The sequence below is a fragment of the Melanostigma gelatinosum genome (assembly GCF_949748355.1).
Source record: "Melanostigma gelatinosum genome assembly, chromosome: 2".
NCBI lineage: Eukaryota > Metazoa > Chordata > Actinopteri > Perciformes > Zoarcidae > Melanostigma > Melanostigma gelatinosum.
Genome location: NC_136635.1, coordinates 29124237 through 29268415, shown reverse-complemented (window position 1 = coordinate 29268415; position 144179 = coordinate 29124237). Strand labels below are relative to the sequence as shown.

Below are 144179 nucleotides of genomic sequence, written 5' to 3'. Positions count from 1 at the left end.
CCTCCGTCCTTCGGTCCTCACAAACACCCTCCACTCCAGCCACTCGAGGAGCTGCAGCTGTAATTACAGTGAAAATATTGATCTGCGGGCGGCTGAAACGCTGAGCAGATCCCGAGCTCGGCTGCCAGCTTTTCTCGGGTTTCAAGGTCTGGTTTTTTTTTCCCCTGGAGACACACACCAGAAGAATGAAATCACAGTAACACGATTACAACACATGGGAATTGGGATGATTGTCTATTTGTTTGCAAAATATCATTTGGTGGAAAGTCAGACCGTGAGCAAAGGAGCATGTGACATATTTTTGGTTTGCAGAGCACTACTTGCCATGTTTTTTTGTTTTTTAAAGCTTGCCCTTTATACTTGGCCATGTGTATATTTGATCATTTCTTTGGTGGCTTTGTATGTCTACATGAGACAGCTGACTGCAGAGCGAGGTGAGGGGTGAGAGAGGTGGGGACCGACATGCAACGAAGGCCACCAGTACACCCCACGTGTAGCCATTGATGAAGCTCAACGTTTTACCTCATAATTACCAAACTTCCATTGATATTAATTCATTGTTGGTTTTGGTCGTTTCCCGGGATTTGCTGACAAAGTCAAACAAACAATTTGTTGTCCCAAAATGGACGAAAACTAAAAGTCAACAATTGATTTTTGATCTCGGACCAACAGAGCAGAAATACAGTGAAGAACTCCTCCATATTTACTGTCCGGTCCTTGTGCCGTAATAGTGATAAGTACATACCAGAGAACTGAGGTGTGTGTGTGTGTGTGTGTGTGTGTGTGTGTGTGTGTGTGTGTGTGTGTGTGTGTGTGTGTGTGTGTGTGTGTGTGTGTGTGTGTGTGGTGATTTATTGAAACAGGCTGGCCCAAGAAGAGAGGAGGATGATTGAGTCATGGCTGCAGTGTGTTTACGGCCTTTCAGCAGAGCCCTGCTTATTGAACCCATAAAACCCTTTTTATCATTTTATAAGGTCTAGAAACAGAACACACAAGGAGGTTCTAATGTAATCATTCTTTGCATCTCAAGCCAAGATTGCACGAAAAAAAACTTTCTAGCATAATGATGATGATCTCCCGTAACCGCTCCAACTGTTTGTTTTCACCAGAGCTCTGTGTTTTTGGGTTGAGCCTTTGGTTTCGGCCCACACCGAGAGCTTCTTCTGAGTTGTATTCGGTCGACTGGATGCCCACTTTCCCCCCTCTGTCAAACTGCAATGATAGAATTCATTGAGAGATACAAAAGGAACTTGTTCAGTTGCTGGAGTTATCTAATCTTCCAACCATCTCTGAGATGATCCTGCAACTTCCTGTCTCTTTAACTCAGTTTACAGTCCGACGTTCAGAGATGGGAGCTGCAGTTTCCAAGTTGCAGGCAAATTGCAATTGACATTTTATTTTGTTGTTTGTTTGGTTGATTGTTTTTAAAACCTGGGTCAATCTTTATAGTTTTGATGGGTTATAATTGCCTCTGTTCCCCTCTCCTCCCACACATACATATATATATACATATATATATATATATATATATATATATATATATATATATATATATATATATATATATATATATATATACAGTAGAATGGCCAGTTCTGTATGTGTACTACAGTTGTTGTTGCTGTTAAATGTTTATGTGCTTTTAATTTGCTTTGCCACATGTGTTTTGGAGGAAACTTAATTAGTGTCCGGAATGCAACACCGTCACTGGCTGTGTGTTTTTCCTATCAAGGAAGTGTGACGTTTCTCTAACAGCAGTCACAGTGAAGAGGTCACAAGTGGATAAATGGACAACCCAACCAGCCTTCTTGCATCGAAATGATTGTTGGGTTTTGACGACTAAAAACACTTGGTTAGGATGAGGGGGAGGTTGTGGTTTTGTTTCTATACTTGGAAATCAAATTCCCATGCCTCCTGCTCAAAGGTTCTTCTATGCGACATTCAGAGCATCAATATAGCAGCAAACCACTATTTGCACTGTCGGCGGTTACCGCCGGTGACGGCTGACCCACCCTCTGGTTCCCCCTCCGGTAACCACTGTTAGCTCTGTCAGCACCATTGATAGCGCTGTTAGCACCGTTAGCGCCGTTAGCGCTGTTAGCGCTGTTAGCCACGTTAACGTTTAGCAACCGGCTCAGCCGTTGCCGTGTGGAGGCAATAGATATGCCTTGAATTTTGAATTCAGCAACTTTGAAGTCAACGTTGACTGTTAGAAATGTTACCAAGACTTCTATCTTCATGTAACAATTTTCAAGCGTTAATCATATTCTATATTCCAGGAATAGTTGCTGAAGTCAAAACAAATATAAATGCTGACAGTGTATGTTTGCAGATGTGTTCTGTAAGAACCTTTTGATGTTATGTCGATAAAAAAACCCAATTATGACTTAAACTTAGGTATATGACTGCAGTTTTTAAATAGTTGCCTTAGTAAGGTGTTACTTGTGACTGACACTCGTCATTTTCCCTCCCAGATCCAAGCCCAATCCACCCAGGTATCCAGAACAACCAGAAGAAGTCAACAGTGCAGCGACAATGGCTTCCCACCAAGGAACACTGCCTGACTACTGTTCTCTGAGGTCATGAGTTACGTTTTTTTTTGTGGTCTGCAAACAACTCCATTCACCTTCGTCTCATCTGCAGGAACGGATGAACTAATCATCTGATAACATTTTCAGAAAGCTCATTGTGCACCCGTCCACACTGCTACACACCCTGCATTTCTAAATGTGTCCCTCTTGTAGTGGGGTTTCAAAAACACTACTTGTTGGTGAAAACACTGGAGCCCAGGACCACTGAACACACAACGTCCAAACCAGTTGGTAATAGCAGAAAGAGGGACGCAGGTGTGATCGTGAAAAGGATCTTTTGAGATCACAGCCATATGACACAGATTCACTCCTTCTGTGTGTCATGGGCCTGTTTAGGTTGTTGGTGATTAATTGATCTGTTCCAGAAGTTTCTGTCATCACGTTAGCAGTAGCCTGTTGTGATCCGAGTGACGACAGCTGTCTCTCATTGGCCCTCGCCTCACCTCTCAGCTCCCGGATGGTGATGATTTAGTGGTTACCGCCCACAACCGTCTGATCAGAACCAACCGGCATGCCCGAGAGCAACCCGATCTGCTGCTGAAGGGCCGAGGAAGAGCTGCAAGAGCTCTAGACGCATAGAAACGTGAGAAAACAAAGTCACACAGAGAGAGCTATAAACACATTGGGCCCTCGTAATGACAGTGAGAAATCAGAGAAACATTCCCCGAGGCACAAACAAGGCAGTAACCAATGAGGTCATTCAACACAGAGGCTGCTGAGACTCATGTTAACGCGTGTATGTCATAAATTCCTTTCCACAACTACACTGGTTTGGCCCAAGGCTTTGTTGTTAACATTTTTTGCTTCCATATCATACTTCCTGGTCAGGCTGAGCAGCTTGTAGTGGAGTTACTGAGACGTACAGATAGCATGCAGGCTTACTCTCACTACTGGACACCGCGTTACCTTTTTTCCGTCGAGCGTATTTTTAGTTGGTTGCGTACTATTTAAAGCAGGGGTTCGATTTTAGGTTATGGGCCACATTCAACCCAATTTAATCTCAGCCGAACAATTTCACAATAACCTGTAAATAAAAGACATCCATGTGGAGGTGTTTCCCTTTCATTTATTGCAAAGAAGTACATGTACATTGTGAAAACTTTCCCAATTAACGAACAATACATTTACAAAACATTTACAAACACTGAGATGTCTCGCTCATCTCTCAGCTCCGACCAGAAACAGACAACTGTTTCCTCAAACTGCCAACAATTCATTTATCTCATCTGTTCTCAATTGTTCTTGCAAGTTCTTGTATTTTTTGCGATGATGTGTTTGATAGTGGCGCCAAATTTTGTATTCGTTGAGCACTGAAAGGTGCTGTGAACACACACCAAGCACACTGGCTTCCCTTTTACCCGAAGAAGTAGAAACTCGTGCCTTTTTTCTGGGAAAACCCAACATTCTGTGACCACTTTTCTCCATTTTGACTTGATTTTGTTAGAGCAGTGAATTTTATTGAAAAAGTTTAATGAATGACTTCTTTAAAATTTCAACACCGCAATGTCGAAATGTCAGTGGGCCGAACTGGACCCTTTGATGGGCCGTGGGCCGTGAGTTTGACACCTCTGGTGAAGTGAAGTGCCCTTAATTTGCTATGGCCAAGAATGTTTAGCAGTGCATCTTAACTTGTAGCTTAGGGTGAAGGCACTCAGACATGTCAGGATACTTTAAGAGGACATCATATATATGGCTGTACTTCAAGCTGCAGCCGCTTCAGCACCCTCCTCCCAGCGCTAATGGTGACTGGAGGTCACTAAAACACCTTTCTGTATTGTAATGATGGAAAACATCTTGGCAGAGTTTCACACGGGGCGCCTCGTCTCGCTACCATTTGACCGTGAGTCATCGGATTGGAAAAAGCCAGCTTTAACTCACAGCTGACAGGGAGGTAATCATCTTTACTGGAGCCTGTTGTTATTCAAAGGCCATCGTCCATTTTTAGCTGCATGTCGTTTTCGGAGTTCATGATGTCATCCCGGCATTGGCTTTCAGGCTGATCCCTAGTTCCCCTTTTAAAACTTGCCATGAGCCAAACAGGGAGCGAAGTAAACCAGTGGTTCAACCCCCCGCTTTCATTTACTCTCCACTGTTTTGGTGCAAGATGATACTTCGTGTGTGTGTGTGTGTGTGTGTGTGTGTGTGTGTGTGTGTGTGTGTGTGTGTGTGTGTGTGTGTGTGTGTGTGTGTGTGTGTGTGTGTGTGTGTGTGTGTGTGTGTGTGTGTGTGTGCGAGAGACAGAGAGCAGACATCAAACAAAGACACACTGAGCATCAGCAGAAAGAGGGGACAGAGAAAAACAAACTGAGCCGAGATGGATTTTCATCTATTTTCAGCATAGATGTTTTTTTTAAAAGACTGGGGACGTAGAAGTGGCTGAGCTCATTCTGAATATGTGTATCTAAGACGAAGAAATAGGAGGTTTAAGAGTTCTGTCCTGCTCTTCAGAAAGACTTGTTTGGAGTCTCTAAAATGTTCAAACCATTTTGATTTGATATGAGAAAGGTGTTTCAGTTTAAACACCTCTCAGTATAACTAAACCTTTCTCTGTTTCAAATGATTAAATACGGACGTTTTAGTCATCGTTTTTAACAGTATTTGAAGCCCTGGGAAGGAGGCTGGTTAAAACACAATACAATTCAGAAGCACTGCAACCTACATCACCTGACGTCATCATGACGCTGAATCAACACCTCTCTGAAACTATTTCAACAGAAATCAACATTACAACCTTCCTGGGGTTCATAGGGTTTATAACAGTGCTGCTTCAGCTTCAGTAGGTGTAGAAACAGAGTGTAAATCAAGGGAAGAAGCACCCGATGCTTTGCATATATCATGGTTTTATGGTGGTGGCAGAAACCTCAGACACAGATAACTCAAAAACCAGGGGATATAAAACCAGACTAACAAATACCACTCAAGGTTAAGTCAGAGCATATGGCTTTCTTTTGTAACTTTGGTGAACTAAACCTTCAATGTACCTGTATTTATGCACCTATAACTCTTTCCCTTCACTGAGGCTGCTGCTGCTGCCAGCTGCCATCTGTGTCTGCTCACATCTCCAACAGCCGTGACATGTTGATTGGTTGATGGTGACTGATGGTTGCTGTGCTTGAGCCTAGCGAAGATGTTGGGGTCAGAGTTGCTCCACTTGTGCATTGTGGGGATCCAGCGTACAGTATAATCCATTATTTTACGCTGGTCAGGCTTCAGATGCTCACGTCGCGTGTTTGCCAAGCTCCGGCCGCAAGTTATAGAAAGACAATAAATCTCATTGTGTTCTTAAACATTCTTTCCTCCGGGCTGAAAGGAGAAGTGGAAACTTGTTTTGGGGTTTTATTTTCCACATTCAATTTCCCATTCATCACAAAGCAGCAGAGAAATACTCGAACTGAACATCTGTTTTAAGTTTGACACCACCTGGAACAGAAGTTAGATACTGGAGGGTGTGAGAGACACAAAGAGATGAAACAGGTGATCCATAATTAACTCTAAATGAACATGTGTGGCCTGAAGAAATGTTTTTTTGGCTGTCGTATTTGGCACATACGGATGAATCAAAGAACATGGCAGCTAGAGCTGCTCATTTCTGACTTTAAAATGAAGAAGTGGGGAAGGGGCCATTGGCATCCCCACCCTACGCTGCTCGCCCAATTTGGCGTCGCCGCTGATGGGACCTCATTGCAAGATAGTCTCTGTTTTTCTCCTTCAGATGATGTAAACAAAACTTCCTTTTATCATCTTCATATTGCAGGTGGAGTCTTTTATTATGTCTTGCTATTGGCCAACGCAAACACCAAAAAACTGGCTTGTGCTTTTCTTTTCTTTCTCATGCAATTCAGCGGTTTTACTAGCAGACAATAGACAGAGTACAGCTTGTGCTGAATGCCTCTGCCAGAGTGCTGACTGCAGGACAAGAGACAATGGACACGACGCACCTGTCTTGGCCACCTCACACTGGCTTCCTTTCTCTTTCAGCGTTTATTTTAACATGTTGGAACTTGTTTTTTTTAAAGGCCTTTACATACCAAACAGACCAGATTTCCCTAAAGGACCATAGACCTGTTCACAGTTTGAGATCAACAAAGCAGAGTCCTCTTTGTTTGCCAAATTCAAATGAGTAGACCAACACAGTTGATTCGTACATCGCTGCTGTTTAGAAACAGACTTTTATTGCATTGCTTTAGATTACCGATGCTGTTTCTTTGCATTTAAATGATACGTTTATTTTAATTTCCTTCGAGAATTTCTGCCTTCTATTCATTTTTTACAGCTTCCTGGTATGCGACTGATTTATTGTGCAGCATGTTGAGTTGCATGAGATGAAACAATGAAAGATGCTATAAATTCAGTTGATTGAAAACACAAAATGGGAGCACATCACGGGCTAAACATGGAGTACCGACTGCAAAGTCATCCATCAGTTTCAGAGATCTTGGACTGAAATTGAACTTGGTCAGCCTCTGCAGATATTGAACGAAGAGAACTGTGGCAAAGAAAAGCGGAACTGTTCACTATTGCAACCTCTTAACTTGAGGAAGGCCAGATGAATAAAGGTATTTGTTCATCTTGGTCCTTGAGATTGTTGGCGACGCACACCACTGGTGTATGTAACGCTTCGGCGTTAACTCCAATGGAAACACATCCACGTCATTATTAGACGCTCAACGCCACAAACCTAGTATTTAAGAGAGAGAAGATGGCATCAAACAAACACAGGACTTTTACTTTGTGTCCCGTGTGAAACCAAAGTTTGAGTGATAGTTTTATTGACAGTGTTATGTCCCATGCCGCTACGCCACAGAGCCACGTGACGTTACGTTACAAGCATTCTTGTTCATAAAGCCAAACTAAAAAAGACGGATTCCAAGGGAGTCAAGTTGTACCGTGCAGCAGAAACAAGGCACATGTCTCCAACCCTCGAGCACTAGCTGTCAGTTATTATAGTTTAGGTTTTTCTGACACATAGTGGCCAAAAAGTAACTCATACAGCTTTAAGATATTGTTTTTACATTTAAGATGTAACACAAATGCTTGATCTGTGTGCACTGACTGACATGAAGAGTGGAAACAGGCCTCTGAAACGAAACAGGAAAAAAAGTCAGTATTCTTTAGGCTGAAGCATAAAAGATGCCTCTGGGAAATCCGCACCTGAGCAGACGGAGCAGGATGATGATGAGGGGAAGCAGGCGGGTCAAACCTCGGTGGAAAGCGGCTACCTTTGGGACCGCTGGACTGGACTCTGCTGCTCACCCTGTCAATCGAGACACTTAGCCTCAGGCCAAACACACACATACACAGCACACGATACACATACTCACCCGGTTGAAACAGCTTAAATGAAACAGCCAGCGCTGTCAAGACCAGCCGTGGTAGTTACGGCTCAGGTAAAAGAAAATCCAAGAGACTCATTTCCAATGCAAGAGGTTGAAATCCAGCTGGACATCAAAGACGCTGACAGAAAAACCAGAGTGCAGAGGTGACTGTATGGAAATGAATACACTCATATAAAATTCATAAGGCACTCGATTTAAACGGTGGAATAACATGGCCGTGGTGTCAGTGACGATGACCCACTGGTTTCATGGAGTGTCAGTAAATAAAAGTAAGTAAGTTGTCCAGCCCTCAGCCCGACACGATAAGCTTGCTCAATAGTATGTTCACAGTTCACTCCATTTGTCAAGATAAAGAGGCAACACTAGCTTATCCTAATAATATTTTTGAGCCAGAAATCACATTAGAAAAAACTGAATTTCTCAGTTTCCCTATGAAGTGCTTCCAACCAAAGTAGATCTGCAAACAGACTGTAGATCTGTGGACTATCCCGAGTAAAACAGCACAATAAGATTCATCTACTTCCAATGTCCACAATGAACCTTTAAATGTACTTAATAATGTATCATTTCCATCTTCACTACATAAAGCAGAGACTTCTGCTGCATTATCTTTGGTTTATGATCACTTCTAGCATCCTTGGATCATTATCTGTGAACAAAACAGCCCCTTCTCATTCCCAGGGTGTCAAATAGCAACGCATTGTCACGCCCCTCGGCTTGAGACGCGTTGGGCTTTGAAGTAACTACAATGTAAACCCATCCACGTTATTATTAGACGCTCAAAGCCCTGACAAACCATCAGTATGTGACGAGTTGGGATGAGAACGTGTTGATAAAAACAGCTTTTTACCCAGTCGGTGGACTTTTTCCTGCCCCTTACAGTGTATGTGGTGTTCCTCACAAGCTGCATACGTCATAAGGCCACAACAACATCCACCAAGACGGTAGGGCAGCTTGTATGTCGTATGAGGCCAAATTTGGGGTTAAAAATCAGGCCTAGTTCAGACAGACTTTGAAAAGAAAATGAACCTGAAATAACAAACGTAAGGCCACAGAAGTACGGCTTTAAAAAGTGCCTTTACACCCCTGCCTGATGTACCTTGTGATCAAGGTTACACCCGACAGCAGTGAAATTCTCTTTATAGCACGAGTTCTGATTCATGATCATAATACTGTTCATGGCACTCCTGAATGAACCATGATTCAATGAATTACAGCCTATTAAGGCCCTCCACTGTGTGAATGGCACTTTTACAGCCACAGCTGGCTGCCGAGCGCTTTAAGGGTGATCAGAAGCAAACGGGTGAGAAGTGACGGGCACAAGAAGGTGATGAGGGTGTGTAACCACAGGAGGAAACCCAGTCTGTTTACCCAAGTGATATTTTAATTTGCGCTGCTGGCTTCAACCTGGTTTTTTTTTCTCCGGATCCTTTCAGCGTGGATTGGCTTCTCTCTTTTTTCGCCTCCTGAAATTGGTCCCGGGATGTTAAGACAACATTGACTTTGGCACGAGGGCAGCAACTGGGGAAGTGACGGGACTCTTAAAGACGTTTCCTCCCTCCAACGCCCGCTGCCTGTCGGATCTTTGATCGACTCGACGTTCAAAACACGTCGGCTCGCGTCCCCTGACGCCTCTCTGTGCCGCACTGATGATGTCACAGTCTCTTGCAGAGGTCTGATTCAATGCGGCAGTCAATGCCTGTCGAGCTCAAACGCATACTGTTGTTAACCATATACCTGGTATCATATTCACTTTTTATGTGATCCTATTTATTTTTATTTCATTCAGCTTTTATTCAGCCGGGATTAGGATGTTTAATCTCTTGTACTCGGGGAACCCGCCCAAGATGGCAGCGTAAAAGTTGAACCACATAAAAAACACACATGAACTTTGTAGAATAGAGATGAACAGTGACACAAAAGTGTTGTCATTTGATTGTGAGAGGGGATGTGAAAATTTCGCCAAGCCAATCGATGAATAAAAACTCCCAATGAGCCCTCAACTTCATCAACTGTCAAGTCGTTTCCCAAAAAGCATTTCACCTCTTCGTCCAGAATAACTAACCATCATACCGGCCACTTCAAAGTTGCGCCGGTCTTTGTTGGTCTGACATTTCAAACGAACTGCTTTCAATCATGTGACTGAATTTTCAGTCTTGTGTCACGTGATGACACCTGAACCACTTCCATTTGCTGAAGAAGACCACAAGATGTGATTGAAAACCCTGTAAAGAGGACTTCTGACCTTGATTTAGTACGCATTTTAAAGTTAATGTTGTTAATATGGCAATCAGAGGCCACTTTTTTCAGGGAAAGGATTCTTCTATTTAACTTTGCAAGGAAGAAAGGAAGGAAGAAAGGAAGGGGAAATGGAAAGAAGCCGGCACATCCCCTGAAAAGAACAAAGGAGCTCCAAGGAGTATTCTCACTTGTCAAGCAGACGGTGGAAGCTGACAGAGAAATAGATTTCTGTTATCTCAGAATGTCTGACAATCTGCTCCATCACATTTGTCAGTGAACCACAGCAGCACTGACACCAGCCCAGTGGATGTTTGGGATCGACTTGCTATCATTTCTGCGCGATAGCTTGTTGACATTTAGTCCTGAGAGACTGCTCACAATCAATAGGATTCATCCTCTCAGGAGCATGAATGTGCTCAGGAAATGTCCTTTCTCTCTTCCCGGTCGATGTTGATATTTCTTCTGAAGAAGTGGGATCGATATATTGAGGGTGAGACTGGAGGAAATGAGGAGGGGGGCTGTGATTCATCCAGTGGATACCATGAAGATATCATTTGATGGCAGTGGAACAGAAATACTCTTCAGCAGTTTTAATCAATTTACAATCTGCATTGATTGATTTTTGGCCATATTGTCACTTTATAGTGATTTCAAGGCAAATGTGTTTGGCATTCATTTGGAGTTGTGTTCGTGTCCATCTCTAGCAGTTAATGTAAATATTCACTTATATAACTTTAGTTTGTTCTCCTCCCGTCCTGAGAATAATGTTTCTTCAGCTGCTAAATGCTCCACAATGTTGTGTTGTGGTCATTTCACAGATTTCTTGTCAATAAAATATTCACCAAATATTACCAGAGCAGTTGTAACAGACTTGTGTTTGTTTGTTTGTTGTATAGATTGAATATCTTTGGAGGTAAAGACAGACCCGTGGTCAGAGAGGCCAAACTTCAGAGGACAATGAATGTCAATATCAGTCTGTAGCGGCGGCTCTTCCCCCGCTGAGAGCAGAGATTGAAGCGAAACTGTGCCCTGAACACAGACTAATCGTCCTCTCACTGTTTACAGCACCCAAGGGTGAGCTTTAATGAGGCTAACGGTGATATGACTAAACATCCTGCAGCCTCCATCCGTCAGGAGGGCAGCCGGCTTTCGATGCCTGTCTGAGCAGCAGAAGAAGCAGAATCCCTCCTCCTGTCCTTTCAGATGACTTTACGGCGTCCTTGTCAAAGTGGAAATTTGAAATGTCACAGAGTGTTGTGTGCATGCTTGAAAATGTCACAGATACGGCAGGAATCGAATACGGATCTGCAAGAAGCTGCTGGGAGATTAAAGGAGATTTAAAAACAATTTTGTTTCAAAATAACCACTGCAATTTGTTTTTTGGTGGCGCTTACATTTCTGGCTTTCAAACGGCACTTTCTGGCACGAAATCCATTTGGAATGAAAACTCCCCAACTGGCGCTACATATTTTGTTCTCTGGCCAAAAATGCAAATGCCAAAGCAGTTTTGTTGTTTCAGTGTCGAGCATAGTAGTGTTTCAGTCTTTGCTCTGTTTCTGTTGGATCTCTGCTCCGATTAGCCGGTCAAGTTTTCTCTGTTCGTGAAATTTAACATTTCTTTTTCCATTCCCAAGCCACAATAAAGTGTGCTCGTCAATGCTACTGGACTTATCCACAGCAAATGTTATTCTTTGTGCTAAAGCGTCAACATTATACATATACCGGTAAACTAATTAAGACATAGTTGTGAAATGTATGCCCTGTTTCTTTCATAGATTTCCTTAAATGCTACACACCGGCCCTTTAATGGCATTAAGTAAAGGGAATGCAGTAATTCCATTATTATATTATATTAATATATATATTAAAATAACTGACGGATTGGCCATTTTAAGGGATTCATAAAATGTTTCCTTTGGACAGACACATCCTGCCGTTGTGAATTTCTGCTGTGAATTGTGTCACAGGTTCGGCTTATGTACCAGGCTGATATTGGGCTTTAACTGAGGGATGTTATTGCCTGACCTACAGGAAAATGGCTGCAGTTTAATGTAATTTTGTTCTGTAAATTGAAGGTTTGCCTGACATGGAGGGGGGTCAACATGCTGCTGACCGTTAAATCACCAGGTATGGGATGTCTGAATGTAATTCCCATTTTTTTGTGTGATTATTGTCCGAAGATCAGTCAAAATTAAAGAAAAATGAAAGACAAACTGTCAGTATCAGCTTTCAAGTTCCCATACTGAAACCTTGAACACATACACAACCTACAGATTTCCTTCGGAAGTCAGTTCGTTGTCCTTGCTGTCTCCTGCTGTTCCACAGTCTGCGTCCACATCTCAAAGCCAACGCACGAGCCGTGTGGGGAGGCGGAGCATCGAGGCGTGATGGCCCCCTCCAAGGTGAGTCCACCTGGGTGAGGAGGACGAGGAGCAAACTGTGGTGCGAGTGGACGCATCAGAGCAGTGATGAATATGGATGCTGAATATGGATACTCTTAGGCTGCTGCCCTGCAAGGGGGCAAAACACAGCGGAGGTCACATTTTCTTAAAAGCTGTTTGCTTTGATGTGGCCCGTCATTAGCTAAAGTGTTTTGTTCACTGAGTCTAAAATCTAAATTAGCCTCATAAATCTCTTGGCCACAGGCGGCGCCGCCTTCACAGAGCCATTATTCATTGGAGGTTGGACTTAGCTCTTAGCCGTAATTTTTTTGAAGCCTTACTATATTACACTTCCAGACATAGTCCCAAAACAAATCAAGACGAGTTCAGACACCTGGATTTTCATGTGACTCAACGCGTGTTTAATGTGCTGAAAGAAATACTTCACCCACAAAATGAGCCTGACTTGAATTTTTGAAGAAACAAATGTTTTTTCTCGCATGCCTCCACAGTGAACGAGGAATCAAAAAACAGAGAAAAGTCTTGATGCATTGAAGTCAACGGGGGTTGCGTTTAATAACATCATCCGCCTAAAAGCTGACTTTTTAACCGGCTCGCGCTTGAGCGGGACGTGAGACAGAGATTCTGTGGCTGAAGTCTTGCTTTAAGATACTACTGTATACTACTGTAAAAAACCCTCTGATGTCTGATTGCAATCTTGTCATCGTTTTCTAATTGCTCCCAATTTTGAGATGACAAATGAAGAAAAACTGCATAATCAGAAGACAATCAGTCTCACGAAGGAATGTCTGTTATAAAGTGCATTTCCTTTAATAATGTGAAAACACCATGAAATATGCTTTCATAAAAGTCATCGTTGTCCTCTGTGTCCCTCTGTCATTGTTAGATTTAATAAAAAAATATTCCATAAACCCATTGAACCCGAGTTATCCTCGGCCTGCAGCTTCATCACCTGTGTCAGGTATATCTTTACCACCAGGTTCAGGTTGACACTGAGGTGTATTTCTACATTACTGTTGTTGGATAATGGGGGTTGTGGTGTGGTGCAGGATTTCGTTCCCCCGTCCACTCTGCCGGAGCAGGTCGTAATGGCTTCATGGCTGAGCCACAGAGGCCCGGCAAAGGTAGAGGAAGTCTGCCTGAGCTGAAGTCTTCATCAAATTGAAGTTTCCATTTCCCTTCCCTCTGAAATCCCTAAAGCAGCGCCACCATGGATCCATTTCACACCTGGAAATAGTTTCCTCGCCGCGTGGCTTCACGACGGGGCTTACAGGCAGGCGGAGGAGGCGCGGGACGTTTAAGCCTCCATCAAATAATGGCTTTGTAATTTCACAGCGAACGGCTGCGTCGAGCCAATCCCAGCCGCTGCCTTTTCTCTAATTGTATCTCCTCAGCTGCCTTTCCTCTCTCTCTCTCTCTCTCTCTCTCTCTCTCTCCCTCTCTCTCTCTCTCTCTCTCTCTCTCTCTCTCCTTGTCTTCCTGTCTGTTTTCCCCCCCACCGGCGTCGCCCCCCATATCTCGCTCTGTTTCTCGAGTCGTCTCTGTCTCTGACAGCTACAGGCTCTATTAGCTGTGATTGGTTCCAGTTCACAGCCATGAAATCATCCTCGGAGGAAAAGAAAAACACAAAATCTGAACAACTCGCATTAGCTGCAACGTGAGACCTGCTGTATCTGTAAATGTGGCATGTGACGGGTAAGTAATAGGATGGAGGAACATCAAAAGGCCTCAAGAAACATCTGTGCTATCTCAAACCGGGCTGTCCAACTTTGCGCTGCTCTTTGTTTCTTTGGCAGAGAAAAGGAGGAAACTCCCAGTTTCATCGTGGGGTTTTCTAGAAGGTGTTGCTTACCAAAAAGCAGCATGTCTCACACACTAGTTCTGTTTTCGAGCGTGACTCGACCTTTAGGCTAAGCACAAATCACATGTGACAGGTGGCATTATTACACATTGAGGCTGAGTTTACACTCGTCTTTTCAACCTGACTTTTGTGAACGGATGCTGTTTCCAGAAATGTGTGTCCACACTGGAGATTAAAGGAGATTTAAAAACAATTTTGTTCAAAAATAACCACTGCAATTTTTGTTTTGGTGGTGCTGACATTGCTGGCTTTCAAACGGCACTTTCTGGCACGAAGTGCCTGATCTGACAGTGATCGGATGCATTTCTTGGTCAAAGGAGCAGCTGGAAACTGGAGGCTATTCTTCTCATTGTTTCTGCTGCTTGCTCTTCCTCCCTGCAGTAGTAGACTTGTTTTATTCAAGAATATAGTCACTGACAAAGCTCCTTTCATTGACAAACACATTTTTCTGTGGATTCCTCCCAGTAAAAGTACTCCGTTATTTTGTGATTCAAAAGCTTTTATTTTGAGGCAAAATCAGGAAATGTTGGGTTTTCATCAGCAGCATCTTAGAATCTCCTCCCCTCTCCCCTTTGCTCTTTGCTTCAGGAGAGGAACTCCTGTGTGGGGGCTAGCAGTTTGCTAGCAGGCTGACAGCTACCGCTGACAACTGTACAGCTACAGCTAACATTTGGTGTTTGTGGCTAATAAAAACGGACCGCAAAAACATTCACACAACAGTGACATCTGGAAGAAGATGGTACACTTCACAGCTCCAATCGGTGCGCAGCGACAAGGGCACAATCCCTCACCAGCCTCCCACCAGCAAACACGGCTGAGCGAGATACATTGCTGTTGTGAATTGCAATCTTGGTCTCTGCTGTAAAACCTGATACTTATCTTTGCGTGAACATCACACTGCATCAAAAATGGACAGAGATGCTTCAACAGTAGCAGCTTTTCAACACTGTTGGAGGTTTATTCGTGTGGATTTTTCCTTTGAGACTTTGTTCTGCTCGGGCATAAATCGTGAGAGATTTTAAAAAAACAAAAACTTTATTATCATTCGAGTAAGTGTTGCAGCAAAGAGACATTCTAGTTGTGTGCAGACTGGTGTGTGTGTGAGTGTGAGAGAGCATGTAATTCATGGACTATGAGGGCGGAGTGCATGGGAGATTTAGCGATGATTTAGTGCGAGGCAGTCGTAGCTGTGGAGAAGTGGAAATGTTTTCCTAAGGCTCATAGCACTTAACAGCCATGGGTTACATTCACAAAGACACACACACACACACACACACAGCTCACGCCAACACACCTGATTTTCCCACCCACTGGAGTGCAGCAATAATGAAGTGCAGATTGAAAAGCATTTGATGTAAGAACCTGGCAATTATATGCATTCACACAAAGACAAACCTACTTTACGTTTACTGTTGTACGTACTGTAACTACTCTATGCAGCATTTTCTTTGCTGTGGGATATCATAAACTGATCATAGCATGCCTGGGCTGAACATGACAGCACATCCGTGATGACAAATATACCGGAGAGAAAGAGATGCTTCACTTTTCCACTGGCAACTTCTTTGAGTGCCTTTTTCTCTCCGTCCACCTCCCGCTGGAAGTCAGCTCCCGGGCGCTTCCACCAGTAATCATCTTTCATCGCTCCACCACAGCGCTAAAGGCCCTACCAGCCTCTTGATGGGAAAAACACAGACGGCAAGAGCTACAATTGAGTTTGATAACAAGTCTGCACATCAATGTTTGACTTGTGTGAAACGTCCAGAGCCAAAGAGGGTTTCCCTTCAGCTGTCAGGACCTGTAGCGAGGAGCTCTCATTATTTTACTGGTAACGTGTTTTTTGACTCACGCACACCACTCTCTCTGTGCACTGCATGGCCCATTTGGACATGGAGCAAACTTTTACCCAAGACTTATGTTACTTATCTATCTCTGAAAATAAAGAATACAAAACGTAATTTACTACATCACATCTGTCAGTCTCTCTCTTTCTCTCTGAGTATATTCAAAATAATTTCCTATATATATATATATATATATTCAAGCATACAGCACAGGCCTTCTTCACATGGTTATATGATATCACGCTGTCGCATTCTTTTTTCAACTTTGGCTAGCTCTCTTTTTTCACCACACACGTGTTTGCATCCATGTAAAATATAAATACATGTCAATAAAAACTAAATAAAGGAAATCAAGAGACACAATCAACCAAATGATGGCATCTGTTGACCTTTGACTCCTCAGAGCCGCTCCCAGTGCTCTTCAATTCAAAAACAACAGCGGCGCCTCGACGGGTATTTCCTGTAGAGACACAAATAAACAGTTCTGCATCGGTTACAGACAGTTGAGGGAATACATTTTTAATTTAATTTAATTTAATTTATTTATTTATTAATTGTTGGTACAAACTGGTACTTGTCCAAAGGAAAACATTGTCTTACAGTGTAGCAAACGAGTAAGCTATCAAGCTGGGTTAGCGAATGACCTGCATACCTCACTATTAGCCGCTCAGTCCCTTTCAAGTCTATTCGTGACTGAGTGGGTCATGACATCTGCAAACTGTAGCTGGCTCTTCAAGCTCTTCTTCCCCCTGCTCTGTCACTCTGTCCGTCCCTGAATCAAAATGAGCTTAACACTGCATCATGTGCTTCCCATTGGTCCAACACTGTGTGAATGCAGTACAGTCAACAGTCAACGTTTTGTGTTGATGGTGGCTGTGTCCTCAGTGCACTCTGTGACAGGCTTTGAGGACTGAAAAGAACCAAATGACATCATGTATATCATGTATGAATGGTTGCCATTGCTGCTTCCCAAATGTAAGCGTTTCCTCTTTTGACGTCCGCATTTCAAAAAACGGAAAATAATATGACAACAGCTTTATTTACACTGTTCCAGGATCTCTAATGATGCTTGGAAATGCAGCTTTCTGTTCACGGAATTTAGTATCCATGTGCTGAGGGATTTTTATGTGAGATTTCAGTGACCCTTGTCAAATGTGACCTCAGGAAACATCATGCAACCGCATTGTATTTATTAGGTATTTGCCCTCGGGTATTTGTAAAAAAAACGTTACAGGAAGTGGACCAATGAAAAGTCACTGGAGGATGTAAATAATGGCTGTTTCTTCTGCCTGGATATATTAAACGTCATATTCAGTTGCAGATAAAGGGAAAATACAGTCGATGGATATATTGTTTTCACCGTTACCTGTATTACACTAACAGATTCCGCCATCAGCAGGTCTTCCTTCATACTGTACATGTTGAATGTACTGCTGTGCACATGTTTACACCTCTTGGTTGCCATCGTCAAAAGACTGGAAAACAACCTTAGCAACAGCAGCAGATTGATGGAAAAAAATGTTAATTTCCACACGTAATCTGAAAAAAATAACTCTTGAAATGCATTGAACATCCCCGTCTGATCAGATTCAACCGTATAATACGGATCTGAGGGTGAAATTGGTGTGCTCAATGTGGATACCTATTTCCAAAACCCGTATAGCTTCATACACCACTGGTTTGCCCGCTGTTGTGTGGAATTAACCTGAAAATGCGTTCCCGTCATGAAATTAGTTTCCATGTGTTATTTCTCAATCAAAGTGCGCAATGAACACAACATCATGGTGGCCAGAGGCAATTCCTGAATAATTTAGACTTAAAACATGATGCTGCTCTATCGCCTCATCACAGATTCAGCCACGGAAGCAGGTCACCAATCCTCATCTATAATCCCCAACGAGGGTTTCCCCATCCATGAACACCCTCACTGCTGAATGCATGCAGGACACACATTACTTTAGGAGGGGGTGTCTATACGCTTGTGTGGGAAGAGGTTGTTGTTTGATGTGATTATATTTGGATACATATAAATGGGATTTATTTCCTATTTTTGAGCAGAACTGCAGCCACTTTGCATGTGAAACCTATTTTTTTTATATCTTTTCAGATATCATCCTGATCCGTTTTTGTCAAATTCACATCAACTGCTTCACTACAAAACTACTTCTGTCTTCCTAGACTCGGTGCATTTCAACACAAGAAAGCACTTCACATTCAAAAGTCAACTACCAAAACTCTCCAAACATGAGGCCCAGCCCAGACGCACATTGCATCCACCGCAAAAAAACATTTCATTATGACTTATAAATAATGACTTCCATATCCTGTAATTATGACCTCTGGTATGTGACATCTGGCAATTATGAGGAAGTGATTTTTTTTTTCTTAAATGCACTTCTGTTCAGGTGAAACTGGGAAAACAACTTCAAAACGACCTCTATCCAAACCCTCGGTGGATAGACCTTTCTTGAAGCAGTGGGACAATTAGCCAATGGACTGAACAAGCGACCAATAACGTATTATTATAATGTAAAATTCAAATAAAGCATTTCCGGATTTTTGGATTTAGCCCCATTGTGCAGTGTCAGCAGGTAATAACTCTGGGTCTGCAGCGTTTTATCGGCTGTGACGCAGCTTTGTTCCATCCTTCGCACAGCGTCACACCACACTTGGAGCAGAGTCGTCCTTCAATCAGAGGATCGGAGGTTCAATCCCTGGCACCGCTAGTCCATGTCGAAGTGTCCCCGGGCAAGACACTTCACCCCAAGTAGATATTCCACCTCCTGCCGGGCTCGATCTACTCTGTGCAACATCCATCGGCTCTGTCAAAAATAGACTCGTATTTTTAGCGTATTTAGTTTCTGAAACGCTCCGTGAAACGGGAGAAGATTTAGTGTAGTAACAGCCGCCAGTTTAGGAAGGTGATGCAGCCTCTTCAGAGTCGGTTATTTAAAGACGAACCCACATAAGCGCAATTAGGTCTGGTGTTGCTCCTATTATTGGCTGTTCCAGCTGTTTTTAAGAACAGTTGGCCAATAAGAGTTACTGTATGTCGACACACAGAAATATGAACAACTCTGAAATTGACAAATGACTGATAAATGTGAGGAAGGTTTTCGGTTCCTATAATGGTGCTTAGATTCAGGCGGTATTGAAATGAATGGGACACACCCCATAAAAACAATATCTTGGCAGATCATTTTACTCACATTTAAGTGTGTCATGTTGAGAATTGTGAAGATTATTATACCCTTCAAACGATACTATACATTTTCTAATTATATCAGGATGTGTGGCTTTAATTTATGTCAAATAAATACATGTTTAATACATGTCAAATAAAGACAAATACAACAACAATGATATAGCCTCCCGGTTGCTTTAATGCGACGAGTGTAGGATTTGTAAATTCTGCAGACGCCTGGTGATGCTGTCAAAACAAGACCAGGAGCTTCAGATGAAAAGTTACAACATTTTGTGGCCATCCAACCAATATTAGCCAAGACCTTTTAACTTTGGACCAGAGTGATGGACAGACTGATCAATATTAGAGCCGCTCCTCTAACGTGGCTATGAATGATTTAAGGTGGTCAGTTCAGCATCCCAGCATTAATTACATTCCATCACTCCGTTGCTTTATGTTTTGCTGTTTAATAGAAATAGTGTAAATAAATGGGACTGAGTCAGTACATTCGTTTGCAATGTGAAACTGCTTCCAGCTTCCCAGAAAGATACTCCTGCAGAAGTGATCATGCACGCTGAGCCACAGAGAGAGAAATTGCAATGACGCAGCAGTGGAAGATTGCACTTTCAGCAGGCAAAACAAATGTGGAAGTTTAATTTGACAAATCGTCTGATTCCAGACGCATTTAGATCACATCTCAGTCCACATCTCCAATTTGTCTAGCGCCTCTGATAGGCGTAGAACCAAATCTGGCGCTGTGCCCATTGACGGCTGTTTCAGTGATTTGGAGAAACAGTCAACAAATCGGAGGTTTGCAGGCAGATCATCTTCCTACATAGGACCTGGTTAGTTTCGTTTAACCGCTGAGAACCGGCCCATGTTTTTCATGGATCCAAGACGAAACGGACGAAGGGAGGGACACAGAAAAAGTCGCAATCACAAAATCTGTCTGGTACTTCAGCACCACGGCCAGCGTCATAGATTTATTACCACGCAGAGCAGTTTGGCTGCTAACATTTTAGAGCCATTTCGTGGCCATAGATTCTATCTTGCACAATCCTCGGTCAGATAAAGGATCATTGAGTCAGGCAGACTAGACTAAGATATTTAACTAAGCAACCCACCTGCCCCTACACTCTCTGTGCTACTAACTCAGGGGTGGCTGGTTAACTTGGGGATAGATTCTCGTCACGTGAATGGCATCCTCCCCAAGGACGCAGGCTTGAAAATGGTAAGTTATCTAATATCTCGAACATCAGCTTTAAATTCTGAACGAAATATGACCTAACCATTTATTCCGTTATGAAGAAGCTCAAAGCAGTCTGCAGATTTGCTCAATGACACACATCGCCATTGTGGCTATAACAAACAATGCCATGATGTATCATATGAAATCAGATGCAGCAGGCTGACAGCCAGTACAATGTTCTATCAAAGATAATCGCTGTGAATGCGATCAAAGTCCATTTGATGTGATTTATTATTAACTTTAAAAGTGTGTGAAAAAGTGCATAATTGAACAGATCAAAGGATGATTGCTCCTTGTTTCTTTGATGTGCCTCACAGCTTGCCTCACAATGTGGATTTATGAAGCCTGAATACCGGGAGGGAGAGCTTAATATCTCTTTCTGCCTGTTTCTCTTTTACAACAAATCGCTCCGTTGAGACAGGTTCAGACTCGGGTCTTGTGCAGCTTCTAGCAGAGCTGTGTAGGACAATCGTCGACTATTAAGGGACTGCTGGCAGGAGAGAGTGTGTGATGATTTGTGTGCGTGTGTGTGTGTGGGGGGGGGGGGTCGTGTGTGTGTGTGTGTGTGTGTGTGTGCGTAAAAGTTGCAACGTGAAATCTATCAGCAGTGGGAAGAGAACTAGCCTGCAGGGCTTTTGAGGCTTTTGTGAGTTTCCACCTTCCGAAAAAAAAGAATTTGGCAGCAGAAAACTTAATCTCACTCCTACAGGGCAAGAGGGGGCCCGACCAACAAGAAAGACAGACGGAAAGAGAGAGAGAAGAACAGAGCGAGGGAGGAAAGTGAGAATTTCTAATGTCAGGGCTTCTGTTTTCAGGAATACAGAGCTTAACAATTCCAGTACCGCACATGATCAAAGTGCAAAAGACAGCGTTTCTTTTTTGGCTTCCCATTCTTGCTTTGTGTTTGGAATGAACAAAGCAAACGTGCATTTTGATTGTAAATAAAAACAGCATTTTGGTAGATGGAGGACATATTTTAGAAGGCCAAAAGTCACTGTGTGTTATTCATTTTTAGCCATGTCAGCAGCATGGCTGCAGGGTGCATGTCTGTCGGTTCGTCACCAATGAAATATCTCTACATCAACGACGTACTGGAACTTTAATTCAGCATACAGAGGAGAGGCCTATTATCTGAGCACCCCGAGGGTGCGGACAAACTTTTTTTTGGCAGTAATTTTAACACTAAAACAGTTTTTGTGGTATAAAAATCATTGCATAGTCATTGTGAGCGTATTAGAATGTTTATGTTGGCATTTAGCTCAACGCACCACTGTGCCTGAATAGAGCCTCGTAGAGCTGCTGGCGTGGTTGAAGTCTTTTGTGAGGTGAGGATTTCCTGTGTGACATTGATATGACACAGATATGTATGAAGTGCAAGTGAAATTCACCACGATTGCCAAGAGATATGAGTGTTTGAACACATGTTCATGGTGGTTTTGATCTGTAATGTTTATCTTTGGGCTCATTTTGAAAAGTTGTATGTATCTACAACCTTAGGTGAGACTTCCTTACCCCCTACTTCTGTCACCCTTACCCACACCCGTCTACGAGCCTGGTGTCCATTTTTATCTTCACAACACACCAGGAGAGTTTCCTGACTGCATGCACAGTTGTGGTGCTATTGCGTTAGCGATTGTAGTATTTACTGCAAATAAACCAATGTGGAAAAAAGCTTTTATGCGGGTGAACACATTGTAATTAATGGTCATAACATCAGCTTTAAGTATTGATAACTGCCCAGAAGAGTGTTTCTGTGTTTCTGTCATGACTGGAATTGGTATGATGGTACATACAATATTGTAGAAATTGTCCAAATTGATGAAACTTCAGTTCCTCTCACTTTCCCAGTCTTCTGTTCTTTAAACGGAGCGCTCCCTGTCCTACTGATTGAAGAGGACAAACAAGATTTGAGTTGAGATGAGCTGAGAAGAGCACTCATGTAGGGACAATAAAGAATGCAAATGCTCCCAGCACTTCGATTCAATCGCATTGTAATTGAGTGTTGGTTAGAATGCTTGTTTATCATTTCCAAAACACTTCAGAGTGCATTAAAACACTTCTGCAGCAGGAACAGCCTGAAGCACACACACTGGCAGAGGCTGCTTAAGACATAAAATAGTTCACGTGGCAGTCTTTCATGTGGTACTCCATTAATATTTACCACTAGGTACTTTTAAAAGGTCCAATACTAACACAAAGCCCAACGACTGCTATACGTCCAAACGGGCTGCTTTCTGATGCTGATGTAATGCAGGAGACAGAGAGGAGCTGGGCGAGAGACCACAAGCTAGCTGGTTTGAAAGCAGAGCCGGCGTGGTCTTGGAGTCGCCCTCGCCTCTCCACTGAGGCCAATTTGCAGACGTTCATTTCCTCCAATCTGTCAGGACGGGCGCTGGGAGCAGGGGGAGCAGGAGCAGACGGGATGGGGGGGAGTAGCGAGGAGAAATAAGGCTAAGTGAGACTCCGGGGGATTGGAGACCGCGGAGCAGCTAGCTGTTCGCTTCTCTCGTCCGATGCTGAGATCAATGAGGTTCTCCTCCTCATCCTCCCTTTTTCACGGCTCCTGTCTCCGGAACAAAACAACCTCTTCACACTCTCACAGACGCCATGCTGACAGAGCGGGGATTGGCATTCAAGCGCCCTTAAGATCTTCTTCCACCTCGCCCCAGAGGCCACACACTCACCCCAGAGGCGTTGTTAGTTGTAGTTACCAATTGATACAAACACAGAGTGTGTTGCTGTTCAGCGGCAACAAATGCTGAAATCCACAAAATGTTGTCAAGTTAGTCGGATTTCTTCTCCCTACTCTGCTACTGAAAAATGTTGATTGGTTTTGTTGCTGTGGCATCTCATCACCTCAGCAAATGATTTATTTGCATTCTCCGGACCTGGTAGATTGATAACCTTTGACCTTTCAGTGCAAAGCAGCAAACGAATAATTGATTGTTTTTAAGGTTCTATATATGGGATTTAGAGCAATAAAGCAGCGAACAACTATTTAAGATACAGTGGAGTAATGTCTACCATGTGTCTCTCTGTTGGTCCTCGTTGACTCGCTGATGGCCGCCGCTCAGCCCTGCGCTCATACGGCAGTTACCCCTGATAACGCCATCCCAATCCACGGCATTATCGTGGAAGCGTAGCACCTACCGTCTGGTTTCCCCTGGTTACCTCTGCCAGCACGGTTGCCGTTGGTGCTATTTGCGGCATTAGCTCCCAACAGCCACCTCAGCTGTCGGCATGGTGAGAGCTGTGTGGAGGCAGTAGATATGCTCCATTAAATGTCACCAACCTCTCAAATATGAGGATTTGCAACTTTTCCTTTCATTTATCTCATATCTCATTTCTGAAATCCATATTTTGCGACATTTCATTGACAAACCGTTCGCGTGGTTTCAGACTGGATCTGTAAACCCCTTGTATTAACAGATAATCTGAGCAAAACATCATTACCGACCAAGGTCCCAGACCAGATATCTCCTACTATTGTCAGAAGAGGTGAACCGGGGGATAAATCGGCGCAAAACCGCTGTAGTCCGAGTACCAAGAGATGATGGTATGCAGGTTTAGTTTTTCAGAACCACAGCAAATTTTGCTACGTTCACATTAATGCCTATAAATTGTAGCTGTTGCCAGAGAAATATTCACAGCAGACATGACCAGTGATTGTTCCAAAACCTGACCACAATCTACAGACATGATAAGTGTTGTGGTTTATTTGTGCCGTGTTTCACAAAGCTTCTGTTGACATATTTTTCATGTTTCAATACAGTGGCAGCACTGATATGTAGCTCAGAACATGTGTGTGTGGTTACAGTAATGACATGTTTAGGAGGACGATGGCGCCAGACAGCTCAGTAGACCCCTACCACACTGATAATTCCAGGACAGAATTGCATCGGTCAGAAGTGTTCTACACACAGCGGCTTGAATAATACCATGTGAAAGCAAACAGTCCAAACAAATGTTGTGGGCCCGAGTGCAATGTTTATGAATTTTTCAGGAATTTAGAGCACCCAGTCGCAATGTTAGACAGTGCAGACAGTGTGTAATTACTTTAAATATTCCCCTGAGGGATGTCACGGAGCAGCAGCGACGCTGAAGCCGGCAGAGCTTCGTGTCTCATTAAGCTGATGCTCTTCACCCCTGCGACCCAGAGAGCGAGGGGTGAGCGCTTTGGGTTTCGTGTCTGGCTCAAGGACACGTGGACAGGCGAGAGTTTCATGGACAAAACCCGGGTGACCTGAGATGACCTCACTAACCTCCCCTGCCTCCATACTCCCTCAGACGAAACACCAAAAGACATTCTGACACAGAAGCTGAGAGTCTGGCTGCCAAGAGAGAGTCTGTCGGGTTAATCAGCTGCAACATCCCATGAAATGTATTGCTTACAGTATGAGACAATCATAAAGGAATAATGTGAAGCTGAAGTTCTTATTTCATGCTTTGAGTTTTATTGTTATTGCATCAAGTGGACATTTTTAACCAGTTTAGGAAGCAAACAGTTTGAGGAAGAAAACAACTACACCTTTGATAACAGTTCTTGAGGGCAGCAGAACACAGCACTGACATATCATCACCTTTTAACGTGATAAGCTACTGTAAGCTATTTTACTGAGTTTCCTTTTAGCGAATAAGCGTAATTCTTTGAGTGAATTTGAATCCCCTCAGACCAGTTATATACTGTATATGTCTATGGCTTTTATTGTGAAAGGTAGAAACGGAAGGAGTATGCGCTGCCTTTGTCAAAGTTGAAAGGAACAATAAAGTTTTGCCGTCTTCTTTCAAACCAAGCAATCGGTTGATGACTTTATTCGCGGTGCAAGAGCTCAGAAACATCGACCTCGTTCCAGAAGAAACTGATGTTCTTTCTTTCTTTACTGTGTGATGTTCACGTTCTTTGTGAAAGTAATGAGAAAAAAAAGATTCTGCAGAATATACTGACGTGTGAAACAGTCACACACACAAAACAAGCTGCTACACAGCAGCTATGAGTGAGAGCATAGGGTTTGTTTATGAGTGTGTTTCCATGGGATGCTTGTCTGAACCTCTCAATGTGTGTGTTTTGTTGTTCTGGGTGAATTTAATAAGTGAGAAGAACACTCTCAGTACATTGCACTGTTGATCTAGTGTGTGTGTGTGTGTGTGTGTGTGTGTGTGTGTGTGTGTGTGTGTGTGTGTGTGTGTGTGTGTGTGAGGGTGTGTGTGTGTGTGTGTGTGTGTGTGTGTGTGTGTGTGTGATATGGATGTGTTAGCATTCTCACCCGTCTCCCCCTCTGGCCCCCCTGCTTGTACAAAAACATGTTTTGTTCACGCCGGATTCAGCAGCACAATTATCACTGCGGCCTTTTCAGTCTCGGCTCTTTAGGCCAAGGGATGGAGCATGAAATGAATTCTGTGGCCAGCGGTCGGGCCAGCTGGATTTGGACTGCCAACACAATGGCTGGGGCCGGTGCCAGGACACTTATTTCTTTTTGCTGTGAAGTTGTTTCTCTTGGTATTTAACATGTACTGTCGGCGTTAACCTCAGGTTATTGTGTCTCCAGGCCACTCAATATGGACTCAATATGTCTGCATTTCAAGATTCAATATACTTGGTATGCTCAGTTATTTTACAAGCTTTCGCAAAAAAAAACAAAGACAAAGTATGGGAGAAGTCCAAAGGGACTTGAACGGTTTTATCACGTTTGATGGTGTTAAACTTAAAAAGGAGAATAAAATGATTGTTGAAACTCCAATGCACCTGACCTGATGTACTGCCGTTGATTGCTTGCTGACTCCAAACTCACTATTCTTCAAGACTCTAGAGTGAGAGACACGGTGGAGGAAAAGACTGTTTGCTGAAAACAGTTTGCCCACTTTCATAGTTTTGACCGTGTGTTTTGCTAACAGCTAACAAAAGAGATCTGCTGAGCACACCTTTCTAGATGTGGCTTTTGTTTTTATTGGTGAAAAGTGGCAAAATAAGCCAGGACATGATCCTGTGTTGAAAAATCGCAGCTCGCATGTGAACCGTGAAATGAACCCTTGGGAGACTGCTGTAAATATAAGGTCAAGAGGACGCCTCGTGGCTGGTGATTTTTTTGAAATGTTCAACTTGAATATAAATGTTCTCAAAACCAAAATGATTGGTTTGTATTTGTATAAAGTTTGTTAAAAATATAAATCAACATTGTGAAACAATGGGAACTTAACAGTCCAAATGTTATTTCATATCATTTTCAATCTCATGCAGCTGTTAGAGCATTCAAACATAAATCAAATGGAAGATGCCTTCTCATCTCAACTCTTCTATTCGTCCTCCACCTTTATTCTAACAGGTTACTAATTTGGCCAAAGATAAGACTTGTCCAAGTTCACGGGGTCCTTTCAGGCAACAGGTGCTGCTCATCGTTCAGCAGGTATGTGCACACGCCTTCGCACCAAGCTGTACACGCCCCCCCCCCCCCCCCCCAAAGACAGGTGTAAGCCTTTTTACAAAGAGCAAAGTGTAAACAGGCCTGTCTTTTAGCCAGGAGGCCAACATAAAAGGCAGTTTGCAGGGTTTTGAGGCTGCTTTAGGATTGCTGGGTAGCCTATTGACACAGCTGCGGGCCCCACCTTCTGCCCATATCGCCTAAAGAAAAGAGGCTCGCATGGAAGCCTGCATGCACCACAATCTGAAGGTTAAAAGAAAATCTGAGCGGGCAGAAGACATTCTGAAGAAGCCAGACAAAAACCCAACAAGCCTTTATAAGCTCCTGATGATCCAAAGCTTTATGTAAGCAGAACATTAGGATGCTCTGTGTACACATGCATGCCTGCACACATATATGCACACATACTGGTGTATACTGTATGTGTGTGATTTTGATTATGCGTGTGGGAGATTTGTGTGCACTGTCACTCTCCAGCTGTTGCAGGGAAAGTGCTGCTGCCTCGAAAAAAGAAGCGGCACACAATTACAAGTTCCATTCTGCGGAGCACAAAGGGCCGATGGAAAAGACGTATTTATAGAGAACTCCTGGGCGTTTACGGCGGAGGGCCAGCTTTGTGTTTGTGATGGAACATGTGGATGAGGGAAATTGTCACGTAATTACACCCTGTTACGCATCTGACCTATCATTTTGTTGAAATGTGAAAGGGGCGATTCTGCAAAAGCTTGTTATCAACGATGGCAAAGAATTTCATACCAGAGGAAGAAGGGTTTGAATCAAGTGCACATCAATCAGTGAGTGATTTGAAGGACACACACATTCACTGGCGCACATCTCTGCACATACGGCATTGATTTTTAAATGCAAAGAAACTCTGTGGGGGTTCAGCAACCTTGACTCCACTTTTACCGACAGTGACAAACAGGCCATGTAATGTCCACACTGTGTCGATACAGTTGAAAACATTCTTTTTTCTTTGTTTTGGGCTTCCATCCACACGAAGTGGGTGTTTTTTCACCACAGAAAATAGAGCCGTTGGAGACAGTTCTACAGAGCCAGTGCATTTCAACATGGCAGTCTGACACTAGTCTGCAATTCTTTCTTTTGTTTAACACTGTTGCGCCACATGATTTCATTTGTCTAAACAGCCCGGTCCTCGATGATAGCGATGCCACTTTAAACAGAAGAGAAGAAAGATGTAAAGGAGCCCAAAGGATTTATGTTATAAACAAACAAAAGTCATCAAAACACATTGTTCAAAACACATTTGTCACATCTATGTTGACGTGGTAGCAGACTTCTTCCCTGCATTTGTTGGCTGTGTTTCTTGCTTCATCACCACCATCTCTAGATCAGTGGAACAGCAGGAATATGTACCACATCAAACCGTGTTAATGTGCGTATTAATTGTACACCTCAGAAGAACACAGAAAAAAAGCAGCAAGTCTTCATTCTTACTGCAAAAATTGATATATTTTTTTCCCATCTAGTACCTTCATAATCCCTCTCAAACCTCCAGAAACATCCAAACACTTTGAAAATTCTTCTCACATCCCGGTGTCCTTTTTGTTTTTGGCAAAGATTGTTTTGTTTGAACTTTCACGGTCCACACCTCAACACGAAGCCGAATGGAGTCATCAAGCCATCTCAGGATATTGCTGAAAGGTAATTCTGGGAAAAGTAGAAATTCTCTAAGTGTAGTTACTGCTGAGGCAGGCGGAGAGAACACAGGTTTAGCAAAAACGTCAATTCTGACACCACAAAACAACTCCTGAAAAAAACAAAAAAACATCACAGTTTGAGGACAAATATATGTAGACCGTAAAGGGGGATCTCCCACGAATGAACACGAACTGTAACACTGTAACACTATTGGCTAGGGCTGTAACAATTTGTACTTGTGCCGAACCGTCACGGTCCAGTGCACAGTACGCCAGAATAGCCAGAATTCAAATGTAGATTGAATTTGAAACCCAAGTTTTTTTCCCGCTCTACCAAACTCCCACCAAACCGTGACTCCTAAACCGTGGCATGAATGAAACTGCGACGTCTGTGTACCGTTACACTCCTACTTTTGTCTCTGTTTCGTCAACACCCTTGTTGTGGAGCGTACCATTGACAGGTTTGATGTAATGCCGCAATAATGAGGGGATGAACTGAGGCTGAAAGTGACGCTGAGGCTGCTGGGTAGGCAGGGCGAGCGCCTGCCCTGGGTGGAGTCCAGTGGATGCAGGAACACTAAATCACCAGCGGTCCCACAGTAAACATGTGAGCTTCATAGCAGATCTGGCTTTGAGAGCTGGATGTCAATATTTGGTCCCATTCCTTGTGGTCGGGGCTGTGACGCATTCAGCCAGAGTTGGATTTGTACTGCAGCCCTTTTTCACTTTTCAACAAATCTAGTCCAGTTTATCCTTTGGAGCTTAATGTGTACTTCAAATGCTTGTATTTTAGATATTATATCATACAAATTATAACCCCCCCTCTGGTACATTTTAACTTAATTTGCGATCGGTATCCGGTTTCCCCACAGGACCGCTGAGGATTCATCATTTCAGATAGAGCGCTGTGTGTGTGTGCCTGAGGTCCATGTATGCGTGCAGCATGACACTGTGAAAGGAACAGGATGATTAGCAGCAATTTATTCGACTTTAAAATCTTAATCTCGCCCCCAGAGATAATTCCGCCGACAAAGCCTCATCAAGGCTCTTGACCTCTCTTCCCATTTCAGCGGCTTCAACCAAAAGCCTGGACCTTCCCCATCCACAGCCTCCAGTGCTGCCCCAGCTTCACCTCCCCTCAACCCAGGCCTCGGTGCGCTCCCTCTGGGTACGGAGCCTCAGAGCTGGGGCCTCTTTGGTAGCAGCGGCGCCCCCGGCGCTGTGAGTCATGGAAGATCTCATGGCGTTTTGAATGAGGTTTTAAGATGCCAGGTGCATGAGTCTGTATAGTTGGGTTTTTGCAGCATGTGTACTTTGCGCTGGTGAGGAATGCGTGTGTGTGTGTGTGTGTGTGTGTGTGTTTACCTGCGTGTGAGCGCGCAGATTCATTCAAATGTACACGTGCAGGAACAAGTGTTTGCTCTAAATCTCTCCTGTGCCTGATGGAGATGTTAATGGAGATTGTGTGTTGAAAGATGTCGAAATCTCAACTAAAAGCCAAGCGAGCTCAAGTAAGAGTGACTGAATGTTTTAACAGGTGAAAGTGATGCTTTGTCTCAGTTACTATCGGTGATCCAGGTTGAACTTGCTCTGATGCTTCACATTGTCTGCCCACAGTAAGAGTTGGAGACAGCAGCTGTTTGTTGCCCTTCTTTCTTCTTCAGACAGTAAAACCAGCAGGTGCTTGTATCGAAACAACACAATCGTTTGTCAGCTCCAAAATGAACCATACAGCTGGTTCAAAAAATGTTGTGCTTCAGGTTAGATTATGTGTAGAAAACTAAAAAGAAACTGGCGTACAATTTGTGAAAGATTGGCTCAATGGTTGACTGCCAGAAAAATCAGCTGGTGGACCACCACAAAGGGTTTTGCTTGTGGAGGCAAAGTAAATCTGTGCGTATCTTTTGAGGAGAGTTAGACTTTGGTGGACTTGGACATCTGCGCAGTCCAAAATACTGTAGCTTTGATATGAAGAGAAATGAATAAACATCACAAAATGTGATCGCATGTGAAACATAGAAGAAAGTGGACTGTTGGCTGTAAATAACACTGATAATATTCTCCTTTAAGACACACAAAGGATGAGTTATGCTTGGATCTAAAATAACACCATCTTGTGAGAATAAAGGCCCCTTCTCATTGCGACCGAGGACAAGCCTGCGGTCAGAACCCGAGTCTCCATGCTTCCAAAGGCCAGCGACGAAGCGAGGCCGGAAAGCTTGCGCCCATGTCAGCGCGTGTGTTTGATTTTGGCCACATGTAAAACGAGGCCATTGTGCGAGGAGAACATGGAGAGAGACGAGCATCCACGAAAATAAACCTGACACAGAAAAGCCCTGTAGTTAGACGGGCCGCAGAACAGGCTGCTGGGCTCCGAACCACACCACAGCAGGACGCACTCTGTGTGTGTGCGTGTGTGTGTGTGTGTGTGTTTGGGTTTAACTGTGGCACAGCAGCCAGTCCATGTGTGCTGTGGTGTGGTCGGGTTCCCCTGCTAAATTTAATAAGGGTGTCTCTGGTTACATCATGGCCAGGAGAAACAGAGAGAGAGGAGAGAAGGAGACAGGAAATAGAGAAAATCTGCCGTCAGCATTATAATATCCACAGAACCCTGGTTCAGCGTGTTTAATTTAGCCAATTATCTAAAAACCATGAGTTAAAGAAGCTGGATTCATATTTTTCGGCTCGTTGGGGGCAGAAGAACACAAGCTGAGGAATACACCGCCATAAACTACGTAGTTTCACCTACAAGTGTCACGGTAACATGTTAGCAATCGTCTTATTGATCCAGCAGACACAGAGCAACATTAGCATTCATTTAGAGTCGTTTTTCTCTTCAACTGATGATGTCTAATATTCACTCTCCTTTGAGCATCAGTTTGATCTTCAACTTCTTAAAAATGTAGTCTGGTTGCATACTGTGGGTGTATCAGAGCTCGCTTGCTGAAACTAGCTAACAATCGAAACGAGGCTGAGAGTGCCGAGACTGAACCGTACTGAAAATGTGTCAAACGCAACGAGCCAAAGATGCCGAAAAACCTCCTCAGAGCTGCAAAGCTGGTGATAATTCCCTGTGAGTTAATCACTGTGAGTGACTCCTTTCACATTACACGTGTTCATCTGATATATTAATTAAAATGTAAAGAAAATAATAATTAATGCATTACCCTCGATTGAATTATCAATTACTAATTAAAGGTTTAGTTATTAATATAATGAAAATATGAATCAGTATATCGGCTCTTCTCTGTAATTGCCGTCTGGCACATTGTCTTATTGTTGCTGCCATTGGGGAGCACCAAAGTTGGAAATTATTTTCAAATTCTACATGTAGGGGCTTTTACGCCTTATTATGAATCCCACTGCTGTTTTTGGCAAAACCTGCCCCGTGTAGCATTCCAGTGCTAGGATTGGCCCGGCGTCCATGCTCGCAGAGGTACCTGTTACCTGTTTTTCATCAGGTCCTTTCTGACCAATGTCTTCCGGACCCGCACTACTGGAGGTCGTTTTTTACTTCTCCGATGCGAGGGTCCCGGGACAGAGGATGTCATATGTTGCACAGATTATAAAATTTCGGATTTGGGATTTTGAGCTCTGCAAATTATTTGAATTGGTGACTTGGATGTCAGAGTGCCCTTGAATGCACCAACAAGGAGAATTCTTAAGAGAACTTTTTCACAATTGGGTGGTACACCCAATGATAAAAGCAAATACAACACATTCCATGTGAATATGTGACTCCTGTTACAAACTACTACGGCGCTATGAATGCCTATTCACTTGTATGGATGTGTGAGAAAAAAAGGAAATCAATCACATCCTGTGTTAATCTCAGAGACGAATGTGCAAATAAGCATGTGGCCAAGAGGGAAGGTCATATACACACACACACACACACATATACGCAAACATATACTGTACGGCACGTAGAAAATAAAAATAAACATTTCAACACCTGCCTGATCTTCTGTCTGTGGCGGCCTCCTCATCTCCCAGCAAGCTTCTTTATTTATCAGCAGAAGCTGAAGTGATAAGCCCACAGCTGTTCTCCCAGCACACACACACACACACACATACACACACACAGTTTTTTTTCTGACAGCCATATGCTGCACTGGCCAAAAGGTGTCAGACACCAGTGGTGTCTTAGAAAGAGGCCGAGGATACGAAAGTCAGAGGAGCAGTGGTGTGACTTTCTGGCACTTTAAGTGACAAGGCTCGTCAGTATGATTGTTGAAACCATGTGTATGGGAGCATACAAGTCATTCTCATAATATGTGCCCGTGAGACAAGTCTGGGACCGGGACGAAAGCCCCCGATGCTGCGCAGAGAGGCTCCCGGCCCGCGCCGTGGACACATTAATCACAGGTTATAATTAAATGTCTCCATCTCTTCACCCGGTGACAAGATGGGAGCTGAAAGGGGGCCACAGCTGCTATCTGCTCACACTGCAGCCAGGCCGTCCGGGGCCTGATCCTGAATCAGCTCACCGCTCAGTCGCAGCGAACCGGCGGCGTATCGCACAGAAGGAAGAGACATAAAACTCATCCCGTCCTTATTTTCACTCTCCACACTCCTGAGTGCTGCTGGCTGCTGGCTTTAATGAGGAGGCTACACAAGTCAGTATATCACATTTAATATTCTCATAGGAGGGTGTATTTATTTAATCGTGCATCTTAATGGTCTTTGTAACTATTATGGTTCCAGTCAAATATTCCCAAAGAGAGAATGCCTGTGGAGCTTGACTGTGATGATATTTTCAACACCTCAGTAGCCTATATGCTTCACAGGAGCTGTTCCAGTTCCTGGCTGTCTCTCAATCTCTCCTCGAGAACTCTGTGTCTTTCGGGTGCCATTGGAGTGTCGAATTGCACAGACGAGGATCACCGAAGATTCCCTCCTCACATGTTTCTCATGGTTGTTGTACACGCAAAAATGGAAGGAAGTAGTTCATTAAAGAATGAGAGTTTGAGAGAGAGGTTCACACCCTGCCTTACTGGGACACAGCCGAAAGTTACAAAACGCTTTGGATGTTAGATGATCAAATACATACTCAGGCCTTTAGGATTTATTCTCTCTCTTTAGTCTCTCTCTCTAACAGGGACTTAGGGGCTTGACTTAGGTGTCCAAGGCACTAATCATGTACTTGCTGATAATAGCCTTACAGTTTTCCTTAAAAAGATTAGAATGCGTTACCTATGGGACCTTACATGCGGGAATCTAAAGGTATAATGAATAAAAAGCGTAGCTAATAAAAGCGGAAAAATGATTCAGTGTCTTTTTGATCTTTCACAAGACTACCACCGTTCTTTGTCCTCATGCATTGTTTATTCAAACACTCTGCATCAAATCATGAATAGGTGACAGCGCGGACCGCCTATATTTGGATGAAATTTAATACCCTGATGGATGCTCCACGGGAGAGTGCAGGGGAGGCGTGTGCTGAATGACGATGTCCCGTTTAGAGACGATGGAGCTCACATCCTAACTGAAGCTGCCTCGTCATTAAAGTGGGTTCTAAAGTCTCCTTTCCAGAGAAAGAGGAGAGAGAAATATGGAGACTGAGCAGTGGACGTGCTAGTGAGGCAATAAAAGGTTCTGATTCTGATTCTTACCCTACATCTCTTCATCCCACGACCCTCATTCCTTCATCCCTTACCCTACATCCCTTTATCCCTCAACCCTCATCCTTTCATCCCCTACCCTCATCCTTTACCCTTCATCCCACAACTTTCATCCCTTCCTCCCTCAATCACCTTTCACTCCCAAAGTCCATCACTTCAACATGCAATACACTATTTGAAACCCTTATCGCTATTAGCGTGGTCTTTGCCAGTGAACAGATCATAAGAGATAATCATTGTACAATGGTAACATTCACACTGCAGGCTGTAATGCCCGGCTGTGATTTGTGAAATGACAGCCGTCACAGCTATTGTCCTTTTCTTTCTTCCTCTGCCAGAACTCACGCACAAGAGCCGAAACATAATGAATGTCAGGTTGAACTGGCAGAAATAAACGTCACACAAATTTCACTGTAACTGAGTCAGCATTCCAACAAATCAGTTATGTGTCACATCTGGCTTGAATTAGACTTGAAAATGTATTGGTGCATGAACTATACTGTATATTAAGCTGCTGGTATGGGGTCGTAGAGTGTTTCGTTAAAGTTCATTGTCGATAATTTATGGCTTTATTATTGGCTATTCTCGATATGAAACTGATCAAAATAGCTTTCATGAGCCCTGGAAGGCCTTGAAATGTCTTTTGGTTAGCGGTACTTAAGTTTTTGCTTTTTACTTAAAATGCATGTTGTGTTGCTATAACACTATTCTTATAGGAACCGGTGATGTGTCTGTGATCCCTAACAGTGACATTAGGTGATTTTATATGATATAATTCTCATGTTTCAAGCTCCTGGTGGCAACGTGATGTTCCCATGGGGGCTTGCAGTGTGTTTCCAGTCTTAATTAGTGAAAGTAAAATGACTTAATTGTATACAATAGTTGTTTTATGTATCATGGAATCGCTATCATATTCCTATGGGATTTTGCATTGCATTTTATGTCACAGTGAATAATGACTTTACAGTGACTTTTTGGACTAAGCTGCATGTATAAACTTGTGGTATAACTATATAATTCCTGTTGGAGCATCTTGTATTCCTTGGGTAAAAAAAAAAACATGCGTCCACAGAAACCTTTTTGGATTTAATTACATTTTAATATAAACCCCCTCCAGCAACTTTTTGTAAATCTGTGGTACTGACAAATGGCTCTGTGATGACCTCATCTCGTGGCCATTACACCCCACTGTAAAAACCACTGCTCTGTCATTTGCCTCCATTGACTTAAGTGACAACAGAGAAGTTTTTCCCCTCCTCTTCTTCTTCTTTAACCCACATTGTGTAAGAAAGAAAAGCAGAATGAGAGGGGGAAAATACATTTTTCCTCGCTGTGGGGAGAAGCACAAACAATGTACTCATGCCTCCACATGCTCTCTGGATGCGCCCTTTGATTTGCTGACCACCAGCCTCTTTTAAATACATTGTAATTCAAGAAATGACACAACGAGATCAGAGATTTTGGACGAGCCAATTTATTGCTGGATGGGGGAGTTGGGAGAGTGATGAGGATAAAACACAACGTCAAAAAAACAACAAATTGGAGAGATTCAATGTTTTCTTTGTATTTTACAACACGTAACGTGAAACTATGTGTCATTGTTGCTAATTTGCGCTCAAGTTAGTTTACATATACGGCGGTAAAAGCAGTTAGCTCCCCCTCATCTTGCTTTTGGTACGGCCCACAGCTCCTTTTAGTAGCTACAGCGTCAGGAACTAGAGCACAACATGTTGGAGACCGTCGCCGGGCTGTTCCTCTCACAGAGTTAACTTTTTAATCCCGGTTTTGTCGCGCTATCGCACACAAGAGGAGGAGGCGGAGGAGGAGGTCGGGGAGAGAAAAGGGGCTGAGAAGTCAGTCATGGTATGAGGTTCGCGTGAAAAGCCGCAGCGTCTAACTTGCAGCAGAAAGCCCGTTGATATTTAACTGCGAAGAGGAGAAGAATAAGAAGAACCACAAGAAGAACGAGAGGAAAGGGAAGCCCGGAGAAGCGAGAGAAAAGCGGGGTGCAAGATGCAGCTGGCCGCGGTGCTGTGGGGCTCCCTGATAACTTTGCTGCTCAGCCAGAGTCCAGGTAAGAACATGTCCGTTTAAAAACGCTGCAAAGTGGAGTTGAAACCGCACGTGAGCATGTTTTGGAAGCGGTGAACGGAGGTATATTTGCACCGCCTGTGTTTGTCAATAGTATTTTTTTGTTGTTTTTTTATTCCGTCCGTATCAGTGAACTGGTTTGACTCGCGCATTCAGACGTTGAAACCCCCAGCAGCCAAGTTTCCCCCTTTTATTAGGGAGCGCAACGTACGGTGAGAATAGAAGCTGTCTGGAAAATGTGTCTGAGCGTTCGTCCGTTATTAAAACCGTGTTTGACAACATGCTTGTTGAAGCGATGGCGCGAGCTCTCACTCACATCTGCAGCATTTCGTCGTTAAAAATAGAATTAACATGAGAAAATGTTGCTTTTAATTTTTGTAATTCCACTTTTGATACTTTGTTGCTTTGTAGTCTTGACGCTTCTTTTTTTGCACTTGTGTGCGTGCTGTTGGAAGTCTATGGGTATTAGATTTTGTAACAAGTTAAACTATATATTTATTTATATATATTGTTGTTTTTGTTGCTGTTACATGCAGGCTAGGTTGTATGTACTACAATATGTAGGGAGTATGCATACGCATGGTGTCCTGTCTCTCAACCATCAGACCATATTTGGCTGATAAGGGAATAAAACCCCAACTCTTAAATGAGCTAGAACGGTGCTTTAAATTAAGCCTAGAAGCTGAGAATGAGACATACAATGTGTGATGGGTTTTGTGCCCCTACATGGCTTATAAGCAGGTAGAAAGTTTGGTGCAGTTACTTGAAAATGCACTTTTCACTTCTCTCTGTTGTGCAAATTACGCATTAGCTTAACACATAACTCTGTGTGTCGGTGGATGCACCCTTCATGTCTCTGTTCGGTTTAAAGAAGAAGAAATCCAAGCACGCTGCTCTCGGCTGTGATTGCAGGTGAACTGGGCTGTTTATCTGTGATAACCTGCATCCTGTCCCCCCCCCCCCACCCCCGGCAGCACTTATAATCGGTCTGAGTGATTTCCACCCCCCCCCCCCCCCCCCCCCCCTATGTTTTCTCTAACACCTTGTATTTACAACATGTTAGAACAGCCGCTGGAATGCAAAGACCCTACGTCAGCTATTTCTAAACACACACACACAGCGGGCTGAGCACACACACACACGCACACACAGTCGCGCACACACAGTCGTACACACACAGTCTCACACACGGGTGCCGTGCCCTCTTGACGCGACACAAAAAAGATTTACACGACAGGATAGCAGAAATTACATCTGTAATTGGCTGGTTTGACCTCAAAAAGGAGGTTGCTGACGACTCCTAAATGTCACCGGGAGACAGTCTCCAAAATGTCAGCCAGATAAGATTTAATATCCAATTGAAAACAAAAGCCCCCCCCCCCCCCTGAATGATCCACATCCTATTCATAGTTGGGTGTTTCATCCTTTCAGATATAGTTATCAACGTTCTCCCCAACCTCCCCTCTTTATCTGGGGGGGTCGTTTGATAATGGACTTGTTCTGTCATAAAGCAATTAAGTCTGCCGGGCCTGCGTCTTAAACGAGTCGCCGTCTGTTGTGCAATGAGTGTGAGCTGCTGCTGTTGGCATTCACCATTGTGGCACATGACCTATAGCTCCACTGATAACTGGTTTTGTAAGGCTAGTGCCTGATAAATGGTGTTCAATTCCAATTATCGGTTCAAGATCTGGAAACGTGACCATTACCATGCTAGTAATTACAAATGTAACTTCTTCCCCCTCAGAGTTTCATAATTGTCTGGGTGGAAAATCCACTGATATAGCGCTTAAACCCTCATGTGACGGTGACAGCCAGACGCGCACGAATGCCATTATTTTAGGGCTAGTGGCTCTTCGAGACGGGATCTCATGCCACAGCTATCCAGTGGTTGGGGAAACTCCAGGATGCATGACATCCCAACATGGACACAACCAATCGACTAAATCAAATGTTCAAAGCAAAAATTCCAGTGGGTCCAGATTTAAAAGGTTTCGTCACATTGGCCACAAATGTTAGCAAAGTGATATACCGCTCCAACCCTGACATGTCAGCTGTTAATTTTCTTGACTCTCGTATTGTATGATATTTATTATGGGGTTCCTGGAAAGATGATTTAGGTTGTAAAGGCTATCATTTTCTAAGCTGTGTACTGTGAATGGCATTATAAATACCAGCCGCCGGGCCCAGCTGACAGTAGATGACCCAAGGCTACGATTTATTACTCTGCTTGTGTGTGTGTGTGTGTGTGTGTGTGGGTGTGGTCAAGATGCCTTCTCATCTAAGTCTGTTGGCCTTGCAGTAATAGGCCGAGTTGGTTTAATGGCGTGTTGGGGAGTGTGTTCTACGGTTTAATGAAGTCGTCTGGGACGGGACGACGCTCCACCCACTCCTGAAATCCCCCGCTGGACGCTCCTCATTCACCGATCAGCTGTTGATCGGACGCACACGTTGAGTCAGAACCTCCGGTGTTGTTCCACTGATGGCATCACTGCACATTAGATCACGTTTGTACTTCCAGCAAAGCATTATAAATATAAAAAGCTCAATGGAGGTTAGGGTTTGTATGAAACAATGATGATCCTGAGCAGGACTGAAGTGAGACAATGCAGCTGTAAGAATGTGACAGCTGGGCAACTGCCCAAAAACTCCTTCCTTGTGTGGGTTTGGTCGTTTTCAGCTTCTGCTGAAGAAGAAAAGAAATAGTCTGACGGGGAAAATACAAGGAAAAGAGGTGGGCTGCAATTATTTACATCATTAAAACATTTCCAGTGCAGTCTCCCAGAACACAAGGCTACATTTTCAAATAGGTTTGTTTGAAGTCCCAAAAACCCAAAGGTATTCAATTTACAATGCTCTAAACCAAACAAAAGAAGCGCCAACTCTTCTTTCAGATGCTGAAAGTGGGGAGTGTTTGGCTTTTTTACTTGATAAAAGGCCCGAGTGAGTTTTCAGCGGCGTGGTGTTGCAGAGGCGGGTCGCCTCACCACAAATGAAGCGCGCCTTTTGCTACCGCACAATAGTTGGCACACTTGTGATTTAAAACATTAACCTTGGGGGGGGGGGGGGGGGGGAGCAGCGCAAATGCCGCATTTTAATGAGCATGGCTGTTGTCTTGGCCGCCGCCTAGTAATAACAGAAAATGAATCTCAAGAGACCAGTAGAGAATATTAAATACAACTTCTTTGTTTTAATGAAACAAAAGGATTTGGTCGGAGATGTTTGTCTAAATTTAGGTACGGTGTGCAAAAATCTTCGCTCATGTGGCATCTGTTCCGGCACCAACACTCTTTATTCTCACACGTACATAATAAAGTACCGTACAAATTAATGGAGATCTTTGCCTAGCCACCTCTGCAAAATCATCTCGTGATCTTGGAGATAAACTCTCTTGATCGTCTAATGGACCAATCATTTCAGCACTAATAGTTGAAAAGAGAACAGAAGCAAGACCAGCGTACAGTTGAGGTTGGAGGCGAGCAGAGAGTCTGTTGATTGGAAGGAGTTTGGTTTTGTGTTCGCTCTGCAGGGCGAGTTGCTGCCAGCCTTTGTGCCCTTCCCTGCCGCCATCATATTGATTAGTCTCCTGACATCACCCTCCTCCTCCTGGACCAACAAACACACACTCTCTCACACTTTCACCAGTGGCCTTTTCAAACAACCTGCAGGCGGGGTTTTTGTGCACCCAGCAAGCATTAGAATGTAAAAATATGACTGTCTTGCAAAATAGCTCCAATACCGCATTTGATGAAGTGCCCTCAGAGTAATTGTGTTGGTATTAATGGTGTTGCAATGTTGATATTACTGAATAACTCGGCCTACAGACAGATTTATTGCTCACCACGGGTTGTTTTTGGTACGGATTCCACTCTGCGGGCAACGATACTTTTCCCCCGACAGAGAGGGGTTGTTTTCGAGGATGTGGCCGTAACTCGAGGTCTGTGAAACGGGACTCCTTTGTCTGTACTCCTGGCAGGGTTTGATTGTTTTGGCACGTACGCTCACCTTCCACTCTGGTGACGTTCTTGTCCGGGCTGAAGCTATTCGGGGGGCTTCAGGGGGGAGGACGAGGGTGAGAGTTTCATCGCAGACCGTCAGTCTGCCCCAGGGCAGCTGTGGCTACAGACGTAGCTTACCATCACCGGTATGACTGGGCGAATGGTGTGCATGGATCCTTGTAAAGCGGCTTTGGGTACCTAGAAAAGCGCTATATAAAATAAAGGATTATTATTATTATTATTATTATTATCAATGGATGTGAGAGCGGAGCCGCTGCGTTGGGTGAGCGTATGGGGATTTCTGTGTCCTGTGTGTGCCCTCCTCTGGTCTGGCTGGATCGGTTGGTGTCAGCCAGGCCTCTGCTTTCACCAGACCGAGCCACCTGATACCCCCACTGTGCTTTGTGTGTCTCTGCTGAGGGGATGGAATTGCACCTCCAAGGTAGCCGTGGAGGTAACCTATGATTACTTGATTCGAAGCGTCCCCCCCCCTCCAACATTCCCATGTGGGTAAATGTCAGCCCCCAACGCCCCCCCCCCCCCCCACACTCCGCTCCTCATGTTGCTCCACCGTCTTATAAATCACCTGGTCCACACCCCCCACCGCCCCCTCCCCTCTGCGTGCGACCCCCGGGCGAGCTCTCGTCTTCGGGGTCGTTTCTGATTTCAGAACATGACGCCACGGCCCCGGGGCCCATTTCAATTATGTTCGCAGCGCTAATATATGTCGCAGATGTCCGCTTTGAGAGCGCACGGGCAAGCAAGCAAACAAACAAACTGGACCACTGGCAGCCCTGAACGGGTGGCGGTGTAAAAACAAAAATGGTCCACGGGGGGAAGTCGTGTGTCGAGGTTTTAATACAGCTGTTGCTGCCACTTCCACACTCTGCAAGGATGGTGAGAGATTGCCACCCATGTGGGTTTGTTTAATTTAAGTGACCTGATCTTTTGGGGAACTTTTGAGCGCAGTTTAATTCCTTGGTCTTTGCCCAAAAGAAAGCCGAAAGAAGTGAGATCCGTTTTAACTGGCACGGGGACAAAAGAGGAAAATGATCCATTCACAGTTTTTCTGATGATCACTTGCATGAGGTCTGCCAGCAGCGGTGGGTCACAATTAATCATCGGCTTGGTGGTCTGATCCCTACCTCCTCCTGGACACATGGTAAAGTGACCTTGAGCAAGACACTAAACCCCCAAATTGCTCCCAATGGCGGAGCAATTGGCCATCGGTGTCTGAGTGTGAACGGGTGAAGGAGAGACTGTGCTACATAAATTCAGTCCATTATGGTTCGGAGCTGGTCACAACAGTCACGCCGATTTTGTTGGAACATCTCAGAAAACTCCCAAAGACGGTTTCTTTCGGAAACCTCCGGTAACACAAGCAAAATGCCCCCGGGGTGCACTTTTGCACAAGTGTTCTGTGATGCTGTTACCATCTAAAAATGTTGTCTCATGAAATTCAGGCCGCATCACCGCAGAGGTTCAGTACCAAAGGGGACGCTCTTCGCTTTTTAGGCCATGCATGTGAGTTCCTCGGGGGTTGCAGGTTATTGGAGAGACTGTAATAAACTCTGGTTCTCTGTCTCAGCGGGGGTCTGCTGTGGAGGACGGAAAGATTAGTAGGGCTGGAGACTCGCTGTCTGAGCACAACCGGAGGGGGGGAGGGGGGGACACAAAGACACAAAGACATTTTGAAGGACACACACTCGTACAGATCATTAGTAACTTAATTCTTCGGAGGTGTCTGTTCACTCCTCTCTCCCGCTGTGACGTAGGGGGGAAAGCATCTGAGGGGAAGCTGATTAGAGCTGCACTCTGTTGGAAAAAAACTGACCGTGCAATATTTTGGTTTTGTGCTCATGTAAACGATAATAAACACAGTGGTTGTGCTGATGTGAGTGGTGATGTAATAGCAAAACAAAGTCACACCCACAAAGCAAGGTTAACGAGACTGACCTCGTGTTTGGAGACGGGACGGGTGGGTCGCCGACATCACCGCACGACCCCCTCACACCGAGGACAGGCAGCCCCGGGTTGACTGTCCCGGTTGTGGATGCTGAAGCGATTCATCGTGCGGCCCTAGTGCCGGTGAAATGATGGTGGCTTTGGCAGATTTTTGTCCCCAAATGTGGTTTCTGCCATGGGTAAAAAAAAAAAGAAGCCACTTATTCTTGTGTATCGTCTCGTAACCAAGATATCATGGGATCCTCTTTGCCGACAAAAAGAAGACATTAATCTGATTCCAGTGTCTGTATGGGTTCAGTCTACTGAGGGCAGACTGGCAATTTTGTGCAGCCATATTTTCGGCGTGTCTAATGGCTTAAACTGCACAGAGGGCCACACACAAATATATGGATTTGGGGAAGACTTTCGTCCCTGGGCGGTAGAAACATCGGAATCATTTTTCAGTGCAGGACAGTGGTCCCCTTGTCGTGTTTTTGGGCAAGGGCTGTCCCATCATTCTTGGTAATGAATGGCCAGCAATATAATAGACAGCAATTAATCATCAATATCCTTCTGTTGGGGGATCATTTCATAACAACTGATGAAACTCCTTTTTGTAGCGAAATTCACGGGAGCTGACATGTTCCTTAATAACAATGAATACAGACTCTCGGCCCCAAACACACCGTCGGCACTAAATACTCACTAGAGCACCGGATGCATGTTCATCCGCTGCTGAAAATAGTCCCCAGCGAGTGCTCAGTGGGGAGTATTGTTTATGAAAAAACTACAGCACCCAGCTGCTTCTATGATTTAAATAACGACAGACAGACGGGCTTCTTTACTAACTGGACGTGGCCTCATTCATTGTGCCGAGGTCATGGATATGTGTGTGTGTGTGTGTGCATACATGCTTTCCACTAGAGCTCACAAACAGCCCGCCTGCTTCGCGGTCTCATAGACGGGTTGGCGACGATACTTTGTGTTAATTAATGTCAGAGCTGTGACTCCGTCTTTGTTCCTCTGCACAATATTCATCACACGCACACACACACACACACACACCTGCTTCGTTTCCATTCGTATTTGGCTCGTCTTTCTCAATGAAAATCTACGTTTTGAGTATGAAACACTATCTGCCTGGAGACTTCAAAACATTTGCAGCGTGCTCCTTCTTTCAGCTTTAATTCATGTAATTCTTCAGTTATAATCATGGGGCATCAAAACACTCGTGCAAACCTGTCAGACCACTCCTGTAGCATAATGAATAACTCTAAGTTCCAAAGAATTGTCACATCAACAGAAAATCACAAAATGCTCCTTTGATGGAGCTCTTGTGGTCCATTTTTGGCATTGCTCTTTGTCACTATTTGAATCCATTGTAACCGCTTTGAGTCAAACCTTTCTGAGCCGCTTTTCCAGTTTCTGTCCTTTTTGGCAACATGTTTTTTCATGTCTTTCTCTTAAGTTTTCTTTTCAACACAGCTGCTTCTATTCTCCCATTGCTTTCCTTATTTCCCTGATCTGATCTCTCGTGCTCCGCACCTTAAACTCCTCCGGGTGGCTTGAGGTCGCCATCTTTAACTGTCTGTTCACCAGTGGTGGTCCTGCAGATGGGGGGGGCTGCAGCTGTCTCAAAGCTCACCTCCAAAAGGTGCATGACTGAATGTTCCTCACCTCTCTCAACATGCCTGTATGCACAAACAGCCTATTCAGCCATATGTCCAGGAACACACAACCACCCACAGCTTCCATCTTAAGCTTGAGATAAGATTAGTGTGATATGATTCGACTGCGATTTCCCCCCCCCCACACACACACACCCACACACCCACTTAACTCGGCACACTTTCTCCCCAAACTCACACTCGTCAGTGTGTTTTAATCCTGTGTCCCTGTGTTAATTGGTCATTTATCTCTTGCTATATACCAAATATATGTCAAATCAGTATCGTGTATTAAATCGACACCACGCTGGCTTACCCTTCTGATGTGGAGTTTGCATGTTCTCCCCGTGTCCGCGTGGGTTTCTCCAGCTTCCTTTCACACTCAGATAGTGCTAAACTCTTAAGCTTGCTCACTTTTAGCAGACCAATCAAAACCTGTAATTGTACACCGCTCAAATATTCAGTTTCAGTGTGAAATACGTCACAGTACAAACTCTAAATAAGCTATAACTTCTGTTTCACTGGGACTTTAAATCCTGTAACATGTCAGCAAATCCTGTCAGTGGTAACCCAATGAGAGAGAGCGAGAGCTTAAAGGCCCGAAATATATCTATGAAGTGAAAAAATAAGTGAATCGTGGCTGTAGTTACTTCCTTTCCAGATTTCTTGTTTAGCTGTTGTGCAGCCGTGGAAAAGCAGCTGAACGGACTTTGGTGACTTTCCGATCACACTGCGTACAGTATGAGCACATGGTCTATCAGTGTGGCCTCTCCCTCCCTGAGACTCCACAAGTGCAAGGAAGCACCTGCTCCGTATCTGATGTCCCGCTAGCTGTTGAAACCAGTAGGAGGCACGCTGCAGCATCTATGGAATCAAAAACACGTCCAAAGAAATCTCAGACACGCTCGTACAAACCTGATTTAATGTGACACCAACTTCCAGAGGCTACAGTGTCTGTCGAATGTTTGGTGATTGGTTGTTCGTTCTATAAAATGTTATAAAACGGCAATAGAAAAAAGCAAATACCAGATATTCGGCATTTCTTTGATTTTAATTTCATTGATTCCACCGAGGATCATAAAATAAAACTCACCAAAACTAGACGTAGCTTTGTCCTTCCAACAATCACCAACTCTGGTTTGTGCTAAATAAACCCTTAATTAAATGTTTTTGTCATTCTTCATAGGCAGACCATTAAATTAGCAAAATAAAATGAAAAGCAACGCTCAAAAAAGCGCCCCGAAAAACACCCCAACTGGCTTTGTACTCAACCAATATATTTGTCCAATTGCCCAACCCTTGACTGAGGTATACCATCACCCTACTTTCTCTCTCTCTCTCTGTAATTATCTCCCAGGGTAGCTCATGTACACACAGAGGAAGACTTCCTCGGGCCTCGTATGATCTCAGAGTGCCTTTGACATCGCTCACTTTTGTCGCCCCCCCCCGATACTGACGTACTGGGATGTCCCCTGAGAGCTGAAACCTGACTCAACACAATGCTCGTCCTCAGAGACTAGCCGCTGATGCAGGTGAAGCGCTATACCTGTTCATACTTCATGGAGGGGAAAATGTTTGTCCCACATCTGCTCCTTCTCCACCACACGTCTTCATGCTTCTGCTTCGTCTTTACATTCTTCCCCTGCGCTCTTTCTTCTTCGCCATTTTCTTTCAATGCGCCCATACCCGACAGGCCTTAACTCAGCCAGGCCAGTGATGAAGGAGGTGGTGGTTGTGAAGGTGGCGAGGGCCTTTATTATACAAACAGTGAAGGGCTTCGGAGGCCCCCTTTGAGGCCTGGAGCCTGGAATGGGGACGCGACTGAAAGCGCTGCACTCCCTAATGAACTCGAGTGGCCCATAGAAGCGGGGCCCTTTCACAGAAGCCAAGGAGGACAAAGTGTCAAAACAAGCCCAGCCCCTCTTCGTTCACAGGGGCTAAATGCCGCCTTTTGACTCTGTGGAGTGTGGGCATCTGAAGGGGAGGGCATGAGGAGAAAGGAGGGGGAGGCAGAATGTACTTGTTAAAACAATGGCCTCTTAAATCAAGCACCCCTCCTTGCCTCTCTTCTACTCCTTAGCTCCCCTTCTCCCGCCTCCCTAACCCCCTCCTTGTATCGCCTCGACTTCCAATTAGACCTACTCTTGCACAAGCAGTTGAAAGCCCCATATATATCGCAGGGGCCTCAAAGGAGAGGCTTTGGAGTTGCGTCTCTGTAGCAATGTTGCCTCTATGAAAGGCCCTTAGTATTCAGAGGAGAGCCCTGTTTGGGCTCTTAAAAGCACTCAATCTGCCACTGGGGAGTTGTGTACCATCATGTCCCCTCCGTCCGCTGCCTCTACACTCCCTTCTTCCCTCTTTCTGAGCCGCTCCACCCCCTCCATTCCTCATTTCTCCTCTCCGTCCCACCCTCGGCAAAAAAACCTTTCTTCTGTTTGTGACCCCTCTGCTGCTCCGCCATGCTTGGCTGCTCGCGGGGGCCGGGGCTCCGCGGCCGGGGCCCCGAGCGCTTGCCGCCTCCCTCCCCTAGCAGTTGTTTAGCCACGGATGAAAAGCGGAGACAAATATGTCTGTGGTTCAAAGTCCATCCCGGCAATTACAGTGACTGATTAAAGAGTTGGCCTACACAGGCAGCTATGTATAATACTACAACTCCCACTCAGTGTTTCATAACGGCACCTTCAGAATAGAACTGAGCCCAGCAGCGCCTGATAAGGGCCCATGGCTGGCTGAGTCCACTGTTTACGGTGCGGCGATCGAGAGTTGGTGACATGAAAGGGGCCACGATTGTTTTATGGCCAGAGTTTATAATAGGCAGAGCAGACAGGCTTGGTAAATGATTCCTGTGCATTAAATATAATTAAAACCGTTCAAGGAATAGACTAGTGCTGCAGCAATCAAGTCACTAGCGATTGCTTGCTTTTTTCTCCATTTCACAATACTTTTTTGGCAGAATAGGCCAATAAAAACAAGATTTTAAGACATCGCTTGGATGGGGAGTTGAGTTAGTTTTATTTGATGCCAACTGGCTATATCTGCGTGTGTCATAATGAAAAGTTCTAGGCAAATTAAAAAGTAGCGAGCAATCTGTGCCTACGGCATCACAGGCCTCGATCCAGCTTGTGTTGCATTAGTAATACGACAATGAAGTCAGCAGTAATGCTAAGCTGTGAACGTAGCAGTGCATTGTGTGCACAGTTTAGGCTCATCTTTGCATCATTTGACATTTTATATGCTAAATGAGTAATTGATTAATTAAATAGAATCGGTAGATTGTTCAAGAACAAAGTAATCGTCATTTGTTGCCCTAGAGCAGACCGGCCGGGATGTTTTGCGCGACTTTGTGTCACCGTGCTTGTGTTCGCTGTGAAATGTACGTCTGTCCACCCTCGCCAAACAACCACGTCAGTCTTGCAGCGCTTGATCTCTGCGGGACAAACAAAAGCGGTATTGTTGGATGTTGTTTATCTGCGAGGTTGTACACAGATGTTTGATTCACTTTGGACTTCCCTCTCATCTACACAAAGGATCTTGAATGCAGGACTGTGATTACAACAAGGGGCAATTTCAAACGTCAATGTAAACGTAAGCAGTGGTTGCAAGATTTATTTTAATCTCCTGCTGTACCGGCTGTACTTACTTTATAGCTGCAACTTTGAAAAGTAGTAAACTGATTTGGCCGATGTGTGTTTGAAAGAACCCTTTCCAGAATTGATTTATCAGATTTAGTCTAAATCCCAATCCTGGATTTCTGCCATTGTGGTTATCTTTTTGTCCCATAAGTCTTTGTTCAGTGCTTTGGTAAATGTCCAGTATACAGGGATCCCAGCTGCTTAACAATACTGCATAAATGTGCTACGTTGTCGGAAAATAGAAACCCAGAATCAAATCATGAGCGAACAATGTAACATTTTTGAAAAGAAATAATAATGTTGTGGCGCTTTCTACTTTTGAATGCGTTTCAAAAAGTCCAGTACTTGTATGTCAGGATATAAGTGGGCGTCTAAAAAAAAATCCTTTCAAAAACGATTTGCTCGATGAAAGAAAAGAGAAAATAAAAATGATTGCTGCAGTGACTTTGCCTGAGGATTGTGGTAGCCATTCCCAGGGGCCAGGGTTGGTCTTTGTGCCTTGATGCAAAACTAGAGAAAGATGATAACAACAACAAGACTCAACCAGAACCAGGGGAACCATCTGCCTGGACTGAAGTGAACCTAAGCGGGCCGCAACAATACTCTGCTGAGAGTCGGCACTAATTGGGTCGGCATGATTTTCCACTTTTGTTGCTAGGTGGTTGATCTATGGGGCTTCTATTCTGAGAAGCGCCTACTTAAGTTATTGTATCGGCCATCAAGAGACAGATTCATCTATGTTGGGCAAAGTCCATCGTCTCACATCGTCCTCATTTTCACTTAGCCCACATTTATTTCAGAGCGCTTGCTCTAAATCACAGCCATGGCCCAAAATGGGTTCTCTGAAAGGCTTGTTCCACTTCTTTTGTTATTTTCTTTGTGTATGAATGCTGTTTAATGGGGGGCCTTGGACTGGAGTGTCCGCTTTTTATCACAGATGGCAGGGACACCACCAGCTCCTATGGGGAGAGCTAACGATGGGACCTCTGGATTGTGAGCAAATCAGTAACAGGCAGTGGGGCTCTGTGGTTTTCCTAAAGCTAATCCATACAGTATGTCTGTATTTGTATCTGTGATTAAAGGAGAGAAGACCTAGTTTAGTAGTAAAGGTTTGACCGAAATGTTGCGCATCAGGCAGCCCAAAGGCTCTCGCATAGCTTTGCATCGGTGGCAGATGCTGAGTGGGTTTGTTTCTCCTAAGTTATGAGGGGACTGGGGATGGAGCAGGCAGGGATGTTTTTGTTCAGACCTGGACGACTGGTGCTGCTTACAGATCCTGTCCAGGTGTTCGCCTGGGAGGGAGAGGAAATCTGGGGCACGGCTAAATCAGAGCCAGGCCTGGACCCAGCCCCATAGGCTGGAGCAGCGTCCTGGGGTTGGACTGGATCATTGAAAAACGCTGGTCAGTGTCCAAACTGGCCTGTTCATATTTACAGTTTCACTACCCTTGGTAGTTTGATGGCTTCAGTGTCGTTCGTATAGCATTCCATAAGGGCCATTATGCTGATTTAATAGGGATACTGTGGGAGCTCTTACTCACTTAAGAGAGCAGCGTATGAGGCTCTAAATGCATATTTCAAGTTTTTTTTCTTTTTTTATGCTTTCCTTTCCACAGCGGTGAAGCATTCATTTTATATCCACGTTTAGGCCAGTATTTAGGGTCATGGTTGGACTTAGAAGAGGCTGGTTTTTATTTATTTATTTTCTAACCAGCTCATTGAATGTGTTGTTTGGGAGAACTGGTCTGCTTGCTGAAATGTACTCCTAGAAATAGAATAGGGGTAGAAGACATTGAACTGTTTTCCATGGTCAGCTGATTGTTGTTAGTGGAGGAGCAGCTACCCAGAGCTGCCGCTGGACATTATCCAACTGTTCAGCTCATGTTCTGTAACCAGTGTATCATTGATAGCATGGCAGATTTAGCAGGCTAGCTAACTAGCCAGCGGTCCACTAGTTAGCTAGCTATCTTGCTAATTCCACCATGCTTTAATGCTACACTGGTTACCGGAAACGAGTGGAACAAAGACGTCACCTATTTGTGTTGATGAAGCATTAAGTTTGTCAATTATGCAAATGTGTTCTGTCTCTCTCTGCTTTATAATGTTACTTTATGGTTTTAGTCCTTAATGCAAATCCTCACCTCAGACTTATGCCAAGTCTTGGAGTCACTGTTTTTAAGTTTGTAAGTTAAAACGCTTCAACGGTCACAGTGGCAACGGGGCATAAAAATGGCCGCCACTCAGACCATCCTGCCATGTTTGAGTTGAAAGGGAATATCTGTCTTACTCCTATTCTTGTTCCATGACTGTTCATCACCACTGCTGTCCAAGTAGAGGGAAAGGTCACTGCTTGTGTCGCCAGAATATCAGAGGTGTGCTCTTCCTCTGCTTTCACACAGTGATTCATGTTCAATCATTGACAGGCGCCGCAGTTTAATGTGAGTCTCTTTCATGCCACATGCATTTGGCTGCGTTGTGTGCATTTTCATGGGTGTGTATGTATGTGAAACAGGTGCCAGGGTGCAGTCAAGTTGCCCAGCAGTTGCAGCAGCGGGCTGAAATAAAAAGGTTCAGCTGGCGCCTGGCGCCCGTAGTGCTTTACTCAGATATGCGCCTCTGGCAGTGTGCCACAAAAACACACACACCAACCAGGAACCACTCAACTAACCCTGTCGATTGTAGCAAATACACACTCCCGAACAATCCCGCGCACCCGTCTTCTTCGGCTGATGTTCTTCCTCTCGGCTGCCACAGCTGAAGCTGGCACCCCCGGCGCTGCTGTCATCCCTGGGGTGTTCAGGTAGACACCGTCATCAGGCTGAGTGGTGCCAGCCCGTTTTATAATTGGATTTAGTGTTGGCACTCTTCCGTTCCCCCCTCAGCCGGATAGCATTGATTTATGAAGGAGGCCTGGGAGACTGTATGTGACCGAGTCCAACAAGCATCACGCCGCACTGAAGGCTTTGTTCCTGCTGTTAGCTTCTCCTCTGTCACTGAGCCGAGTGGTGCTGAATATCTGGTAACACACTTACTACTAATTTAGATGAGTTTGTGTGATATCTCTTTAGTGCTTCTCTTTATCTGATAAGCTGATTAAAAGTCAGTTGTAAATTTTTTTTTCCCCAGCCAGAGAACAGCGATGGGAATTGTGGGATGTTTTCGAAGATTGCCCGTTGGTCTCATCAGTACTGCAAATGGCATTTGATCGCATCTTAATCCAGTATCAAACCTGTTTATCAAATCCCAATCTTTTCAAATCCCAAATGAACTCTATTAAGGTTTGGCCTTCAACAACTTTAAAGAAACAAAACTTTAAGAACTCAAAACTCGATTGATGAAAACGGAATGTTTTGTACTCTGTGCTGAAATACAAAGGGCGAACCCTAAATAGTTATGCGACTTTAGGCTCAACAAATTCAGGTATTTCAACTAACTCGTAACCGGATCCAAAATGGAACCAGCTACCAGAACTCAACCCTCGTCCCCATCCCAGTGTGTAGTTGAAGACTGGATACCACAGAGGCTCTCACTTGCCCTGCACTTACTGTAACCCCCCCCCCCCTCCACTCGGTCCTTCCCAAGTGTAGGGTGTCAGCGACCCTTTCTCCCTCCTCGTTCTGCCTCATGGGTTCCGGGTGATGGCTATTCTCGGCAGAGGAGTGTGTTCGCACACCATCATCCCTTTATAACCCTCCCCCCGCATCAGATGACCCGTTGACATTCACAGAGGACGCTGAGGTCACGTGCCCCCAGGACTCACAAACTGACTGCCCACTTAAGCAGCATAGAATCAGCACTGGAATGCAAACAAAACACTCCCATAACCCTTGAACTGTTTCTGACCTCGGTTTGTGTTTAAGAAAGGAGAGATGGTCAGGATAATGTACCTATTATCCCCCTTCTGGAGCAATTTCTCTGTAGAGCAACTCGAGTGTAAAATGTCCTTCATCTGGTCCAGTCATCTGGCATGGAGTCAACTCTTTAATATCAGCCGTTAGTCCAACACAAAAGCACATAGGATAAAGGTGTGGTCAGGTGAGACCAGCTGGAATTAGGGAGAGTCTATCTTGGAGCTCTGGCTTCGAGGTGACTCGCACTTGATAAGTATGTTATTTTGGTATATCATAATATATACTCCAACCCAAATCTTACCTTTTTGTTTAGCAGAAATGCTCCTAGATTGACAGTTCGCGATAATAAGTTTTGTTCTTCAAAGATAATTAAAGCTGTGTACAATGGCTTCCAATGTACCACTAAAGACCACCGTCTGTGGCCCACAAGGATGCGGACTCCCTAAAAAAAACAAAAAAACCCCCAGAGATATATTACCAGTAGCAGGTCAAATGACGTGCACATATAAACTTTATTTTGTCTAATTCGTTTTTACACTGGGGATGCCTCAAATAGGCCAGCTCTGAAAGAAATACTTAGCCACAGCCAGTTTTGAGTCACATGACTGGAAGAAAGTTGGAGATAACACAGAGACAATGTCCAGGGAACATCAAGTGCCGACCTCGTGTTCCTGATCAGTCAGACGGCTCGCGGCTCGCTGTTCTGCAACAGAGCCACCATTCACTGCAGCAACAGACCGGATAACCCAGTCTCTCCCAGACACAACCGCTGCTGACAGAGCTCCAAGACAAACTCATGATGCACTTCTGAACAATCCTAGTCGTTGAGATCCACTTAAAATATGCAGCATCACATTCAGTCGGTTATCCCAAAACATTACTTGGGATAAAATTATAACTTAAAGGTGCAACACACTGAGTTCAGATCATTACTACAGCAGCAAACAACTATTTGCAATGTAAAGATGTGGTGGAGTAATGTCTACTCTCTTTCACAATGCAGGACAGAGTATCGACGTGTATCAAGATGTGACCCAACATTTTCAGCCATCTTTGGCGGAGATTGCCTCATCCGACTCAAAGAACATTTATCTGCGTCTTTTTATTCTTGATGACACTGGAACCCTGATGAAGTTTTTTGTTTGTTTCCCTCTTGGTTCTTGGGTAGGGTTACAGGAAAAAATGTATTTCCACCCTCTGACTCACTGCCGCAATCCCATTAATGTTCAACTGCTTCTTCATTGACGCGGTGTTGTAATTTATGGCTTTCTGTACCCACTTTTTCCCTCAATCTGCCACATCTACTACTTTAAGTTTATGGTTTCCTCAATTTGCTCTTAGCACTTTAGAGGATGGGCAGAGAAGGGGCCTGAACATGTTACATTCAGATTGCGGTGCTGGCACAGTAAGGGCAAGACAAGAACAAAACCCTCATAACACCATCCCTTACTCAAAATGTCGTCTTGTGTTGCCGCCTGGTTTATTTAAAATGGGTGTACAGTATTTGAAAATACTCCAGAAAGCAGTGAAATAGAGTCAGAAGGTCACACGCACTCATTATTTTCAGCGTATTTTACTTGAAGGCCGAGAATAAAGCCAAATAGATGTATAAAAGGTCCTAGTTGTGGAGAAGCTGCAGTTTTCAGCCACATCACCCATACATCAATACTTATTTGCATCTCTCAATGCTTCAGTTTTTTTCACTGCAGAAAGGCGGCATTGCTCAGCAAGAACAACAAAGAGCAGTGACGAGGGTTAAAATTGTTCACTGCTGCCAAGGTCGAGCGGGCGTACTTTCACATGAAGACTACCACAACATCATTCAATATGCTTCACATGCCGTATTGAAATTGCTTTTCTTTTTAGAGAAATATACTGCTGCCGTTAAAAGCAGCAGCTCAGGATCTCTGTGCCAGCGCTGAGTCATGGACGACTTAATGGTGTTGTGCCCTGTTTACTGTGTTTACAATGTCCTTGCAGATTTTTCCATTCCTCTGGGAGAGAGAAGCACTTCTTATCTGTAGAGCGATGGCACTTGAGAGGGAGAGAGAGAGAGAGATGCAGGAGAGGGGGAGAACATCAAAAGGAAAGAGATGCTAAATATACTCATCCCATTTTTGGCTCTACATGTGAATCTATATCTCGCTGTGTGGGCTTCACAAGAGGAAGCTGAACCTTCAACATTTAACCGATTCACTCTGCTGAGAGGTTGTTTACATCCGTTGCCATCATAAGATGCCTTTGGCACAGGATTTGATTAATAATCCAGTGTCGGATTCAACCCGCTGATAACACCCCTGTGACACACGCTGGATATCTTAAGATATATCGGGCCATGTTGTGCTTTAGTTACATACCCCTGAGTAGCATTCTTTCATTTACTTGAAATACAACTGAAATGTGTCAAACTGTGAAGTACAGAGGCTCTTTTTATTTATTTATTTATATTTTAAATCAATCCAGTATCAGTACGTTTATATTACTTAAAGTAAGGTATCGGTAAAAACTACTTATCGTATCAGTAGTAAAGCATGCCTAGTATTACCGAAAAGACAAAGTGTTACTGAGGCTTTCTTCAAATATCTCGGTTGTCTTCTATCAACAACTTTAGAAACGAGAAACATCAGAAGTGCAAGCAGTCCAGCTGACCAATCGCAGCAAGGCAAGGGGCGTGTCAGTTCTGGCGTACCGCACAGAGTAGCTTCGAAGGCTAAGTGTAAAAATGCTCCACTGCTACACCATCATCCTCTAAGTCTCAATGCAGATTCACGGCTGTTGAATAGTGGCGGCTGTGGAGGAACAGTGGAAATCAGCCGCCGAAAAGGGATGAGTAGAACTAAAGGTGAAGGAAGAGGAACACTGCCTCACCCATTAAACTAAACACTTATTCTCTCACTCTGTCTCTCTCCCATCCAGCCACTTCATTACTGCCTTATCCATCACACACACCCATCTCTGTATCACACTGTTGACTTTGCCAGAGGCTTATCTGAACTATTGCCAAACACCAGTCCTTTGTGAATAGCCATTGCGGGGACACTGGGACAGTGCCATTGATAGAGTAGCGTGAATGGTATCTGCCATGCCGGACTTTGGATTGAACACTGCTCAGATTTTAGGAGCAGTTTGCAGGCGAGGCTGGAGGTTTGCCAGACTCTTTCTTCCTCAGTCTAGCTGTCTGGTCCTTGACGCAACCTTGACTGCACCGGAGATCGCTGCGCAAACTGACGTAAAGTTTTAGATGCCGGTCCAAGCCAGGACCAGCGCGCCAAAAACTGCCATGCCAGACAAGAGCCTCTGTCTCCACAATTGCCTTCCCTCATGGCGGTTCAGGCTGGATGCCGAACCGTGAAGACTGATTGCCGAGGCACTGTGATTGGGGGGGGGGGGGGGGGGGCACTTTGCTCATGGTAGCTGAGGATGAAGACCGTGATATGCGTCCAACATGTTTTTCGTATTTGTTCAGATTTGGACATCTGACACACCGGAATTGTCATACACACTTCTCACAGCAGCGCCTTGTCCAATTTGGCTCTGTTTTTTTCTTGTTGGAAAACTAAAGAGTGCCCCCTGCAGTTTCTTCCTTTGTTGTTTGTGAGAGCGGCCAGCTGTTTATAGACCTTCTTTGCCTGTAGTCCTGTCGGATGCTGTTTTTTTCCCCCCCTCAGCTGTGAAGGCTCAGAGTGCTGCTTGCTGTAGGGCTCTCAGATCTTCAGAGATTGACCTCTTCAAAACGCTGGGCCGGACTCAGTTGGGCCGGACACAGTTGCGGTCATTGTGCTGGTAGTTAATGATTCTGCCCCTCCATTTTCACCCTCAGTCTCCTTCAGTTCCGCTGCCTCCTTTATGGAGTCAGGAAATGGCTGCCCCAAATGGACGTAACTTCCAGGTCAGTGGACCTGGGGTCGAGGGTCGCGGTCGGGTTAAGGCAGACATTAATTGGATGACTGGGCAACTTTCTGTGTTGCTCGACAAAACCTGTCATGGTCAGCTGACACTAAAACAAACACAGATGTGCGCGGCCCTTGGGTGAAAATATATGAAGGTGTGTCCACGGATGGGAGAACACGTGCACACAGCTCTCCACTTGTTCTTTGCTGATGTCCTCAATGGTTTTCTCTCCTCTACTGTCCTCTGCTCTCTTCCCACTGTTCTAGCTTTTCTCCTGCTCACTTCTTTCGTCACTCTCCTTCCAATCGCCTCATTAGTAAGCAACAATGACAGCCGTGACAGATCTGCGCCATGGCTAACACAGTGTCACATCTGACTTTAGCCAACCCCCCCCTCCCACATAAGCACACATACAAGCAAATGCTATACGACCAAGCGCCCTGCTTGTTTGCGGTTTATGATACTGAACCCCCACTTCCCCCTCCCCCCTCGAAATGGCTCCCTGGTCAGCACCCCCTCACTGAGGTGACAGGAGGGAAGCGTCCAGCTGGATGGAACTTTTGTGTTCCTCTCCTGAGGGCTTTGATCCTTTGCCCTTCATCCCTGCCAGCCTGGAGAGGGGGCTGGATCGCTCCTTGATTTAGCACCATTTCCCCTGTCCCGTGGGGGAGGCCCGAGTCTTTGAGGTACGGCGCATACTTGTGCGGGGCTGTGCGACAGCTGGGACAAGGTGGAGCCCCTTTTCTCGAGATCAGCCACCCCATAGACCCCACCTGCCTGCCTCCCTGCCTTAAGTTCCCCCTAGCATGCGCTCACTCTTGGCTTCCCTCAGCTCCACAGCGCAGACTCATTGTCCCGAAGCCCCGGCTCGTCTCTGGGGAGCAGAGAGAGAAGGCTGAGGCTCCCTTGCTCTCCCCTCCCTTGGTACCCCCTGATCCCGGCCCCATTTTTTAAGGCTTTAAGACTGACCTGTCAGCCGCTCTCTCTTCCCCAGAGTCAATGCAACCCAGCCCCCTCAAAGACCCATCCGCATCGGCCTTCTGTTTGAACAGGCCCCACCAAAAGACCCCTTGTGCTGCCCTTTGTGTGCTCATAAATAAGATCAGAGTCAAAGTCCCCGTGCTCTTGTGTCCCGAGACGGGCCCTGTGGGCCACGAGGACTAATGCCGCTTGGCAGGCCTATCGATCACAAAGCTCCTCCCACAATGTTGACCATCTCTGCAAATGGCCCGATTCCTTGCCTGCTACATGGAGCTTACACATGCAGACAATTGGAGCAGGTTGATCAAACGCATAATATGACCTGTCCTGTGAAACAAAAGAAATCTGTCAATGTATTTTCCTCTACACCATTTATACTATGGCGATATTAGATTTTGGCATTGAGTCATCAAGTTAATGTCAAAATCTAATATTGCCATCCATACATTGCCATCCATTTTTTTCAAGTAATACGATTTTGTTTTGTTCAGATGGTATTTAATTCACAGGATTAGACATTCCCACATCGTTTATCTATAAGTTATTCATAAAAATTCCAGAATTCGCAGATTGATCATGTCAAGGATTCATATATTGAAATAAAAAAAACATATTCCTAGACATGCAATGCAACAACGATGCCCTTCTGACTCACTTGTTTCTTTTTTTTTTTTTTTATCTGACACCACTTCACGCAAAACCCTAAACCAGACCGTCAGGCCCATCAAATCTCCGTGTATCGCTGCAGCCTCGGCCCTTTTCCAGGAAGCTGTTTTTGCAGCCTAAATCAGCCCAGATTTATAGCAGGGCTTGGCTGGAGCAGAGCTCTGCTTAAACAATCGTCTATCTTGTAACTTAAGAGGCAAATAAAACAGAGGTAGTCTCTTCTCCCCGGCGTCTGGATGAGACGTACCAGAGCCGGGGGCCACTACATGTACGATGAGAAAAAAACAGAGCAAAGCTGTAAGACTAGTTTCTTGGTGACAAACTGAGGAGCAAGGACGGAATATGCAAGGGCCAGAGAAGAGAAACTTGAAGGCTTGAATGGAATAACAAATAGACTGAGGTTAAAGGTCCAATGGATGCCGAGAGCTTGAGAAGGCAGGACAAGCCAACTGAAAGAGTGGAGAGGCCAGTGTGCTGCAAAGAGAGGAAGGAAACAGGTTATCAAGGCCATTATGGGTAGATTAGCTGAAGCTGGGCTTTAGCCACAAACCGGATTCCACAATATCACTGGCAGCTCAGTTAACTGTGCTTAAAGATGCCTGAGCCCTCAGCTGGATGGAGAGAAGCTGATAGTTAGTTAAAGAGCACGAAGAGTGTCTTGAGATTTTCCCCCGGGGCGGGATGACAAAGTAAAAAATGAAGTAAGAAGCAGTTTATTTCCCACTTTGTCCTCAGCTTTGTGGCTTAGCACCCCTCAGAGGCTAACAAGTCAAACCAGCTGTAGGTTTGCAGTGAGGCCTCATGCCCATGTTGTACAAAGAGAGAGACAGTTGTCCGGCATGATGTCAGGAAATATCGTATGACCCAGGGTGAGAGGCTGTTTGCCCCGGGTCCAAATCCCCCTGTCATGACGATTACTTGCGTGTCCCTGCGTCTGGAGCCACCGGCCCACCTGTTCTCATTCCTTCATCTTCAAAAGCAGACATGGAGCCTGTCCCGGGGTAGACGGGGAGGTCACCACTGTTGCGGGGTTTTACAGTCTCGCAGCCTTATGAGCTTACACAGTAGGACATTTGGGGTTTAGCAGCAGCCCCAACAGATGTCAGATAGTTAGAACTTGTGTCAAATGTATGGCCAGATGTCATCAAATAACAATGAATACATTTATTTATACAGCACATTTATGTAGAACGTAACAGCAAGAAAAAGTTATTTTTTTTTGTTTCTAGTTACAATATCAAATCCTGAAAACGAGGACATGTCCACCAAGAAATACAAAAAAGGGGATCGAAATATGGTTCTAGGCAGCACAACATCAATTTAACAAATGAGAAAAAGTACAAGACGTTTCTGCAAACCACGGAGACGTTGAATCGCCACATCTCTCAACCAAAAATACTTGTCTTATCAATACTGCTATATATGTGTAAATCAACGATCGTGGTTTAAGCCGCTTGTGGTGCTTTTGCCGTTGCAGAACTGCATTCTCAATTTCGTTTAGGCAACACAACTACTTGGTAAAGATCATGTTTTGGGTTAGAAAAAGTGCGTTACTTTTGGTTTCAAACGGGACACGAACACCACTCTCCTGGGTGAAAGTCCTGGAATGTAATTCAGATTTGTAATATGACATCATTCTTAGGAGACATAGAAATGGTTTAAGGAACAGCCAAGAAGCTCTGAGACTGGAGATGGCTTAATGGGTGAGACCAATGTGCAGGGGGCTGCATTAAACAAGTTTATTCATGGCGTTACACCCGGTCCTACACACGAAAAGTAACAGATGTAGTTGTGTGGGAAATTAAAAAAGCTGTAGAGAGAAGTTAAAATGTAGCATACTTTCTCAATTCTACACATCTGGCTACTCGCTCCATAAAGTATGAATGCTTGTTGGAGCGACGGTTTTAGAAAGTTGCTGAAATAGTTCTGACACATCTCCCGGATTCCCAGATCACAAAAAATGTGAAAATGTTTCAAACGCTGCTCGACAATCCGACAAGCACTTCATCAGAAGCATACTGATTCCTCGAGGAACTCTGGGTTCCTCTTGATGGCACATGTCAGGTCTGCTGGCACATGTGGCATTTGCAGTTGTGCTGTAGCAGAACTATTTGTTTACTGAACTCGATATCAAAGTCCAAATCTACATTTAGAGTTTGCCTGCAAGTGGAGAGCCTCTGCTTTTCTGCCGGGCTCAGAGAGAAGTTTGGGGCTTGGAGTCTTTATAGAGGAAAACTGCTTTGACCTTGACAGAGTGCCTTTAACAGCAGAGGAGTCTGTCTGTTTCTGCATGCGTGTGTGGGGAGGAAGCCTTTGGAAAATGCTCTTTAACAAGTGTGAATAGAGTCATCTCTAGCTGCTTCTGCGTTTCATTTCCCCTCTCTGCCTCTAATCAATCACAGAGACCTTCTCCCTGCCTGCCCTCACCGTTTTTCTTCCTCCTCTCTTTTCCGTGGGATACGAGAGGCCCCCCCCCCCCCCCTGTTCCTGTGAAGGCGGTGGTGATGGTGGGGGGTGAGTCAGAAAAAGAGAGTGAAAAACGGAGAGAAAGGAGTGCATAAAGACGAGAAAGAGTTCCTCCAGTGTTTCTTTAACTTGTTTAACTGTGGTCCAGGCTGCCCAGCGGCTTTTGTTTGGGACCCACAGATCCCCACCGGGCATTGTGGGAGCAGCTCAGGACTGTAGGGGATTGTGGGAAAATCCATTTGAACCAGTTAGAGGGAAAAACAAATGAAAAGGAATCTGGAACTGAGCTCTGTAATACTCTTCTTCATCACCATCAGCATCATGCATGGAGCGGGAGATAAGGCGACGCTCGAACTTAAAAAAAAAATTGCGAGGTGGTTTTGCTGAATAGAAAGATGGGAAGAGAACGTGAGATACGTGCTTGTACCCACCGTCTACATCCAGTGAGTCAGACTAGTTGAAAAGCTACAGTGGAGCATTGAAGATGATCTATCTGCTTTTGTTTTAAGGCCTTTACACTCCCGCGGCGTGACGAACAGACAACACGAAAATGTGATGGATCTGGTCCGCGCTGCCTTTTGTAAAGGTTGAAATGAGTAAGAGTTTGCCGTCTTGCTTCGGGGCCACGGATCCTACGAGTTTTTTTACAAATACAGGCACAACTCAAACCGTTCCGCGCAGCTCGATTGGTTGACGCCTTCTATTCGTGGTGTGAAAATCTACCTTTCCGTAATATTGGTGGGTATCTTTGAATCAGAAGATCGGGGGTTCGATCCACGGAGTGGAGGCTGCACTCCCGTAGGCTGCGCTCCCGTAGGCTGCGCTCCCGTAGGCTGTGCTTGCGGTGAATACATGGGTGTGAATCATCAGTTAGTCCTGATGGGCAGGTGGCACCTTGCAACGCATTTGGCCGACACCCTTGCTGGAGCCTCTGTTTTTAAGAAGCCACATCTTTTTCGACAAATATCCTACTTGATGCACAGACTTCTTCTCACTCTTAACAGGTGTGTATGCAGGTGATGTGGTGGGACGTTGTTGGTTTAGCCCCAGTTCACTGCTCCCTGTTGGCCTCCCGTGAGGTTGGAATGCCGCGACAGGAGGAGGAGGAAGGGAGCATTTTGGGGGATGGGAGTTTGGCTGGTGATCTCTTTCTTCCTCCCTTTCTGTCTATATATCTCACACACGCACGCATGCACGCACACATCCAAAGAGTGGCCGTGCAGTTAACTCAAGCTCAAGTTCATTGTAGCTGAGTTCCGGGAGGCGCTGGGGAGGGGGAGAGGGGGGGGGGAGCAGGAATTAAAGAGCTTTGAGAGAGGGGGCCCCATGCGCTCTGTTAGATGCATTTCACTCCCCCTCACCATAATCCCCACAGGAATAAACAAATTGGGCTTTTCAGCCTGCAAGCTGGGCCTGGGGGCTCCTGTAATGGGATAGACATGAGGTGTGTGTGTGTGTGTGTCGGACAGAGATGAATACGAGATATGACAGAGAGAACATGTGTTTCTTGGTCAGTGTTTTGTGTGTGTCCCACCACAAGTGCAGTAAGTTGCTAATTGCTCCCAGCTCAGTAGTGAAGTGTGCAGACGGACAAAGAGGCCTCACCTTCATTTACTTAATCCACGGGTTTGGTATCTGAACCAGATTATACTGGGGTACCTCTAAAACACCTGAGCCCACAGTTTGATGTACATTTCCCACCCCGAATCCTCAGCTGGTACTAATCCCAAATCTCATTGCGGCGACGCCGTGCACCTCCAAACGTCCTAATCGGATCAGAAGCGCAGGAGCATGATGTCAGGCAGGGAAACGACACGACGGAGGGAGAGTGTATCTAAATCCTCATCTTAAAGCCGGAATGAGCCGCGCATCACACTGAACGAGAACGACTGATGCAACACATTTGTTCAGCTAATGAGAGCCGTGCGTGCGACGGACTGTGTGTGTGTGTCTGACATCAGGTCCAAGATGGCCACAGCTGATCAGTTCTGATGTGTGTGTTTTGTGCGGGTAGGGGGAGGTTAAATGAATTCAGCCCCTCTCCTTTTAATGAGCCTCAAGCACATCTCATTTCACTGGCTGTTGCACTTAAAAAAGAAAAATAGTCCCCCCCCCCCCTTCTCCTCTTCAGTTCCTCCACTTTCAGTCTTTCAGGCGACTTCAGAGGGTTCTGCCATGCAAAGCAGTCAATGATTTACTAAAAGGTCCTTTAATCATTGCAGGTTTTATTCCCCCGGCCTGTCTGGAGGTCAGTAATAGTCTTTTCTTTCTTTTTTTTGTCCTGTACAAAAGGAGCTCTGTTAGTCGTCGGGTTGTTGACAGCAGAGAGAGGAGCAGCGTCGAGGCGTTTCAGCTCGACGTCCTGCAGGTCTGATGAGAATCAGCAGGTTGCTCATTAAACATCGCTCCGAGTCTCCGCTGCTCTGTTGTCCTACAGAATGTAGAGACACAGATGTTGCGCTGTCACTGAGGAAATGAGTGGGGGAAAAAGAAAGCGTACGAGATGCCAAAAAGAAAAACTGTTACAAAACGGCGCTGAAGCCGGCATCCGGCTGAAGCCCAAAGCCGCCTCGACTGACATATCTCTGACAAAACCTCGTCGAGAGGAAACGACATCGGCTTTGAAAGAAGGAAAGCTCGTTTGTTTACGTCCCCGTCCTCCTCTCCGCCCCTTCATTGCCATCCTCCTCCTCTGTTCGGCTCCCCCACATGCTGTTACAGTGAATGCACGAATGCCACATCTGATCCCCCCCAGCTCATCGTCGAGTCATGACTCGCTTCCTTCTGCATCTCATACAGGCCTGATCCCCCCCCCCCCCCCCCCACACAATCCTGCTTCATTCACCTCTTCTACTTTACAAAAAAGTCTGGAAAAAAGCAGTGGGATGGGGGAGGACGGGTGGCTGCTAGAACCGAAGCCAGAACAAGTAGAGGAGGATGTTGGTTGCGCTCTGATCCGTCTTTAATCAAAGTCTAGATTATTCCATCAGTCTCTGTTGCTGCCAGCGTTCCTCCTACACACTCCTCTCTTCCAAAGCGCCGTGGTTTGTAACTCTTTCCGCTCTCATCCTCATCCTTTTTTTGTCCCCGTTGTCTTATCTCTAAAGTGGGTTGCATCTGTTCTGTGTGAGGGTAAAGATGTTCAGATGCGGAACAAAGGAGAAACACACGGAGCGATCCATCAGGAGGATGGGGGGGGGGGGGGAGTCCACTTTGAAATCGTGAAAAGTGAGAACAGTAAATTATATCTCCATGCGCCAACTGTGATTTCTCTGCATGAGCGAGGCTTGTGTTCCTCCTTCATGCCCTCCCCGTTGTATTCTCACTGCAATGTATTACTCATCGATATATTGTGCTGGCATCACCAATCATTTCTTACTTAAGAGATGCTGCAATGATTGTTGAACAGCAGTTTTGCTGTGAGGAAAATTTTATATTTCTTCTTTATTTTTTTGGTGAAAAAACAAGTGAGAATATGTATTCTGATTCCAGAAGCTTACACAATCATAATTTATAACCCTGATCGCAGCATTATGCAACATAAGCTGTGCAATTATCATTTTTCCTTAGACCTTGCAGCCCTGCACACTGCATCATCCAACAATAACAGAAGGTCATTACAAATGTATTCATCAAATGAATCCTATGCCGTGTTCACCTGACTGTTGGCAACAAGGAAGCTGTGTGTGTGTGTGTGTGTGTGTGTGTGTGTGTGTGTGTCTTCTCGGTTGCCTGCAAGCAGCCTGCGGGCATCTGAGCCGACAGGCTGGCCTGAGCAGGCCCGACGCTGAGATCAGACCTCAGGCAGCACCTCGTCTGTCTTCTCCCAGTCTGGGCTATATCACTCTGCCCGCATGGTGGGTGGGTGTGTGTGTGTGTGTGTGTGTGTGTGCCGGAGTGGGCTAGACAGGTCCGTTCTTTTAATCAAGGCTGGCTGAAAACAGACGGGAGTGATCTTAACAACCCGCCAGCCGGGGAGAAGAGCTGTCAGTCGGCTTCAGGAAGGGGACGGCCAACAGAGCAAGAAGGAGGGAGGAAGGAAAGGAGGGGTCCAATGCATAAATAAAGAAAGCCGGAGATTTAGGACGGCAAGATGGCAGTGCAGACAGGACGGAGCGGAACAGATAATTGAGGCATGTGTGTGTGTCGGTAGAGCGATTTACTCCTTCCTAACGGTAAAATATTACACTGTCATTCCATTGGTCCGAAGGCAGACTGTCTCTCGGGCACCGTTTGTTATGGCTGAAACCGAAACAAATTTATCTGAATGAAAGATGTGATGACTGTCATGCTCACAATGTTGATGCATTGTCAACGGTAATATGCTGAAGAATGACCTTCATCTTCCCTCCCCGGATGGAAATGGGTCAGAATATGATTCTGCAGCTGGAACCCGGAGGACAATTTGAACAAAAATATGTTGTTTTGTATGAACACGGCACAACTTATGTTTCTGCTGTTCGTTTTGTTAGCCAGATTTTTGTAAAACTGAAACGTCCCTCTGTCAGAGAGTACATATCTTGTTTAATATTCCTTAGTTACCCAAGATCACGGGATCAAAAGTATTTGTTTGTGTCATTTGTTTGGAATGGCCTCAGGAACCGAGCTCTACAGCTCACGACCAAAGCCACATCCAAGAATGTTGTTTGCTTTTGAAGAAAATACAAATACATTTTTGACATTACCGGCAAAAACAAAGATGGCGACGGCCAAAATGACAAACTCCAGGCTTCAGAACCACAGTCCGTGAACCGATCGGTGACATCACGGTGACTACTTCTTTAGATCCAGTCCATGGTTTCACAGGAGAATCGAAAGAGTTCACAGCTTTGGTGGCTCTAAGCTGGAAGTCAGCCTTGAATATTTACATCCGACAGTTTAGGCAATAATGTTACAATTCGTCTCCATTTCCTCCTCCACAATACAGTTTGTTTAAAATCTTTATGATCGTGCAAATGCTTATGTTTCCTGCCTCACTGCACCCATTTTTAGTAATATCGCCGTGCTTCTAAATTGCAGCCATTACCTTGGTCCGTACTATGTTATTATCTCTAGAAATGATGGACAAATCCATGAAAACAAGACCGAAGTTGTAATAAACTGGAATTAGCCTTTAAATGTCTCTCTCCTCCTCCTTCATTACACCACTGCTGTTTTGGACTTGATCTGCTGAAGCGGGGGGGGGGGGGGGGCATTAAGATTGATGTCTTCATATTCAGAAATGCCTTGGGCCAAATTAACGTTTATTGAGTTACATCCTGCTTTCCCTTTTATGAGGGTCTAAAACAGGATACTACTCTCATCAACCCAGGCACATATTAAACAACCCAGAATGTCTGGGGACTGAAGAACACGCTCACACTCTTGATTGTTTTGGCCTTTATTGTTGATGAAGGCGGGAGTTTAACTCGAAGAATGGGATTATGTTGTGATTTTTCGATGATTGCAGCGTCTACAAATTAAACTTTGATGAGGCTTGTGCCTCCCCCTCCTCATGGCTGCTGATGATCTATTAACAGTTGTCATAACACCGGAGCGTAATTATTCTCCAGCCGGTGTGGGTGGGGGGGGGGGGGGGTGCATAACGTCTTCAGTCCAACGAGATCTGGAAGGCTGCGGCGAGCTAAGCGCCTCAGACTGACGGCGCAAATATCTGTGCAGTCTATTTAAACGGGGGCTTTATTAGTGGGCATTAACACATTTAGCTTTTTGCAGTAGTCTGCATATACAAGGCAAATGTACCCTCAGCCAGTTTCATATTTTGACATCCATGCTATGCAGATAATGAAATATGTGCACCATAGCAACAAAAGCAGTTAGAGACGGCCTATAATTAGCCCAAGTGAAGCCCTACCTCTCCATCCTACACACGCAGCGGAAACATTGAAAAAGTGAGTTCAGTGGGGGTTTTGCTTTTCCTCTTAAAATGAGTTTGAGAGCCGCAAAGTGTCTCTCATTCAAACAGGAGGGAGATACAAGCGTGTCATTAAAAAAGGTAGTGCTGTACTTGAAACGCCACCGCTAAAACGTTACTAATCTGGACCCTCTTTTGTCAGAGTGGAAGTAATCGGGATGTATTGTGTGCATCGAGGAGCTGCACATCTTTCAAATTAATTGCACCGTATACGGCGGTACAACAGTTTGTAGAATGAGTCTGCAGTCGTGTTACTCAGGATTCCGAATGAAGACTCGAGTAAATGATGACCCGAGGAGCTGCTCTTCCTCTCTTCGTCAGACCGCCGTGAAGCTGTGCGAGACCCCGACATCTTTCTGGTTTACTCAAATGATCAATCAGCCGGATAAGGTCCTGACGCGGCAGACGCGTCTAATTTCCTACAACGCAGCGGATCTCCGGCGCGGCCCTTTCTTTGCCTTTTCTGTTGTCTCCTTCCTCAAACAGGCAATTGGTGCGTATCGATCTCCCCGAGCATCATTCCCAGATGACTCATCCTATCGCTCAGGGAGTCTGGCTCGCAGAGGAAACGCTTTCTTCCCGTTTCCTGCTCGACGTTAGGTGATGCTTGTCAAGGTGGAAGGTCCTGTCTGGGCCTCGAGGCTCAGAATAGTCTCTCCCGATTGTAGGTGGGAAAGTGTATATGAAAGTGTATCGTGTATTCTTTCTTTAAGGGGAATAACAAGGTCTTTGGCGGGGCCGAGGGCTGGCAAGAGGTGTGCTGTGGCGCCCCCGAGGAGCATTTGGCCTTCCCTGGCTGTTTTGTGAGCGTTTGACAGGTGAAATAGTGTGGGAACTGCGGGGAGTGTTGCTTTAAAATGCTTTTTGTTGCGCTTGTCGGGGATCTGGAGGTGCCTGGTGAATGCTCAATAGCTCTGTAGGAGCCACTGGTGAATGGTTGGGTGGTGGGGGGGGGGATGGCTCCCCCTGCGAGAGCTGTGTAGATTGTTGCTGAGGCTCCTTCTGTGGCGGAACTGTCCACATTTCTGCCCCCCCCCCCTCCCAACTGCTCCCAAAGAGGAGTTCAGAACTGACATGTACGTTGCCCGTTTTCCCAGCCGGAACCGGTTGAAGTGTCGCCATGCGGACTGAAGAACCCCACGTTCCACTGAAGCCCGACTCGCTCTCCAACGTCCTCCGCCTCGGGAAAGAAACATGCACGACGCTGTCTGGCTGTCCACGCTCACTGTCATTGGGTTCTCTGTTGTGTTGGGGAAATCTCACATGGGGTACGGTAGTTCAAAGCCAGTTGGAACGTCGTCGCTGACAAACCTGCTGTTAATCAGACCAGTAATTGTCGAGTCGGGTCCGAGCCCCCTTCGGGCAGTAAAGAGCCAGTCGGGCTTTTTCAGTGATTGAAAGCTTGTTGGGGCGAGACGTGGTGATGGAGGATGAGTCGCTCTCACATTTTGATGATCGGGGCAATGGGAGGGTCAAACGGGGTCCTGAGAACCCACAGAAATGTGGGGGCGCTCCCCTTCGCCTTGATTCAGAGTGTTCTGCCTCAGAAAGGAAGACGAGGAGGGTTGAGGCAAAGAAACGGACGGGAAAACCGAGAGAAGCAAAACGGAACGGATGGGAGAAAACAAGTTTGTGTTGGAGGAAATGGCCGCTGACGGACGATACTGGATGGATAAAGGAATGCGGGTTTTGCGGGACTAGCTCGTGGTTTGCTTTTGGAGACGGGGGAAAGTAAGGCAGAGAGCGAAGCAGAGAGAGGGATTGTTCAGAGCCAGCGCCTGGCGAGGGCCATTGTTCATCCTTCCCTTTTGAGCTGAAGGAGACAGGAGAGTTTCACACGCCACTCGCAGGCATCCTGCTGGGCAGCCCCGGAAGGGGGCCATTGCAGCCGGTAAAGAAGGCCTGGCCATAGGGATAAATTACTCTGAATGGAGGGGTCTGTGTTTGCCATTTTCTCCCTTTTCTAAAAGGAGCCGGAGAGGGAAAGAATTCAGCCCCAACCACAGGTTGTCCGCTCCGCTTCTGGAAAGGCTCTGCCTTCCAAGTCACCAATTTAACTGCCCCCCCCCCCCCCCCCCCAACCGCCCTCCTCACTCTTCACTCCCACCTCCTCTGGAATGCTCTGGGGTTTTGTTGTCCTGCGGGGACCAGGGTGTGTGTGTGTGTGTGTGTGTGTGTGCCTGCGGGGACCAGGGTGTGTGTGTGTCTTATGGGCTTTCATAACTTTAAGATGTGCACGTATTCGCATTGGGGAAAAGGGATACAAAATGACTTTCTCCTTTTAATATCAACAAATGTACGACCTGCGGTACCCCTTTTAAAAGCTCAATTAAAGTGACGTTCTCTACGTCTAGTTTACATTCCCCTATTTATTTAACGAGTTGCGTCATGTGTAAATAGACATTTCTAAGAAGAAATTCACTGCATCAAACTCAGCCTTAAAATAGTCGGTGTTCCAGACAAAGATGCCCCCAAATACGAGTGTGACGGTAACGTTTGTTCGGTAGCTTTTTTGCTGATTCCCCGCGTGGGTGTCAGAAGATTGACTGGGTTGTCATTCAGCGCTAATATAGAAATGCACCGGAGCGGTTTCCACACTGTACAAAAACTGAAGTAAATTTGTTTTTTCTCTCGATGTAACTACAAGTAAGCAGAGTTTGTACCAACACTAACTTAAGAAAATGGCTCCTCACCATCCATCATGATAGTCTGCATGGTTGCTAGAGGGTTGCGGTGGACTGTTATGGTGTTTTATAGGGTTTACTGAGTTTCCTCCTCAAATCTGTCGCTGTCCAAAAATCCAGTATTTTCTGGCTCTATTCAGATGTCTCTTCACCAGTTTGGCTGATAAATAGAAAGACTTCAAGCCTTTGACAGTATCTGCACATTTTTGTGTGTGTGTGTGTGTGTGTCAGCCCTCCTCGTAGTTAGCAGCTCATTTTAATGGCTGCCTGTGGGACTGATGTAGAAAACAGAGGGGTCAATATACCGAAACTGGCAAACTCTCACTCGGAGAGCTGGAATTTACAAGCCCAGTTTTTTGCCCCAAATCCCAAATGTTAACATCATAGAGTGTCTGGTGCCAACATGGAGGAGGCTGGAGCTGCTCCTTCATGCTGCGTCAGTTTATAACTGGATATTACCGAGCTGGACCTCAGCGCCTGCGCTCCTCATCCAGTCCGAGCCCATAAAGTTAGAGCTCGCCCGCATGGAATAATCTCCTCTTATTACACTTATCCCTTTCGCTGTGAGTTCACATTCACAGACATGCTGCTAATACTGATCTGGCATCCGGTGCTGCCATGAGGCCTGTTCGGGAACGCTCTACCCGCTCTCCTTCTGGTTTGTGGTGCCTTGCGGGGCTCGTGGGTTAATGTTTGTGCAGATGAAATCATGTTTTGCACAAGTTCAATCTGTGGTTGATGCAGGTACGGCGCAATAAAATGCAGATGTGAAGGTATAGTGTTCAATTTGGTGATAAATAAAGTGATGATAAACACTGTGGAAGTGGACACCACAATTTGGTGACAACTTTAATCATTTAGTTGAGATTCATAGTTGTGGATGCAACAATATGTTGGATTTCTGTGGCGATGGTGACCTGATTACGTGAAAAGGGAATCGATCAATTGTGATCAAATTTCAACTTCCGGGTCACGTGATGCTATTGGGGCCCAATGAGACTTTTTCCCATTGACTTACATTGGGAAAGAGACGTCTGTAACTCAGCAGATATTTTGTTTTTACAAGTATATCAACTTCCTAGTTCGAACACATGGATAGTCCTTATTTAAGTCGTGAGGTCCTAAAGGTTTCTAAATGCTCTAATAGCATTCAGAGTTATTTTCTTTCCTCTTTACCTTTTAATGTGAATGTGACTTTTTAAAAGTATTTCAGCCGTCCATCCGGTTTGCTGTACTCTCTCCTTCAGGCTGCTACGGTGCGACTTTGATTTGTACTTCAGACGGATTTCAGTCTGTCAGCATGCAGCCCCAGAGCAGCTGATCGATACATCCCAGGAGGGGTACTGACCTCTGGAGCGGGGCTCTCTGTTACAGGGAGGGTCCAGGCTCGTGTAGCCCTCACAGACTGACTCCACTGGACTGAACCTGATCCAGACACGAGTTACACACACAAAAAACCTAAAACGTCACCTGCAGTCCACGTGTCACGCGAGAGACGTCCTGCTGGAAATGGTCAAAACTGGCCCACACACAGAGGTTTCAATAGAACTCTTCGTTTTCCATGCACTCAGTTTACCGGCTGTGATTCAAGCTTAGCGATGTTAACATTCCTATTGATTCGGAAACTTCAATTTGCCTTTACAAACCAGAAACATGGTTTTGATTTGCCTCCACAGAACAATAGATGTTTTCTGTGGAGACGGATCACTTAGTGTGGGTTTATTGGACATTTTTGAGGTTCGCAGCCCACGGCGCAGACGGATGATTCTGTTGTTTTTCCACTTATTCTAAGCCGAGGTTAGACCGGCGATGTATGAACCACGAACACGACACTCACCGATCGCCACATTGTGTTTCGATTTTCACGTGGCATGTCCTGACTTTATTTCGATTTCCTGACTTTTATTTCTTTATTTCTCAGTTTACTCTTGACAATTCAATTATGGTTACATCACTTAAGTAGACAACTGTGTGAGACATTTTTCATTTTCATCTAATCAGGTGTGGGTCGGACTCTGCCAGGATCTGAATTTGGAGCCGCTGACTTAAACGATTGATTGACTATCAAAATGATTGCAATTACAATTAGTTTTAAGCATGTAATTGATTAAAGATTTCAGCACAATGTCCTCTATGAGGCGTTATTTACACACATTCACTGATAAAAAGGTACAGCGTGAAAGAAGGATTTTAGGATTTTAAGAATTGATAATAATAATAATCTCATTGGAAATTAAACTCCAACTAGAACTTCCCAGGAGAGAGCACTGGGCTCTGTGTGTCCCTGATAGAGGCCCCTGTTGGGGGATGATGGGGAGGTGTGTGTGTGTGTGTGTGTGTGAGAGAGAGAGAGAGGGGGTCAGCTGGCCAAAGAGACAATCTGTGGATTAGAGCGAGCTTGGACACCAAGTGCTCGCTCAGCACATTACCCAGCGAGTCTAGTGTTCACAGCCAGAGGCAGAGCTCAGAGCTCCTCTGTTTACACTGCTGCCAGGCCTGACACACACACACACACACACGCGCACACACACAATCCTATTCATACCAGAGCCAATACATATTTGCACTGAAATGCTTAAAGTCTCACATTCTGCTGTAAATCTGCAGCGATGCTCTTTGAACTGTAGCTCTTTGAACAACACAGAACTTTTTGTTCATACCGTTTGTTTTTTTTGCTCGAATGTTAAACGTGATCGGAACACAAGCAGCCGTACTGTAGAAACGTACCGAACTCAAATACAGCACACAGTTGGCCAAATAAAGATTTAAAATGTGGAACTACAGATCGATCAAAGGACAAGTCATGCTATGAACTAAGGGAGTTGCAATAGTAACAATAACCGTGAAATAAAGAAAATATCATCATCACATATGAATATATCGTGTAACATAATCCAGCGTCTCTTAAAGCTACAGTCGGTAAGTTTAAACAATAACTGTCATATATTTTCTGTCCCTATATCCTGACAGTAGCATAGAGACGGATCATCTGTGGAACCATTCAGGTTCCTCTGCCTGCTGTCAGTGCTCCTAATGGCCCTTACTGTGAACATGTTATTAACAGTCAATGTCAACTTTTGGGGCTTGGTAGTTTTCGGTAATATGTGCTACGGAAACGCTTTGTTTCGTACTAAAAAGGTATTGTGATTCGATCGGAAGCCCCAGTCAAAGCCGTCTTCCTCTGCGCGGCAGCATCCCTTTCATCTCGGCGGTGTTGCGTTTGCTCTGCAGCTCCGGCAGCCGCTGAACAAACAGACCGAACTTTCTCTCTCTCTCTCGCTCTCTCTGACTTGCTTTCTCACAAATGCACCGCGGGAGTCCTCCCACACCGGCTCACGACAGTCAGCCCTGCAGCTCATCATCCGCCCATATGCAGCTCGCATCCTGTACCAACGGCCTCATCTTCATCAGCAGCAAGTCCCTTTTAATGTGTGTGTGTGTGTGTGTGTGTGTGTGTGTGTGTGTGTGTGTGTGTCATCTCTGTGGAAAAGCAGTCGTCCACTTTCCCATTAGGTCATTAAATCCTTAAAATGCGTCTCCGACACAGAGTAAGTAGTTGTGGTGGCTCTTTCATGTGTTTTCTCTTTGATCATAATACAGAGTCCTTCCCTCATTCACATGCTGTATATGGTGCACACACACACACACACACACACACACACACACACACACACGAGTCCCAAAGCCACATAAGTACAGTGTGCGAAGGCCCGCGTCATCACAAAAGGCTGACAGTTGGGGAAAATGAAACGTAGGACAGTCTCGCCCCTCTCCCTCGCCCCTCTCCCCTTCACGGCCCTGTGACCAGGCAGACTACACCGCAAAGCACTCGCAGACCAAGATATCCAAACTCTGACGTCATCTTCCAGAAACGTTTAAAATCTTCAAAAAGTCTGCCAAGAGGGGGACACAATGTAACGTTACCTCACAATGCTACAAACTGGTTTTATTCTGCTGGATGCATCTGCTTTGGTTTTTCATTATTAGTCGACAGTTGGTGCTTTTTAGCTTTTATTGATCTTTAATGCGAATGACGATAAGCTCTCAGCTCACTCTAGCGTTTATGTTTCATATTGCACATGGTTCCCTATAAATAAATCTAATTCAGCACATAGTGCAACTCAGTAAATGCTTTACCGAAATGGATGCAATCTTAAATGAGTGTTTTGTATGCTGGTATGAACTGGTATGGTGGTCACGTTCTCTCTTTGTCATTAAATCTTAACAACGACGGTAAATGATAAAGAAATGAGTGCATCCGAGCCACGCTTTATTTTGAAATCTTGATACTTTTACCCAGAGAAAAATGAGATCGGGGGATTATGTTGGATTATCTCAAAAATATAAAAAAAATAGGTTTTTCAACTGAGCTGAGCCGTTTTTATAACTTGCATGTCGCCCGCCCCTCACACCCGCCCAGTGCCAGCCCACATGCCCGTCCAGCAGCCATCCACTCATCCGTGGCCAAGTCAGTGTTATCTTTGAACTGACTTCAGAGAGACTGCTGGCTGGCCACGGATGGTGTGTGTGTGTGTGTGTGTGTGTGTGTGTGTGTGTTTGTACTGTATACAGCTCCATAGCAGCACCATTCCCCCCCACCGTCCCACTTGTTTGATCTCAGAGGCCTTTTATTTTGAACCCTCAGCAGCAGGACGATGATATATCGCTAAGTGTGTAATGATGTTGTTTTCGCTCATTTCAAGGGAATAAAGGACAGTATCCTCCCACACGCTTCTGGGGTGGCACTTAGTTAATAGGCGATGACTTAGCAGAGTGTCTTTGAGTTTGTGTGTCAGTGTCGTTTGCTTGAATGAAGCACTGCACAGGATGAACATGCAGACATATGAGGGTCTGTTATGAAGCCTGCGGTCAGTTTAGGGGGTGGGTGTTCGGCCTCCAACACACACACACACACACACACACACACACTCCTGCTGAGTTACGTCACATGAAAGTGATTGAGCGCTGCTGTGTGATAAGACTCGAGTTTTAATGAAAGTCTGAGATGAGCAGGCGCGAAAAGAGCCCCGCTGCCCACCAACTGCTGCACATTTCAAACGCTCCCGTGTGTGTGTGTGTGTGTGTGTGTGTGTGTGTGTGTGTGTGTGTCAGCAAACCAGAGGGATGAGCTCGTGATGACTGGGCCTGTCCAGGAAGATTTTTAGCGATGCTTTGAGGAGTTGGCACCAATCTGAACGTGTTTGTCTGGTACTCTGTTTTTGCACTTGAGTGCGCAAACCGGATGTTTTAAACGATTGAAGAACTTCCCTTTGTGTGTGTGTGTGTGTGTGTGTGTGTGTGTTGTTCCTCTACTCTCTACTCCATTTTCTTTTTTCCCAGCAGAGCTCAACATGTGCTGCCGTGGTCGCCAGCCCGCCGCATCAGGGCGGCCTGACCTACGGTGGGCAAATTAGTAGGTGGAAATGAGCCGCCGGAGAGAGGGGGAGCGGGGCAGGGAGGACGAGCTGTCTGGCAATCGAAGCCAAAGTCAGCATACCCCCCCCCCCCTCCCGAGCCATCTGAGGAGTATAGATATAAAAAGGAGCAGGAGCCTGGGAAATGGCGCTCACCACCATTAGAGCACCATTGTATCGTGAGAAGTGATTAACCCACTGAGAATTATCACCATCTCTTTATGGAGCTTTTTTTTAACGCATTGTATTAATTAATGGAGCATTTTTCTATATTGTCTCCAACAAATGTGGACTTCTGGATGCGGACGGAAACACGGCTCCAACTGAATGGTGTTTGTTGCTTTTCCAGCCCGTGAAGAGACTTTATCGGAGCAGGAAATAAATAGCTGTTTTTCACTCAAAGCTCATCTTCCTCCTATAAGTCTGGTAGACGGGAAAGTTTGCTCTCCGATGTCGGCTTTCACCTCCGATGGAGATTTACAATTATTCAAATGAGCGATATGCAGCGGGTACGAAGCGTCCCACGCGGCGATGTCAAACCAATCAATGTAACAACTAGATACAAGATGGAGGTGACACAATCTGCTGTGTGAGTCGAGGTTGCATTACATTAAGACAGTTTTGTTGTTCCCGCTAAGGCAAAGACTGCTCGCTTTGCATGTATAAAACACTTAGTTTATTCTCACACATTTCAGCTTGTCTTGATTACTCCATCAGCCGGCGGCATGTTATTTTTAAGCAATCACCAACAATAGTTTGCCACAGTCATAAGCTGTAAAACAAACCATTGTCGTCAGATTTTCGACAACGTCATGCGTGACGAACGATTCCATCAGAAAAAGCGACCTCATTGAAGCTCAACGTTGTGATATTTCATTCTACATGTGTCATTTTAAATTTCACCCCAATTCAACCGTTTGCACTCATCAGATCCTGGAACAAACATTGAAATCTGTGCTCACCAGCACAACTGTGGAGCCGTGATTGACTCGCCTGAGACCAACAGTCAGGTGACAAAAACACTGAAACTTTGACTGAACCGCAGGCCATCGAGCAGAGGTCAGGAGAGGTGGCGAAAATGTAAAAAGTTGAATATAAATAGAACATGGAGCATTATTTTCTTCGTTATTATTTTCCGGCATTATAATTGTGTTGTAATGCACAAAAGACACATTCGAGTTCTCTCTTCTTCTAGCCATGATTGCGCTGTTTCCATAGAACTTATATGATTCAGTGAGTAACGAGGCCACCGAGAGCAAAGCAACGCCGCTAAACCGCTTGATGTTCACTCTGTTACTCTGTTAACATACATTATCTTGAATATTGTGTCGCATACACCTGTCCAGATATCAAACCTACCTTATAACAGGTGTTGCAAAAGTGTTTATCTTCTATTTGGAAGTGTTTTCACCACTCTGCGCTATCTTTATACCAAAACAAATGCCGAACTGGTGAGTGACAGTTATCCCAGGTGAACAGCCGTCCTCTATCGGGGGCCAGTCGGGCGTCTCCTTCCCGTCGGCAGAGGAGACGAAACGCTGTTTGCCCGACGGCGAGGCGGGACTCCACTTGTGTCCGTTCTGGCTGTGCAGAGCCGTGCGGCGCGGCCGAATGCAGCTGGTTTGGGACGGTTCGGGCTGAACAGTTGCCGACACGCTGGGACGCAGCTGTGTCTGTGAAGCGACGCCTTTACAGCTCGACACCAGCAGCGGTCGGGGTGAAGACAACAGGACGGGACAAAAGGGGCTTGAGTCATTCCCTCCGTGCTCCCTTCTTCCCCCTTTACATTGTCAGATGGCTCATTTCCCGCTTATCACTTTTTACACACTGAAAGAAAGACGTGGCTCCGACCCTCCAGGTAGTCTCCGGGGAGGTCCACGCCTAATTAACCGGCAGCCTTTTGACATCGTTCAAAGTGCGTGGCCACCCGCTCTCAGGGCCGCGTTACCCATTGTGTGTTTTGGCCTCGCTGCTCCCGCCTCAAACTCTTCACACTCGTCGTCATGTAACTATTCCACAACAGCAACTTGTGAAACGGTGAATCGGAGGTTGAATGCCACCTGGTCAGATCTGAGACTCCCGCGACGTGGCGGCTTCCGGCTCGGTTCGGCTGCTGCTGCCGTGGGTGGGTCGAGTCTAGGCGCGGTGTCGGCGTGGGTTTGCGGGATCATCTCTGTTTACCTTTTGGGGTGGGGGTGGGGGGGACCACCTGTCTCGTTCCACACCAGGCCTGTTTAGACAGTTTCAGGCTGTAGGAACCAGCAGTGGAGGATCTTTGGTGGTCTCTGTTTTCTTTTCTGCTACTGGAGGTTGTCTCTGGCTCACAGCTCACACACCGGGCCTCTGGCAGCAGGACGTGAAGTGAGAATTTAATTGTCAGTCTGTCTTACTGTTGGCCTGTAGAGAGAGTTCAACACACATTCAATTGAAATAGGAGCTAACCCTAACCCTGGCTCTTTCTAATCGCGAAAGTGGGCTGTAAGAAGCGTGATAACGGCAGAGAAGTTCAGAAAAAGTTTGACTGTTCTTCGGCAGCACTTTGTCACTGTGCTGCTGGTTGTGTTCAGCTTTTTCTCTCAACTCAGCTTGTCAGGCAGTTAAAAGAAGAAATACTTAAGATGAAATGAAGGGCTCCGTTGATTCTCCGGCGCCCGCTGCTCCCCTTACACATCCTTTAGACTGAAAGATATGTTGTCGCCAAACTTGCACTTCCAGCTCACAGTGATCCACTGTCTCCCCCAAACAGCCGAGTCTCAGATCTATCCGAGATGCATCAGGGGGTTGTCATGCTGACGCTCTTGAACGCGCAGGGCTGCCATGCCTGGCTTCTGCTGCAGTGTGTGTGTGTGTGTGTGTGTGTGTGTGTGTGTGTGTGTGTGTGTGTGTGTGTGTGTGTGTGTGTGTGTGTGTGTGTGTGTGTGTGTGTGTGTGTGTGTGTGTGTGTGTGTGTGTGTGTGTGTGTGTGTGTTTGCATGGACCCTTATGTAACCATCCAGTGAGTGGCGATGATTCTCTCTTTACTTCTTCAGTGGGTTCATGCTCTCAGTAAAAAAATCCTTGATCTGTTGGACGTGACACACATTCATACCCGATACTTGAACTAATATTCTGTGTGTTGATCTTCTTCCTGTTCTGAGTGCCGGTGCGAACACATGCGAGTGCGTACGATGGTTTCTTTGGCTCTGTGGCCTCTTCTTTTTTTAAAGCATGTTTGACAAATGCACGGCCTGTGATGTGGCTTCGTGTTGACACAGCTTCTGCCTCGGCTCTCAGTCTAATTTAGCTCAGTGCAAACCGACACACACACACACACACACATCTGAATAAAACACACACATATGCTTAAAGGTACAAATCCTACACCGGCTCACAACACTGCAGTATACTCTGTTGTGCCATGGAGCAGTGGTGTAAGATCGTTACGATGGGCCCCAGTGCACACGTGTTACCCGTAAAACAAACCCGTGATGGAGATGGGTTTGCCTTTTTTCCAGGGCATATATAGCAAATGGAACCAATGTCATTATAATGTTAAGTCTTCTGCGATGGCAATTTGAATCACTTTTAAAACCCTAACCTTTTTCACAATATGTGAATATATCAAGTCACTTCCGTTCATCGGTTGCAAAAAAAAAACCAACATGGCGACGGCCAAATTGCCGAACTTGCAGCGTCATAACGGCAGTCCGCAAACCAACGGGTGATGTCACGATGACTATGTCCACTTCTTATCAACAGTCTATGACTCAAGCCTACAATATGGAGTATCGGTCTTAATTTCAGGACTTAGTCCGGCCCTGTCTATCTCTCTGGAGGTAAACCGCATGCCCCCGAGGTGGTCTGAGGTCTGCAGGAAGTATAGAAAGACAACTTCACAGACGGGAAGACTCGGGTAACGCCGTAAACCGTTTCCCTCCCGTTAGCGGAGGGTTCTTGAAGCGTGAGGAAGGGGAGAGGAAAAGAAGTGGGGAAGGGAGGCAGCTGAAGGGGAAGTGTGAAGAGGGGATGGTGGAAAGACAAGGAGGAGAAGGAGAGGGGAATGAAAAGAAAGAGGCCATTAATTTAGTGCTGTGGGAGGGATCTGAAGGTTACGGAGCTCTCTGCCAGGCCCTCCTGGGTTGACTGATGCCTTTGTGAGGAGGCCAGGACACACACACACACACGCACACACACACGCACGCACGCACGCACGCATGCACACACGCATGCACACACGCATGCACACACGCATGCACACACGCATGCACACACGCATGCACACACGCACACACACACACACACACACATGCACACACACACACACGCACGCACGCACACACGCACGCACACATTCAGGCATGCGCGTTCCAAGAAACTCAGGGTTTGTTGCAGCAGGCCAGTTTCAGCAAAATAGACACACACACACACACACACACACACAGATGGTCATTAATGGTCTTCAAAGTGAGGGCAAAATGGGAAACCTTTATTTATTTCCTCTCCTGGACGTGATTTGCTGTGATGCGTCTGAAGATGTGGTGACTCTGCTCCAATTTCCCACCACAGCAGAGGAAAACACAGAGTATACAGAACGTGTGTGTGTGTGTGTGTGTGTGTGTGTGTGTGTGTGTGTGTGTGTGTGTGTGTGTGTGTGTGTGTGTGTGTGTGTGTGTGTGTGTGTGTGTGTGTGTGTGTGTGTGTGTGTGTGTGTGTGTGTGTGTGTGTGTGTGACTATGCAGTTCAGGATACCGTGTTTGTCTGTGTACAGATGCGCAATGTCGGCGAAACAGGGACATTTTAAAGGGCCAGTAAGCTAAAGAACAGAACTAATATGTATTTATTATACATGTAATGTAATTGTATCTTCTATTAATCAAAAGAAGTTGATTTGCAGTCGAGTGAGGTTGAAGATGTTTGATAGATTTTGTTAGGTCTTAAAGCTCTTTACAGAAGTCCCTCTGCTACCTGGGAGGCTCGGGTCAGGGCAGTAAAAGCCTTCTATCTATTTTGTGGATGGCTGTAACAGGACAGGAAAGCAGAAAAACATTTTCCCCCAGACGTACCTTTCATCGTTGCTCTTTTCTTCAGGATTTCTGGATTGAATTCTATGGCCTCTAAGGGCAGAAGTGAATTAGCAGAAGTGATTTAGTCTTTGGCTAACTGCTCGCAGCACGTAGACGATTGTAACTGTGAAGTCTCATTTCAACATGTGTGTTACAGTAAACGTCCTCCCTGTCTGACTCCTCCGTCTGCTAAATGTCGTGTTGTCAGGGTACGGAGGCACAGGGTACACTTTCACCGTCAGTCAGTAAAAGATGGTGGGAAAATGTTGTATACCTTGCAGGACCGCAAGAAAACAAAGTTGATGAACTTGAACATGCCTGATTAGCCCCTAACCCGCTCTTCCTCTTCGTGTGCAGGAGTCCAGGGCAGCGCCGAGTGCTCGTGTGGGAGGAACCACTTCACGTGTGCGGTCAGTGCGTTCGGGGAGTGTACCTGCATCCCGGCCCAGTGGCAGTGTGATGGAGACAACGACTGCGGGGACCACAGCGACGAGGACGGATGCAGTGAGTTAACGCTCCACTCTTTTCATGTTGTCCTCTCGCTTCCCTTTCTCTCTTTGTTGCTGTCGCACTGGTAACGGAAGACCTGTTTTTCCTCTTTAGAACCGAGTTAGTGGTGGTCTAATGAGTATTACAACAACAAACATTTTGAAAATTAGTAGCGGTGCAACGGAACATAAAACTCACGGTTCGGACCTCAGATCACAAAAGAAAAAAAGGGAGAAAATATAACTTTTAGAGATCCCCGATCATGCGTTTTTTTTGCCGCCGATCATTACTGATCCCTATTGTTTGATTATAGCAGCTGGTCTACAAGACTCCAAAAATCATTTCAACCGCTCTAAAGTCTGTAAACCATCAAAAAAATGTTAAGTTATCTTTCTACTTTGTTATTGTCACCTATAGATGTACGTATTAAAATATTAACACATCATCTGTACATTATTTTCTATCATGATAAAATAGTCTTCAAGTCTTTTAAAAAGAGTGATATTAAATAAGTACATAAGATAACAAATCGCCGTACAAAAGATATTAGTTAGATATTCATGTTTGATACTCTGTTTGCAATGCTGAACCAGTTTGATAACTGTGGTTGTAAAAAATAAAATAATAAATAAACTGCAGTTCTTGGCCAAATATCTCCCCCTGAGCAACGCCGTAAACTCCCACCCCTCACCCAAGGCTCTGGTTGTGTTTGGCAGCTCTCTGCAGCAAATGTGTGTAAGTGCACGACTTCTGAATTTTCTCTCCAAATGTAAAAAGTGTGCTCTGGCACAGTTTTCCTGCATAAATTCTCCAGAATAGTAAGAGGAAAAAAAGAAAAGAAAACGTATAAGTGGGCCCATATGGATCCCATCATCACCCAGTGAAGCAGTGAACGGGTCACTGGTCCAGGCGGGGTACTGTTTCTAATGCTGAGGCGCTCTGCGTGGCGTTTGCCCTCCGAGCGCACAAAAATAAAAAAAATGCTTGAGTGACTTCTGGCACCAGACGGCGTTTTGGCTGGAGGGAAGTCTTGGCAGCGGAGCCAGACGGGAGCGTTCTCCTGCACAGCACGTCGGAGATCTTCACCGCTCCTCTTTTACACTTGTGTGTGTCGATGGGAAACGTCAATGTGAGGGTCTGCTTGTAGAGTCGAGAGGCAGATGTTTTTGTTTGACACTTGCGAAGCCTCTCTGAGAGGTGCGTGGCTGAGGTTCGGGCTGATGTTCTGTCTCCAGTCCATCAGTCCTCGTCTGTCACATTAAGCTATTTAGGGGTTGGGAGAGGGGACGCTTAGTGCTATTGATCTCGGGCCGGTTGAATGTTCAGCGAGCCCGATCGCCGCGTATCGATCGCTGCGGTGCGTTACTTATTTAAGGAGACACGTTGGAAGCAGCTGACAGATATCGGAGCATCAAGCTTGACTTTACTAATCCATTAGTACCGCCTGATCGACCCGCCGCTCTGCAGCCGGACGCTCGACCTCTTGGACTCGCTCCAGTCGATCTCGTAACCACGGGGCTCACGTCACAGAGATTGATGTTGTTGTAGAGGCCAGCCATTACAGTATTTATTCCCACTGTTTTCCATCTTAAGGCCTCTGAAAGTCTTCCAAATCAAATCATCTATGAATGAAAAAACCCTCTTTATACTCTCGCTCAAGTCTAAACTACACACTGTGTTTTTGCAGCCTGCGATTAGGGATGCAACAGTGGAAAAGGTTGGGGACTTGGTTCGGTTTATAGACTTAAGTAATGTGTTGATTCATCACTTAAACACACAGTGTGAACGTCTTTGTAACTCCAACCACCAGGCCGGAGTAAACCCAGTAGAGAAAGTCGGATTGATTTCTTCAGGTGACGAACTATGTCCGTATTATGTGCTTCTGCTTTTTTCAAATCGAATAAAATTGTGTGTGTGTGTTTTGTGTGTCGCGGAGGTAAAGTCGAGGCCCACGTGACTCCACTTCTATTACGCTGATTGAATTTAAGCAAGTCGCGTCGTAAAACACCAGTCAAATTTTTATGTCTTTTGACGACGTCTTCCAAACACAACGAAAGGGTTGAATTTATCGAGGCACAGTTTCAGCGCGCGGGGAGAGAGAGAGAGAACGGTTTCCCCAATTGAGTGGGAACGTCAGACGCGTGGGAACGCAGAATCACAATGAATACACACACACACAGATAAAACACAAAGGAATACACACACACAGATAAAACACAAAGGAATACCTCTTTTCAGCAGAATTGTAGCAGTGCAGCCTGTGGCATCCAGACCTTGTTTCAACTTCAACATATTTATCAGTTAAACCGATTTAACAATTTCTGTAGAAAGAGCACAATGGCGGAATGTGTGTGTCTGTGTGCTCGTGAAACTCGGGAGAAGAGGAGCGGGAGGCAAAGTGTCCCGCTGTGGCTGTGAAGCTCTCCGTGTAAACTTCTGATCTAATTACGATGTGGGACTCACGTGGAAGTTGTGTAGCGCAGATGTGGCTGTTGTGTGCTCGCGTATAAAGTTTCTATAGCTGCACGGAGACCAAAGAGGGAATGGAGAAGGTTTGATGAGGGACCCATGAATTCTCTTTGCAGAGGCGTGCTCGAGTGACGGAGAAAGCGTGAGGTGTTGTGAATGTCTGTGTAGGAACTCTATATCTCACTCGAGAGGAGTTGCCGGTGCGTGGCGGTGAGTAGAAAATGGTCCTTACAGCCGGCCACTCTCCTCCTCCTCCTCCTCCTCCTCCACCCACATCTGTAACATCTGTCTGTCTGCAGTGGACCACACTGGGTAGAAGGGGCGGGGTGGTCATAAATCGACCCATTTAAAAACACACATCAAAGTTACCGTTATAAACTTTTTAACTGGTTGTGAAACGGATTCTATTTCCTACCGATGCCTCTGCATGAGCCACATAAGTAAACAAGACCATCAGCGACAACATTGGCTGTATAGCTGACGCTTGTCATCGGTGCAACCGGCTCCGATTCAGGCAAAATCAGATCACATTACATCTTTTGAGTCTCCTGACTGAAGATGATACAAGTATGGATGCCTCACCGGTGGAAGGACGTTACAGGGTCGCACGTCTCAAGGACGGGACACGAATTAGTCCTGATGAAATTTAATGAGGGCATAACTCACGCTTCATCAGATCAATAACGCCCTTTTTCTTCATTGATCATTTGGGGGGGGGGGGGGGGGCGTAGGCACACAAACAGAATACCTCTTTACTACGTTTGACTGCAGGCCGACAAAAGACGTCAAAGTTCCATCAAAACTAAATTCTTACATGTAGTTTAAAGGTTTACTTATGAATAGTTGTGGGTGATGAGGCTTCGTAAAGCTGCTGTAGGTTTGTCAAGAGCTACAGTACGATTGTCCAATAATTCATCACGTTTGGATCCGTTGATCCCTTTCGGACGTTTTCCCAGTGACTGTTTGTCAGACTGTCTTATAACTTGTTTGTTTTCTCTTTGCTTGTCTTCTCAAGGCAACTCAGCTGTGTCCAAACACAATAAAAGTCCCCCGTTATTTGTACTGCTTACTCTTCCTCCCTGCAGTATTATCGGGCTTGTTTCATGGAAGAATAGCCGCTAACAAAGATCTCCTAATTATTTGATCAACACATTTCCCTATAAATTCTTCAAAATACAAATCTCCTGTTATTATGTCTGTTAAAAAGCCTTTTCTTTGAAGTAGCAAAATCAGGAGACGTTGGGTTGTCATCAGCAGTGACTTAACATGACTCAGTCAGGTGTGTTTAAAGGTCTCAAAGGAAACACTTTCTCTCTTTTAATAACCTGGATGTTATTTCTGGAGTTATCAGTCAGTTTATTTAAGAGTGATCCGTCCACGATGCACCCAGAACTGTATTTTCCTTTGAGTGAGGCCCTCTGAGCTCCACAGAGAGTGGACAAGGCCAACCGGCTAATTGAGTCTGACTTATGTTTCTGTCTTCTCTCTCGCATCTTATCTGCTTCTCAGTTTTCCTAATCTCAGCTCCCAGTTCAAGGCAATGAAATGTATGAAGCTGCTGTTCATAACAGCAGATAAGACTCCGCAGCATCTCCTGTTATTTCACCCACGTCCTCCTCCTCCCCCGTTGTTACAGATAATCCTTCAATTTATTTCTCTCGCATTTCACTTGCATTGGAGAAGGCGGCATGTGAACGTGCACACACACACACACACACACACACACTGTTGGAGTCCTGCTGAGTTAAAAGCAGCTGATGTTGTGAAAGAGCAAATGCTTTGGGCCAGACACGCACCCATACACACTCCTTATAAAACCCCTCGGTTGGATGCTTTTCGGGCTATCTGTGAGGACCTCCTGGTGGCGTTATGTTTAACATATTCATGAGAAGAATCCATTCGAGCGAGGACTTGGTTCTCGCAATTTCGTAACTGTAAATTATCCGAGTGCTCATGAATCCTGTGGACGTTTTACCAAACTACACAGAGCTCGGCAAAGTCTGCTTTTGTTGTCAGTTGCCTAGCAACAGTGTTCTCACGATTTAACACAATTTAAAACCAAGCATAGCGTGTACTTGACTCCTCATTTGAGAATCACAACCTCTCGAGTTCTTTTAAAACCTTTTTAGATGATTATTTTTTTCTGACAGGAATCTGAAGAAATGTGATCTCGTTTGATTTGAGCTTTTCTGCAAAGTAACTCTCGGAGAAGACGACGGTCTCCAGATGTCTGTCTTTGGAGCCGGTGTCGGCTGCAAAGTCTTTTAAGAGCAAGTTAGGCGTTTGAACGGCTTAAGATATGTTTCTGGCTTAATAGACGAAGTCTAATCTTGATCTTTGACCCCAGATCAAACTTGAAACTAGTCCCTTGAACAAAACAAGGGAGCTCAAGCTCCGAAAATCCTCAAACCGGTTCTCACAAGGGCATTGACACACACACACACACACACACACAGCAAGAAATACCCCCTCCGTCCTTTAATCTACCGCTCTCTGCAGTCTTCACCAATCAGGGAGAAGCTGTGACCGCGGGAGCCGAGCTGATCCGAAAGCAGGAGCGGAGAAGATTAGGACCCCATCCCGTCTCTCTCCATGTGTCATCTTCTCCCTCCGTCCCTTCATCTTCTCCTTCCTTACCTCCCTCTGCCTCTGCATCCTTCTCCTCTCTCTCCCGCTGACCACAGGAAACCTGTGAACCACGCTCGCTTTTCTTTTTTTCGACTTTCTCATTTACTTCCTCACTATGTGGTTTGAGTTTGTCCTTCTTCCCCGTCTTGTTTTCCTTTCTCTCTCTCTTTCCGTCTCAGGATATGGCCGCAGTTGTTTGGATACATTAGCATAATCCTCCTCCTCCTCCTCCTCTCTGTCTTCACCCCCAACGCTCTCTCCGTCCTCGCCTCCTCCGCCTCCCTCCTAAATATTTGCTCCCCGCACACTTTCACACTTGTTCACACAGAGGAGGACATGAGGAGAGAGGCTGATTGAGGGCAGAGAAAGAGACAGAAATACCAAGAGAGACAAAGAGCTTGTTGGTCCCTGTAAACCCTGTATAAGCATGTTTGAGGAGGTTTTAAATGTGTTCTGTGTGTAATTAAACACAACAGAGGTGATGGATTGAGGTTTAAAAGTGCTGAGTGGAACATTATTATTATGTATTACGTATATGATTTTAAAAAATGATTGTCAAATGAATCATTTTGATGTTCTACAGATTTATTGATAATATAAATAATTGTTCTTTTTACCCTTGAATTACAACCACGGTGAAGAACATTGGTTGGTTTGTTGGCAGTTGTTTTTTGGTCAAACTCTGACGGAAGAGAAGAATCTACTCTGTTTACGATACACATCTCCAGGGCAACACTGGTGTTTTGCATCTGTGTGGTGGTTCTACTGAAATGCTTTCTTTAATGCAGCACTACAGCCTTAAACCTGGGGTCTCACCTCCCAATCTGACTCAGCAGAAACTTGCAGGCTTCCACGCTTCTCCGCAGTGGTTTCAGTTGTTCGTGTCTCAGAATCGATTGCTGGTCTGATTTGGATCTCGCGGCGAGAGTTTTTTCACTTTGACCCGGCACTGATCTACTTTGCCTCCTGAATCTCTTCCTCTCCACTTGATCTCAGATGACTTTATAAACGTCGCTGTTTCCGTGGACTTCATTTAGCATATTCTGTATGCTCTCTCTCCGGCTCGGATGTCAACCGAACGTCGGCCCTCTCCTACTCGTGCCGACCTGGCGTCTACCTGCGTCCGTCCCAACGAACGCTCGCTCAGGCAGCCTGCGTTCTGGCTGCCGTCCTGCAGTTGGGTCGGATCGTGCTCTCGCTGCAATCAAACCGGTCTCAAACGAAACGCACCAGGCGTGGAACCGCACCGGAGTTCCATTAGAAACGGACTGATTGCCTGCTTGTGAAAGCACCGTTAAACATTGAACAGGCCCGAGGTGGATGTGTGAGTTCAGCAAACTGTATCATATTTATTACCGCCATGTGACCGGAGAGGTAAAGGCAGGAGACCGAGGCCACAACGGTGGATTAAGCTGCGTGATTTAATGATTGTTCTCCCTGTAAGAATCAATCACATGCTAACTGCTGCGGGGATGAGCGTGTCGAGCACTTCTGCTTTATTTTTCCATTTCTACATCACTACTTTACAATCATGCATTTCTTCATTTGGATCTTTTTGACAGTCAGACAAAATCAACAATTTGCAGACGTCGCCTATGGGCTCAATAATTAATGGGCTAATTGAAAATAATGATTGATGGATCCATTAGTCACAGAAACAGTTCTTGCCAGGTGGAACCGTTGTTGACGAAGAAGCCGATGAAATAGTCAGTTCACACATAGTTAACCTGGACTTTCAGCTGCATGTCAGAATAAATAACTTCGGTGAGTTGTTGACGTCTCTCCCGATGAGCGGGACTAATGCATTCATCTCATGTCACGTAAACAGACATTTAACCGCAGCTGTGTTTGCTTTGGTTGAAGTGGTCGTGCGTGTGCATGTTTCTTACCTGCCTGTCCTGAACTCTTCTCAAACTGTCTTATTATCTCATGTCGCCGCTGCTACGACACAGAGCTTTGATCCGGGCCGAGATATCGTGACAACTTGCTGGACAGATTATCGGAAAGAGTTTGATGATTCTGATTATTGATCCGGAAACTCAATCGAACTACAATTTCCACTTGAACACTTTAATAGAGATGATTTGCCTTCTGCACGCGGATGTCCAAGGGACAGGCAAAGCTAACATTCCAGAAATGATAGCTTCATTCAGCCATCGCTGGATAATCCTAATAGTCTTATAATGTCACCATTAGGCCGCAGTATTCCCTGTCACTCAGCCTCTTTAGGAAGAAGATGTGTGTTTAACGGATGACTGCCTGGATGAATGAAGGATACACTCGACTCTTCCTCACTGCTGTCAAGCACTCGGCAGAGATTCGTCATGGCAACAAGCAAACGCTTCTGCCAGTTCGACGTGTTGTGGCCGACGTCTGCGCTTCAGTCAGAACGAGCGCTGTGCCCGAGCACAGTTCTGACGCATTTGTACTTAAGCCCCTCTACATTTCAGAGGGAAATATTATCCAATATGTTTTGACAAAAGATGGATAAACGGGTCACAGGCGATGAGTTTGTTCACGAGATTATGATAAGCACTTAACCACGGGGCGGTAGAGACTCGGAGAGCCAGTAAACATGTATCTACAGTTCTGTTTTCGATGGGTTAATGGATGGTCTGTTTGCTGCGAGAGGTGGAGGAGAGCGTAGCGAGAGTCCGTCACGCAGGGCCAAGAAAAACGCTGCCGGCGGCGCCCCTCCACTCTGACGGACTGAAGTATGCGCTGGCCACCGACCAGAGCTCAACTAGAATCAGTTAAGCCGCCTCTGTCGGGGCCCGGCTACGAGAGGCAAATAAAGAGCGGGCGGAGCAGGAGGAACAGAGGCGATGAGGGGAACAGAGGCGATGAGGGGAACAGAGGCGATGAGGGGAACAGAGGCGATGAGGGGAACAGAGGCGATGAGGGTGATTTGGAGCAGGACAAGGGAGACACTTTCAAACTCTGAAATATGACACATTTCAAAGGCCTCACTAACAAAATGTCGTTACGGTTGGGACCTGCAGCAGTGCACATTGTCCACTTAACCAACAGGTGAATACATCTCCAGTATAAAATATGGGAAGTATTGCAAGACAGTTGGGGATAAAACTATGGGCAAGTCTCCAGACTTGTTGAGTCTGTCTGAAGAAGCTGCATCAGCTGATCAAACCTCTCCGTCGATGATGTTTACACTCCAACCTCTCACGATGAACACCTGCCCCACCTGTCTGTCTGTCCAGTGGCAGAAAGAAAAAGTAAAAAAGGGCCGCGTTGTCGATTTTCAACCTTATTTCTGTGTGTTCTTCATGTTGTGAAATAGACTGCGAACACACTTCCACTTTGTAATTCAGTCTGTATCTCTTAAATCGGCTTTAAAGACTACATTTGAGACGGTGTAGTGACGCACGCCAAGGGGCTTCCTCCGGGCTCGGGTTGTTGAGCAAGACGACTTTTCAATCTGAAAGAAGGGGGAACGGCAACTCCCCAGAATGCTTTGGAACAACTTATTTACAGAAATGACGTCGCTGTCAAGAAGACAAACGCAGCATGCCGTTTTATTTTTGCACGTAAATCGTTCATTCCTGGAGTTGCTGCTTTTCCCTTTAATGGTTTTTTAAGAATGTTTTATTTGTGAGACGTCTCTGGCAGCAATATCAAGCTGTTACCCTCAGTGCTGCTGCAATGGAGCTCAGTCACGCCGGTGTGCGTTTGTCTTTGTGTAATGGCCACTTGATGTCAAACACTGAGTCAAAATAATAAAAGAAGACACCGGCCACCAGTGTGAACAAATGTTTCCACTGAGGACGACAGTAATCTGGAGGTGATCCGACGTGTTTTGGACTGAAAGAGAAAACCTCTATTAGAGCTCCTCGGATGAAATATTCTTGTAAGACTTACAGACTCTCTGGAGTCCACATCTGTTTTCCAGTCAGTGTTCTCTCTCTCTCTGCTCCTGTCCATCCTCCCATCCGTTGAGCCGATGTGATAAGCGGCGTTTCGGCAGATATATCGGTCCCATTAGAGCCACTTGATTCTGCTGCTCAACAGTAAAAGGGAAGCCATTAACTCTGCTGCTCAAGGCCACTTAAAGACGCGCACATACACTTCTTCAAGACGTGAGACACACACACACCAAGTCAGACATGATGCGCGTTATCACACAGCCAGTAAGCATGCAAAATCAATAAGGTTCATCATTTATAGCTATTAAAAAGGAAAATCTGTGATATTCCAATGTTTATTTTGAAACATTGGTATATCACACAAATTGGATAGAAACTGACAGTTAACTGTTTTTTTATGACCTAGTTAAAAGTACTCTGGCAACACACAAACTCTTTAGTACCGTACTCTATGTGAAAGACATGTTGAAAATGCATTTACACTCATGTGGTCCTGTGTTTGCATGCGACGAACCTTAAATCCAGAGGATGTTGTACAGATTGTGATTTGAATGTAATGTGATAGTATCAGTGCGTTGGGTCACGCATCGGATCAGCAGAAAACAAGGAGGCAAATATAACTTTTAGAGATGCCCCATCATGTTGTTGTTTTTTGCTGCCGATACAGTTGGTCACATGGCTTTCTTTTTCACAACCATCCAGAAAACTCATTTCAACAACTCCAAAATTCCTTTTACTTTGTTGTGGTCATCTAGTGGTTACATGCATAGAAACACACAAATCAAACGATAACGAAATGTAAGATTGTATTTTTATTGATTTAATTATTTTGCATTAGTAGTTTTAATGATTATTATATGCTGATTGGAGCTCGTGTTAAACCGGCCATAATTCCCTCTCTGATATCTATTTCATAAAGCTGTGAAAACATAAGGGAGTAACTTTATACAACTCCAGCAACATCTCCTTCCAGAAACATTGCGTAACTCAACAATCCAGACTCGGCACACATATACCATGAGCCCATTATATTGGGGTCGAGGCAGACATCTCTCAGCAGGACAGAGGAGTCTGCACGTCTAACGGGAATATTTAATAAAGGTTTTTGTCTTCCAGTCGGTTCAGCCACAGGTTCCCCTCATCTCTACTGGAAACATTCGTGGTGATCTGGATATCTGTGCACCTTTTTCATTCGCTTGGCTCCATGTCTGACATTTGGAGACGACTACACGTGAACACACAGACTCCTGAATGTTAGCCCTAAAGCAAGTTAAATAAACGACATACCGGTGTGGCTTTTACGGCTGTACGGACAGTGTTTTGTTTTTTACAGTTGAAGCTTGAGGTTTTCAGATGAAGCTTTGAATGTCTCGTATGTTTTAATTTCATCACCCTAAAAAATTGCAAAAACAAGATTTTGTTGTTCATTCCTGCCCCATTATTACAGGTGTGAGGGAGGGTCAACTGTTTTTGACTTCAGTGAAAAAGTTTTTCCTGAAAGGCTAAATGCCAACAGTTATGGATTGAAGCAGAATATTTCGTGAGATAAAAACATGTTTCAGAATGGATGACACTATTTTTTCAATATGTTTTTACATTTTTTGGACTGTGGACTGAGATAATTACAGAGAAGCGGACTGAGCGCTGTGTGTGTGTGTGTGTGTGTGTGTGTGTGTGTGTGTGTGTGTGTGTGTGTGTGTGTGTGTGTGTGTGTGTGTGTGTGTGTGTGTGTGTGTGTGTGTGTGTGTGTGTGTGTGTGTGTGTGTGTGTGTGTGTGTGTGAGAATTACCTGTGGAATGCAAGTGGGAATTCTTGAGCTCGGATGAGAAAAGCGAGTGTGTGTATAATATTGCATAATTGATGTAGCACCACAGGCGCATGAAGCGGACCAGAATGCAATGCGTTGTGAAATGTAACACCATCTTTGATGCGGTTTTGCTCTGGCGTTATTCTTTTTTATCAACTGCCAAAATATCGACGTCAACAACGCTGTTGTCTTTGGAGGTGGAGGTGGTTCTCAGAAGTGTAAGAATGAGGCAGGTAGAGGGAAAGTAGGTGCACAGACAAGTAGAACACATCATGTAAGGATTCCTGGAATGCAACAAGGAACAGGAAGTGGACAAAGTAAAGGGTTTGAAGTAGAGTTGTACTGATAGTATCAGAAATGCCTCAAAGTCGGCCCAGACAATGCTGGATGAGGCATCAGCGAGTATGCGAGTCTATGCACCGATCCGATATCACGCTATCATATCATACATATTCTTTCACTCGCTACCTTAGCCAGAGCTAGAGAAATGTCAGCACTTTGGCCATAGTTTCCACTGGCAAAACGAGATCATAAAATATAGTTCTATGGCATCCTTTCTCTGTATTCATTTGTTCACAAAGGGTTTAATCTGAACGAGTCCATACAACAATTATAGCAATCACATTACAGCCACACATGGTTAGTAGTACACAGCTGCTACAAAGTAGTAATGATAGTTTAGTTGTAGTTTTTAACGCCCTGGTATCGGAATCTATATTTGAAAGGAAAACATGGACCCGTGCGTGTGCGTGTGCGTGTGTGCGTGTGTGCGTGTGTGTGTGTGGCGTCAGCCTCAGAGGAATGCAGTGGTAACAAGAGGAGCTGAGCTGAGCACAATCTGTGTGATAAGAGGGATCAAAGCGCCCGGAGACCTTCTCAACCTTCCCAGCATGCTCCCTGCTGATCCACCGATACCAGCACACAGGCCCCACCTACCTACCGCACGTCCTTGTCTGTGGAGTATTTATTTGCTTACAATTTTCACCCCTTTGCAAAATGTGTGTGCCTAAACAAGTCTGCGCTGCGGACGGGTGTGCGTTTGTTTTTTTCGACTGCGCAGCGACGGTTTGCTTACGTCTGCACGTGTGCGTTTGCATGTGCGTGTCAGCACCACGCTCTCTCCCTCGCTCCTCTGACGAGCTGAATTATTTATTGAAACTTTGAGAAGCAGCATTTTTTTTTTCTACTCTTGGTCGGTCTTGAATCTGCTGACGCTCTGTCGGAGACTCATCCAAAATGCATCAAACCGCCTCGGTCTTGACAAAGAGAGGCCTGCAGGCGTCAGGACTCTCACTGACAGACTCTCTGGAGGTTTCGCTCATGGACCGCTGCGAGTTCTACTTGTTCAGTTCCAGCTTATTGCAGCAGTTCTGGCAAATATTGAACTCGGCCTTTATTTTGTTTCGGTGTTTTACGTCTTTTGTGTCTTTTGGAAGTGAATCAATTGTACCTGTTAAAGATATTTGAACAAACCAGTAGCTTTGGATGTGTTACGGGAATCTTTGATTATTTTGCAATTGGGTTCAATTTAGTGGGGTCACAATTCAAATTCAATTGTATTTTAAACCTTAGGGTTGCAAGGGATTATTTTCATAATTCATTAATTAGTTGTTTACGTGCCAATTGCAATTCTAGAGGGCCAAAGTTGACATATTTAAATTGTTTGTATTTGATCGGTGTTTTAACACCCAAAGATATTTCAGTTTACTGTCAAAAAAATACAAATATTTAGGTTTTAGAAGCTAGAAATGATTAGACTGTTTATTGACATGTTTATAAGAGACAAATTATGATATGATTTCTCTTGACTGGCTAATCAATAAATCAATGAATCATTTCAGCTCCACTAAAAAATGTTTTACAATGAACAATGACTAAATATAGCATCTCAGTTGAAATGTTCTCATCCCGCTATTGAACGGAAATCAATGGTTGCCTGTAAGAAAAAAACAAAGGAACTGATGTTGTAAATTAGATTATTGTTTGCAGAAATGCATTGTTTATGCAAATGTTGCCCATCAGAAGGTGAAGAGTATGAGAGACGGTTCTGCTTGCTTCTGTCTGTCTCTGTGTTTCTCTCTGAATAATGTAATGTCCATGCAGGGGTATGTGGGTCAGTGGGGCTTTACTTTCCCTGGAGACCAGAGCCACACCCCTACACACACACACACACACACACACACACACACACACACACACACACACACACACACACACACACACACTCAATTCCCTCCCTGAGCGCCGACTCGTCCGCCTGTCTGCCTCGCTGGTTAACCTGCTGCGTGACGTCATACATTTTTCATAAAGTCTGCATTGCTCGGTCAATATTTCATATCTGGTATTGACCAGCGGGGCGAGAGTCGGCTGTGGGTAGCTGCCGCTCCCTCTCCTCCCCTCCCGTCTCTCCTCCTCCCTCCATCCCTCTCCGGCCTGTAATTAAATTAGCTCTGTCTGCGGATGACAAAGGGCCAGTCATTCGGGCTCTGCTTAGATAGCGAGTAGCTGCACTTAGAGCGGATATGAAGTTAAGGAGGAATGCGTTGAGCCGAACTGAGCTCAGCGCTGCTCTCTGGGTCGAGAGGAGAGGACGTGCTGGTCCAGATCAGGCTCAGGCTCTGGATGAGCTGAGACCAGGTGGGGAATAAACCCTCCTGCATATAAACTCTGACCTTTGCTGCAGCCTGCTGCCATACAGGAGTGATGACTGTGAAATCGTTAAAAACGATTCAACACAACTGTACAACACTCAGAGTTGGTGTTTAGTGAATGGAAAATAAACATTAACGTTGAACCCTGTTCTTACATTAGCAATGTCACTCAGGCCTACAATATGGTGACATACATGCATCATCAATACATCACAAATACTAAAATACAGACGGAAAAGCACCGACGGTCATTTTGTTGTATAGATCTGTAAGCTCTCCGCTCCCTTCAGCCTCACAGCTTAACTGTTTGTGTGTTTGTTCCTGCTGACGGACTTGTTGTCTGCCCTTCTTTGTTTGCAGTGCTGCCCACCTGCTCGCCGCTGGACTTCCACTGCGACAACGGCAAATGCATCCGCCGCTCCTGGGTGTGTGACGGAGACAACGACTGCGAGGACGACTCCGACGAACAGGACTGCCGTGAGTACACGTCCTCTCCTCCTCGTCAACACAGACGCACAAACAAACAGTGGCAGTCGCGCTGAAATGTGCTGACACACACACACACACACACACACACACACACATTTGACATGCTCTGACAGATTTAGGGGGATGAGTTATTTACAGATGTTTGAGGCAGCCATGTGCAATGAGGTGTTTCTTTTTGAGACACACAAACACACGCACTCCCTCAGCACTCCCACGGCCACCACACAAAACACTCTTGTGCCTTTGCCCTCAGTTTATCCCGTTCTTCTTTTGACCTGTGGAGTTGTCCGTGTGTGTGCACGAGTGTGTCTTCAACCCAAAATAGCATCTCAGCTGCTCGCCCGGCAGAATGTGGCCTGTGGCCCACAGCGGGTGAGGCTGGGAGAGTGTCTGTTTCTGCAGCGGTATTTATGCATCGCTGCCTGTCGGGTAGGTGTTCTATCTCTGTGAGGACCATTTTAAGTTTGACAGTGACGACAGTTTTGGAGAGGGAGCTTTTTGTCAGTTGCTCTCATCTTCAAAGGGCTGTTTGAAGCTTGGTTTATACTCGCCGTAGTGAAGCCCAGAAAATGACGCAATCACGGCTCAGTGCTCAGTTGCTGTTGTATCCCTTTAATGGCAGAATTAGGTTGAGTTTAGTTTGGGGTTGTGAGGTTAGAGAATGCATTGTGTCAATGAGACGGCGTCCTCGCAAGTGCAGAAGTGCGTATGCGTGTGTGTTGTCTCGTTTGTCCCCGTGGAGTTGGCGGTCAGATCCTGTGACTACATCGTCCACTTTTAGTCTCCGTATTTATTACCCATAATGACTCAGAGGGCTGCATGTGCGCCGTCTGATCCGTGGGGACGTACGCCGCACGCCAGCCGTTCCATCACACCGTTCGGTGATTGGCTTGAATCACACTTGACACCGTGCGGGGACAGGAATAGTTCCAGCTCCTCCTGATGGAGACAACACATGGCAGAAAGAGTCGGACGGTGTCCTTTTAAGGACTAACTTTTATCCAAAGATCAATACAGGCTCGTTTTTCCTCTTCCAGTGACATAAAAACACAACTCTTACATGATCGTCAACCACCAACATGTTTAAGTCATTGCGACATTTAATCGATACCGCTTTTAATCTCAAACGCAAAGAGGAGACTACTGGTCCCCCCCCACCCTCATAAACATTAGATCTTAGTAAAAAGTCTACAATACCGCACAATGTACTCAAGAAGTTGCCCGAGGACACTGGCAGAAGAATCCATTGAGCTGAAGAAGTAAGCTTTTTCTGTGTTCGGTTCGCTCAGGAGACTCCTGAACCAGCGGCTTGATATCTGCTGGCCAGACGGACGTCAGCGTGTGGGCTCACAGATGCAAAAACTCGAGTAACGCTGAAGCTCTGATTCTGATTCTGAGCTGTGTACCGACGGAAAGCGGAGCAAATCTTCTCCTCGCGTTGTCCTCTGGATCCAAACAGCCAATTACAACGTTCTAGTCGCCTACGAATATCTTATTCAGTGTAAAAAAACAAAATGGCGACGGCCAAAATGCAGAACTCGAGGTTTCACAACAGCAGTCCACAAACCAATGGGTGACGTCAGGGTGACTGGGTCCTCTTGTTATATACAGTTTACAGCTTTAACGGCAAATACACTCGACTGATTGTTTTCCGTAGTAGCGCTTTTGGTACACGTCATGTAGTTTTGGTGTGCACAGCAGGTACAGGTCAGTTCTGAATGATTCTTCTTATCCGTCTGTCATCTAGTGATTTCTCCTCCTCCACTGTTGACCCACATCCTGTATCAGCAGCCAGACACTGAATCACTTCCTGATGGGGGGTCTGTCTGCTGCGAGCCAGTAAATCCCCAACCCCCCCCCCCCCCCCCCCCCCGTTCCCCGAACTGCTTATTATTTCATGCGTCTTTCTTTCTCCTCATGTTTTATTTTTTTTTTGCACCCCGGTCCGTCTTTCACCTCCTGATATATTCCGTTGCTCTCCGCGATGCAGTGGTGGTATTTCATTATTTAGAGGCGGGCAGACAATCCTCCACGCTCGGCTGGAACCGAAGTAGTTGTCAAGATTTTTCAGACAAACACGGAGGCCGAGGTGTGCCTCGGTGGGGTTGAACACGAGATGCTCTGAATTCTTGAAGTTTAAAAGAAAAAAACAACATGACGCCGTTTCACCACACGCACGCTCAGGGAGCCTGGTAATGACTCCCAGCACCCTTTGCCCTTTGACGTTTGGCCGCTGTGTGAATAATGAGCGTCCTCGGGGCTTGTTGACCTCTGACCTTTCTCTGTTTACCTCTCTGAGAGAGGGGGGAGAGAGCCCGGGAGAGACGGAGAGAGGGAGAAAATCAATTATTTTCTTACAAGTTGAATATGAAATGAGTGTATTTGTCCACAGTGCGCTTACAATTATAATATCATTTGGACCCACCGATGGGCTTCTGTGGCTTTAAATCCTTTTTGTTGGAGGGGGGGGGGCGTTCTGGCTGAGGGGAGGTCGATGTGGGAGAGGTTAGCCGAGGCTCTTGAACGTAGAGCGATAAATGTTCCCGGCTGATACACTGGGCGATATTAGCTTATCACGGATACGTCGTATCTGTATATACTGTATCCTGGCAGATTCAATTTCAATACATACATTCTCAAGTTACAGTCATAGTCCAGAAAAAACTACGTTTTGAATTTTAGCTTTAAACTGTGACGCACACACACACACACACACACACACACACACACACACACACAGGCTCTGGGACCTCCTGTCACGTCTCAGCAGTGGAGTCCGTCTCCAGCACTCGTGCCGTGGCGCATCAGGTACGATTTTTAAAATCTCACTGCGATGCTTCATGTGGTTGTCGGCCTGCCCCTCTGTTCCGCGGGTATCCCTCTGTCTCTGTCTCGCCCCCATCTCTCCCTGTTTGTCTCCTGTTGTCCAACGCTCACACAGGGCAGCGGTACATTATAGATTACCTCCCGCCATCCATCACTGGCTCTCCTTGACGGACCTGTTTACTCGGCCTGTGGCGAGCGCGGCTGGGCTTTGCCCATCGATTGCGGCGGTTACAGTAGAAAATCCATTCAGTCCGTTATCAATGGGGGCGCGATTAAAGAGGCACGGTGGAGGAGTTGTTTGGATAAATGAAAGGGTTGGAGACTGAAACAATGTCACAGTGCAGAAAGTCTTCTGTCCAACTGCATAATCGCAGCTGTTGGCATGAATGACAAACGTGCCTTTTTATCTTCAGCCTCAAGGTTAGCTGTCTCGCGAAAGAACATTTTCTAACTTACAGCAGCCAGGATGTTTAATGAAGACATACAAGCAGCTGCTGGAACTCTGCTTCTGTAGATTAAGCCACTCCTCAATCCAGCTGTTTTACAGTAGAAAAGGAACTGTGGATTAAGCTTTTTATTATACAGCTTATCCTTCTCTGGAAATGTCATACATGTAAATGCACAATTACTGTCTGGAGTTGAGATACGGTGGAGTGACGCATGTGAAGAAGAATGTTGATCCTCCTTTGCATGCTTCTTCCAGCAGCTTCTGATGTCTGCAGTCATAATCGTGATCATAATGTCAGAGAATCGACTAATAGAGAACGTTTAGATGTTCTAGACAGCCATATTTTTGACGATTACAGCAAATTACAGACTTTTGACATCTAGATTTGTCAAACTTGTTGTTGAAGAGTTGTGACAGCATAGTGAAGCAAGATATTTTCAGATTTCACGACTCAACATGAAGTAGTTTCTACAACGTGCTTCCTGACTGCATCTGAAGGCGGAAGTTTCCATAGCTAAGAGCCACACTTAGAGACAGGTAGAACAGTCGCCGCTGTGTGAAGAATATAAATATAAATATCCGCTCACATGCACTAATGGCTGCGCAAAGTGCACGTGAGTGTCTTTTATTGTGGCTTTCGGAAGGTTACAGAAATTGTCGGATGCAGCTCCTCCATGAAGCGCGTGATGAAGGTGAGGGAGGAAGCTGTTTCTTGAGGCTTCTGACACAGTTGAACTTTAAACCAAAAGATAAACTGCCTTTTTGTGTGCGGAGGATTGAATTAGTTGCAGTGGATTTAGTCGGTTTGGGCGCAACTTCAAGCGGTTGGAACATATAGAAGCTGTGGATAATGCTTCAGTTGTGGTCTGAGATGTTTCTCTGTGGATGGACCGGTATTATGTTTTTCTTTTTTCCCATGGAAGTTTGTCACGGTTGGCATCCGTTGTAACCCTCCGTTGTTGAGTCTTGGAAAAGTGCTGTATAAATAAACTGTGACCGTCAACACAGCCACAAATGCTGCAGTATGACTTTCCTCAGACCTCCTCATCCCGGAGTTGCAGCGGCTGTCGATCGGACGGCAGGATATTCCGTCTGTGGATCTTTGAGCTCTAGACCTGCAGCCTCGGGAGAGTTCAGCCTGTTTACGGAGAGAGAGGCAGATCTCAATCAGAGCCCGACATGAAGGGCCACAGTGTCCCTTGTGTCAGTGCGGCTGTAGATATAACGTCCGCAGCTCTCCACACTCTCATACCGTACCCGCTCTTTGCTTTTGTTGTATCCTCATTACATGAAACCTCTTCTCTCTGCAGCTCCCCGAGAGTGCGAGGAGGACGAGTTTCACTGCCAAAACGGCTACTGTATTCGCAGCCTCTGGCACTGCGACGGAGACAACGACTGCGGGGACAACAGCGATGAACAATGTGGTGGGTACATGCACACCTGCACGTACTCGCGTTCACTATCGCACATGTTCTTTGACACTGTCTTTTATGTATGACCTGTGAGTTTGTTTTTTGTTGCTCTCGCCATAACAGACATGCGCAAATGTTCGGACAAGGAGTTCCGCTGCGCAGACGGCAGTTGTATCGCAGAGCACTGGTACTGTGACGGAGACACGGACTGTAAGGACGGATCGGACGAGGAAAACTGCCGTGAGTACCGTATTTTAGCCACCCGCAAAAAAGCACACCTAAAAAAAACATCGACACCAGTTTAAGTTGACTCTAAATTTAGAATATTCTCACCGCTTTACGGTGCCATCAGACAGCGCTTTGCGACGGGGAACTGAAGGCATTATGTAAGGTCCCTTCAAAGCCACCAGAGTCCATTGACTCTTTTCGCCTTGCAGAACATGGGAGTTTCTGCTCTACCGCTGACACGATCGGTTAGTTTGTTATTGTGTGACTTTGGTGAATACGAGCGAACTCTTTAAAACACTAAAATTACACAAAAACACAATGCAACATGAGGCTTTCATAACACTCGGCCTAAAATAACGGTTTGATCAATGCCCATTGTTATGAGGTAATACTGACTACATGGTTTCGATTACCGAAACAACTGGGTGTGTCTTTCTCTAGAGAGCGTAAACACAAGAGTGCCATTTAATAATTGGGTCAATTCAGAGACATGATATGGCTATCGCTAAAAACGGACAAACAAGAAACCACCCAAAGGCTGTCAGCCCATCAAGCAGTGTGTTTACGTACAACTGTTTGGCTTGAAGCCCAGTTTCCCTTACCTGTGTAAAATAATCCCGGTTTACACTCCTGTTTTTTATGAGAGTTTCAAAAGAGAGTGAACGTATCAAACTGAGAACTTATCCTGTGGCAGCAGTAGCAAAATGAAAGGACGTGCCAAAAGTTTGCACATCTGAACAGTACGTTATTGTAAACATCACACGAGAGTCTGTTGTGTCCATGCGACTCCTCCGGCTGCAGCAAATCTGGCGACTGACCGGCTGCATGTGAGCTGACATCTTACAGCCGCTGGATTACCGCAGAGCGTGTACACATGTTCACTGTCCTAATAGAGAGCTGGACCGCTCTTTCATTTCATGGATAGTTCCTGACAGACTCGGCAGAGAGGAGGGGAAGCTTCAAAGAGCCTCCCGACGGCCAGCTGCTGCGACATCTTTTCCAGCATCTGTTTAACATGTCTCGGTCTGTGTGTGTGTGTGTGTGTGTCTGTCCAGCCTCAGATGTGATGGCAGCCACCTGCAGCGTGGAGGAGTTCCAGTGCGCGTACGGCCGCTGCATCCTGGACATCTACCACTGTGACGGAGACGACGACTGCGGAGACTGGTCGGACGAGTCGGACTGCTGTGAGTTCTCCGTCGCGCGCAGCGCAAGCACACTTCCAACATTATGAGTTTAGGTGTTAACTTCAAACTTCAAAAGAAAAATGAGACACCAAGATTTTGAGGAACACCACAGTTCAGAAACCTGATTGTCAATATAGCTGGGAAAGTTATTCATCCTCTGAACGCCCTAACTGTTTGTAGTTGGTAAGTTTCATGAGGCTGTGATCATCCTTGAGGTCACAAAAGGTAATTTTATACACTCGTCTCAAATGGCTACTATGGGGATTAACACATCATCACACACGAATACAATTGAGCTCATTGAATCCAAAATATTCTCAGCTTTCCAGTCATACCCAATTCATGCAAATCCATGACTTGTTGTGTTTAGAAATATTCAAATACACCAATTTTAGAAAAGGCGAAAATAACACATTTTCACTGCAGACAAAAAACAAACTCCATGGCGTCATCATAATAGTTGGCACAGAACCCATTTTCATTCGGATGTTTTGGGGTCAAAACTTAATCCTAATTGCAAAGTCTAGTGTAAGACTAACTCTGGGCAGAAGGACGGATTTGGCAAAATTTGTCTCACCTCAGAAAACCATTGAAGATGGACTACAGTGGAATGACTGATCCAGCCTGTCCTGCTGGTGTAAAGCTTACAGCCAGCTGCTGCCACACACACACACACACACACACACACACACACATACACACACACACACACACACACACACACACACACACACACACACACACACCCTGTGTGATCCTCGGCAGCGCTCCTGGCTCTCACTAAACGGCGTTCTTGTGCAGGAGGAGACGACGAAGCTCCTCTGGGGGATCAGTCGTCTGTCGTGCCGTCAGATGAGAAAGTTTCTTCTCTCCCTCTGGCAGGCGGCCCTTCTTCTTCTCTGCTTCACTTTCTCCCTCCATGTACCCCAACGGCACCGCTGCACATGTGTCCCAGAACAACGAGTCGTCCTCATGTCCTTCAACTTAAAGTACATTATAGGCTCATCTGAACAGGACATCCACATTTCGGCTTTTTATTATATTCCCTTTTCATTCTCATAAAACAGGGTTTGATTTCCCGTATTCTCGGTCAGTCGACGTCAGTTTGAGCTCACGAACAGCTGTTTTTTTTTTTTGTGTGCCGCTGCTCCACAGCGTCTGTCAAATCTGCCTGTTCGATTTTATCCTGTCACTGTATCACACACACACACACACACACACACAGATATACACACACACAGATTAACACTGACTATCATGTTTCGCTCTCCTCGCTCCAGAGACGCTGCTTGCTGCTGACAAATCTCTCAGCATCTCCTTCCTCATTCTCTCATCTCCTATTTCTCAAGTTCTTGTTTCATTTGCTCATTGTCTATAACCACCCACTACATCTCTGTCCGTCTCTGTCTCACACACACACACACACACACACACACACACACACACACACACACACACACACACACACACACACACACACACACACACACACACACACACACACACACACATGTCAGTCGGCCGAGCTGCTTCCTGTTTCTCCCCTCGTCTCCTCCCACGTCCAGGTTTTTTAATTGCTGCCTCGCTTCTGAAGTGTTTGACTTTTCTTTTTGGGAAGTTGAGCTGGCACAAAAATAAGTAAAAAAAGTAAAAAGAAGAAAGAGTCAGGAGGTTCTAAAAATACTTCAAATAAGTGTGCAGAGAAAACGCTGCCGCACACATCAGATCCAAATGAATCATCACTCTGTTGTTTGTGGGTCTTTTAATCTTGTTGGATACTTTTTCCCTCAGCAAAGACAGGTTTCTGTGTGCTGCATGTTCACTTTGGATTTAGAAACCAACAAGGTTAATAGATCAATCTACATCCTGTCTCACATCCTGAAGCCAGCTGGACCTCAAGTCCCCCGAACTGTCCATTTCCTGCTGTCTCATCTGTCATTTCTGACCAGCAATGATGGTGTTGAGATTGTTAGTATTTAAAAAAAAGAAAAAAAGTCTGAAGACGTCTTTCCGAAACATACAGATAGTTTGTGGACACACAGAGGAGGCCTTCCTCGGAGGCATAAGAGGGCCCGTCCTCGGACAGCATTCCTTGGCATGGACTCTCCAGACACATGAAGGGAGCTTTGTTAGAGAAGAACCCTCTCTCTGCCGCCCTCCCTCCCTCCCTCACCCTCCCCTTATGTGAATGCGCACATCCAAAAACACGCTGCGTGCCTCGTTGCCGCTTGCGGACACCGATACGGCTGAGAGAGAGAGAGAGAGAGAGAGAGAGAGAGAGAGAGAGAGAGAGAGAGAGAGAGAGAGAGAGAGAGAGAGAGAGAGAGAGAGAGAGAGAGAGAGAGAGAGAGAGAGAGAGAGAGAGAGAGAAGAGAGAGAGAGAGAGAGAGAGAGAGAGAGAGAGAGAGAGAGAGAGAGAGAGCGATCATAAGCTGCTGGTTCGCTGTGCATATGACAATAAGGCTTTCAACCTTTTACTGAAGGACTTCACAGGTGCATAGGTAGAATCTGATTGTGGCTTGTGGAAAACCTACCTGGATCCCATGTGCATGAATTGTTTCGGAGACCCGATCTCAATAGACTCAATAGAGGATAATTGGACCCGATCCAAAATGTGGTCGACCCGAACAGACCCCAGTAGCGAGAGAAAACCGACACAGTGCTGCACCAATCAACAGGCAGCCACAGTCTGTGAGAGCAGCAATACATGTCATGGTTTTTCTTGCACTTCACACTTGTTCTCCAAGCGTTACGAGCTGATCCGCTTGGATCCTCTTTGATATTGGGACATATTGATAGAAAGATGCAACGGGGAAAACGTTTTCGGGTTTACTTCTCGTACACGCAGATATCAAAATCTTCACACTGATGCTGGACAGTTTTTCCAGTGGTTGAGCAATAAAATGATGAAAGAAGAAAGATGCTACTGTACCTTTCATAGCACAGCTGTTCCATAATAACCGCCTCGGTATGTGCAGCCAGCCCAGGAGGGCCAAAAAAGCTATTTAAATTGGAATGTGTCTAACTTTCGTGTTGCCATACTTAATGACCATTTTACGGAAACGATAGCTTTGCCGGCGGCGGAACAACGGCCATCAGCTGTGAAATAATCACAACATAACACGGCTTGTTGTGAGCGATTGCTTAATTATATTACAGCTGTGTTGCCTGCTGTGGCTGTCATGTTTCTGATGTCATTCTGTGTGTGTGTGTGTGTGTGTGTGTAGCTTCCCACCAGCCCTGCCGATCAGTTGAATTCATGTGCAGCAGCGGGATGTGCATCAACGCCGGCTGGAGGTGCGACGGCGAATTCGACTGTGACGACCAATCGGACGAGAAGAACTGCAGTGAGTGGCTGCTTTCGTCACAATGATCAAGCAAACACGTGCTCTCTATAGAGTTGTGCATCTAAACATTTGTTTTGTTCACTTCTTCATTCCTTATTCATGGGATTGTCTCTGTCAGTTTCAGCCTTTTATCTGACTTCTTGCGAACAAGGCAATCACACTGAGAATATCTCAAATCACCTGAGCTAAGAATGAATGAATAAAATGTCTGTGTGTGTGTGTGTGTCCTGCAGCCACGTCCATGTGCACAGCTGAGCAGTTCCGCTGCGGTACTGGACGCTGCGTCCGCTTGTCCTGGAGATGTGATGGCGAGCCCGACTGCTCCGACCGCAGCGATGAAGAGGGTTGTGAGAAAACTGGTGAGCCTGTGGTTTTGTTGCTGTTATCTTGTTTTTCAGGGGCTAAATATAACACCTGCTTCGATCGTAGCCATGGCAACAGCTCAGAACAGCCCTCCTCTACTCACTAACCCACTTTCTTCTTTTCTGTTTTTTCTTTTTCTTTTGACAACACGGTAGCTTTTCAATAGGCCGTGCAGTTCGGCAGTTCCCCTCGCTGGTGGAAACACCAACCTGTGGACAAACTACAGAAACTGTCCCGGGTATTGAGATAGAACTGAGCAATGAACAGGCAGCAAGGAGAAGAGAAAGTTATCCACCGACAGCCTGAGCCATGAGACTGTAAACGAGTTCCACATCACTGTGCATGATGTTTACAACAATCAAAAAGTATTTTTTCAGCTTTTTTGCACTTCTTTCACAATGAAAAAGACAAAACCATGATGTCATTTTTTAGACCGAACACCTCATCATCCATACACTCCCCTGTAGCTCAGCCTGACATGTTAGGACTCTCTGGCTACACTGGAATCTCGATGAGAAATGAGAAGTAAATGAACGGTTGCATGTAATGATGGACTCAGGTGGTCAGCCATACGTGGAAGGAGAGGTTAGCCGGGAAATAAAAACACTTATAAAGATCCTTTAATAAACGTTGGTTATGTACTTAAAGTGAAGTGCTGAGTGGGAGGTAAAGAGTTGTTGCAATAATCGTACTACCTGTGTGTGGGACAGACGGAGGAGAAAGGAAAACGTGGCGACATTTGTCTCTTGTCTCATGGGATGAATCGTCTTATGTCCCCGCAGAGAGTCCACCGTGTGCTCCCGATCAGTTCCAGTGTGGGAATGGACGCTGTATCGGTCAGAGGAAGGTGTGCAATGAGGTCAACGACTGTGGAGACGGGACTGACGAACACCCACACCACGACTGTCGTGAGTTGATACGCTACACCTGCATCTGTACTTTAGATCATGTGATCTGCATCTGTACTGCAGTGTGAAGACTGAACGTAAGGGACCAATTTAAAAGATGCAGTGCATTTAGGGCGTGTCCGAATGCACTTCTGCTCATTAAACGGTGCATAATCTGGGCACAAAGTAAGGGGCAAAGGGCAAAGGGGATTGTGTTTATTCTCTTAATTAATCATAGGTATTTTCTGGACTCCACATGAATAAAACTAATCTCTGTGTCATCTCCCATTCCCACCTGCCGTATTGCTATATAAATGGTGGCCTTGTCAAAATTGGAGAAGGGAGCAGTTTTCTCCTGTGAGAATGTTTTTTTTCGAAAGACTAAATGCCAACAAATATGGAATGAATAAGAATGTTCCGTGAGATAAAAACATGTTGTGAATTTTTCTTACTAAATACAAAACATCTTGACTTAATAATGCAGTCTTCAAATAGAAGAAAAAGACTATTTTAGACAAAAATGCGCCTGAACATGCCTCTTTTTAAGACCAACACGCAACATTTGCAACTTGCACAATGTGGGCACTGGGCTTGAAAATGGTTTGAAACTAGCACTACTATGACAGTTGCATTGCACTCCGCTTTGTGCTTTTGTGCCGGGTGTAAGATAGGACCTTCAGTCTTAAAGTTCAGCCTTTTTCTTCCCCTCAAAGCATGCACAGACTCTGAAATACCACTTAATGTAAAGTCTGTCATAACAATGTCATGAAGACTGACATGAGCATTTAAGTTATTGATTCCTAATTGAGATTCATTGACTATCTCGGGGGGGGGGGCGCATGGAAAAGCCAAGGTGAGATTTAGGCCTGATGGCGGCGTTAGAGGAAAGGTCAGTGAAATCATTGAATGACCTGGGCTGTATTTGTTCAGCTTTCTTCTCCTGCACCAAACTGACCGAGATCGCCGTCCTCAGGCCTGAAGCCGCTCGTAGGCCTAAACACCACATGAGTCATACTTTTTACAGCGTGTGGTTTGTATTTATACTGAATCGGCACGCTGTGCTTATGTTCCTGTAATGTTTCTGTGCGGCGAGCAGGTCCACGCTCCAGCGAGGGCAACTGTAACCAGAATAACGGAGGCTGTTCCCAGAAGTGTCAGATGGTCAGAGGACTGGTCCAGTGCACCTGTCACACTGGATACCGACTGATGGACGACGGCAAAGCCTGCCAGGGTACCACTCTGTGTGTGTGTGTGTGTGTGTGTGTTCATTCATTCCCGTTAGTCAGTTTGTCCTTATGTCAGCAGGATCTTTACTAAAATAATGAACACATTTCCTGAGAACTTCATTGAAAGTTAAGGTGTGGGCGGAGAGATTGTTGATAAGAATTTGGTGTGGACCTGAGTCTGGGATTTCTGCCACCAGTCATTGCCAGAATTTTGGGGACACAATCTTTGTTTCCAGAAGTGTGTTTGCCAGCTCGAGAAGTTAATTTAGACTTTAAGGGGCGTAACAGGAAGTGCGGCGTGGATGTGTTCCAAAAGCGTGAATGAGTTGTTCCACCTTCTAAACACCTCTGCACACTTAACTCTGTGTCTTGATTTCATTGTTAACCCTGCGGGAGTTTGACGCCAACATCTCTCTCCCTCCCCTCTTGTCTTCTTTCTCTGTGCTCCGTTCCAGATGTGGACGAGTGTGCTGAGGAAGGCTACTGCAGCCAGGGCTGTACCAACTCGGAGGGGGGGTTCCTGTGCTGGTGCGTTCAGGGCTACGAGCTCCGACCTGACAAGCGCAGCTGCAAAGCTCTGGGTAAAAACCACCGTACTCTATTTCAAACTCAGACCGCAGAGACGTCGCTGGAGTTTGACCTCCAGTAAAAACGCGGTTGCATGGTCTTTATGCTTGCCTCAGCGGTAACTGTATCCATGCCTCTGCTCTGGGGTCTTTACTCCGAATGAGGTTGGCTCATTCGGAGTGTGTGGACTAGATTTGGATCAGCGAAGGTAGAGTGCAGGTCTGGTACAGCAGCCCATTAATCTGCTGCAGACCAGAGTTAAACCCAGGCCAGGCCTGTCTGCGAGGTAGCTGCTCAGAATTTTTCTATCTCTTTCGTCCTTTGGGAAAAAGAAGAACTCACGTTGTTTCCATCGCTGTCCGTCTCTCCGTCTTTTAGGTCCAGAACCTGTGCTGCTGTTCGCCAACCGCATCGACATCCGTCAGGTTTTGCCGCATCGCTCCGAGTACACCCTGCTGCTCAACAACCTGGAGAACGCCATCGCCCTGGACTTCCACCACAGCCACGAGCTGGTATTCTGGTCCGACGTGACGCTGGACCGCATCATGAAGGCCAACCTCAACGGCTCCAACGTGGAGGAGGTTGTTTCCACCGGTCTGGAGAGTCCAGGTGTGTACGGCGGCAAATAGGATGCAGGTTAAGATGTACAGGCCCATTTAAACTGTCTTAATCCCTTCATGACATGTGCCCTTTTAAAGGAATAGTTTTACATTGTCTGAAATATATTTGTTTGCTTCTTTGTAAAAGTGACGCAAAGGTGTCTTTGTTAGCTTAGCTTAACTTAGCATGATGCTTGGAAGAAGAGGGTAACAGCATGCTTTGCTCAGTCCAAAACAACTATAGACACTCCTAAAAGCTCACTCGCTAACACTTGCATCTTGTAGGTTTAAGATTTACATGAATATAAATAAAATAAAATAAAAGCAACGACTGTTTTTAGACATGAGTTGTTCAGAGAAGATCAACATTTTTTTTGTCCTTTAGGTGGACTGGCCATAGACTGGATCCATGACAAGTTGTACTGGACAGACTCTGGGACGTCCCGTATCGAGGTAGCCAACCTGGACGGGACGCACCGCAAGGTGCTGCTGTGGCAGAACATGGAGAAGCCCCGAGCCATCGCGCTGCACCCCATAGAGGGGTAAGACTCCAAACACACACACACACACACTATCATGCATTACAGATGGTTTCAAATGCACACACACTCATATCTACATATCCCCCCTGGATGTGTCCCAGTTGCAGTGTAGCAGCAGAGCAGGGATTACAGTTTGGCAGCACAGCAGTGCCCATAGGCAAGCATCTGTGTGGAACAAGTATTTCATGAAAGGGGGCAGCAGCTTAGTGTGTTTTCATCCCTGACTTCATATGCTGCAGTGGCAGGACAGAATTCTAGGTGAAGCCCCTGAGAAATGTTAAGGTAGTAAACTCATTCAGTTAATTAGGTAGCTCATTTGCATGAGATAATTGAAAAATATAAAAACAGACAGATTTTATAATAACCGCCATCTGCTGTGTCTTGAATCCTGACAGCAATCTGTTCACCTCTTCACAGCAAGTAAACTAACCCCGACTGTTCCACTTTCCTCCTCAGTAAGATCTACTGGACAGACTGGGGCAACACACCTCGCATCGAGTACTCTAACATGGACGGCTCCAACCGGCGGGTCATCGCAGACACACACCTGTTCTGGCCCAACGGCCTCACCATCGACTACGCCGGCCACCGCATGTACTGGGTGGACGCGAAGCACCATGTCATCGAGAGGGCGGACCTGGATGGACGCAACCGCAAGGCCGTCATCAGCCAAGGTAGACTCCCAACTGATATCTGTCTTGTCTGGCTGGGGTTGAGTGTCAGAAACCAGTTCAGAGTAGGAGTGTGTCACAGATGGGACTGGGACATTCTTAAGGTTGCTGTTCATTGATTCCTGATTGCATGTCTGACCATGTCTGACCATACTCCTTAACAGTTAAGTACTGTACGTGTTTTGTGTTTTCTGGAGTTGGTGTCTGAATAATGGGGATAAAACTGCCATAAACTCCCCCAAATATCCATATTTTTTCACAAAGACATCATTTTACACTTGTGTTACATTTGCAATAACAGAAGCTGAACTGCAGATGTTAATACGGGTTCAAGCAGAAAAGGACCAGAAGATCTGTAGAAGCACGGATGAATCGCAGAATTTATGGAAAACCAAATCTGCGGTTCATGTTTCTGACATATTTGAACCAAGCATCAATAAGCAGAATTAGAATTGATGAAATGTAAACATGCCCGACCACATGTCCGGTGAATTGGTTTTTCTCATTGAAAGCCTTGAGTGAGCTGGAGAGATTTGGTGTGCGGAGGTCTGGCTGCAGTTCAGATTCTCATTAACTACCACACACACAGCAACACACACACACACACACACACACACAGCAACACAGAAACACACACACACACACACACACACACAAGGGGATTATATATATATAGGATGCTGCATGCTGACGCTACTTCATTATACCCTGTGGAGATAATCAATGCCATATTTCCATTAAAGAGCATACGCATGTGCCTACCACTGAAATGCGGGCACACACACACGTGTGTGTGTGTGTGTGTGTGTGTGTGTGTGTGTGTGTGTGTGGGATCTGGCATTTATGAGCGTACGGATGTGGGGCACTGATCTTTCACAACTTCATGTTGCAGTAAGATGTGTTTCTCAGGTTTTGGCTGATCCAGGTATCTCCATACTTTTTATTCAGGTTTTCGCTGACGGAGCGGCTTCCAATTTTTTACTTTTATTTTTCTGATGAAGTGAAAAAAGTGTGGAAGCAAATCGGTGACAACCAAGAGTGTGAAAGGGGAGAGTGACAGGGCAAATGTTTGATGAGGGTTTGTGTGTGTGTGTGTGTGTGTGTGTGTGTGTGTGTGTCTCTGCCATCGGCCCTGTGAGCTCTCCTTAATGATGTGTGCTCTCAGGATAAAAAGCTGTAATTGGCCCTGTCCTTCCTCCACAGCCTCTGTTTGCTCAGACAACACACCGGACAAATAGGACGTGTGTGTGTGTGTGTGTGTGTGTGCGTGCATAGAGACATTCTGAGCTACTGTGCCCTGGAATGTTAACAAGTGTCTATCCCCCTTCACCTATAGTTTTCTCTGTGTGTGTGTGTTTGCTGGATGTGTGTGTGTTTGCTGGATGTGTGCCAGCTCGTCTGTCATTTGAGCCGGGCAGCGGGCGGGTGTCATGGATAACGCCGCTATCCGGTCTGTGCGCACCTGTGCAGGTGGGGCGGGGGGGTTAAAACGCATCGCGTGTGAAAGGCCACCGAGGCGCTTTGTGAAGCGATCACTCTAACCACTCGTCGTGGTGGTCTAGTCTTGGACCGTATATCTTTTGTAGCCTAAACGCTGATGCGTCCTGATGCGTCTCTGTGACAAGGAGGTAACAGGAATACGTCATCAAAGCCGTGACTCACCAGTTGCTCCTCATTAGGATACTTTTGCAGCAACTTAATGCCAAAATTCTGAAAATGTGACGGTACTCGTTTTTCTACAGCACCGCAGGGACCATGGGTACCGGAGATCGGGGCTCGAAACTAGCGTCGTCCCGGGGGCGCTGGGCTAAATAACAGAGCTAACAGCTAACGTACGAAGGCTGTATTGAGTTAGACAGTTCAAGTTCTACACTGTCAAAATTAGAAAAGTTCCCAAAATGTGTTCAAATGTAATCTTTGTCAATTTAGTTTTTGGCAAGAAACTTGAGTTGGATCATCAGAGATTAATAATACAAATGGGAAAAACACTAATAAAGGAGTGTATGCTCAAGGACATGAAATTAACTTTTTTAGGTACGTTTTTAGGTCACGCTGTAAGCCGAGCAGCGTTCTCTCCAGCTGGAGGCGACGTTGTGTCGCCGATGACCTGTGTGACAGGCGAGGCGTGAAAGGGCCGGGAGGTGCCGCGCGTAGGTTAAAGGGGACATCACTGCGAAGTGCTGGTGGGACGTTTGATGCCCTGTCGGCCTGCAGCTGCTCCTCCAGCTGTCCCGGAAAACAGGAGCAGGAGGGGTGGGGGGGGGGGGGGGGGACGAGGAAGGAGGAAGGTGACCGTATCAGAAGCAGGCACCTCGGAGACTCACAGAGGGGGGAAGAGGGCGCACTGTTGTCTCCCTCATGTTAGGATAAGATCAGAGAACACACACATTCAGCCAGCATCACCTCACACACACACACACACACACACACACACACACACACACACACACACACACACACACACACACACACACACAGACACCTGGACCTGTCTGAGGGGGGCGGGCAAGGGAAAATGTACAGATTTGACTGTTTCTCGATAAAAACTTGAAAGTTACTCTTTACTTTTTTAAGTATTCTTTGATCAGACAGTTCCTGATTTGAATCATACTTTAGTCAGTGCTATTCTAATTCCTCAGTCTAAAGGAAACAACTTTGGCTTTGGTTAAATGAGGAAGAGGATTTTGAAAAAAAAGTACATTCCTTTAAGTAAGATATTAAATCAGTATTGTTTCGGCACTTGCAACAGCACAAACAAGACCCAGCTCTTCTCTGGACACGATGCTTAGGTGTGAGTAGTCGGCAGATGTTACATGGAGACGAGGAGCCCGTCTAGTTTTAGTATTCCATGATGAAGCCAAGCTTCCAGTCCCTATGCCGTCTTCATACAAGGACTCCGTATGTCTGTGCTTTATCGTGCAAGTACACATGGGAAATGCAGTTCACAATTGAAGTTGAGTGTGCACAAACACACACACTGCATACACCCCTTGTAAGTGGAGAGAAATTATGGGATATATTACTGTCCTTCAGATTGAAATCACCCATTAAAATGATTAAAATCTCCAAAGTAAATCAAATTTAAGTGCAGACTAAGACGAGGACCGATTTATATCCGTCTGTTGCACCAGTCTGACCCGGTTTGAGGTTCTGTCCTCCACCGCCAAGTCACATGACTGAAGGAGGCCGATGGAGCGCCTCTGCTTTTGGCCGCTCTGGCCACAACTGAACCAGCAACAGGCCAGTGAGAGGCAGAGTGATTGAAAGCAGCTCTAAATGGGGAGGTTATGACGTCGGCCGAGCCCACTGCGCTGAATGGGAGGATGTTGGGAGAGCGTTGGTGGAACAAGCCGAACGCCGCATTTCTGCTTTCCATTTCCACATGTGTCCACATGAAGCTCACGGAATCATACATTATTTTTTTGTCAAACTTTGATAAGTTACTCCTCATTGTGTCATGAAAGATGTTTTATTAAGCACTTCATCAAGGATCGCCCAGCCTTTCTAAATTCTCCCTCTCTCTCTCTCCCTCTCTCTCTCTATAGGCCTGCCGCACCCATTCGCCATCACCGTGTTTGAGGACAGCCTCTACTGGACGGACTGGCACACCAAGAGCATCAACAGCGCCAACAAATTCACCGGCAAGAACCAGGAGATCATTCGCAACAAGCTGCACTTCCCCATGGACATCCACACCCTGCACCCGCAGAGGCAGCCCGCAGGTCGGTGCACCGCCGCTTCGGAAGCCGCATCTCGAGTTCCGAGTTTGTTGAATCTCCCCGCGATGCCCTCAGTAATTAGCGGTGCACTTTTTGGAGTGAGAGCACAGAACACACTGTTCTGTGTTTTATTAGCAAGACATGGCAGAAGTCTATAATGATCAGGCCTTTCTGGAGTTTGTACGTTCTGCCCGTATGACTGTGAGTGGTCCTCCGGGTGCTGCGGTCACAACATGGTATGGATGGGTTGTGTCAGGAAGGGCATCCAGCGTAAAAACCTATGCCAAATCAAAAAATGCAGATCATAACATCAGATTTCCACCCCGGATCGGTTGAGGCCCGGCTTACCAACGAGACGTAAATCGATGATCCGCCGTGGCGACCGCTAACGGGAACAAAGAAGAAGTTATGTTCTGTGAAACAGTCAAAAGTCTTTCTCGGAAAAAGCTGATTGATGTCACATTAAGTGACGTCGTAATGTTAGAGGTTAAAACGAATGGACTTTGATGTCTGTGCTCTTTTTTTTAGAAGTTTCATTAAAAGCATTGACAATAACACGCAACACAGTGTGGACAAAGAGCTCTGTGGAGCTAATACACTGTCCAGAACTTCAGCTGGAGTTGAAAGCAAAGGAAAACCGGTGTTCTCCATTCATGAGGCTTATGGGCTCCTTATGTGGTCACTTGTTCGCCCACATCTCTTCAGATCTGTCTGTCAGTGTGTGTTTGTGTTTGTGGGTGTGTGTGAATTTTTGGAAGCAAGTTGTGAGAGAACAATGGATCTATTTTTATGAAAACATCCGAGTTCGCAGCCGTCGGCAGCAGAACATGTAGTCATGCAGCAGGCGGGAGAACAGAATGCAGAACAACAAAAACATCAAAGACAAAGTCAACCCTCATGAGAGGGTGGAAGATGAGCCGGATGAGGACCTTCTTTAAGGGTATCGGTGCACCGAGAAGTGGAGGCTGTATCCGTAGATCCAGAGATGATGGAATGATCTGCTGCACTTGTGTTAGACCCTGTGGTGAACTGGCCGGTTGAGGCGTTTTTCCTATCAGCATGGTAGCAAAGACTTCTTGTGTTCTTTGCTAACACACCATGTTGAACTTGAGCTCTGGCCAAGGGGAACGTTTTGGTTATCACGCTGGTAGAATAGTTTAACGGTCGGACTGTAATCTGCGTCTGCGTTGGCGGGGGGAAGTCGGGCACTGTTCCTGCTGTTTTGGTGTAGATTCAGTGAGTCATGTGAGGTCGCGTGTGAGTGGAAAAGATCTAAGCTCCGCATCAATTAAACACAGCAAAGCTGCTTCAGAACTCGAGTGAAATCCAGAGGCACGCTGTGACATTTAAGGGAACGGAAGACAAAGGCTCTGCTGTCCATGTGCTGTTCATTATATTTTTAGAATAGAAAAAATGATGATACAAATGTGTGGCATTTTGGGAAATGGGCCTTTTTTGCTTGCTTGCCAAGAGCTAGATGAGAAGATCGAGACGCAATAATGGAAAATGTCACAGAGTTGCTTGCAGAACCTTACTTGCGTCTTCATTTTAAAGAAACGGTTGGTGTGTTTTTCTCAAAACGACCAACTGACCCTTGACTAAGTCCCGCCTCTTCGAACCCAGACTGGCCAATGGCAGCATAGCATCAGCCAGATCCAACCAGACTGCTACAGGGATGATGTGTTTTTGTAGCCCTGGAAGTCAGCACCACACTGGTTATCCTCAACAAAGAGCCAATGGGATTTTTCCATGCATGCATTTTATTTTTGTAGTGTTGCAGATTCCTATCACTTGTTATAAGACATTCCTCACAATATTAATTAGAGAAATTGGCCATGTGTGAAATGGGTGTCGCTGTTTTGTAAAGACAAAAATCACCACTTCCTCAAATTAAAGCATTTTCGCTTTATTTTGAAGAAGTAGTGATTTTAGTAATCTAATCATTTTATTCCAATTATAAATAAAATAGCCTCTTCAAAAAGTTTCCAACCACGTAAAGCATCATGTCCTGAGCTGTGTGTATCTCTGTCTCACCTGCAGGTGGCAGGAACCGCTGTGGCACCAACAACGGAGGCTGCAGCCACCTGTGTCTCCCCAGCAACAAGACACACACCTGCGCCTGTCCCACCGGCTTCAAGAAGGTGGACCACTCCAACTGTGCCAGCGGTGAGTCCCTCAACATCTGGATCATTGTAATTGAGTGGATGTGACATATTTATATATTTATTTATGAAACAATAAATGCCAACAACCATAATTTAAGCAAATTACCATTTGGCAATTAATATATATATTACATTTTACAATTTATTAGTTTTTATGAATTGGAATCTGGAATATATATTTTTTAACTGTCATCTCTGGTCTTCTGCCATCTTTCATTGGCGCATAAATAATCAAAAAGTTTGAAGTTTAAAGACAAATCCTCAGCAGTAGTGAAATTAAAGATTGTTTTACTGATTTAACAGTCAGTGTCAGTCAGAAAGTGTAATTGTCGAGGTTGTACTGTATGATAAGGATAACAAGACATCCACTAAAGTGGGATTAAATCAGTGAAATGACATGTTAGGGTTCAGTGCTAAGTATTCTTTCGTTATTTCACTACCCTGAGACATTTACACAGCCTGTAGTAATAAAAACATCTTTATTATACTTAATCATGTTAGAGAAAGGGATTATGATTCATGATATTAATCAGTCAGTTTGGTTGCTAGTTGTCTGTGTGTCAGTGCTGTTTTTGCTGTGTTCACTGTTGACCCCACTGGTAAACCTAGAAGACTGACAGAAGACCTTTGGTCTTTAATCAGGTCTTGACAAGTTCCTGCTTTTTGCCCGAAGGACGGACATCCGACGAGTCAGCTTCGACACAGAGGACATGTCCGATGATGTCATCCCTCTGGCCGACGTGCGCAATGCCGTGGCGCTGGACTGGGACGCCAAAGACGGATACATCTACTGGACGGACGTCACCACCGACTCCATCAACAGGGCGCTGTGGAACGGCACCAAGCAGGAGGTCAGTGACACCCACAGTCTGACCCAACCGGACGCAGAAATCCCATCATTTCTCACCATCTCATCAACAGCAGCATTTAAATTGATGGAATACTGCCATCTACTGGGGCTGGTGTGAAAGTGGAACAACAATTGGTGCTCTAGAGGACAATGTAGGTTGAGAACTGCTACTGGCTGGAGTTTTTATCTTTGTTGTCCCTGTCTCTCCAGGTGGTGGTGGACACCAGTCTGGAAAGCCCCGCAGGTTTGGCGATTGACTGGCTGACTCACAAGCTCTACTGGACCGACGCTGGTACGCAGCCTCCTTTCACATATTGTCACATACGATCACATTCCTGACGCAATCACCTGCATCACGGCGTGCGCTCTTTGACTTCAACCGTTCATGTCATGTCCCGGGTTTCTCAGGTACGGATCGTATCGAGGTTTCTAATGCCGACGGGAGCATGCGGACTGTCCTGATATGGGAGAACCTGGACCGGCCCCGGGACATCGTCGTTGACCCGATCGGAGGGTGAGATGATCGAAAATGTTGAAACACATGAAGACTGGATTTCACATTGCACTCTCATTATTCCTCATTTGTCTTATTATGACTTTATAGTTTCATGTACTGGACCGACTGGGGGGCCAACCCAAAGATCGAGCGCGCAGGAATGGACGCCTCCAGTCGGATCGTCATCATCTCATCTAACCTGACGTGGCCCAACGGGCTCGCCATCGACTACGAGACCAAGCGCCTGTACTGGGCCGACGCTGGCATGAAGACCATCGAATTTGGCAACTTTGATGGTTCCGACCGACAGGTAAAGTGTGTTTTTGACGTCATGCATTCATTTTTAAACTCATGTCTTCATGCTGATTTGTTTGACTAATTTATTTTACGTTAACATTTAAATAGCATAACATTTGATGTATTTTGATTGCAGCAATTTGAGGAATTGCTCGTCCTTGGTTGCTTGATTTGCTTTTGAGCTTTTCTGTTCATTTGCAATAAACCTAGACTTCCGCTGCTGTTTTTGCCTCCAGGTTCTGATTGGCAGCCAGCTGCCTCACCCCTTTGGCCTGACTGTACATGAGGACAAGCTGTACTGGACAGACTGGCAGTCGAAGAGCATCCAGAGCGCCGACAAGCTCACCGGCTTGGGACGACGCACGCTCGCCGAAAACCTGGAGAACCTCATGGACATTCACATGTTCCACCGGCACCGAGAGACAGGTCTGTGTGCGTCCACACGTACAGTGCAGTCAGCAAGTAGTGGAACAGAGACACGTTTTTCATGTTCCGTCTCGGTGCTGCAACACTTTCGATCTTAAATGAGTAAAACGGAGACACTGGGGTTTAAATGCAAACTTTCAGCTGTAATTTTAGGATCTAATTTCAAATCCAATGTCCTGCAGTACAGAGATTATAAAATCTGCAATTGGGGAATGTGTCGGTGTCCTGTTGGACTTGTGTAGTCTCTTGTTACAAAGACAAAAAAAACCCCTCTCCCGTCACTTTCTGCTTTACGGGTTGTTGCTGCCTTTTCTCAGAGCTCAGAGAGGATTACAGGTAAACTGAAGCCAGATCACTGGCCGAGAGGGCAGAGAGCCTCGGGGGGGCTCATTCCAAAGTGAAAACCTCACTGATCTCGCTGATGTGCGGGGCTTTCCCATGTTCCCTGAAGGGAAACTGTGTGTTTCTGTTTTGTTTTCCCCCGTTTCTCTTATTCCCTGTTTCCATCCCTTGCCTCTTAGCGAACCAAAACAGCAGGACGGTGGCTGAGCAGAGTTGTTTTGTGTGTCTCCCTCTGTAGTGCATAACCCGTGCGCGGTGAGTAATGGAGGCTGCAGCCACCTCTGTCTCCTGGCTCCTGCTCCCAAAGCCTCCAGCTGTGCCTGTCCCACCGGGATCAACATGCAGACGGATGGAAAGACCTGCACACCGGGTACGAAAAGAATCCAGTTTTTGTTTTATTGTACACCCATGTTTGTGGTACAAACGGTAACTACTTGTTGCTCATGCAAATGATTTTATGGTGCAGATTAACCAAAATACATAAGATATAAGATAAAAAATCCTACATCTGCTTTTACTTGTTCACCTTCATTATCATTCTATAAATCTTAAAATGAAATGCAAAGAAAAGGAAAACAGCAGCAATGACAAAATCCTTAGAAAATATATTTTACAAGCCTTATAATAGAGAAAACTGAGTTCAAAGGATTAATGTCAAAAACTTCTCCCAGGAAGATAAAAGCATGTCGGCTCCTTTTGTATTGTGACTGGAATCTGCTTTGATGTGTGTGTGTGTGCGTGTGTGTGTGTGTGTGTGTGTGTGTGTGCAGGGATGAGCAGCTTCCTCATCTTTGCACGGAGGACGGACATCAGGATGGTTTCTTTGGACATCCCCTACTACGCCGATGTGGTTCTGGCCGTCAACAGCTCCATGAAAAACACCATCGCCATCGGGGTCGACCCGAAAGAAGGTTTGTGTTTCTTCTCAGAGTTTTGTAACGCCTCTTTTTAAAAAGGAAAAGTGATGCAGAAGTGGAGTCCTTACATATGTATGTGGCGCCTCCTGCAGGAAAAGTGTATTGGTCCGACAGTACGCTGAAGAAAATCAGCAGATCCAACATCGACGGAAAAGCGCAAGAAGACATCGTAGCTACAGGTGAGGAGGATGGCTCAAAAGCTCGATGCTGATTAGCTCCACCCTGTCACAGCGTCACGACTCCATCTCCGCCTCTCTCGATGTGCGTCTCTGTCTCTCTGCAGGGTTGATGACGACGGACGGCCTGGCGGTGGATGCTGTCGGCAGGAAGATCTACTGGACGGACACGGGCACCAACCGCATCGAGGTGGCCAACCTGGACGGATCCATGAGGAAAGTTCTCGTCTGGCAAAACCTGGACAGCCCTCGAGCCATCGCCCTCTACAACGAGATGGGGTGAGGCTGCGATAGCGTGACGGCTTTTTTTTACAGTTTCAGAGCATTAGGTTCAAAACCTCTGATTACACTGTCAAAGATGAAACTAGATCTCACGGTGTGAATTTCACTTCAGTGAAGAGTTTATATCCTTCTTTCAGTCTCCTCACACTTTTGACACCTCCGTGTTGCTCTCTCTCCGCTCTAGTTACATGTTCTGGTCAGACTGGGGAGAGCACGCTAAGCTGGAGCGCTCGGCGATGGATGGTACAGACCGCGCGGTCCTCATCAGCAACAACCTGGGCTGGCCCAACGGCCTGGCCATCGACATGGCCGGCTCGCAGCTGCTGTGGGCCGACGCTCACACTGAGGTCAGCTGTGACTCCTGGCGACACTCGCGTGGATTTAAACCTCACGAAGGCATCAGACATTACGGAGTCATGGTGGTTAACCCTTAAATCTCTCATGGTCCTTTTCCAGCGCATCGAGGCGGCCGACCTGAACGGGCAGAATCGCCGCACCCTGGTGTCTCCGGTCCAGCACCCGTACGGCTTGACCCTGCTGGGGTCCCACATCTACTGGACTGACTGGCAGAGCCGCAGCATCCAGCGAGCTGACAAGAAAACCGGGACCAACACCATCACGGTGCGAGCCAACCTGCCGGGCTTGATGGACATCCAGGCTGTGGACAGGGAGAGGCCACTGGGTGAGTCACGTTATCTGGAATTTCTGAGGCTATAGCCAAGATGCTGCTCCGATGATCCGGCAAATGTGGATAAAGCATACTTGGGGACTTAACAGTAATATTAATAGGCCCATATTTAAAACCTACCAAACCGAAATAGGCTGCATATCATGATTTATTTGGAGAAAACAAGCAATACTATGTAAAATCGGACATTCAGCACCCCCATACAGCCCGAAAGGATTTGATCCTGTTTCCATCATTTTTCTGCCACTGCGACAATTCTACTGTGAGATCGGCTGCTGAATCAGGCTCCTGAGATCGAAACTTAGTCGACTATTCGGGGTCACTCCTAGTTAACTGTCTGCTGTGTGACTGCTGCTAATAAATATATGAACTAAACCTGCTGCCTCATAGAAAAAAGTCTTTCCATCCAGTTATACTGCTCATTTCATCCATTTCCATCCACTTGTCAATATCTCATGACCTTCTCTACACAGTTTATTTAGTTTGTTTGCAGTTTGTAGATTTCGGCAGTCTCATCCTTACTCGATAATCCTAAATATTGCTGATTATATTATGAATATCTCTCGAGGTGATTGACAAGTAATTATATGTTGCCAAGAAACAGTAAGTCATCTCTGTGTAAACAAAGAGCCGCTTTGAGTGTCGACAGATTCTCGTCTCGACAGATTCTCGTGTCGACAGATTCTCGTGTCGACAGATTCTCGTGTCGACAGATTCTCGTGTCTGTGTTTTTGTTTTATTTGAAGTTCTCCTGTGTCTCTTTGCATCATTCCTTTCGTCTCTGGCCTCTTCAGGTTTCAACAAGTGCGGCCGGAGGAACGGGGGCTGCACCCACCTGTGCCTGCCCCGGCCCAACGACACATCCTGTGCCTGTCCCACCGGCATCCTGCTCAAGGGGGACGGCAGGTCGTGTGACGACTCCCCGGAGTCGTACCTGCTCTTCTCCAACCGCGTCAGCGTGCGCAGGATCTCCCTCGACACCAACGACCACACCGACGTGCACGTGCCGGTGCCCGAGCTGCACAACGTCATCTCGCTGGATTACGACAGCGTGGACGGAAAGCTTTACTACACCGACGTCACCCTGGATGTCATACGGTGCGAGCGCAAGCGACGTCTACATGCAAACTCCAATGCCCTTTATGTTTTAGCTTTGATTACATCAATCATGATTTTATAATGTGTATCAATCAAACAGTCAGTTATCAATAATAAATTGTGATTTGTTATTTTGTAGAGAAAGGAAAAAGAGTGAGACTTTGATGATCGCCCCATGTCCACAATGTCCACCCTTTACTTTGATCTGTAGGCGTTCAAACCTAGACGGCAGTGGCATGGAGACGGTGATCAGCCAGGGCCTGAAGACCACAGATGGGCTGGCGGTCGACTGGGTGGCCAGGAACATGTACTGGACCGACACGGGGCGCAACACCATCGAGGTGGCCCGCCTGGATGGAACGTGCCGCAAAGTCCTGGTCAACAACAGCTTGGATGAACCCAGAGCCATCGCAGTGTTCCCGAGCAAAGGGTAAGACGGGACTGGGCTCCACCCGCAAATAGAAATTTGGGTTTTGAGCTTGTTGAAAGAAATTTCTTGAACAACTTTATCTTTAGTTTGGAGCTGTTAAGAAACGACTTAAAGCGAGGTGTCAGCAGAAAGAAGGCAAGGAGTCATTTGTTTGAGTTTGGAATTTCCAACTTTGTTCGCCTCGTCTCTGCAGGTACCTGTTCTGGACCGACTGGGGTCACATTGCAAAGATCGAGCGATCTCACCTGGACGGCTCGGACCGAAAGGTTCTGATCAACACCGACCTGGGCTGGCCCAACGGTCTCACGCTGGACTACGACACAAGAAGGTCAGAGAGGGAGAAGCGTGTCTGTGGAAGGAAATGAAAGAATTGTCCCTGTGGGGAAATCAGGCCACCGCAGTGTCAGAAAGTAGATCCACAAGACAAGTAGAGAGTCATGAAGATTATACAACTGACTATTATTGTTTATATATGTTACAATCTCACAGTGTTATCAAACTCTTGTTTTTACAGAGTCAGTCAGGCGGCATGCACAGTGTATTTACAGACAGATGTGTGTTTATGACTCTGCAGGATCTTCTGGGTGGACGCTCACTTGGACCGGATCGAGAGTTCGGACCTGAACGGGAAACTGCGCCAGATCCTCGTCAGCCCGGTGTCCCACCCGTTCGCCCTCACGCAGGTACCCCCTCCTCTACCCCTCCTCACCCTCAGCTGTCAATCACTGGGCTGACCCCTCCTCCTGGCTGCCTCCTCCACTCACCTGCTCTCTCTCAGTCATCGGCTCACCGTGTGACCCTCCCCACCGGTCGTCTCTCCGTCCTCCAACTCATGCTGAATCCATTCGACTTAACCATTTCTCCTACTTCTCTTCCACTCTGACCCTCATTTTTCTTCCTCTTCTCTCCCTCCCCTTTTCTTCCTCCCATCCCCCTTCTCCTTGTCTGTGTTTTTCCTCTCCTCTCTTCTTCTCCCTCGTTTCCCCAGTTGAAGCCGGTGTCCTCCCCTCTAACCCCTTTCTCTCGACTCTCGCAGCAAGACCGCTGGATCTACTGGACGGACTGGCAGACTAAGTCCATCCAGCGGGTGGACAAGCACACCGGCCGTAACAAGGAAACCGTGCTGGCCAACGTGGAGGGCCTCATGGACATTATAGTGGTGTCGCCTCACAGACAGACAGGTAAGGACGCCTACATGGTTGCCTAAATATATATATATATATATATACTTCTTATATACAGTCTATGGTAATAACAGGACATTTTCATAACACCACCACAAACAAAACCCTCAAAAATGAACATCAGATTTAATCAGTGTCATCAAAATCAAAAGAAAAATGAACCGAATAAAATCAGTTGTCTCCTTGTGTGAAAAGGTTGTGACCGTCCCCTCTCCTCTCATTCAGGAACCAATCTCTGTGGGGTAAATAATGGCGGCTGCACTCACCTCTGCTTCGCTAAGACCAACAGTTTTGTGTGCGCCTGCCCCGATGAACCGGATGGGCGACCCTGCTCCACCAGTGAGTGACCGCTGTGGTTGTGCTGTGTGGCTGTTCTATCTGCTGACTTCTTTAATGTTCCACCAAAATGAACCTTACCAACGCGTTTGCATGTTTTAGCTGAATCTCTTGGCCCATCAGAACTTTTCATAGTCGAATTATCTGAGGAAGCAAGTGAGGAAAAATAAATCTGATGATCCATTGTGTAAGCCTGACCTACGTTGTTGTTCTCTCCTGCATTCATGACTTTAGAACAAGTGACAAAGAGGTTTTTACAGCATCATTTTTCAAAGTTCCTTAAAAAAAGTATTCTGTGAAAAGAAATTGCATTTTCGTTTTTGTTTTTTCTTATTATTTCTGTCAGGATTATTTTCATTAAAGGGTTTGTTGTAATTACGAGAAACAAAAGATTAAAGAACTGATTTTCACCGGTTCTGAAGTCATAAATGTTGGAGAGAAAACGATTTAGAAATTTAGAAAATTGATCACCAGAAGAAATAATTTCCCACTTGCCTCTCAGGACTTCCGCATTTATCCAAGCGCCAGTTATAAAATACATTTACAAAACCATAGCACACTCAGGTTGTGATCTGCATGTGTTCATCAGTTGCAGGTTACATCCCCACCTCTCCCGCCAGAGGGACCAGCAGCACTCCTGTCCCCGAAGCTCCAACAGACACTCCGCACGGAGGATCCTCACCGGTCAAGTATGTCTGCTGGTACATTTTTACCAGGAAAACTCATTTTTGAAGTTATTTGTGACACAAAATGTAATTGATAACTTAACTTCAAATAGCAGCATGTTGTCTGCAGAAGATGCTGCTGGATTTTCTGTTTTGAGTGTTTCTTTTCGACTTTATTCATCTAATTTGAAGGACTTCTTCTTAAGAAATAGCAATAATTGGAGACGTGAAGTTGCTTGTCCTTGCTCAAAAAAATCTCGAGTGCTCTGAAGCCTTTTATTGAGGCTGGAGTGTTTTCACAGCTCACGTGAAAACACTCCAGTGAGTGTTATGCAATTGTTCATCTTTAACAGAACACACCATGAGATTTTCAACCAGCAGGAATAGGACAGGAGGCTTTTACAGCTGACATTAGGATATTTAGAGCAAAGTACCTTTCTCAAGCTTTCTGTCTTGTTTTCGCAGCTGCACTGACAAGAACCTAAACGTAGAAGGCTGCTTGAGCAACGTGGTGACGGCTCCTCACGGTCAGTACGCGAGACACTTCTCTCCTCTTCAGTTTGCACACTGCATGTCGTCTTAAAGGGACACTCTGACATTCAGGTCTGACATTTTGGAAATTCACTCAAGTTTCCCCCTTCTTCCAGTCTAGCATTGCTAATGCCACAGTTATGTCATGTGGGAGTTTAAGTAATTACCAGTTTCCAAGTTATTTAAATCGACCGCCAGGCAATTACAACTGGCAAACTGTGTTTTTCTTCTTTTTTCTTTTTTAATTTTAAACCTGTGATATACTTGACTTGGCTCAAATAATACAGACGTGCCTGAAAAACAAATATGGACGCCAGAGTCTGTCATCAAAGCATTATTAAATGCAGATGAAGTGATGTAATACTGATTTAATAAAACTTATTCAATTCACATGGCACTTTAACAAAAAACACAATTACAAAGAGCAAACAAATACAATTAAATCAAAACAACAATAAATAAATCAACATGGTAAGTTAAAGTGCTATATTTACAAAGAGCACAGTGTTTTTAACCCTCACAGGGCCAACTGTGCAGTCATATAACTGTCACTCAAAGTTTGAGGACGTAGTTCATTCAGTGTTGAGTTTCTGATGACGTGAACCCTGACCGTTTGTAAATACAGGAACATAAATGCGAGATAGGCTAGGATACACACCATCACAACTATTTCTGTACTGAGATGAAATTGAAATTGGGTAAGTCAGCAAACAACTGCGTCTTCTAAACAACTCTGTGATCTTTTAAGCAAAGCCACTGGATTTTCTCTGTGAACACTCCCGTCTGTAACATCTGCGCCATCTGTTGCAGGGGAAGGACTTCACATCAGCTACGTGATTGGCGGAGTTCTGACCATCCTGGCTATTCTGATCCTCATTGCGGCTTTGATCATTTACAGGTCAGTCCAGTTTAGTTTAGAGAGGGTATGATTTAATTAAAAAAAAATATTTATTCTTGTTATTTGGATTTATGAGCAAGATCTTCCTCATTGCGGGTGTTTTGGTACATTTTGTATGACATCTTAAGTAAAGAGGTGAAAATGAAACACCAACGTGTGGTTTACATCTTGTACTACCTCGTCATTTCAAGTGTTGATTGTAAGTAGAAATGTTTCAGTGGACAGTTTGATTCATCAAGCCATGTGCTCTTTTCTTCCTGTTGTTCAACGACAGACATAAAAAGTCGAAGTTCGCTGACCCGGGAGTGAGCAACCTGACCTACAGTAACCCCTCGTATCGGACGTCCACACAAGAGGTCAAGATTGAGGCGTCGCAAAAGCCTCCAATATACAACCAGCTTCGATATAAGAAAGAGGTAACGAACAGCCTGGAAGTGAAAACGAGAGACGTTTTCTCTTTTGTTTAATCTATGAATGGATTGAAGGCGAATCCATGTTAATTCCATAGGATGGTCCCAGACTATGGAGGTGTACGCTGGGTAACCACGGAGACAAACTTTACCATTTGTCTGATTGATTGTGTTGTAATATTGCAACATGTGACACGAGCAGGTTACCGACGGCAGCGCTCACCTTCTCTCCCCCCTCCTCTCTCTCTCCTCCCTGCAGCACTCTCATCCCTACAACTCCCTCTCCCCCTTTATCTTTTGAGCCACTTGTCCCGCGGAGAGGTAGTTACACAGCATGAAGGAGTGGCGTCCTCTGTTGCTTCTTTGTTTTCCCCTCGCTTCTTCTGTCTTTCACTGCATGCGCCCTGCTGTCCAAAATAACAATTCATCTCGTCGGTGCAGCGTCAGAGCTCTGTGATCAGTAGCACGGCAGGTTTCTTTGTCGAAGGCAAGAAATCCAAGTGTGCGGATACATTTGTCAAAGGTGCTACAAATAGCGTTTTCTTAAACTAAGCACTACATTTCCCATAAATCCAGTTAGTTCCCACTGTAGGTAAGATTCGTCAAAAGAGAGAGAATACCTAAAGGATGTCTGCTTTTTGTTTTTATGCGTATAAGGCCGAGTCCATTTCCGACTCCAGGTTATGTTTACATCTTAGTGTCAGCTGTGGTCTGAGGCATTGTGTTTTGGGTTATTTGTTAGTCTGTCCGGCCGATGCATTCTCGTGAACTCAGGAATATCCTGGAGGGAATTTTTTTCAAATTGGGCAAAAAGGTCCAATTGCACTCAAGGATGAACTGATTAGAATTATGAGAAGATGTTTATTTACTCGCGTGCTAAATGCTTTTGCTGGGAGGCTCCATAAAAGACAGACTCATTAGCAACTAGAATCACTGCCCTGCGGCATACAACCGCAAGGCAGTGAATCTAGTTGCTAACGATAATTATATAGCTGTTGCACCTTAATCTGAAAATGAGAAACTAACTCCAGAGGGAAGTGCAGCATCACTAAACGGAGACAATTTGCTGTGCATGGGTTGAGTTTGAAGGTGACATCTTGTTCTGGAGTGTTGTGCAGTTGGTTGCTGATTAATCCTTGAAGGGAAATCCACCTTTAACACGTTGAACTGTTTAAAGTGTTGCTGATGTTTGTGAAATGTAACCTCTAAGTATTCTTTAGGGGGGGGGGGGAGTGAAAGAGAGAAAGAAATGTGACTGTGTTAAAGAAATATAGGAGAACAAGGCCATCTGTCACACGCCGCGTTGAAAGTGAATAAACTGAAAACAAAAACAAATCATAGGTGGATATCCCTTTTTAAACTGCTCAAACGTCAGCCATCACCCCGACTAACTCTCCGTCTCTCGTTGTCCAGGGGGGAGTGGACGGAGGCTACACCAAGGAGAAGATCCGCATTGTGGAGGGCGTGTGCCTGCTGTCCAACGAGGAGCTTTACTGGGACGACCTCAAACAGATCAAGCCGTCCCGGGGCGGCCTGCACACCTGCATGCGCACCGACACCGTGTCCCTGCAGGCCAGCAGCGCCTCGCTAGACGACGGCGAGACGGAGCAGCTCCTCCAAGAGTCCGAATGCTCCTCCATTACCACCCTGACCCCCTCGGCCATCACCCCTCAGCGCCACGCCCAGCACAGCCTCCCCGACACCGGCTGGGCCTCCACGCGCAAGCCCTCCACCGAGAGCGAAGTGTGAGGGAGGCCCCCCCTGCCCTCCACGCTTCGTCTCAACCTCCGTTACCTAATACACACACACACACACACCTGTAATTATAGCCGGTACAAACACACAAAGATAAAAAGGTACAAACAGAGCAACAGTTGCATTCGTAGGAACTGTACAAATAACCTGGTTAGACACAACTAAGTTTCCATAAACACAACTCCTGTCTCTGAAACTGGGGCTCCGTCCTACTTCTACACACACACACACACACACACACACACACTCACGCAGTACAGTACCCTCAGTGCTACTGCCTTCAGGCAAAAATGATAAACTAATGAGCATGTTGGAATAACAAAGCAAAGGACTCTGGGGAGGAAGTGAACAGAGAGACTCATATCTGGAGCCTTTTTAAAGGATGCAGACTCTCAATGCGACAAACGCTTCTCTGTGTAACACTTCACCTTTATTCTTTGTGAACTTTTCTCTTTTTTTTGGACGACACTAGAACGACGTACTCCCTGGACGACGTAACCGCGATGCTCTCTCATGCCACTCATGTCTTTATGAACTCTATTTATGAACGTTTTTTTGTACTTGTGGAGTGGGTTTGTTGACTTTCGGGCAAAAAAAACGGCGAGTGTGTTGTGTTAGAACCGGACCCGGGTATTCACGAGTTGTATTTATGACAGTGCCAAAGGGTGGGGCGTCACAGAGTCCCCATGCTTCTTTCAGCATTTACACTTCAATAGCAGCGTATCTTAATGACAGGATGTTAGTTTCGTTTGACTTCCCTGACTTGCCCTCAGTGATGACGCCCCCTGCTTCTGATTCCTTATTTTACAGCCTCCAACAGGTCAAGCAAGGCTGTACTGTAGCTGGTGCTCTCAGCTGGTTGCAGAAGTCCATTCATCCTTTGCAAAAGTAATCTCAAAGGAGCCCTTTTGTTTTTCTTTGTTCTTTTTTTTTTTTTTTTAAGTTGTAATTCAACCATTGCTGATCCTCGGGCCGAGCAGAGGAAGCCATGATGGAGTAACAGCCCTAAGTGCCAAACATTGCGTTCTTTTTCCTCCTTCAGCTGTAGAATTATTTTCTATCAGAGGTTTTAAAATGTTTGTGACATTTTTTTTTAAACTCTGGTTTGGTCACCCAAATCTCAGAAAAGCGTATTTTCTCAGACATGTACCACTCGGGCTATTCAGCCATGCAGATAGTGTTGGTTTTATTGACCCAGGTGTCTCTGGGATTTCTGATGCCCCAAAACACTGGAGGGTTTTTTTGGGAATCTTCCCTCTCAGTGCAATCTCTCATTGAGTGTTTCTCTGATCGGTCTTTCTAAAAATATGTCAAACATGTTCCTGAGGTTTACTAGCCAGATGAAAGATTATCTACAACAGCACTTACTATTAGACTTTTAAACTCTTTGATTTTAACAACAATTCATTAATAAATTAATAAATAACTTCTCTACTAATGTCACCTCTCCAACTGTATTGGCTGGAGCCTTAGCTGCCTAAATGATGTATTCATCATTTGGCCCTCCCTGTCCATTCTTACACCACGGACAACAGTTTAAAGGCTGGTACAAGTGTAAATATTCGATAAACAACAATATGATATTGTAGGGTTAGATTTTTAGATATTTGTGTCACTACAAATTAATTAGATTTTCTTAATTCTGGAACATAATCACAAGAGTTCCACTGTCATTTGGGCTCTCTATGATGTTGGGGTAGGGTGAAGTTTCAGAGGTCAACAACCTGGCGCATACAACCAAAAGTATCTGCATGGCGAAACACTGCTCGAGGGAAACGAGAACATTTGTACTTTTTTTTTTTTTTTTTTCTTTTTTTTTGTGTAATTTGAGTTTTTATCCATCAACTCTTGCAGTATCAGCCACAGCTCAGTACAACAAATGGGTAACTGTGCATGTCTGACCCCATCAGACAGTGAGGGTTCTAGTTTAGAAATGTATCACTGACAACATACTGAAAAATGAATTTAATACACGTAAAGATATTATGCATTGCTTTAACTTTTAGAGTACCATTCTGTCTGTTGTTGAGAAATGGTACGAGGAAATACTATATTGCTATATTGACAAATATATCGGTTAGACTTTATAGAACCATGTATTTTTGAAGTATCTGCTACAAGCTCAGCGACGTGCTGATTTGCTGCTAGACGAAGCACTGAGGCCAATGAAAGAGGGTCTTGGCAGCTACATAACTACGGTCTCTGACGGTTGGTTGACAGTAGGCCCGCAGAGCATCACAGCGACCCAGTAACCAATCATCCCGGCTCACAGTCCCTCCACCTCTGCTGCAGGAATGCTAAAAGTGTACAGATTTTATCATGCGGATACAAGCAAACATTTCTGTTGAAGATATTGTGTTGATTAAGTTGTATCGTCTTTTGTACAAAGGGATTTCATGACCGTTTTTAGACTAATTTTACTCACTGGAGAAGAACATTTTGGTTTTTATTTGTTTTCGCTGGATTATTTTAACCAATGTGTTTCCAAGCCTTGTAAATGATAGGGAAGATGCCAGTTATTTAATAGTGCTCTGTTATCTTATGAAATACTGGTTGCGTATAGCTGTTGTAAAGTTAACAAAAAGAGGTATTTATGATTTCTGTTTGGTTGTCACTTGATGTGTAAATATGAAAAGACTGTATATGTATTTCCATGGCAGTACTAACAAGCTGTGTTGTGTGACATAGTGAATGATCCCTTTGCTATCTTTTAATATAAAATTGCATTTGCATTTCAATGAAACATTTGGCTCACTCATCTATTTATACAGACAAATGCCTTCCTCATCAAACACAATCAACATATAGCAATAAAGGAAAATAGAGGTCTGATTCTGCAGATAATTACAGAAGCAAAGATGTAATCAGAGAATCTGGGTTTTGGAGGCATGAAGCAAAGTCATCCACCTTAGAGCAACAGAGGAGGGATCCCTTCTCAAGAAAACAGACAAAATAGTAATTACAGTATAAAATAGTTTCAGTAGAATAATGTCATAACATGACAAAATAAGTCAGGTACATAACTTTTAATATCAAGTAAATATTAAGTGTGATACGTTGAGGAGTATCAGGCAGAGTGTTGCTGTGTCTGGAGTGAATAATGTGAATCTACTCTGGACCACCATGACCGGGAAAGAGGACAGACTTCACAAAGACACAAAAAAAAGAGATGCCATTCATACAGCGGTAGAAGAGACAAGATGCTGAAAGAGGATGAAGCAGTTCATTGCAGACGAACATACATTGAGTGTATTGTACACAAAGCATTTTATAGGATCTGTACTGATCATCAAAAAACCACCATGTGTATTTACAGGATGATTACTGGTACGTAAAATACTGGGTACAGGTCATGTGACAGATATACAGCTTGTCAGTGGTGGTTCAACCGGAAACAGGTTTCACTGTCCAATAAACGTCCCCCATTTTCCCGCGTTTGAGCCAATCAGCGATGAGCTTTACGAAACGCACTTATTTGATTGAGAAGAAAACGGTTGGGCCACACAGACTGCGCCAGCAAAATGTACAAAGAAGAAAGAAAGGACTGAGATAACTTACCGCGTCTGCGTTGTGTAAGTTTATATGAGGTGCTTTTGTTTCGACTGTTAGGAAGGAAAGTGTCAGTTTTGAGGAACTGAAGCGAATGTACGACGCTACGTTAGCTGACCAGCTAGCGTTAGCTAACTGTTAAGCTAACATTGCGCTTATTTGGCAAACGTAATATTTGCTTTTGTTCCAACCGTTGTTACTGATTGTTTGCAATGTTGACAAACTAATTATTGGTAGCCAACAGTCCACAAAGACCAGTTTACCTCTTTACGTTTGAGTTTTTTAGACGGGTTGTGTAACTAATTGACCACGTTGTGTGCATGGCTAACGCTAGCCTGCTTGGTTTTGTCGCATGCAGGAGTTGCTGCTAACTGTCATGAAGTCCACACACAGATGAGGCTGGATGGAGCTGCCTCGCCATCACAAATGGAACCACGAGGTAAACACAAACCCAGCAGGCACCATTGTGTCTCCCAACACATCCGGAAGGTCAGCGTGGGTGCTGGGTGTGAGAGTGATGAGTTGCACTAATCAGTTGGGGTGTTTGATGCAGTGGCATCAATACCCCAATCCGATCCAACCTGAGGACACACTGTGTGCACAGGGGCCATCTGACTCAACCCGTCCACCTCTTTATAAGCATGTATTCTTTATATATTATGGGGTTGTTTAATTAGCGTAGGATTAAATTGCTTAATTTGCCAAAAAATATGATTTTAACAAAGTTATCTCTACACAAAGGGGGGCCACATGAGAAACGGAGACTGTTGTGGAGGGCCGGACCAACAGACTGAACTCAGTCCTGCTCTATTAAAAAGTAAATCTTTATAAAAAGTAACTTGTATGGTTTTGATAAGCTGTGAGTGGTAAGAGTAAATATGATCAGTGGTGGAATGTAACTAATATATTTACTTAAGTACAAATTCATGGTACTTTATTTGACTGGTTCTATTTTATTCAAGTTTGTACTTCCACTGCATCTCAGAGGGAAATATTGGAGCTTTAGTTACTTTGCACAATATGATTTTTCAAATCCTTCCAAACTACCAAAATGACAAAGGAGTTACCGTAAAATAAGCTCCACCTAAAACATCTGCAGCAGGAATAATGATTCAAACAAATATACATATTTAACAGTAAAACCCTGACTGGGTTGACTGACATGTTTCTGATAAATTAGTACTTTAATCAGTATTGTTTGTAGTCAATGACCTAATTTTCCGTTTGTCAGTTCAGTGAACGAGTGACTGAAGTCAGGTTGCATGTGTGAGATGTGAAGGACAGGTGATCTTCAGTGAGAGAGGATCTGGATCTGGATTGTTAAACTTCATCACGGAGAATGTTTGTTCACATATGGAGGTCGATCCAAAGAGAACCAACATCTTCTGAGCATGTTTCTTCAGCAGCATAGCTAGCAAAGCCTCAGAGGTCCGTGCTGCTCTACATCAGTCACGTTTTAGTATTTCTCCGTGTGTTTCCTCTCTTAATGGAGATTCAGATTGTAATCCATCAACACTGCGATCTGCTCTCCACAAACTAAGAACAGTCTTACCTTTGACTTCATTAAATAAATACTTATAAGTCCATGTTTTGCTAAAAACTACACTCTGTCAGTCTTTCTTTAACAGGCTGACATTTTTAATGGGTTAACAGTTTACTCGCATCTCTGTAAACTCAGTTCACCAACACATTGCAGTGAGACGCTGCTGCTCGCACACATTCACTATGTGAATTGAGATAAGAAACGGCAGCAGTCTCCTTCAAAACAAAAGCAATGCAGCTGTATACGTGCATGTTGAACACATATTTAGTTTTTATTCTTGGTCTCCCATTGACGTCCCGTGGGCTATGTTACAAGAAAACATCAGGATTTAGTTGGTGTCGTGTGTTCAGACTTTGAAATGGTTTGCTTGGGTTTTGTCTCATGCAGGAGTTGCTGCTAACTGTCATGAAGTCCACACACTGCAGCAAGATGAGGCTGGATGGAGCTGCCTCGTCATCACAAATGGAACCACGAGGTAAACACAAACCCAGCAGGCACCACAGCGTCTCCCAACACATCCGGAAGGTCAGCGTGGGTGCTGGGTGTGAGAGTGATGAGTTGCACTAATCAGTTGGGGTGTTTGATGCAGTGGCATCAATACCTCAATCCGATCCAACCTGAGGACACACTGTGTGCACAGGGGCCATCTGACTCAACCCGGCCACCTCTTTATAAGCATGTATTCTTTATATTATATTCTTTTAGGACTCAAAGTAAAACCAATAAGTCATTAAGAATGCTATTCTTCTACTTTTGCATTGCGAATCAATTTTTTGAGGGATTTAAGAGGAAAACTGATCGCTGCTGATTTCTATTCAAAGATGTGTATTTTCCAGACTCTGTATTGATGCCGCCTGTCTCTGTCTTATCTTTTAAGTCCGTCTCAAAGTGGAAGAGCTCTGTGGTGGAGTATCGGACCATCAGTGCACTGACCGGGACTCCAGCTCCTTCTTTACTCCAGGTCTGTTTCTGTCCACTGACCATAGCAACATGACTTCTTCTCCTTTCACCAAAGTTTTCTTTGTTTTGAATTAGTACCCGCCGTGTTTCTGACTATTGTCTCAATGAGTCTATGGAACATGAGATCTACTGCAAATATTAAAATAGTATCCGTCATGTATAGGGATCGTTGTGATTTTATTCATACTAGTACTATTATTGATACTCTTATCGGTTCGGTTTTATTTTTTTGTGAGGAAGAACCGGCCCATTAAAAGAATCAACATTCCTTTATTTATATGTAAAAAGAAAAAAAAGTCTTAAAGTCTTAAATCCTGGAGGCTGTGAGAACTAACTAATGCTAAGTACACGACGGAGAACAGAACTGGACTGCACTGAAGTGCTTTTGTTTCACTGGATGCTTTCAGGGCTCAACACTAATGTTTTTAAAGGATTCACTTTCGGGGGGCGAAACATAACATTTCTTGGCCATTTTTAGTCTGCTTATATTTTGAAAATGGGAGCTAGCATGTCATCACCACAGATGTAGCTTCCTGGTGTCTCTGACTCTCTTTCAGAGGTGCACATCACCACTAACTGACTCATTTGTGTGAAATGATTTTCTTATTCCCAGTTCTGCAGAAGTAGTGGTAACAAGCGGGAATGTACTGAAACAGGTTTGAGAAAACATAACCTGAAATGCCGTCACTATCAAAGCTAAGTGCTGGTGCTGTTTCACATGGGGTTCTAGAGAGGTGGGCTGTGACAATGATGAGTCGCACCATTAGTCGGGTCGCTGCTTGCCGGAGCACCGCGGACCCGTGGTGATGCCCATTGTGCAGCGGGGCTATCGGAGTCCCAGCTAAGCCCCGCTTAAAGGTCTTCACATTGTTTCCTGTCCTAAAAGTGTGTGATTTTTGGTTCCGCTCTGTCTTCTTTCCCAGCCTGGAGACGGGAGAGTTCAGGGACGAGGTTTGGCAGGAAGAGCTATTGCGAACAAGGAGAACAATATGTTTCCTGCCAGCAGTAGATTCCCTTCATAATGGGAGGAAGAGCTCCAGCCTGAGAGCTGGTGAGGACACGCTGCCTATTGCAGTCAGCTGCTGCTGTATTTCATTGTGTTTCATTCAATTTGTCGGTGTGCGGGTCATCGTCACTCTGAGCTACGCTATTCACTGCCTGAATTCTGAAGATTTTCCTCCAAATTTATAGCCGGAACTATTTCTTGTGTTAATTTTGTAATAAGTCTTAAATAGTTCCTTCGTCTCCTTCCTTCTGAAAGCGATCTGTTTTAAGAGATGCTGACGGTAGGACTCAGTGTGGAGGCGTTTTCACAGAGGCAGCACTTTAACTTATTTCTCACTGTTAATACTGTGGTGCGTTTCTATTCATCTAACAGCTCTGTTGGTCACCAGTGACCCAATTAAATTTCAGGGCCGGCTGTGATCAGTGGCCCACTTGGTAGTTTGAATCTTAAGGTGTTTTAGAAAATAAAAACTGCCCATGGTAGTGTTTTTCCTTTTTATATTGGGTTTTTTATTTATTCATTTTAGCCCTCATCACTTACTGTCTTCTATTTCCCCTCCTTTTGTCCCTGCAGGTAGACTCAGGAAACCCTGTCAGCTCCACAGCAGCAGGACCTCCACCTGCTGCACACATCGCCTGAGCTGCAGCAGGGAGACCTGCATTGACCCGACGTGGGGAAACACTTCTGATGTGTGTGTGCGCGTACTGAAGGATTTTATAAGGTCCTAAACAGACATGTTTATTACCAGGGCTGGCTGTTGGCACGGAGCTCCCGATCAAAAATGGATTTAGAAATACGTTGGGACTTGGTGAAGATTCAGTCTGCTTACATTAGATAATACAAGGTTCAGAGTCCTTTGGTTGTTCTCTATTAGTCTGACTCTCTGTTGCAGTTTGTTGGCTCAATGTCCAACTAGAAACCTGAGGGACTGAGTCAGTCTGAGAGTCCATATTGGATTGTCCGACCGAAAGTAATGATTCAACTTTTAACAGTCCTGTAAACAGAGAGGAGACACAGACTTTAATGTTGGAACAACAAATGTTCTGTTCTTTAATAGTCCTAGAGCTCTGCAGGTCTGAGTTGTGCAGCAGAAAGCCGGCGCGAGCCGGTGGAAATGTGTTTCAGAGGGCAGTGTGTCACTCTCTGTCTGAAAGGGCTTTTAGAGTTGAAAGATTTTGGGAAAAAATTGAATATGGAGTTGTACTTGTTTACGCTGCGATGTTTTCATCGTACTGAACTGTCTTTGCCGGTCTCTTTTCTCAGACGGGTGGACGAGGTGTTGGACCAGCAGAGCGTGTCAGACGTGATGGACAGTGTTGCAGTAGCACAGCACGAGCATCGGTGACTGCTCTGTAGCTTAGGAAGGCCTCACGCAGCTCTGCCGCTGTATTGTGGGCTTATTGCCGGTGAGCAACACGGGGGGGAGGGAGGGGGGGAGTCTACGTTAATCCTCAAATACATGCAGGCTTCACTGTCATCACTACAAAAAAACCGTTCCAGACTCATACTGTAGTAAATATGCACGAACACCATCGTATCTATTTCGAATAGCGCCCGTCATAGCATCCAGCTGTTGGGTAATCCCTTTGAGTCGGTGCAGACGTCCCAGTAATGCTCTCTCTGAGGCCTTCTGCAGGGGTGAGGGGGCCTGTGGATTCCTCCTGAAGGGATTGCAGTGTACGTGATGGCCTTGCATCATCAGAGGCTGCAGCGCATCTTAAATATCTGCACGTTCTCTGTGGTTCTGTCAGCCAGCAGTGGGGCTCTGGCTCGGTTATTCCTACGCTTGGTTAGATGTGCTAAATACCTGGTGGGAGCATTTCTATTGCCTCAATGTGGAGTCATTTTTTATTTTATTTTTTATTAAACTATGACTCTAAAATGAATAAACAGCCCTAATAAATATATTGTTGTTGGCCGGACATACAGGTAAACTACTTTCTGTACTTCTCTTCATTTCACGAAATAAACTTTTAAAAATAGTTTTATGTTTTATTGTATTTTTATTAATGAATGCAACAAGAAAAGCTGAATATCCACCACGAAGAGCACGAATAGTCCGGGCTGGCACATTAAAGACATTTGTGTAGTTACATTTATATTATATTCAAAACCTGCTTCAGTTGTATGAGATGCCATTAATATGTTTGCTTCATTTCTCAAAGCAAACTGCTGTTTGTGAGGATGGAGACTTGTTAGGGATTCAGGACGGATGCTCACTTTAGTTTGCGTAAATATTTTATTTTTGAAAAGTTAAGGAAATGTCAAGTTCTAAATAAGTTTCTTGCTATTTTAAGATCTGCACAAATCAAATGAATGTGTAAGGGCAGATGTGTTGTGCTTTGATGGTGCTGAAGTTACATCCTGTCGGAGGATGTTCCTGATCTCTGCACATGCAGTTAACATGTTTGGACTTAATCCTGGGAACAAAGTGAGCAGCTACTGCCGTCAATGTCTCCATCTCTGCTGTACAGCATGGTTCTCACCACCAGGTGGCAGTTGAACATCAATGTTCCTCCAGCCGGTGGACCGAGCATGTGGCCTGATGCGCTCAGTCAGGCAACAACCTTCCACCGGATTCATTCTGTTACACAAACACACAGGGAGAAGTCCTGTCGGTGAAGCTGCGACTGCGATGAAACGCTTCATCTTGGGTACAAGTTCACCAAATTCTTTGATGCTGAAATTCCTTCCGAGAGAAGAAATCCCTATTTTAGATATTTGCATTTTTTTTTTTCTGACACATTATCAAAGTTGAGAGGTTTCTCTGTCCAAAGCTCATCTGCTAAGGAACGTATTTCAAGTGAATATTTTTTTGCATAAATATCCTTTGGTAGGATGGAAACAAAGTGTGTATTATAACACTTCACATACGTTTTAGTTAAAATTCACATCTCAATAGTATTATGAAGCTTTACATGATCAAGTACAAACGTTACGATCAAAATCCAAACAATATTCAATGCAATAAATTGTCACCTTATATAAATCATATCTTTTCACAAGAAATCTCGACCTGCTGTGCTGCTGAGTTTAATGATTCACTCTCAAATGTATCGCAAACCTTGAGCACATGATGATGCATGTAGTCCGTCCTGCATGCCAGTGGGTTGTGTATGACTCGGCTCATTCAGTTCACTTCCTGTGTTTTGCGTCTTTTCGTTTTGTTCGTCCCGTTTTGCGTCGGCTCTTCTCAGTCGGTACTTGAAACACCTGCAGTGAGCAGAGTCAACTACAGATCCAGCTCTGATTTTACAGCGTGCATATTTTCATACCTGAGTGACAGTTTTACCCGGAGACAACATTTCCTTTGACTGGAGAGGGCTGAGGGCTGTGTGAGAGCTCACTTGTTCTGTGAGCATATTTTCTCTCCCAAATATGGGATGAAAGAGCTTATTCTGGTGTGGGGGAAAAACATGCAACCGCCTGCAGTATCGTTCTAAACTACTTCTCTCTCCACAGTAGTTTTAATGTCTTTACCTGCAGGGAGCACTGTGATAAAGTTGCAGAATATTTCATATCAGTCTGCAGATCTAATTTTGTATCCATGTGCGAGGCACTCTGAGTTCATTTGATGTGGAACAAGAGACCAATCCATTCATCTCGTTAATTGTGGAGCGACACCGGATTTCTGTTCAGTCGTGCCTCAAACGTAGTTAAGGCAGAGCGTTAATAGCTTTAGAGGTCCCGGAGCACAGTGGGCGTCTTTTAGCACTCGATTCCCGGCGTCGTCGTTTTTCCACCATGAACCGAGCTGTCTGTCGGGCCGTGTCGCCGAGCTGAACGACGCCCTCCTCGGTACTTCTCCCATCAGACGGAACCCGGATCCATTAGACTGCAGGCCGACGCCACTGCTGCAGCATCCGTAGAGCAGCAGGCTGTACGGTGTCTGAACAAAACATTGCAGCATGACTGACACGACCTCGTCCTCCTCGTCCTGTCAACGATGTTTTCATTCTCCTGAACGAATGAAGTTGGGGTTGTGATGGTCTGTTCACTGAGGATAGCGGTCCTCTCTTTATATCTTCTTCTTTCTGCTGCTGCTGTTGCAGCTCTTCTCTTTCACTTCACTGCGTGCTTGATTCTCAGGGAATATTTTAATTGTTTTTTCAAAATCTGCTATAATTCAAGGCAAGACTTTGAGATTCTTTGCTAAATCAATGGACTCTAGCGCATTTTATTTGCTGGACAGAGTTCTGAAATCATTTAAAATTGCATCACAGCTTTGGAGAACAAGTCCATTTGTAGAAAAGTTACAGTTGGTGATAAAGAAAGCAGTTTAAAGTACCTTGTGAGGAACTTTTAACTGGTTATGAAACAGTCCGAGTTTATTACCGATTCCTCTTCATGACCTACACAAGCATGTGAGACCATCAGCGAGAAGATCGGCTATTTTTACATCGTTATTCTTAATGATTGTTGTCTGCCGCTGGGTCGGATTCTGTGCAAAATCGGATCACATGATGCAGGTTTACCAGAAACTCCTTCAGCTCAGACTTCGGCGGGGCCTCCGGCAGCGACCGGTTCACCGCACTCGCAGATGTGAGCTGCCGATCAAAGGCAGGTTTCACATCGGAAATAGCTTTTTTCTGCTAACCGGGCTGTGTTGAGTGGTTCAGCTCCTGAAAATGGCTGAAGAGTCACGTGACCCCGGGCCGCAGGGAGCTGTGCACATGAATATTCAAACACGCATGTTCATGGTGAGAAGCAGCTACTATGTGTCGGTGGTTCGTAGTGCAGTCATAATCCCTGTTGATGAAGAGAGGTGCAGAATGTTATTACTCCCGGGTAGAAACGTTGGCTGTGTAGAACTCTGACTTAATCTGATGAACATGTTGACGTCTGAAATCCAGATTTACTGCATTCACAGCTTGCACGGACAGGTTTGCCTCAATTTGCCTTGACTCTATTCTCCCATGTTTTTGTGTCTAACTGACTAATTGTGACACCTGTTTTTGAAGTTGGTCCGGTATTGAACACTGTAGACGGCAGCCGCCAAACGGGCTGCAATGTTATCGCTCGGGGCAATTTCGCAGCGTCACTGTACGTTCAGTAAAATTGCTCGTTTCTTGCATCCATTATGAACAATAATCTTTTCTGCTTATTCAAGGCCGGGTCGCAGGCTTAGCGGGGTGTTCCAAACGTCTCTTCCGAGGAGACCCCGAGGCTTTCCCAGGCCAGACCAGATGCGTGATCTCACTCGGGCTTCTGACCAGTTGGTTTGCTCTGGAAAACCTCTGAAGCTGAGGCGTCGTGATCAGATGCCTGAGCTACTTCAGCTGGACACGAAGGAGCAGCAACTGTACTCCGAATGTCTGACCCGATCTCTGAGGCCGAGACCGGCCGACCAGAAGTTTCCTTTATACTGACCGTAGTGAAGCCGGCAGCGATCAAATTGTTTCCAGGATATTCAACCTTTGTTTGTTTATAATGCATGTACCACTCGACTTCTTTCTCTACACGAGTTTACATCGAACTGCGACCCTTCCTCTGCATTGTGGGGGTTGGTTCATGGCTTGTAGCCGGTTACAGTCCTTGTCTTTTTGATTCTTCACAGTTCCTTTTGTTCTTACGCACTCTGCCGTTCCGGAGAACAATGCAACGAACAGCGCATTGAGCACAAACGCCTCCGTTCATGCTCGGAGCTCTCGCGCCCGTCTGCGGAGCCGAGCGCGACTGCAAACCAAGTTAAGAAGGAAGTTGACTTGGGCTGCTTGTGTCAACCGTTCTTTTCGGCTAAATCGCTCAGCGTTGTCACTGGAGATTTGGATGCTGAATAGATGTGAAGCTTCAGTCAGATATCCGGGCTGACATGAACCTCCTCTGTTGTCCCCTCGCTTCCTCAGATGTCCGCTCGTGATGGATGACCTCGCACACGCACTACACACAGCTCTCGCTGCCCATTAAGAGCGCGCCCGTATGAACGGATTAGGTTGCCTGTAATGGGAACTCTGGGAACTCTGTCTCATAAGCTCCTGCTTGATACCTTTTGCTCTGATCAATCTTTGTCCGGGTGCCTCGGAGGTGGTTGTGAAATGTCATTGGCTGGAGCCGGAGAGTTGAGAATGTGTGTGTGTGTGGGGGTTTTGGGGTATTCAATGTCAGGTTCATTTATCGAACTTGTTGGTTCCAGGTTCATATTGTGCACTGGCTTGGAGTGTCGAGAGGAGCCATTAGTTATTACGTGTGACGGGTGTTGATTTATTTGGTGCTGCAGCAGAGATTGTACTGGTGCATTCTACCGTCATTGTGGCTTCAAGCGTGACCCACATTTCCTCTGCCGCTCTTAACTCGTCGTCCTCTCCTCCTCCCGCTGTGGCGTCTGCGCCCAGATGCAGAGCAGACCGTTCGGTGTGACCGCCGCTTATTACCAGCCGCCGCTGCGCTGTGTGACCAGACCCGAGGGAGGTGGGGGGGGAGAGATGGAGGGACGGAGGAAGAAAAGGGAAATTGGGAGAACAGGAAGCAGGTTTGCACGACATGATGTTACAGAGACGAATGTTCCTGCACTCGTTTATTTCATGCAAGTCCAAGTCAAGTCTGGTCTTCTCTGACTATTACAGACTCCCTCGACCAACTGCCTCCTCCTTGTTCACTGCACCTGATCGCACCTCTGCAAGGGCACACTGCGTCAAATTTGCCAAATTTGCTGCTTGCCACACTGCACCACAGTCCTATTGTGATGCTTACCTGACATCCCAACATAATCTCTGGGATTATGCCTTTATCTGACTCGCTGCTCTGCTGTCCTCATGAGGCCACGAGCAGTTTCTGTCAACAAAAGCCAGCGTCATTGAAAGAGGCTTTACTGAAGAGCAGCCACAAGTGGTGATTATGATATAATGGAACAAAGGGAAGACTTTGGACAAAGAACGCTTCAGAGCAGCAATGTAATGTTGCATCTAAATCACAGATGTATTTTATCAATTGACAATATACCACCTGCACTCCTAACGAGGTTAATCTGTGGTCTGTGGCAGCGATGCTGATGTTTTTACTTCGAGCTGAACATAAAAAATATGGGAAAAAATGGGAAGTCACACCGTGCAGGTTATGATGCAGCCATCAATTCATCCGCCTAAAGTATAGATTCAAATGAATAGACGCTCCAAACTATCCTCTCATATCAGTTTAATTCAAACTGCAGCCATAAACTCGTGTCTGCCTGCTGCAACACATAAACTCAGGCCAGATAAACTGCACAAAAAATGACCGATTCGACGATAACTTTCCGATCTTCGGCAGAGAAAACTCATCAGGAGTTGAACGCTGAATAGAAAAACCACTCTCCAGCTCCTTGAGCCTCGCTCTGGCCTCTGTGTGCGCCTCCCCTCTACAGCATGGGGCAAGTCAGAGCTCACGGTGCTGAACTTTGCTGTGCTCAGTAAATAAAGTCAAGTGACGAGAATGTATTTAGGCTCGACGCTAATGAGGCTTTTGTCCTGCACTCGTATCTCTATAAACGTTTGTATATTTCAACCTGAAGTTGCGGATCCTCATTTGCGGGTGGTGCAACGAGCTGTAAACAGAACATCATTGATTTTCTTGGATTAGGAACATCACGGTGGTCGCCGTCGGCCATCGCAGAGTCCAGTGTGATTGTCCTGTTGGTGGGTCTCGCTGGTCTTCGGGTGGCTTTAGAAACGGATCCTTGATCCACACGTTGTGTTGTAATGGGGCACTTGTGACTGGTTTCATTTTCGATGAATCTCTTGGTCCAGTTGCTTTCTTTCCTTTGGAGTTTTCAGGTGCAGACAGTGAGTGATTAGGAAGTAGTGAAGTCCAATTCGCTCCTTACATCTCGTTTAAACTCCTGTGGGGAGCAGCCGGCCCTCTCGCTCTTCTTTAAGCCCCCACACATTGAGATGAATCATCACTTCAAAGCGAGGATGATCTTTGAGTCACCCATCCTGCTAATATCACACCTTCACAGGACAGCTATACCACTCATTGTAAGGAAGTGCACACCTGAACAAAAGGGAGGACGAAAGTCAAAAAGTCCTTTACTTTGACATAACACAGTATATCCATTTTTCTAAAGGTATGAATGGCGAGGATGTCTTTTTATTTCATGCCAGCAGAAATCTCTCAGCACTGCAGAATAAAAGATGGAATAAGTGCGGTGTTTGGGGGATTCCGCCTCTGAAAACAGCCATTGTGAGACTCTCAAAGGGGCACGGCAGCTCTTGGTTGGTGCATTGTTATTTCTGCTGACTATATAGTGGGCTGATAACTTACAGAATTGCCTGTGATCAAGTCTCCTTTGTTCAAATTGCAGGTGAGAGGAGAGTCTTCCCGCCCTTCACCCTCGGCCGGGAATACAGAGCAGGCTGTTGTGAGTCAGTGGGGGGGGGGGGGGGGGGTGTCCAGAGAAAGACAGAAAGGAAAGGCTTCGCCTGGCTGGCCATGCAGTGGCAGCATTAAAGTGAATGATGACTTTAAGCAGTATATTTGAAGCCATCTGTGCGTTGCTGAGTTTGCCCGTGACATGTGCTCAGCAGCAGCTGCCCTGACTGTCAATGAGACGTTCACTGGGCTCAGAGCACAAGTGTACTTAGAGAGACGAGCACGGCTGGAAAAAAAAGACATTTACAATTACTCAATGAGTTGTTACCACAAAAACAGTTGCTCTGAGTTTGTAATACTGGGCTGATAGAAAAGAATATGCAACTTTTGTGAGCCGTCTCGATCAGAAAACGTGATTCAACAAGCTTTTGAGGCTCGTCTTCCTATGTCCCATGCAGGCTCATCAGAATATACCACCTCCCCTCGGAGTGCCTTCACCCGCAGCCTGAGAACTACCTTTTCGCAACCTGTAAAGGGAGACGGACAGGAAAGCGGTAATTGAGGCCACGTTTGGGCCGTTTCTTCATTTAAATTTCCTGTGCTTGGCCTTTTCAGAGTTAGAATTAGATTAAAAGTCGACAATACATCAAATCTGTGCAGTTGTTGGGTTTGAGAGGGGGACAGGAAGCTGCTCTGGATTTCCCCTTTTTACAATAAATTGCAATCAGATTGATGCAGGTTCCTCAACTCTTTATTTAAGTGGGCAATTTGAATACATTGTCAACACTGTATCCTATAATTCAATAAAGTTAGCTGCCATCACTGTTATTACCACAGCAGCTCTACACTCGTGGATGTATTTTATGTTCTTTTCATCTTTCAAATACACACATTCAGAAGAGGCTGTACTCTGAAAATAGCAAATTGCCTTGGATTGTCCCTTGCAGGCGCACGGCGTCGGCATAATTCGCTGATGTGTGAACTTACAGCGAGTTTATTAATAGTTATACTATAACTGCTCTGGTGGCAATTTGTGTCGTAATGTTTGAGTGCAGAACTGTAAATGCAAGAAGCGTGTAGCTGGTAACAGGTGTGTAGGTGAATGAAATTGTATTTTTTTTTAAGACAGCGGACTTTTACCATTTGTCAGCACTGACTTTATAATAAGAAGTAATGTTGTATAAGAAGAATCGACATCAGTTTACGTGTCCGCTATATTTAGAGTATTCTCCCTGTTTGAACTTTCAGACGGTCTCAGACGGTCTGAGGGAAAAACTCGAATCTGCAGTTTTATTTCAATTCTATTTGTGTCGGATGTGAACAGTAGAACAAATGTCAAGCTTGGATTATGTTCACATGCAGCTTTAGGAAGGTTTTTGCTGAAATAGTAACATTTTCAACCTTAGCGGATGCATCTTCCCCTCAATTTCTGCCACAAATCAGCATCTGTTCATGTTCCTTATTTACTTTGTGTGCAGCTGTGCATACAAAGGTATTTGGTCGTAAATCCAGGGATTGGATTTGAAAAAGTCTGTTCTCACAGTTTATCCTGTGGGTACCATGAATGTTTACCAATGTTATGGAGATCAATCCTAAAGTCGATTGGATGGATTTCCATTGAAAACATTTCACACATATGGCCTGGTGATGGTGCAAGAGTTCATGACCAGCATCATCAGGAGTCATCGCCGCGGGACAAATCTGACTGCAATCCTGTAGTTGCTGTCATTTAACTCTGGGCATGTACATTAGAGTACATGTTGAAAGAAACAAAAAACACAGCTTGCTTTAAACAGCAACAACTCATGTTGCAGTGAAAAACTTGCTTTGAATATCAGATCTCTTACCACTGAAAAATGCTGCCAAAGGGCATGCTGTCGAATATAAGCTGCCTTTGTAGAAAGGCTACACTGCTGAAAGGGCAACACAAATCCAGCTTTATTTTTGTTTGTATTGACTTGTTTCTCAGTATTGTCAAATTTGAACCTTTTACAAAATATGACTTCTTACTTTCAGTTTCAGTTATTTATTCAACATTTCCATAAAACGTTCGGCTTATTTTGGCAAAAGATATGAGTATTTATATCACACTGACCTAACTGGTGAACAATGGAGGAGTAGATTTTTCTGCAGTAGTGGTTTAACAATTTTCAATGAACATTTTTATACTTCTTTTCAGCCAATCTAAGCTGTCCTGCAGCTGCCGTGCCCTAACCCTGCAAAGATGCACGCTTCAAAGTGTGAGACGGCTGCAAGAGGTGAGTGTTTGCTGCTCAAAAATCTATATTTATGGCAAAGTATTGCTTGAGAGTTCCTTCTCTAGACTTGCTGAGTCACCAAGGGAGCGAGGGGGTGGGGGGGTGGAATTAAGAACAGGAGCAAACTAGGGCCCCAGAAACTGCTCGGGTCCAGCCCCGGCTTGTCTTTCTTTTTTTTTTATTGAATAGGCCTGTCACGAAGATAACCTTGTATCATCTTCTGGCAATCGGTTCACGGCCTCTGTGATAATTATGACAGCTGACAGCTGTGACAGCCAGCTTGAAGATAGCACTTTTCCCTGTTGAACCTTCCGAGCGGCTTAGCCCTTCTTTCATCTGGATCTCAGACAGAAGGGGAGCGTCGCCTTCATCTGTGAACACAGTCTGGTTTTGGCTGCTGGCCACGGCTCAGTTTCTCCCCCCATCATCAACATCCTCCTCCTTCACGTTTCTTTTTTCCTCTGTTTTGATGAGAGTGCCGAGAATGAAGTAAAACAGTCAAATTACGACACGCAACACCAACACAAAGAGCTGAAAGCTGCTAAAACACTCTGTACAGCTGGTGGGAACACGGCCTACTACGAGTGACACGGTTCACCCAACATGGAGTCATTTCATCCATTGTTGCGATAAAAATATCGCCAGCTTGTTTTCAGAAAAACATTTAAAACTTATTCGGATTAACTTAAGGCCTTAATAAAAACATGAATTAAGCAATGAACAGACCAAATACTATGAGGGCCGGAGAAACCCTGCAGCCTCGGCTCTTAATTAAAACCTACATTTGACTTGCCCCACTGAGGCCCTGGAAGCTTAATTAATTTAGCACGGAATTGCAGCGAGGCACGAGGAGTTTTGTTTATCGGCCTCAGAGAGGGTCAGGATACGGGAGCAGAGTTGTGGTGAATAGCCCACAGTGGTTCTTTTCTCCTCCACGTCCACCGATGACAAAGTATCCTCCACTGCTCCCGCTGTCGTCTCTCAACGCTGCCACCGTGGTGTGCAGTGCCCTTCACCTCGTCTCACCTCCCCCCCCCCCCCCCTGAGACCCTGATTCTGTGCCAATGTGTTGGGACAGGATTAGCTCCTCGCCATGCAGTCTCACCGAGGTTCAATGAATGGGATTTGTAGTCGAAATGTACTTTGCACCGTCTCACAGCTTCAACTGACTGAGGGGACTGGCTGTACTGGCTGTACTGGGTGGTATTATGTATTAACATAGATACTGGTACCTGTAGTGTCATGATCAAAAAAGCAATTTGGTAAAAATATTGTAATTTCTTTGTTCACCGTAAGTTTTGCCGCCAAATAAATGACGCGTTTTGCAAACGGGAAGTGTTCTGAGCTGTTGTTTCAGCTGGATAACTGTATATTTGTGTTTTTAAGGTCACGATTGCGCACACAGCGAGATGCAGACCAGTTTGAGCTTTGACAGGAGTCACTCTTGCTCCAGTACACCGCGCCGTATTCATGAAACGTCTGCGTCCGTCCTTCCCTCGAGGTCTTGTCCGAGGTTGTTTCCATATGTGCAGCATTAATCCATCAATTAGTA

General features: G+C 45.3%; 1 protein-coding gene across 3 annotated transcripts; it reads left to right on the top strand.

The window, feature by feature from the left end:
* The first annotated feature begins 36359 nt into the window (after window positions 1–36359).
* Window positions 36360–127762, top strand: lrp4 (low density lipoprotein receptor-related protein 4). 3 transcript variants are annotated; one of them, XM_079283270.1, is made up of 39 exons: window positions 36360–36483; window positions 79004–79150; window positions 92932–93048; window positions 97645–97758; window positions 97870–97986; window positions 99030–99158; window positions 102386–102505; window positions 102739–102864; window positions 103651–103776; window positions 104852–104986; window positions 105437–105562; window positions 105927–106157; window positions 106533–106689; window positions 107146–107363; window positions 110906–111082; window positions 113120–113245; window positions 113887–114095; window positions 114305–114386; window positions 114503–114608; window positions 114699–114900; window positions 115124–115313; window positions 115894–116025; window positions 116426–116566; window positions 116665–116751; window positions 116856–117027; window positions 117215–117377; window positions 117487–117712; window positions 118513–118816; window positions 119028–119246; window positions 119440–119574; window positions 119821–119929; window positions 120235–120427; window positions 120656–120769; window positions 121356–121455; window positions 121897–121958; window positions 122773–122860; window positions 123135–123276; window positions 123530–123591; window positions 124684–124815. In XM_079283270.1, exons 1-38 carry the CDS (start codon window positions 36423–36425, stop codon window positions 123569–123571), a joined length of 5445 nt encoding a protein of 1814 aa, XP_079139396.1. In that variant the 5' UTR covers window positions 36360–36422; the 3' UTR covers window positions 123572–123591; window positions 124684–124815. The 3 variants fall into 3 exon arrangements, with proteins under 3 accessions (XP_079139396.1, XP_079139395.1, XP_079139394.1); XM_079283269.1 differs by lacking the exon at window positions 123530–123591 and having other exon boundaries at window positions 120283–120427; window positions 124684–127762; XM_079283268.1 differs by lacking the exon at window positions 123530–123591 and having other exon boundaries at window positions 124684–127762.
* Window positions 127763–144179: the final 16417 nt, after the last annotated feature.

Coding starts and splice junctions, on each gene's coding strand:
- lrp4 (XM_079283268.1), top strand. CDS start 36,423: ATGCAGCTGGCCGCGGTGCTGTGGGGCTCCCTGATAACTTTGCTGCTC. Junction 104,987..105,436: donor CGACGGCAAAGCCTGCCAGG/GTACCACTCTGT, acceptor GCTCCGTTCCAG/ATGTGGACGAGTGTGCTGAG. Junction 122,861..123,134: donor GCGGCTTTGATCATTTACAG/GTCAGTCCAGTT, acceptor GTTCAACGACAG/ACATAAAAAGTCGAAGTTCG.